Source organism: Peromyscus eremicus, chromosome 17 (genome assembly GCF_949786415.1).
Source record: "Peromyscus eremicus chromosome 17, PerEre_H2_v1, whole genome shotgun sequence".
NCBI lineage: Eukaryota > Metazoa > Chordata > Mammalia > Rodentia > Cricetidae > Peromyscus > Peromyscus eremicus.
The window spans coordinates 57,355,655-57,499,833 of NC_081433.1; the positions used below are offsets into that span (position 1 = coordinate 57,355,655).

At 38.6% G+C, this 144,179-nt stretch overlaps 1 protein-coding gene and 2 pseudogenes across 2 annotated transcripts; all 3 read right to left on the reverse strand.

Moving 5' to 3' along the window:
• Positions 1-19,759: 19,759 nt before the first annotated feature.
• On the reverse strand, positions 19,760-80,110 carry LOC131894295 (zinc finger protein 431-like). Of its 2 annotated transcripts, XM_059244524.1 has the most exons (5): positions 55,920-55,979; positions 32,317-32,452; positions 27,342-27,468; positions 27,079-27,139; positions 19,760-25,934 (listed from the first exon to the last, which is right to left on the reverse strand). In XM_059244524.1, the coding sequence occupies exons 2-5, from the start codon at positions 32,365-32,367 to the stop codon at positions 24,221-24,223; spliced, it is 1,953 nt and encodes a 650-aa protein (XP_059100507.1). In that variant the 5' UTR covers positions 32,368-32,452; positions 55,920-55,979; the 3' UTR covers positions 19,760-24,220. The 2 variants fall into 2 exon arrangements, with proteins under 2 accessions (XP_059100507.1, XP_059100508.1); XM_059244525.1 differs by lacking the exons at positions 27,079-27,139; positions 27,342-27,468; positions 32,317-32,452; positions 55,920-55,979 and adding exons at positions 79,798-79,858; positions 80,062-80,110 and having other exon boundaries at positions 19,760-24,518.
• On the reverse strand, positions 77,594-78,502 carry LOC131894674 (zinc finger protein 120-like; annotated as a pseudogene).
• A 30,370-nt stretch (positions 80,111-110,480) lies between the features above and the next one.
• On the reverse strand, positions 110,481-115,001 carry LOC131894251 (zinc finger protein 431-like; annotated as a pseudogene).
• Positions 115,002-144,179: the final 29,178 nt, after the last annotated feature.

Genomic DNA, 144,179 nt, shown 5'->3' on the forward strand with positions numbered 1-144,179 from the left:
ACCTATACAGTTCATTTAACAATGTAATACAACTTGCTAATCCTTGAAAATTATTATTTTCAACTATTAGGATATAGAGAAATGAGAATTAGTAGTTAGTCATTAAAATTGAACTTGTAGTCACATTAGGTGTTTTCAAGGTTAAGAAGAGATATCTTTTAGATAGACATGTCATCTTCAAACCCTTCAGAGAGCTACATAATATGGCATTTAAAATGTCTTAATAACTTAGAATTATTTCCTTTTTTATGACTATGAGACATGTTGGCTCCTGGCAGTATCAATCTACTTCAGAGAATATATGGGCATTGAAGAAAACTGGATATGGACAACTTTCATTGTGGCAAAAGTTAGCCACTGGGCAACAAAGTGACTTCAAATCAACTGCTGACAGAATCCTATCCAAAATGGACAAACAGGACACAAAACAGAGGACTACTGATCCTTGCCAAAACAAGTGTGGTTGCGGCTTTAGCAACAGGTGTCCTCTGAGGCCAGGACAATATGGCACCATAGCTGAAGTAGCCTTGTGTAGCTAGAGTTTTCCTGCCTGGCCCACGGTTAGGGCAAATCTCTCTCACCTGCCAGTCCCACAGCCGCTCAGACCCAACCAAGTAAACACAGAGACTTATGTTGCTTACAAACTGTATGGCCATGCCAGGCTTCTTGCTAACTGTTCTTGTGTCTTAAATTAACCCATTTCTATTAATCTATACCTTGCCACATGGCTCATAGCTTACCTGCATCTTCACATGCTGCTTGTCCTGGTGGCAGCTGGCAGTGTCTCTGACTCAGCCTTCCACTTCCCAGCTTTATTCTCCTCCTTGTCCTGCCTATACTTCCTGCCTAGCCACTGACCAATCAGTGTTTTATTTATTGACCAATCAGAGCAACACATTTGCCATACAGAACATCCCACAGCAGCTTTGCAATCCTGAAAAGGTACAGTGCCCCTTTTTTCCAAGGCAGCTGAACAGGCAGTGGACCGATGGCTTCTGGTGTGCAGTAGAACAGTAGCTGAAATGGTTATTCTTAAAAGAGTAACTAAGTTGACGGAGTCTAACCTCTCAATGGTAGACTCACATTTAATAAATGCGATGAAGCCACCCACAAGCCAATAAGAATGGGCAGCCAAATTCCAAAAATACCAGCAATTTCCAGAATTTAAAATCCTGAATCATGACAGGACACTGGTGGAATTCATGTTTATCTGGAATACTCACACTGAATGTGAGGTTAAGTGGTAGGCCTTGTGTACATCCTACTTCACAAATGACTCTGTCAGATATGCTAAGCCTATAGGCTGAAGATGATGCCCCAAGTTGTGGAGAAACCTTGGGTGACTGTCCAGGTAACTGGCTGTTTCTGTCAACTCACGTTTTTTTGGAAGTCGCTTGTTTGCATTTCCTATTTTACTAGGTAATATTATTTACTTCTTGGGTATCTAAGTTGAAGATTAGATAGTTGTAGTTACAGTTTTCCTTGTTAATAAATTCAAAAAAGAAACTCACTAAGGAGATATAAAATAAAGAAGTTTGAAAGACATCATAGGATAGTTTTCTGTTAATAATACAAGTTAGGATAGAAAGTGAATTAGATACATTTTAGACTCACCAAAATAGGATAGATAATGGAATATTTTTTCTAAATTTGTCAAATGCAAATGGACTAGACATTGTTGATGTATTTATTGCTTGTATTTATTGCATATAGTTATTGTACTTATTTTATATAGTTTTTCTTAGATTAGTTATAACTTTTTTACTAATTTTTATTTTTATTAGAAAAAAAGGGGAAATGTGGTGATTATTTCATTTGTATGTTAATAAATAAAATTTGCCTGGAGATCAGAGGAAATAGCAAGCCATTAACACAAAAGTCAAGCAGAGATAGTACACACCCTTAATCTGATCACTTATCAGGCAGGGTTTTGCATGTTCAAGGCTATACTAGGGAACAAAGCCAAATGTGGTGACACACGCCTTTAATCCCAGTACCAACCATAAAGACTTGGAGGCAGTGACAAGGAAGTGAGGTAGCTAGGCTAAGAGCCAGTGAGAGGGCAGAACAACAAGGCAATAAAGGTATGGATAGACAGGAACTCACTTTTGGGAGCTGCAGAGCTAGTGAGGTAAGGTTGGTTGGGGACTCTCACTATTTCTCTTTAAGGCTTTTATATTTGGTTTCCTGTTTTTTATTTAATAAGACCATTTAGAAATTTGTCTACAAAGAAGGGCAAAGTGAAGAGAGATGCCAGCCTACCACCAAAGGAGCAACAAGATGCCAGCAGACCAGTAATGCCATGGCCATGTGGCAACACAGATGAACAGAAATGGGTTAATTTAAGTTGAAAGAGCTAGCTAATATAAGATGGAGCCATAGACCATACAGTTTGTAATTAATATAAACTTCTGTGTAATTATTTTATAAGTGGCTGAGGGACCCCCAGTGAAAGAGATTTGTCTGGACTGTGGGGCTAGGTATGACTGAGAAACTTCCCCCTACATCTCTCAATATCAGTGTCCTCAATTACCCAGTAAAAAAACACAGATTAATAGAACAGATACAAAAAACAGGATCCGTCATTCTACTTCATACAAGAAACACACCTGAATACCAAAGATAGACATTACCTCAAAGTAAAAGGTTGGAAAAAGCAAGTAAAATGGACCTAAGTAGCAAGCTAGTACAGCTATTTTAATATCTAACCAAATAGACTTCAAACAAAAATTAATTCAAAGAGATGGGGAAGGATAATACATTTTCATCAAATGAAAAATCTACCAAGATAATATTTCAGTTCCTAACATCTATGTCCCAAATGCAAGGTCACCAGCCTTTGTAAAAGAAACACTTCTGCAGCTTAAATCACATACTTACCCTCACACACTGATAGTGGCAGACTTCAATATCTCACTCTTACTGTTGAACAGGTCCTAAAAAAAAAAAAGACATGTTGGAGCTAACCAATGTTATAAATCAAATGAACCTAACTGATATCCACAGAACATTCCACCCAAACATAGAACTATATATGCTCTTCTCAGAACCACATGAAACTTTTTCCAAAATTGAGCAAATACTTGGAAATAATGAAAGACTTAGTAGATATAAGAAAATTGAAATGCCCCCCTGCATACCAACAACAGAAAAAACAAAATCATACAAACTCATGAAAACTGAACAACTCTCTACTTAAAGAAAAATGGGTCAAGACAGAAATAAGAAATTAAAGACATTCTAGAATTCATGTAGAGGAATACACAACATATTCAAATTTATGAGGCACAATGAGAAATAAAAGTGTTACTAAGAAGAAAGTACATAGCATAAAAAAGCCTACATGAAAAAATTGAGAGATCTCATACTAGGAACTTAACAGCACACCTGAAAAGTCTAGAACAAAAAGAAATTAGCATAACCCAAAAAGTAGACAGAAAGAAATTAAAGAATTGGGAGCTTAAAACAATAAAATAGAAAGAAAGAAAGAAAGAAAGAAAGAAAGAAAGAAAGAAAGAAAGAAAGAAAGAAAGAAAGAAAAAAGAAAGAGAAAGAATACAAAGAATCAATGAAAGAAAGATTTGGTTCTTGGAGAAAATCATTGTTGATTTTGTAATATTTTGTAATAAACAAACCCTTATCCAAATCAACTAAAAGACACACAAAGAATATCCAAATTAATAAAATCAAAAATGAAAAGGGGAATATAATAAGAGATATTGAGGAATAATGAGGAAATCCAGAGAATGATAAGAACATATTTTAAAAACCTATACTCCACCAAATTAAAAATTCTAAAAGAAATGGATAATTTTCTCCATAGGTAAATCAAGATCAGATAAAAAATTTAAATAGATTTATAACCCCTAGTGAAAGAGAAATCATTACAAGTCTGTCAACCAAAAAATAAAAAATAAAAGGCCAAGGCCAGAAGATTTTAGCTCAGAATTTGACTAGACCGTCGATGAATAGTTAACACCAATACTCCTCAAAGTGTCCCACAATATAGAAACAAAACGAATATTACCCTGTTGTGGGATATTCATTTAAAATGTGTTACATTTGTTTATTCTGTGGACCATTTGTTTAATGATGCAAAGGTATGGTACATTCTTTTATGATGCATTTGTTTAACACTATAAAGCTGTATGTCTTTGCCTGTCTAAAACACCTGAGTGGTCTAATAAAGAGCTGAATGGCCAATAGCTAGGCAGAAAAGAGAAATAGGCATAGCTGACAGGCAGAAAGAATAAATAGGAGAAAAAAGAGGGGGGGGAAAGGGGAGTGAAAGGAGGAGAGGAAGACTCTAGAGGCTGTCACCCATCTACACAGCAGACCATGGAGTAAGAAGTATAGAAAGGTATATAGAAAGATAAAAGCCCAGAGTCAAAAAAAAAAAAGTCAGAATGATTTAATTTAAGAAAGAACGGAACTGGAGAGATGGCTCAGCAGTTTAAGAGCACTAGCTGCTCTTCCAGAGGTCCTGAGTTCAATTCCCAGTACCCACATGGCAGCTTACAACTGTCTGTAACCCCAGTTCCAGGGGATCTGACACCTTCACACCAATGTACATAAAATAAAGTTAAATAAATTTTAAAAAAAAGAAAGCAGCAAGAAACAAGCCAAGCTAAGACTCGGCATTCATAAGAAAGAATAAGATGCCATGTGATTTATTTGGGAGTTGGGTGGTAGGTCTCCAAAAGAGTTAAGAGAAAAAAAACAACTATATTATCCAATTCATTTTATGAAGACACAAGGCGCATAAAGATTCAAAAAGAAAGAGAATTACAGACCAATTTCCCTTATGAAGACAGATGTAAAAAATATTTTAAAAATACTTGCAAGCAGAATCTAAGAACTCATCAAAAAGATCATCTACCATGATGAAGCAGACTTTATCACAGAGATACAGGGATGTTTCAACTAACCCTGAATGTTAGTAAATGTAATCCACCATATAAATCAACTGAAAGAAAAAAATGACCATCTCATTAGATGCTGAAAAAGCTTTTGACAACATTCAACATCCCTTCATGATAAAAGCATTGGAAAGATTAGGGATACAAGGGCCATACTAGACATAATAAGTGCAATTTACAGAAAGCCTCTACTCAACATCAAGTTAAACGGAGAGAAACTCAAACCAATTCCACTGAAATTAGGAACAAGAGTGAAATCACTCCATCCATACCTATTCAATACAGTACCTGAAGGTCTAGCTAGAGCAATAAGACAACTGAAGGAGAGAGATTAAGGTAATACAAATAGGAAAAGAAGAAGTTGAAATATCATCATTTGAAGGTGATATGATAGTTTATATAAGTGACCCTAAAAATTCTACCTTCGAACTTCTACAGCTAACAAACACTTTCAGCAAAGTGGCTGAATACAAGATTAACTTCAAAAAAAATCAGAACCCGCCTATATACAAATGATAAATGGACTGAGGAAAAAAAAAACAGGGGAAAAGACTTTTACATTAGCCCCACATAATATAAAATATGTTGGAGTAACTTGGAAAAAAACAAATGAAAGACTTCTATGACAAAATGTCAAGTGTTTGAAGAAAGAAATTGAAGATACCAGAAAATATAAAGTTCTTCCAGGCTCATGGATCTGTAGAATTAACATAATAAAAATGGTCACCTTACCAAAAGCAATCTATACATTCAACACAATCCCAATCAAAATTCTAACACAATTCTTAACAGACCTTGAAAGAACAAAAGTCAATCTCATATGGAAAAACAAAAAATCAATCCTGGACAAAGAAGAACTAAAAGAAGCTCTTTTTATGCTAATATCATGCAGTTTTTACTCTATAAAAATAGACACATTGATCAAGGGAATCGAATTGAAGACCTGGAAATAAAGCAACACGCCTGTGGTGTTTTTGCTTTCTTGGGGGACCCACCATCCAGCTCCCAAATAAATCATATACAGAGGCTTATTCTTAATTATAAATGCCCTGCCTTAGCGTAGATTGTTGCTTGTCACCTTTTCTTAACTTTAAATTATCTCATCTACCTTTTGCCTCTGGGCTTTTTCTTTTTCTTCTGAATATCTTACTTTCACCCTTACTCTATGGCTGGATGTGTGGCTGGGTAGTTGGCCCCTAGCATCCTCGTCTCCTTGTTCTCTTGCTCTTTTATTTCTTTCCTAGATTTATCCTTCTATTTATTCTCTCTGTCTGTGAGCCTGTGTGTGTGTGTGAGGAGGGTACCCACCACCCCCATATTTCCCCAGAGTGCTCTTGAGTGAGAGTAGTAGGAAATACTAGATAGAAAGATTTAGAGTGTATAAATAAACAGATAGAAGATACAGGACAGCCTCAAGAGGGCCTGGAACCTACTCCAATGGTGCCTGACTGTCCCTGCCTGAGGGTATTTATAGAAATTTATAGAAATGCTAAAGAGTGAAGCCAAAGACTTCTCCCCAGCACAGCCAAGTGCAGACCATCTCAGACACCTGCACTCAGGCCCATGGCCCAATCATCCTCTCTATGCAGACTGCTGGGTAAAGCCACTGGGAATGTGAAAATGGGCTCCCACACCAGCCCTACCCATCCTTTCTCCTGCCTTGCTATTGACTGTTTAGCTCTTTATTAGACCACAGGCATTTAGACAGACAAAGTAACACAGCTTCACAGAGTTAAACAAATGGAATGTAAAAGAATGCACCACATCTTTGCATCATTAAAGCAAATATTCCATAGCATAAACAAAAGTAACACACCTTAAAATAATATTCCACAACATATGGAGACCTAATTTTTTGAAAAAGAAATCAGAAATGCATACTGTAAAAAAAATTAATGCATCTTGCTGGGTGGTAGTGGTGCAAGGCTTTAATCCCAACTCTCAGGAGACAGAGTCAGGCAGATTTCTGTGAGTTCAAGGCCAACCTGGTCTACAGGGAGAGATCCAGGACAGGCACCAAAACTACATAGAGAAACCCTGTCTCAAAAATAAACGAACAAACAAACAGAAAATAACACATTCATCTTCAATGAATGGTACTGGTTAAATCAGATGTTTGCAGGTAGAAGAATGTAAATAGATCCATATTTATGACCCTGCACCAAACTCAAGTCAAAGTGGATCAACAACCTCAACATAAAGCCAGAAAAACTGAAATTGATAGAAGAAAACATAGGAAATGGTCTTGAATGCACTGGCACAGAAGACAACTTTCTGAACAGAACACCAATAGTGCAGGTACTAAGATCAACAGTTAATAAATAGGACCTTATGAAACAGAAAACCTTCTATAAGGCAAAGGATATCTTCAGTAGAACAAAATGGTAGTTAAAGAAATGGGAAAATATTTTTACTAACTCCATATCCAATAGAGGTCTAATATACAGAATATATAAAGAATTCAATAAATTGCATTTAAAAAACAAATTATCCAGTTAGAAATGGGTTACAGATAAAAACAGAGAATTCTCAACAGAGGACTCTCAAATGGTTAAGAAACACTTAATATTCAACATTCTGAGCCACTATGGAAATGGAAATCAAAACGACTCTGAGATTCCATCTTACACTTTTCAGAATGGCTAACATCAATCACATAAATGACACCTCATACTGGTGAGGATATGGAGCAAGGGCAACACTCCTCCATTGCTTATGGGAGTACACACTTGTACAGCCACTGTGGAAATCAATATGGCAGTTCCTCAGAAAATTGGGAATCTATCTACCTCAAGACCCAGCTATACTACTCTTGGGCATATACCTAAAGGATGTTCAATCCTACCACAGGAAGTCTTGATCAACTATAATTATTACAGCTTTATTCATAATATCCAGAAGGTGGGAACTAGATGTCCCTTAATTGAAAAATATAAAGAAAATGTGGTACATTTATACAATGTAGTATTAGTTAGGTGTTTAAAAAATGACATCATGAAATTTATAGGTAAATGGATGCAACTAGAAAAATATTATACTGGTTGAGGTAACCTAACCCAGACCCCCAAAGGCAACTATGGGATGTATTCACTTATAAGTGGATATTAACTATTAGGTAAATGATAATTGAGCTACAATCCACAGACTCAGAGTGGTTGGGTAAAGAGGAGAGTGATAGGGATGAAACATGGATTCTGGAAAGGGTAGATAGAAGAGATTCTATGGGTAGCCTAAGTGTGAGTGGTGGTAGGAGCAGGAGGGATCATATGAAAGTATGGAGGGAGAGTTCAGGGAGAGATATTTGGAATTCAGAGCCATTTGGGGATTAGTGTGGAGACCTAGTACACTGCAACTTCTGGAATCTATGAGGATCCTAGTGAGGACTCCTAGTAATGAAGGATAAGAAATTTGAACTGTCCATCTTTTGTAGACAGAGCTTCCAGTGGTGGGACTGGGTTACATTTGGTGGAGTTGTTGGCCAAGGAGGTCCTCTGGAGATGCCTAAACAAGCCAGGCTGCTGTTAGAACAGAAGGTTGCTCTCTGAGGACCGACAGCAAGGCCTGATTTCCCAGGACAACTTCCACACAGCTCACTGAATATAGAAAGGTTGCATGAGTGCAAACTTGGAGTTTAATTCCTACATTCTAGTCTCCTTGGCACAGGAAGGTACTCTAGAGGCTACAGAAAGAGAAACCTGGAGACCATCCCAGGTATAAAACTCTCCACTTACAATCTGTTCTGCCTGAAAAATGTGCTAGAACATGGTGATATGGAACATGTGGGAGTGGTCATGCAATGTTTATTTTAACTTGAGGCCACACCATGAGAGAGAGAGACAATATCCTATACTGACTGGATGACCAGGAACCTCACAGACTTAAATGGCAAACATGGGGCCTGCATAGGTCTGCACCAGGTCCTCTGTGTGTGTGTGTGTGTGTGTGTGTGTGTGTGTATGTATGTGTATATATATATACATATATATACACATACATATATACACGACTGTTAGACTAGTGTGTTTATGGGAATCCTAACAGGGGTAGCAGGTATAGATATGACTCTTTTGCTTGTTATTAAGACTTTTCCTACTATTGTGTTGCCCTGTCTGACCTCAATATGAGTATTTTTTTCTTGCAATAGCCAGCTTTATTAGAGCCTCAGACAGCTTGTACTCTGAGGATTAAGAAAGGGCACATGAGTAAAATTCTTATGAGTTCAAGCTGTATACAATCATAAGGACAAGCTGCATGTGGCAAAAACGTTTTTTCAGAGACAGATATAAAAGTTAGTTTAAACATTTAATTGAATAACAACACCTAGCAATAATAAGTTATTTGAAGTAAACTCACTCCTATCTACTACACCTGGAAGGAACATGAAAATACATTCTAAGAACAATTCCCTGTTTTGAAGAAACTGAAGTCAGAAGATTTTTGTTGTCTTAGAGTGTTCTCATGAACACCCAGAATTCTCCTCACATGACTCTATTCCTGGATCATGTTCTGACAATGAGAAATGTGTCCATGCCCCACTCTGAAAGTTTCATGAATATGTAACCCAGAGGTGGTTGCTTTTCAAAGAATACTTTCTGAAATAGCATGAATTTTTATCAAGCAATGTGTTTTCTGCTAAGGTTTTATAAGAAATTTTATATAATTTTAAACAAGAAACTTGTACTACAAACCAAAAATTCATTAAAGTCTTTAAGCTTCCATTTTAACAGCATTCATCATTAGTGATATCTATGTACCTTTGACCCTGGACCTACCTTGGTCAAGGTGAGTCCAATCCACTCATTTTTCCCTAAGAAAGGGAACATATCTTACTTCTTTAATGAAAATCATATCAACATGAACCTTCTAATTTTCCATTTTTATATTATATAACTCATCACGTTTACATATTGTCATTGTTTTCATTATCAATTTTAGTATGCTTTTGAATATCATTCTACTTAACAATTTACATTCTCTTGTTTTTGTTAAGCACTACAATGTGTTTGGGAGAATACATAGAAATTCCCTAACAACTATTTGAAGCACTCTTGTCTGTGTATAGCAAATGCTTTATTTTTGCTCCTGCTCTAAAATAGATGTTTAAAAAAGCCAGTCTAATATCTGTTTTGGAAATATTCTCTGAGGCCATTTTGCAATGCATGGCTTTGTCTGAAAATTTATTTACTTTTAGTAAAATGAAATATATTATCAGATAATTTTATATACTCATATTTATGCCTATGAGAACACAAATTCTATACCTCTAGGATTTATTAATAAGTAATAGCTATAATAATTATTATACAAAATAATCCTATGGATTATTTTCTAGTAAATTATTTACTAGTAATTTAATATTTGATCCTACATAATACAATATATAGAATAGAACTTAGATAGATATGACTCTTTTGTTTGTTATTAAGACTTTTCTTACTATTGTGTTGCCCTGTCTGACCTCAATATGAGTATTTTTGCCTTCTTTGAAGGTGATTGCTTCTGCTAGATTCTGTGTTCTTTTTGCCCTTAATTTTCTATTGCTACCTGTAATGTACAAAAGATGTCTGGAGCTCTCACATCCGTCTGACAAATGAGAGTGCATCAAAGATTAAAATGAGATGGTAGAAAGGGGTGGGTTCACATAGCTTAAGCTGTAATTACATGACCAATACAGCACTGACAGTGAGAGTCCTTCATAAGTGTAGAATCCCTTAACCATTGTTTTTATATTTTTTAATTATTTTATTCATTTTACAAACCAACCACTGATCCCCCTCTCACCCCTCCTCCCACTCTCCCAGCTGTCACCACCTCCATCTCCTCCTCCAAAAGGGTAAGGCCTCCCATGGGGAGTCAGGAAAGCCTGGTACATTAAGTTCAGGCAGGACCAAGACACTCCCCACTGCATCAAGGCTGAGCAAGGTGTCTGACCACAGGTAATGGGGGCCAGGGATAGATCCTGATTTCACTGCTGTGACTCCTCAAATAGACCAAGCTACACAACTGTCTCTCGTATGCAGAGGGCCTAGTCCAGTCCTATGCAGTTTCCACAGCTGTCAGTCTAAAGTATGTGAGTTCCTACATGCTTGATTCACTTGTCTCTGTGGATTTCCCCATCATGATCTTGACCCTGCTCCCTACTCATATAATCACTCTTCCCTCTCTTCCACTGGACTCCTGGAGCTTAGCCTAGTGCTCTATTGTAGATCTCTGCATTTGCTTCCATCAGTTACTGGATGAAGGCTCTATGATGACAGTTAGGGTATTCACCAATCTGATTACCAGGAAAGGGTAACCCTCTTCACTATTGCTAGTAGTCTAATCTGGGGTTGTCCATGTGAATTCCTGGGAATTTCCCTAGCACCAGATTTTTCCCTTACCCCATAATGTCTCCCTCTATCAAGGTATCTCTTTCATTGCTCTCCCACTCTATCCCTTCCTCAGCTTGACCATCCCATTCCCTCATATTCTCATCCCACATCCCCTCCCCTCTATTGCCTCCCCTCATCCACAGTTTACTCATGGAGATCTCTGTTTCCCCTTCCCAAGGCAATTTGATCCATGCATTCCCCTTAGGGTCCACCTTGTTTCCTAGCTTCTCTAGAGCTGTAGGTTGTAGTCTGATTATCTTTTGTTTTACATCTAGTATCCACTTATGAGTGAGTACTGTAGAGACCCAGAGAAGTTTCCTGGTGAGAACTTACTCAGGGTCTGAGAATCTGAGCTTGCTTTACTCAACAGCACTGCATAAGGGGACGATTTGTCCATAGGTATGGTTACCAGGTGTTTGGAAGGGTCTACATTTGGCTGTATGGTATGCTTTAATCTTTATTTTATGTGGTCTTTTGCCTTGTTCCTTTTCATTGTTATAAAATGCCCTTTTCAAGAGACAGAGAGGCCAGTGGATTTTGATCCAGGTCCTCCCAAAGCTGTCCTATGTTTCTGTCTTTCTCCTCTCCACTATCTTTCTATCTAAAAATTTCTTATCCCTCTCTTCTCCTCATAGGAACCCTTAAAAAGGTGGAAGCTGGCTTCCCACAGAGTACATACCATGTTTATCTTTCAGAGTCTGGGATACCTCAATCAGGATGATATTTTCTAGTTCCATCCATTTGCCTACAAATTTCACGTTCTCATTGTTTTTATTGTTTTTGTTGTTGTTGTTGTTTGCAGCTGAGTTAATATTCCATTGTGAATATGTACATTTTATTTATCCATTCTTTAGGTGAGGGGCATCTAGGTTGTTTCCAGGTTCTGGCTATTATGAGTAATGCTGCTATGAACATAGTTGAGCAAGTGTCCTTGTGGTACGATTGAGCATCCTTAGGTATATGCCCAAAAGTGGTATCATTGGGTCTTGAGATAGATTGATTCTCAATCAAAGTAGATATACAAAATTGTACTCCCACCAACAGTGGAAGAGTGTTCCCTGTAGTCAGATGTTTTACTGTTTCCCAGCCAGCCGGTGGTGGGGACAAAACTCTACCATTTGCATCCCCCAAGGAAGCACATAGAGGCTTGTATTAATTATAACTGCTTGGCCATTAGCTCAGGCTTATTACTGACTAGCTCTTACACTTTAATTAACACATAATTCTTATTTATGATTAGCCACATGGCTTGGTACCTTTTTTCAGTTGTGCCTTGTCATCTTGCTTCCTCTGTGTCTGGCTGACAACTCCTGACTCAACCCTTCCTCTTCCCAGAGTTCTCCTCATCTGCTTACCCCACCTATAATTCTTGCCTGGCTACTGGCCAATCAGCATTTTATTTATCAACCAATCAGAGCAACACATACTCCACATTCTCTCCAACATAAGCTGCTATCAGTGTTTTTGGCTTTAGCCGTTCTGATAGATATAAGATGGTATCTCAGAATTGCTTTGATTTGCATTTCCCTGATGACTAAGGAAGGATATTGAGCAATTCCTTGAATGTCTTTCAGCCATTTGAGATTCTTCTGTTGAGAATTCTCTGTTTAGATCTGCATCCCATTTTTAAATTGGATTGTTTAGCATTTTGATGTCTAGTTTCTTGAATTCTTTACATATTTTTGAGATCAGCCCTCTGTCAGACGTGGGGTTGGCAAAGATCTTTTCTCATTCTATAGGTTGTTGTTTTGTCTTATTTACTGTGTCCTTTGCCTTACAGAAGCTTCTCAGTTTCAGGAAGTTCCATTTACTAATCATTGCTCTCAGTGTCTATGATACTGGTGTTGTATTTAGGAAGCGGTCTCCTGTGTCAATTCATTCTAGACTACTTCCTACTTTCTCTTCTATCAGGTTCAGTGTAGCTGGATTTATGTTGAGGTCATTGATCCACTTGGACTTGAGTTTTGTGCATGGTGATAGATAGATCTATTTTCAATCTTCTGCATGTTGACATCCAGTTATTCCAGCACTGTTTGTTGAAGGTGCTTTCTTTTTTTCCATTGTACAGTATTGGCTTCTTTGTCAAAAATCAGGTGTTCATCGGTGTGTGGATTAATGTCAGGATCTTCAGTTCAATTCCATTGGTCCACATATTGGTTTTTATACCAATATCAAGCTGCTTTTATTACTTTAGCTCTATAGTAGAGCTTAGAGTCAGGTATAGTGATGCCTCCTGAAGATGCTTTATTAGAAAGAATTGTTTTAGCTATTGTAGGTGTTTTGTTTTTCCATATGAAGTAGAGTATTGTTCTTTTGAAATTTGTGAAGAATTATGTTTGAATTTTGATAGGGATTATATTGAATTGCTTTTGGAAAGATTGCCATTTTTACTATACTAATCCTACCTATCCATGAGCATGGGAGATCTTTCCATTTTCTGGTATCTTCTTCAATTTCTTTCTTCAGAGACTTAAAGTTCTTGTCATACAGGTTCTTCACTTGCTTAGTTAGAGTTATCCCCAAGGTATTTTATATTGTTTATGGCTATTGTAAAGGGTGATGTTGCTCTGATTTCTTTCATTTGTATATAGAAGGGCTACTGACTTTTTTTTTTGAGTTAATCTTGTTTCCTGCCACATTACTGAAGTTGTTTATCAGTTGTAGGAGTTCCCTGGTAGAATTTTTGGGGTCACTTATGTAGACTATCATATCATCAGCAAATAGCAAAAGTTTGACTTCTTCCTTTCTAATTTGTATCCCATTAATCTCCTTTTGCTGTCTTATTGCTCTAGCTAGAATTTCAAGTACTATATTGAATAGATATGGTGAGAGTGGACAGCCTTATTTTGTTCCTGATTTTAGTGGAATTGCTTTGATTTTCACTCTATTTAGTTTGATGTTGGCTGTTGGCTTGCTGTAAATTGCCTTTATTATGTTTAGGTATGTTCCTTGTATCCCTGATCTCTCCAAGACCTGTATCATGAATAGATGTTGAATTTTGTCAAAGGCTTTTTCAGCATCTAATGAGATGATCATGAGGTTTTTTCTTTCAGTTTGTTTATGTGATGGATTACATGAATAGATTTTCATATGTTGAACCATCCCTGGATCTCTGCATCTACTTGATCATGGTGGATAATTTTTTGATGTGTTCTTAGATTTAGTTTGCCAGTGTTTCATTGAGTATTTTTGTATCAATGTTCATGAGGAAGATTGGTCTGTTTTTCGCTTTTTTTGTTGTTGTTATTGTTGTTGCATCTTTGTGTGGTTTGGGTATCAGGGTAACTGTAGCCTCATAAAAAGAGTTTCTCAATGTTCGTTCTGTTTCTATTGTTTGGAACAATTTTAGAAGTACTGGAATTAGTTCTTCTTTGAAATTCTGGTAGAATTCTGCACTGAAACCATATGGCCCTGGGCTGTTTTCAGTTGAGAGATTTTTTTATGACTACTTCTATTTCCTTAGGGATTATAGGTCTATTTAAATTGTTTATCTGGTCTTCATTTAATTTGAGTATGTGGTATCTATCTAGAAAATTGTCCATTACTTTAAGATTTTCCAATTTTTTTGGAATACAGGTTTTTGAAGTATTATGTCCTGATGATTCTCTGGATTTCCTTGTTGTCTGTTGTTATGTCTCCTTTTTGTTTCTGATTTTGTTCATTTGGATGCTCTCTTTCTCTGCCTTTTAAGGGTTTGTCCCCATTTCTCTCTGTGTCTCTCATTCTGCTTTCCTCCCATGAGGTGTGCAACCCCTCCTCTCTCTCTTTCTCTCTCTCTCTCTCTCTCTCTCTCTCTCTCTCTCTCTCTCTCTCTCCCCTCTGCTTTCTTTCTCCCTCTCTCTTCACCTCCCACCAAATAAAACTCTTCACTGAGTGCTGTCTGCATGGCTTCTCTGTCTCTCACCAACCATGGGGCACCTTGGTTCTACCTGCCAGAACCTCCCACAGAAATACCATGACATTGGTGCCCAACATGGGGCTGTCAAACTGATACACCCTCATCATCAAACATTATAAGATCTGAGAAGGATATATTTTATTTTGTTGATTTTTCTCAAAGAACCAAGTCTTTGTTTTATTGATTCTCTGTACTGTTCTCTTTGTTTCTATTTTATTGATTTCAGGCCCCAATTTGATCATTTCCTGGAGTCTATTCCTCCTGGGTGAATTTGTTTCTTTTTGTTCTAGAGCTTTCAGGTGTGCTGTTAAGTCACTAGTGTGAGATTTATCCAACTTCCTTTTTTTGTTGTTTTGTTTTTTTGAGACAAGGTTTCTCTGTGTAGTTTTGGTGCCTGTCTTGGATCTTGCTCTGTAGACCAGGCTGGCCTTGAACCCACAGAGATATGCCTGGCTCTGCCTCCTGAGTGCTGGGATTAAAGGCAAGTGCCACCTCTGCCCACCATCCAACTTCTTTATGTAGGCATTTAGAGCTATGAACTTTCCTCTTAGTACTGCTTTCATAGTGGCCCATAAATTTGGGTATGTTGTACATTCATTTTTATTGAATTCTAGGAAGTCCTTAATTTCTTTTTTTATTTCTTAAGTCTATTTGATTGGAAAGTCTTTTCCCAATCATTTACTCTGAGGTAGTGTCTATCCTTGAAGTTGAGGTGTGTTTCTTATATGCAGCAGAAGAATGAATCCTATTTTCCTATCCATTCTGTTAACCTGTGTCTTTTTATAGGTGAATTGAGTCCATTCGTATTAAGAGATATTAATGACCATTGATTGTTAATTCCTGTAATTTTTGGTGGTAGTGTGTATGTGTGTGTGTGTGTGTGTTTCCCTTCTTTGAGATTTGTTTGTGTGGAACTATCTATTGCCTGTGTTTTCATGGATGTTTCCTTCCAAGGCTTTCTGTAAGGCTGGATTTGTGGATAGGTATGGGACATTTTGTGTTATGACATTGTTGTCTTTAATGTTTTCTTTGACTGACAAATCTGTTTCCTCTATTGTATCTTCAACACCAGAGATTCTCTCTTCTATTTCTTGTATACTGTTGGTTATACTTGCATCTGCAGTTCCTGTTTGTTTACTTAGATTTTCCATTTCCAGCATTCCCTCAGTTTGTGTCTTCTTTTTTGCCTCTATTTCAATTTTCAAGTCTTCAACTGTTTTCTTCACCTGTTTGATTGCTTTTTCTTGGTTGTCTTGACTTTAAGGAATTTGTTGATTTCTTTCTGTTTTTTATTTGTCTTTTCCTCAATTTCTTTAAAAGAATTTTTTATGTTGTCTTTAAAGGCCTCTATCATCTTCATAAAATCATTTTAAAGGTCATTTTCATCTGCTTCTTCTACATTGGGATGTTCAGGTCTTGTTGATGTATAACCACTAGGTTCTGGTGGTGCCATATTGCTCTTTATGTTGTTGAATGTATTCTTTCCCTGGGACCTACCCATCTCTTCCTCCAATCAGTGTAAAAGGTGTCTGTGTCTCAGGGAGCCACTCTTGGTCCAATTGGCACTGGCAGTGTTTGTGTTTCAAGGAACTGTTGGGGTCTCAGGGGGTGGGTGGGTTTAGGGGACAGAGTGAGACTTATAGATTGCAGGGTCCAATGAGGAGTGGTGAGAAGGCCTGCTTACAGGAGTCTTACCTGCTTACCTGCAACTGGGGCTGCAATAGGTAGGAGTATGGGGGCATGGGTTGTGCCTCTGGGCCTAAGGCCTAGAGGCTGGAGTAACTGGTTGGAAGAACGATGATTCACCTCTCGGTTCAATCAGAGCTGGCAGAGTCTATGTCTCAGGGAGCAGTTGTGGTCTCAGGGGATGGGTAGATTTGGAGGATGGAGTGAGCCTTATAGATTACAGGGTCTGATGGTTGGTGGTCTTCTCATGCCTGCCTGCAGGAGTCTTGCCTGCTGGCCTGCAACTGGGACTGCAATGGGTAGGGGTATGGGAGCACAGGTTGTGGCCCTGGGCCTCTCTTTAACCATTGTTACTGTCTTCATTCATTTAGCACTATGTCCTCCTGAGGCACCAAGCTTGTCCTCAACAAGTGAACATTTAGGTTACTTTCATAATTAGGCAACTGTGAATATAATTGCAATGATCATGAAAGTTCTGATACTTTCTAACATTAATTTCAAGTGCATGGAGAATACAGTGAGAAGATTGCAAGGGTCCATAGCAATTCTGCCATTTTATGAGAACTCTGTATACTATAGACACACATATACACATAGATAGAAAGAGAATGTATAGAGAACAGGGTTTACCATTTTGTTTTTAGTAATGGGGTTGCTTGGGTATAGGCAATGTGTCCAAGTGCATCAGAATACATACACTAAATATGTGTGATTTTATATCAACTATAACAATGCAACATGCTTTTAACTAATTTTAGTTGATATCTGTGGAAAATCTCCACCCACTGCTATTACAGTTTATTTTGCAAGCTACTACATGATATCACATCACATTTAGATTCATAATTAAATTCTGGAGCATGTTTTATTTTCAAACTTTTTGTTTTCTCAATGAAATCATACTTAGTGGGGCATCTTTTATGTGAATGTAACAATGTATTCTGTGTCACTAAACTATTCTGTCCTCTTTTTTACATCTTTGTACATTACTTCAAATTAATTTCAGTTTCACACATTTACTGTAGTTTGCTTAATGAATGATTATGTAGAATAATATCTTTTACCCCTTTATACTTATGCAAACAATACCATTAAAATGGTACACTTCAACAACAAAAAAATGTTGGGTTGTTCAATTTGCAGTATAAATTCAATGAAATTCAAAGAAAATTCCCAATAAATTACAACAGAAAAGTTGACTCCAAAGCTAGGAACCATTTGGAAAATTTCAGAGTTCTCAGGATGATGAAGAAATGATACAAACATTGAGACTATGTGACTTTTGTGGAAGTGTTTTCCTATGTTCTGGCAGTCCCTTTCTGTACCATGACTATACCTGCTTTAGAGTTGGTCACTGAACTCAAATATTGCACAGGTCCCACTTCATTTTTAAATTTGCAATAAAATCTAGAAAAGTTGGGGGACCCTCACTGACTGGTCTATTTTTCCTTTTCAAAAAGACCAGTCAAGGCCCAGACTGAAAGGAGTTACAGGTCTGTCTTCCCAGCACTGGGAAGCAGAGGCAGGATTAGCTGTTTAAAAAAATTCTCAACTACATAGCATGTGGCAAGCCTGGGCTACATGAGGTGTTGCTCTAAACAGAAATAATCAACAGCACTTAAGAAAAATGAAAGGAAATTATTAACTGGCAAACATTGGAGCTTAAATACAAATAAGAAAATAGAGGAGTGATGCATTTAAAGAAAATCAAATTTAAAAAGTAACCTAGGACCACTGGAAGAGCAGCTAGTGCTTTAAAACACTTAGGCATCTCTCCAGCAATAATTGACAATTTAAAAACCGATAAAACTGAAAAAACAGATAAGTATACTGACTTTGAAAAGAGTAAACCCTTTCCTGGAAGAGGGAATGGCATTCATAAGATACTGTTTAACCTTGCCCCTTTGTGCAATAATAGCCACAGGCATGTGTCTCAATCCTCTGAGCTGATTTAAGTGTGACAAGCAGGATTGAACATACCTGCATAAGAATGTTTTCTTGTTGCAAATTAAATATTAATTGGCTCAAGCTAACCTTCCCATTCTGGGAAGATTGGTACACCCACCAATCTGGTCTGTGTTCATTCACATGACATGAATTAATACATGCTAGGAAATTACAAAATCACTCCCCCCTGCCACAATCATGTCCTTTTTCATAATGGTGACTCCAGCAGCTGATTGCCCATCCCATTTCCTCCTCTGGTATACATAATAAACTATTTCTATTCTGGTATGAAGACAAAAGCCATGCTCCACACACAAATCCTTTTCATATTATCGCAATGGACAGTTGACTACATGGCCCAAATGGGTAATTTTAAAACTCAATGGTATTAAAGTTCTTTAATCTTAAGAATTTGGTTGGTTTAATCACAAGGACAACAAGGTCATTATCCTGTGGAGCAACAGAGTGGGATCAAGGCTACCTGAGTCAACATAAAGAGCTTGTCTCAGAAACATTTTTCTAAAAGGCTAGAGGTGCAGATGTTCTAGAATTAATATGCCTTCCCAGAAAGAAATCACTCCACACACTTAAAAGTGTAACAAAAATCTGTTTAATAACAGCGCATAACCAGCTGTGGACAATGGAAAAAGAGGGGCCAGCCTCGAACAGATTTTGCATTCCAAATATGCTGTCATCTTTATGTCTCTTTTTATTCCAGACCCCAGGTTATATTTTGAACAACTTAAATAGGGACAGAAGACTGCAAGTCTAGGCACTTAGGCAGATGGAGATTTAAAGAACAAATCTATCTTTTAGATAAAACATTATGATCTACTTATATTTAGATCACCTAAATATTTTTACATTTAAAAGATGTAACAATGCCGAGATACAAATACACATACAAATGACAGAGAACATAAATACAAAAAAAAAAAAAAAAAAACATCTTGGGAAAGACATCTCTCCAAATCATGGATGGTGCTCTTAAATGAACCACTATTCTGAGCTATTCTAACCCCAGAACAAGGCTGCCTTTGCCTCTGAGGAGGCTGGCTCAGAGGAAGGCCACTGCTGTTTCTATGGTGGACCAGTTCATTTTAAGTAATCCTTACTACTGTCTGTCTCAAGACTTGTGACATAACTGTACAGAATTCCCATTTTTTTAAGATTTACTTTTACTTTATGTGTGTTTGCCTGCATGTCTGTGTGCAGTACCTACAGAGGCCAGAAGAAGGCATAAAATCCCCTGCAACTGGAATTACACGAGATGGTTAGCTACCATGGCTTCTGGAAATGGAACCTGTGTCCTCTGTACAAACACCCAGTGCTCTTAATTGATAATTTATATTACTAGCAGCATTTATACTTCAAATTTATTTACATATATTTTTATTAAAATATACTACATCATTTTCTCCCTTTCCTGTCCTCTGTCCATCAATTCCCAAATTCTTCCCTTCCAATTTCTTCCTTAAGTATGTGTGACTAAGTATGCACAAATATATAAATAAAACCCACTGAGTCCATTTCTGTTCATTCTGTGTATAGGGTTTCAAGGCTGAACACATTGCATTGTATAAGCAAATACAGAGCTCATCCCTGCCTGAGCCTAATTCTCCCAGCTGCAGTGTTCTTGTGGGCTCCCATTGCTGCCTATTTACCACATTTGAGATAAACTCAATCTATAGTCAGCCACTTTTTAAAAGACTTGCCAGTTTCTCTCCTGATCAATATTTGTACTCTTTCCTCATTTTGTAGAGATTTAGGCTTGGAAACTTCATTAAGCTCCATGTCTAAGTTAGTTTCTGATGCTATCAATCTTGTATTTCTTTTGGGTGACCAGGATTGAGGTAAAGATGAACTCAGGATTAGCCATTCATACAACATCACTATTGATGACATGTTCATTTGGCTGAAAAGATGACTCAGCAGATAAGAATGCTGACTGCTCATCCACAGGGCTTGTCTTTGATTTCTAGCACCCACAAGACAGCTCACAACTATATGTAACTCCAGTCATAGGGGATCAGACACCCTCTTCTGGCCTCCACTAGTACCTAGCATACACTAGGTATACACACTGGCAAAATATGTACATCTAAATTAATTTTCATTTTTCTTAAAAATTAACATACACAAAAAGAAAATCTTATTTACAACATTTAATCACATATATATTTGTCTTCTCACCATTTGCATATCTGCTGCCCTAGGAGACCAGAAGAACGTATCATATCTACTGGAGGCTGGAATTACAGTTAATTCTTACTCATCTGATGTGGGGGGCTAGAAACCAAACGTGGGTACTCCAAAGAAAAAGTTCTATGGATCAAACTCTCCAGCTCCCAAACATCATTATAATGCAGAAGATGATGTCTCATTACTCCTTCTAGCTCCTATCCTTTGAAGGTGATGAAAGTCCCTGCTAGATGTTTGCCAAAGGATTCAATGGATTTCTACATCTCCATGAATGGACTCTCCACATTCTCTTCATGTGAGTAAAGACAACAAAAGGTTTTGCTGAAACCAGAGTCCAGTAAGATTACATTAGAAAAAGCTCCATATTTGAGATATGCTTTTTCTTTTTGGAATCTTATTGAAAAAGGATATCTTTACATAGTTGTGGCTGTCCTGGAAATCACTAAATGGACCAAGCTGACCTCAAATTCAGACAGATCAGTTGCCACTGTCTCCCAACTGCTGTGATTATGTGTATCGACGTCTAAGCCCAGCTAAGACATGGTTTTAAAATGACCTATCTTAGAATCAGACAGAAAGGATAAAATTAGATTTTAAAAGGGACTATCATTGTTTTGATGAACAGTAATACTTCTTAAAATTCTAATAATTTAAACTGGCAAGTCATTTCATATGTTCCCAATAATTGGATTTTTTTTTTGCTTTGTTAATTTCATCCATCTAAAATGCCTGGATTGTGTTTGTGTGTGTAAACCTGCATAATGATGTAATTTGGCAATGAGAGGACAACTTACAGGTATTGATTATCTACATCCCTTATGTGTGTTCTAGAGTTGAAAGCCAAGGAGTTGTTTGGCTTCAAGTGATCTCAATGGCACTTATTTGGATTGAAATTTATTTATGTGTGTGCTGGTATGTGAGTGTGCATATACCACAGCACAAATATAGAAATAAGAAAAAGACTTGTAGTACTACAGGTCTCCTAGAGATTGAACCGAAGTTATTAAGCTTAGCAGCAATCAACATTACTGAGAAAATTCTATGGTATTTGTTTGTGGCTGAGAAAGTGTTATGAACAATGTTTAGTCCTGAGAATTAACATATTCCAAAATACAAGTGATAGCAGTATATCATTTTCATTTGCAAACAGTATTCATTATTCAAACTGTCCTGTTTTCCTCTATCCTTGGATGAAAATGTTTACAGTCTGAAAAGAAAGACAATATTTTACAGATATAATGTTTCAACTAATCATATTTGAGCATCTGGAAGGTGGCCCAGTAGGAAATGTCTGTGGTGTGCAAGGCTGATAACTTCATCTTGATCACTACATGAACAAGAAAAAAGTAGACCTCACAAAGTTGTCTTCAGGCTCCACATATCTGTCACAGCCTAAAAACCGATAATCACATTACACACACAAAACAGAAATTTTTTAAAATTTTCATTGCTGTTACATTATTGGCCATCTCTGTATAATTACCTTTGAAGGTAGTACTTCAAGATGAAGTGCCAAACATATAACTACACTTGGACATGAAGAAGCATGGGACATCAAGTAATATATACATATCCAAAGAAATATGAAGCTATGTTATGAGACAATACAGTTGATTGCTGATTATCCTACTTTATTATATCTCTTCCAGACAGAAAAAATGCTGCATTGGATATACACATGTGGTATTGTTCCTTATATTCTCTTCTATTAATTTTTTTAACATTAACATTGTTACAATGTATTGACAAAATAGTGCATGTTGGGGGTACATTATCTACCTTGGACTTGTATTCATAAGGCGACACATGAGGATTATGAGTTCAAATGTATCCCTGTCTAATTTCCAAAATCTAAGACAGGTTGTATAACAAACAACATCGCAAGAGGATTCATAAAGCTATGAAAAACAAAACCAGGTACCCCACCAAATTTTCAGACATCCTTACTTGAAAAGTATAATCCTCCACTGTCTGGTAAATAAATAATGGACTTAGATGATGGGCACCCCATTCTATACACTGAACAGAAAAATACCTATCTCCAAGTTAAAGCACAATAAAAGATGAACAAAAGCCACAAAAGAAATATAAACTTGACTAAATAGATTTGTCACTCATAAAGCACACTTTAATATCAATGATTTCAAATATTTCAAAATAGAAATTACAATGTAGGATTCTCCACAGTCTTGGGTAAACATGGTAAATAACTTACTTGCTTCATGTCTATGACAAAAGAGATGAAACAAGATTTTTTTCTATAAACTACAGACAACGGTGATGCCTAAAGTCTTTACCAAATTATTTACATGAATGGGATTTCTCTTATACAAGTTCTTTCATATTTCCTACCATCAAGATGATATATGAAGTTTTAAAATATTTACAGGAGTAGAGATATGGCCAAGCAGTGACATAAAGTTCATTCTGGGGACCAAGGTCAGGTTTTTGACGACTTCCTGTAATCCCTGCTACAAGAATGTCCAAGGGTCTAAACTTTTTGGGAACCAGCATTTACATGCACATCCCCACATAAAGATACACAGACATCACATAATTAAAATTAAAACAATGTTTTTCTTCATTCCTGCATTCATTCCTGTAACAGGTGTTAGGCATCTAAAGGCTTATAGTTTTTTGTTTTTAACCAGGAATTGCTTCATGTAACAGAAAACTACCATGAAGTGCAAAATTTTAACTCACTGACTATTAATAGGGTTTCTCTGCATATGTTTTTTTTCTCATGACTTCAAGGACTACTTACACATACAAAGGTTGTACTGCTTACCTTACATTCAAAGGGTTTCTTCCCAATAATGTTTTCTTTTATGTATTCGGAGACTACTGTCAGATGCAAAAGCTTTACTACACTGCTTCTATTCATAGAGTTCCTCCCCAGTATGTGTTATTTTATGTATTTGGAAATAACCATATTGTGAAAAGCATATTGATTACATTTGTAGGCTTTCTCTCTGGTATTTATTCTCTTAGGTATTTGAAGATGACTATGACATTCAAAGGCTTTAGCACAATGAGTACATTCATAAGATTTCTCTAGTATGTCTTATTTTCTGCCTTCAGAGATAACTATGATATTCAAAGGCTTTACCACATTGTTAGTGTTCACAAGGTTTCTCTCCAATAAGAATTATTTCATGATGCTGAAAACAACAGAAATGTGCAAAAGCTTCATCATGTTAAATACCTTCATAGGTTTTCTCTCCAGTATGAACTCTTTCATGTCTTTGAAGATTACTGTGACTTACAAAGGCTTTCCCACAATATTTACATTCATAAGGTTTCTCTCCAGTATGTGTTCTTTTATGTATTCGAAGATGACTATGACATGCAAAGGCCTTACCACATTGATTACATTCATAGGGTTTCTCACCACTATGTGTTCTTTTATGTATTTGGAAACTACTACAATGTACAAAAGCTTTACCACACTGATTACATTCATAGGATTTTTCTCTAGTATGTGTTCTTTTATGCCTTTGAAAATTACTGTGACAGGAAAAGGCTTTATCACACTGCTTACACTCATAGGGTTTCTCACCAGTATGCATTCTTTTATGTATTTGGAGTCTACGCTGACTTACAAAGGCTTTACCACATTGAATACATTCATAAGGTTTCTCTCCAGTATGTGTTCTTTCATGTATTTGGAGATAACTGAGTTGTGAATAGGATTTATCACACTGATTACATTTGTAGGGTTTCTCTCCAGTATGTGTTCTTTTATGTATTTGAAGATGACTGTGACGTGCAAAGGTTTTACCACATTGATCACATTCATAAGGTTTTTCTCCAGTATGTATTCTTTTATGTATTCGAAGATGATTGTCACTTGCAAAGGTTTTACCACATTGATCACATTCATAAGGTTTCTCTCCACTATGTGATCTTTCATGTGTTTGAAGATGGCCATGACGTGCAAAGGTTTTACCACATTGATTACATTCATAGGGTTTCTTTCTAGTATATGTTCCTTTATGTATTCTGAGATGACTGTGATGAGCAAAAGCTTCACAATATTGAATACCTTCATGTGGTTTCACTTCAGTATGAATTCTTTCATGCCTTCGAAGAATATTTTGATATGCAAAGGTTTTACCACATTGATTACATTCATAAGGTTTCTCTCCAGTATGTGTTCTTTTATGTATTTGAAGATAAGTGTGATGTACAAAGGTTTTACCACATTGATCACATTCATAAGGTCTCTCTCTAGTATGTGTTCTTTTATGTATTTGAAGATGACTATCTCTTGCAAAGGTTTTACCACATTGATTACATTCATAAGGTTTCTCTCCACTATGTGTTTGAAGATGACTACGATGTGCAAAGGCTTTACTAAATTGGTTACATTCATAGGGTTTCTTTCCAGTATGTGTTTCTTTACATATTTTGAGATGACTATGATGTGCAAAAGCTTCATCATATTGAATACCTTCATAGGGTTTTGCTTCAATATGAAATATTTCATGCCGTTGAAAAATATTCTGATATGCAAAGGCTTTACAACACTGATTACATTCATAGGGTTTTTCTCCAGTATGTGTTCTTTTATGTATTTGGAAATAACTGTGTTGTGAAAAGGCTTTAATCCATTGATTACATTTGTAGAGTGTCTCTCCAGCATGTTTTCTCCTATGTATTTGAAGAAGACTATGAAATGCAAAGGCATTACCACATTGATTACATTCATAAGGTTTCTCTCTAGTATGTGTTCTTTTATGTATTTGAAGATGACTGCAATGTGCAAAGGCTTTATCACACTGATTACATTCATAAGGTTTTTCTTCAGTATGTGTTCCTTTGTGTATTTGGAGATTACTGTGATATCCAATGGACTTAACACATTGAGTATATTCACAGGGCTTCTCTCCAATATTACTTCTTTTGTACCTGCAAGGATAATTGGCACATGGTAAACTTTTACTATAATCATTACACTGATGAACCACTTTATCAATATTAATTAATTTTACAATTTTGTCTAATTATAAAGAGGAATCAGAACTTAAGTTTTTATTATTTTGCTCACATTCATGTATTCCCCTTCATTAAGAATACCTGTGATGGAAAGAGTCTCTATTATATGGCTCACACTTATACCATCTTTTTTCTATATGAGATTTTTTTCCCATATTACAAGAGAGCTAAAAGAACTCAACTCTTTACCACAGTTAATGGATTCACAAATTTTCTAGACTATGAGTTATACTACATTTGCAAAGTGAACCAGACAAACAGAAGTATTTGCACATTCTTAGTACTCATAGGGCTTCTCTGAAGTTTGAGTTTGTTGATACATTCCCAATTATATCAGAAAACCAATTAATTGTAAACTTGTATCACATTCAACAAGTCTACTCAAAGTGGGGACTACTATATATCTTCTAATTGTTTTGGGAGAGAGAGAGGAACATTGCTTCTTCCCATATTCCTATGCTAACACACTTTGTATCCAGAGTGACATATGGTATATTCATAAAAGAAAGAGTAACAAATAAATGGTTTCCACATTGCATTCACATAGTTTGACTTTCTAATCATAGTAGACATTTGGTATAGGGTTTAAGGTTTCTCCACAACAACATTCTAACCCTCATAAGCTGTCTCTTTAGCTTAACTTAGCAAAGTGAATACAAGTACACAAGTATATAAAACACCAGCTTTACTATGGACAATCTGACTATCAGAAAGTTTTGGATATAAACTTATCACCTATTCAACATGTGTACATTTTGCAGTATCTGAGTGGTATGAAACTAAGTGGATTGGCAGTTCTACAGTATAGCTCTCACAGGGCTAGGATCCAAAAGATGATATATATTACAGCATGATTTTCCTGTCTTCTTTCTTAGAAGAATGCCTTGCAAACATAAATCAGCTACCTTACATTGCTGTATAAGGTTTTGTGAGAATTTAATAATCATCAATACACTTAAAGCTGTGCTTAATTACACTGTTGCTTCTTTTAAAACTTCCAGGACACATCAAAATTTCTTCAGAGGCACATTTGTATCACCTTGCACATGAAAATTACCTTCTCTGTCTTCTAGAACTTTGACAATGTTCTTCCATATTATGGTCTTCCCAACTGTAGCCTAAAATATAGTATCAGAAAATGAAAGGCATATTATAAGAAACTGTGCAATATTTAAGTTACTGTGTTAAGTGAACCTTAGAATCATGCCTGATTTATTCAGTTCATTCTTCCTCTTTCTCAGCCAAAACTACAGAAGAGCATTAATAACCAAGAAGCAGTTATCCCCTTATTTTAAAATGTGAAGGAAAATTCAGTCTTACCTACAGCAGTGAGGTTACTGTAGGTCTCCACCATCACATCTTTGTAGAGATTCCTCTGGGAGGGATCTAGCAAAGTCCACTCTTCCCAAGTGAAATCTATATGCACATCATCATAGGTCACTGTATTCTAAAATATCCCATACATGTATAAAAGAGAAAGTGTGAAAATGACAATATAGTAAATGTATACTTCTCTGACAATATATTCATAGAATTCTGGTGCTTCCCACACTTATTCCATAACACAGAAGTTGTAATGCAATCATCAAATTCCTTTAGGAGGTAGCTGAATAGGTTCACCTCTATTATCTCTGCACCCTTTGAATAGGATATAGCCTTGAAAGTGAAATGCCAATTAACAGAGAGAGACAAGCAAACAGATCAGTGATACTGAGTATACAGCAAAAAAATTTTATGAACAACTACTAAGTACAAAAAAAGATGGGCAAGATGGGTGTACTGGTTCATACCTTCAATGCTGGCACTCAGGAGGCAGAGGCAGGTGAATTTAATTGAGTTGGATTTCAGCCTGGTCAATGTAATGAGTTCCAAGACAACCAGACATACATATTAATAAGAACCTGTCTCTGCTACAAAAAATCAAACAAAAAAATAAAAAGAACTCAAATGTTTTTACTGAAGTTCCTAGAAAGAGTTATGTATTTACTCCAGTTCTGTATTCATCTTTTAGAAACCTGAGGTGCCCAGTTTATAACGTAACATTAAGAAGATCTTACTAAAGGAGATGCATGTTTAAAGAGGTACAAATAGACAAATGAAAATAACAGCAATGTAACTGTTGATCATAAATCAACAACATGGGACAGGAGAGATTAAATTCTCTGTAATGAACAGCATCTCTGGTAATGAACAGGTTTATTTGGCTGATTCTATCAAATCACAGTTCATAATTTTGGGAGTAGAGTATAGAAATTCAAGCTAGCAACTGATTGCAAAACCCATTGACAAACATTGTCTCCTCACTTTCTCTCTTGCTTTGTCACTATCTCATGCTCAGATAGGTCTCTTATCCAGCCCAGGCCCACTTGTTTAGGGATATTACCACCATCAGTAGAGGAGGCGTTCCACATCAATCTTCAATCAACACAATCTCTTACACACCTAGCAGTTTCTGGCTATTATGAGTAAAGCCTATATGAACATAGTTGAGCAAGTGTGCTTGTGCTACAATGGAGGAGTGTCTTTTGAGTATATGTCCAAGAGTGGCATTTGGGTCTTGAGGTAGATAGATTCCCAATTTTTTGAAGAACTGCCATATTGATTTCCACAGTGGCTATACAAGTGTGCACTCCAACTAGCAATGGAGGAGTGTTCCCCTTGCTCCACATACTTGCCAGCATGAGCTGTAACTCGAGGTATTGATCATAGCCATTCTAACGAGTGTAAGATAAAATCTCAAAGTGGCTTTGATTTGCATTTTCTTGATGGCTAACAATGTTGAAAATTTCTTTAAGTGTTTCTCAACCATTTTAGATTCCTCTATTGACAATTCTCTGTTTAGATTTGTACCCCATATTAATTGGATTATTTGGTTTGTTGATATCCAGTTTCTTGAGTTGGTTATTATCCTGAGTGAGGCAACACAAAGCCACATAGACAAATGTGATATGTACTCACTTATAAATGGATATTAGTGCTAAGTAGAGAATGTACTCACTTATAAATGGATATTAGTGCTAAGTAAAGAATAATCACAGTACAAGCACAGACCCAGAGAGGCTAAGTAACTAGGATGGCTATAGGGAAGATTCATAGATCTCCCTGGAAAGAGGAAACAGAATATATTTTGCAGGTTGACTAGGGGCAGGTGTGGATGGGAACACGAATGATCAGGTGAGTAACAGAGGGATGGAGACAAGGAATACAGAGAGAGATGACTGGAATGAGGGGAGGGGGCTTAAGGGTGGATAAAAAAATTTAGTGCAGTGGAAACTTCCTAGAACCTATGAGAGTGACCCTAGTGAGTACTCTAAGTAATTGAGAATGTGGAACCTGAACTGGCCATCTTCTGTAACCACATAAGGCTCCCAGTGATGGGACTAAGACACCAATCCAGTCAAAATACAATCCTTCAACTCACACTTCTGTTGTCTGCATTGGTTATATCCCTAGGAGGCCTACTGCTTTCTAATCTGTTTGGGTAATGGTGACTGGTTAGACCATGTCAATGACTGGTCTAACTTGAGGCCCATGCCACAAGAGGGAGCCCATGCCTTGCACTGCCTGGATGAGAAAGAACCAGAAGTTGAATGGCTGAGAGAATTAGGGCAGAATAAAATACAACTAATCAAAACAAAATTAAAGAAAAAAGCCAATAAAATGATTAACCATATTTTGCATTAAAATCATAAATTGGTGTCTAGCCCAACTGTAATTAGAGACACATTCTCCAGCAGCTAATTGGAGCAGATGTAGAGGATGTTCATCCAAACACTAGGTAGAGCTCTGGGAACCCTGTTGGAGCACATCTGGGCTTTACCCAGCAGGTCTGCACAGAGAGGATGACTAGACCACAGGCCTAAGTGAAGGTGTCTGAGATGGTCTGCACTTGGCTGTGATGGGGGGAGGTCTTTTGCTCTATTCCTTAGCATTCCTTTAAAAACCCTAGAGCAGAGACAGTTGAGGCCCAATGGATTAGGATCCAGGCTCTCCTGAGTCTATCCTGTATTTTCTATCTGTTTCTCTCCCCTCTATCCTTCTATCTAACATTTACTAGTGCTCCTACTCAAGAGTACTCTGGAGAAATGTGGGGGTGAGGGATGGTCTCCCAAAGAACTCCATGGAAGAAAAGGGGCGAGGAATATAGAAGGCAGGGACATTGAGGATACCAGAAGAAGAAAGGCTACAGAATCAAGCAAGGATCATAGGGGTTCACAGAGACTGAAGTGGCAATCATGGAGCATACATGGGTCTGTGCCAGGTGCTCTGCATATATGCTGTGGTTGTTTAGCTTGGGTGTTTGTGTGATTCCTAACAGTAGGAGTGTCTCTAAATCCTTTGCCTCCTCTGGTACCTTTTTCTTCCTACTGGGTTGCCTAATCCAGCCTGGAAATGAGGGTTTGTGTCTAGTCTTATCACATCCTGTTATGATGTGTTTGGTTATATCTCTAGGAGGCCTACTGTTTTCTAAAGAGAAAGAGAGTAACAGTGGATGGGGGGGTGAGGAGGTGGGGCAAAAATCTGGGAAGAATAGAGGGAGGGGGAGGCCTTGGTCAGGATGTAGTCAACAAAGGACATACCAGCTGCCAGAAATCCACATAAGCCACCTGCCCAAAAACTTCCTCCACTTTCTTGGTGCCTCCCACACTATCCCCAATGTCCCCACTTCATCTTTTCTCAGCTCCCAACTTTGGCAAAGACTCTATGCTGGAACAGAGGCCACATTTGCCACCAGATTTTGAGCCTCCAACTTGGATATGGGGAAGGAACTGCTGCTGTTCAACCATAGACCACACAGACCAGAAGACCTGAAGACCAGAAAGCAAATATGAACCAAGGAAGAAAACACACATTCAACAAAGACGAGCTGGGAAATTAGCACCTAGATCCATAACCACTCCAAACCCAGATACCTAGATGCTAGCTTAAGAATCAACAGGGCTGGAGAGATGGCTCAGAGGTTAAGAGCACTGGCTGCTCTTCCAGAGGTCCTGAGTTCAATTCCCAACAACCACATGGTGGCTCACAACCATCTGTAATGAGATCTGGTGCCCTCTTCTGGCCTGCAGAGATGCGTGCAGACAGAACATTGTATACATAATAAATAAATAATTTAAAAATATATATAATCAACAACAACCAGGGCAATATGTCACCACCAGAGCCCAGCAATCCTACTACAGCAAGCCCTGAATATTCCAACACAGCTGAAGCACAAGTAAAGACCTTAAAACAAACTTTATAAAGATGATAGAGTTCCTTAAAGAGGAAATGGGTAAATCCCTTAAAGATAGCAAGGAAAATATAAACAAAATATTGGAGAAAATGAATAAATCCCTAAAAGAAAGCCATGGAAAAGAAATCAGTTGAAGGAAATGAACAAATGAACAAAAAAAAAAAAATGAAAATAGGAGCAAAAAAAGTACAAACCAAAGAAGTTCTGGAAATTAAAAATGTAGGTAAGCAAACAATCTCTGGCACTGAAGATATGATAGAAGAAATGGACATATTGGTCAAAGAAAATTTTAAATCTAAAAAAATTCCCAAAACATAACATCCAGGAAATCTGGAACGTTATGAGAAGATCAAACCTAGGAACAATAGGAATAGAAAAAGAATCCCAGTACTTAGGCCCATAAAATATTTTCAAAAAAAAATCATAGAAAAAAAAAATTTCGTAACCTAAATGAGGACAAGAGAAGACAGCCCATAGAATCAAATAAGCTGGGTTCATAGGGGATCACAGAGACAGAAGCAGCATTCATGGATCCTGCATGGGTCTGCACCAGGTTCTCTGCATATGTATTATGGTTGAATAATTGGTATCTTTGTAGGACTCCTAACAGTTGGGGAGTGTTCACTCTTTTGCCTGCTCTTGGGAACCTTTTCCTCCTCTGGGTTGCCTCATTCAGCCTCAATATGAAGTGTTGTGCCTAGATTTACCATAACTCGTTATGCCAAATTTCCTTGATATTCCAGGGAGATCTGCACTTTTATGAAGGGAAACAGGGGAAGAGGGGATCTGGGAAAGAAGGGAGCAGAGGAGGGGGCTGGGAGGTACAGAAAGAGGGGAACTGAAGTCAGGAAGGACTATATGAGAGATGAATAAATTAACAAAGAGAGGAATGTGGACACAATGAGGGAATACTGTAGCAAGGCAACACTAAAACTGAGAAGGGAAACCATCAAATTATGTAGCTCTGTCTCAGACATGTGGGGCTTAATTCTCAAAGGGCTCAGATACCTCTATCCATGCAACTTTATATACATGTCTCTCCTTTGCTATTTCCACTACCTGTATGCAGGGGTCCATGGCAGATGTCTTATAGCTTGGGTCTCTCAACATCCAATGGTCTCAAAACACAACACAGGCTTCATCTTCATAACTTCATGCAATGAACTCTCACAGTCTCCTCACCGGGTTTCTGACTCTGCAAAACAAGATGGGTGCAACAGGGTTGAACTGGAACCAGAGTGGAAGAATCCATGTCCTTTAAATTTTGCATCTTTCTTGTTTCCAGAACCAGTACAACATGCGTGACCCCCCAAAATTTGGCTTCTTAATTGGGATGGATCCTGCCAAGCTTAGACCAGAGTTGTAGCAGGTTCTCTATGAAGTTACTTCACAGGACTAGGAATCACTTTGCTTAATCACTCTTGGCCAATGTTACCAACTATCTATGATTTTATGTGTTTAGAAATTAAACACAGACTTTACAATTCCCACAAAATTATCTCAAAATGACCCTTAAACTATTATGTTTCTGAACCCCCAGCTACAGATATTTCTTCCTGACAGGCTCCATGCTCTAGAGCTCTCTCTGTAAATCAAGGTAATCTGCTATGGCTCTGCCAACTGTCATGTTCCCTTGTTGTTTTAGCCCCACTGATGTCCACACAGAAAACAATGTAGAAGGATAATTAAAATTTCAATTTTCTATGTGCAGACTATGGCACAAGATATGGAATCTGCCTCTTCCATCCACCCAACACCATGTATATCTAAGAAACCTCTGCAGTTCAAAAGAACTGCTCTTCCTGCTCTGTGACAGTGAAGACAGTGACCCTCACACTCACAAAGGCATGGCTTGTGGAATCCATCACAACTCCCTACAGCTCCATTAGAGATGATCCCTAGAAAGAATCTTAGAGCTACTCACCACTGGTACTCTTGATTACTAAGCCTTCCAAGGGTTCCACATTAGCTAGAGCCACCCAGCTAAGCCTCAGGACATTAGCACCTCCCCTACTGGGTGATCAGAGAGCAAATGACTCAGACAGCAAAGGTCTTCCCAGCTTTGCCCTTCCACCCCAGGAGACAGGTCTCTAGTATTTTAGCAGACATTCTTCCAGTCTCCCAGAGCACTTCCTGTTCCTCTTCCAAGACACATGGTCCTTTGTGTGAACATTCCATCACACACTCAATGTCCAGTGCATTCAACCCTTTGCTTCTTAGCCAGGAACTCCTACAACCAAACATATGTCAAATGGCAACTGTTGCTACTGTTTTTAAAGGAAAAGGAGGCCACAAATTAGAAAATAGTGAGGGATCAATGGTAGGACTTGCAAGCAGGAAAGAGTCTGTGGATATGATGTACTTATAATCTCAAAGAATTATTTTGAAAAGTTCAAACAGGCTTTATGGCCATGTGCTCTAGAGATTAGGAATTTGTATGGGAGAACACCAAGGAGTACTCACACCTTTTCTCTCAGGCTGAACATCTTAAACCAGGAAAATAGTCCAGTTAGGCAGGGCCACACCATTTTACCCAGATCTTCTATTCTGGTTGAACTAGTATAACTACAGCAATTTGGTTTCATGATAAGATCAGTCCTCTATCCAGATTGCCCTTATCTCTGAACCCTAAGAAATGACAAGTCAGGACACTGACGGGTCATCTAAAATTGATTGCCTGACTCCACATTGCTAATCTCAACCATTGTCAAATGGATAGCTAACTACATGACTGAAATAGATAATTTTAAACTCAGTGAGGATACAGCCATTAAATTTAAGAATTTAGTTGGTTTAATCAAGAGGACTGTAAGGTAATTGCCCTGGGGAACAACAGACTGGATCAAGTCCAACAGGGGATCAAGTCCACGTGAGTCAACACAGGAAAGCCTATCTCAGAAACATTTTTCTAAAAAGCTGGAGGTGTAGCTGTTCTGCAATTAATATGACTTCCAAAGGAGAAATCATGCTACACACAATTAAAAGATTAATTTTAAAAAAGTAATTATAGCATGCATTAAGCTTTGGCTAATGCTCAAAGAGGAACCAACCTAGAACAGATTTTGTATTCCAGGTATACTGTCATCTTTCTTTTAGATTCAGACTCAAAGTTGCACTCTGAACAATTTAAATAGGGAAAGGAAACTGCAAGTCTAGCCACACAGGCAGATGGGAGACACACACAGCAAAGATACTCCCAGAATTATTTCTTAAGTACACCAGTGACAAAATTGTGAAGTGCAGGAGCCAGAAGATGAGAAAGACAGGAAGAACAGAAGGCAGAAAAGACAAAAGCAGGGTTGGGGAAGTCTTGCACAAGCTATGTCTCATGCCAAGTAAGGTCTTAAGAAGAATAGCATCTTGTATACTACATCCAGTGGAAAATGGAAGGAAACATGGAACTTCTATGAAGTCAGCAGAAACTGTCATAAAATGGGACTAACTCAGGAGAAGGCTAAGAAAACAATGCTGCACAAGTGAAACACAGGAAATCCCAAGACCACCACTGATCAAACCCAAAGCGCCCTTGGGACTGACAACCATAGCCCCATGTGGTGGAAAGAATTGGGTTCTCAGGATCTGAAGCAACCCCTCCACAAAGGCCCTAGCCCCAGATCATTACCAGATCTCCCAAGCATATTCCTGGTTTTAGAGAAGGTCTGTTTTATGCTCTTATATTTTTGATTGTGAGCCTAGCCTTTAACTGCTGAGCTATCTCTCCAGCCCTGTTTTATTCTCAATTATTCTCAGCTGGTCTTCAACTATACACAAGTAACCTGAGAAGTAGGTTCTAATGACAGGAAAGAAATGAAGTTCCAAGCACAACTAGAGCAAGCAAGCAAAGGGAAAGTGCTTCCTTCTTCAATATTCTTTATATATGTAGGCTGGCCCTTACCAGGTGGATCTCACCGCCTCAAAATATCCAGATTAATGAAGGGTTTTCCTATTTCAAATGCTTTAATTAAGAAAAAATCCCTCAGGGATGTATCCAATTCTTTGGGTTTTAGTTAATCCCAGTGGTAGTCAGTTTGACTACCAAGAATAGCCATCACAATAGCCAAGACAGAAGAACTGAGAGAGATTTCTTACCTGCAGGAGGCAAGCAGAGCATGGGGATTTTGCTTAGGGAGTCTGAACATGTTCATGTAGAGTTCTACCTATTCCTAAGCAGTTTCAATGAACAATCCACTTCTGAACATGGTAACAAAGTAAAAGCAGAGACCTTTGAGACCTTACCTCAAAGTTATACAGGAACAAACAAAAATTACAAAAATGATAGAAAGAAATGCCTCTGGCATGTTTATCTTATACCACAAGATATTAGCTGAAAATCAAGTAAATGACATTGTGAAATTAGACTGCTTTGGAAAGTATGCTTCATTTAAAAAAGATAGATGTACTGATACCATAATTCTCACAAATACAAAGGACAGAGAACACAGACATAGAAAACATCAAGGAAAATCACCTAGTAGCACTGTGGTTGCTCTTTTTAGTTGGATGGCTATGCTGAGATGTTGAAACCTCAGAATAAGGCTGCTTTTACCAATGAGAAGGCTGGCTCAGAGGAAGGCCATAGCTGCTTTCATGCGGACCAGCAGGAGTTCATTTTAATCAGCCCTGGCTACTGTCTGGTTCAGGGCTGTGACATCACTCTAGAGAATTCCATTCTTTTCTTTTTTTTAATCTTTAGTTATTTTAGTTATAATGTGTTTTGCCTGCATGTGTCTGTACATATTACATACAAAGGCCAGAATAAGGTGGCAGATGCCCTGAAGGGGAGTTACAGCAAATGGTTAGCTACCATGTGGGTTCTGGAAATGGAACCTGAGTCCTCTGCAACAACACCCAGTGGTCTGAATAGCTCAGTGATATCTCTAGCCCCTCTTTTTATTTAAACTGTATTTCTATACATTTATAATAAAAAGATATTATACCACTTTCCCCCTTTGTTGTCCTCCATCCATCCCTTCCAAAATACTTTTCTTCTAACTTCTTCCTGTGTGAATAAGTATCTTGAAACATATGAATGCAACCTTCTGAGTCCATCTTTGTTGGTTGTACGTGTATGGTTTAAGGGCTGACAACATTGTATTGGATAAACAATTAGGGAGCCCATCCCTATCTGAGACTAATTCTCTCACCTGAAGGAGAATCCCACTTTTTAATAAGCAACAGGTGTCTTACCCCCTGACTAGGCTGCCTTGAATAGGAAACATTATCAAGAACAGAAAACTTGGGATGAAAAACACATTAGCAGTTAAGAGCACTAACAAGTCTTGCAGAGCACCCAGGTTCCATTCCCAGTACACATGGAAGCTCAGTACTATCTGTAACTCTAGGCCCAGAGGTTCAGACACCACCTCCTAGCCTCCCTGATCACAATGCATGAATGGGGTATAAAGATACACATACAGGAAAATACACGTACACATAAAATAATAACTAAAATTAAATTTGTAAAATAAATAAATAGATAGATAACTTGCATCATAAAACTTATTTTTCAAGCTGCATAAGGTGTTGCATTCTTTTAACATGAGGACCCCACACAGAGAGACAGGAAGATCACTGAGTTTTAAAACCTGTGCTACAAAGTCAATACACACACACACACACACACACACACACACACACCTAGAAAATAAGAACAAAATGAAGTAACATACAGGAAAAGGAGCACTGGAAAATTAGGACAATATAATACCTGTTAAAAGTCATTTCAGGGATCTGCGACCGGTGCCAATACAATCATTTTCAAAAATGAATATTGCTGAGCATGCCAGCACAAACCAATAATCCCAGCCATTGGGAGGCAAAGGCAGGCTGATATGCATGAATTCAAGGGCATGCTGGTTGACATAGTCAACTAAAGTAAGACTCATCTCAAAAAAAAAAAACAAAACCTAAACATTTTTAAAAGGTGTACATAATTTTGATTTGTTTTCCTGTTTTGAGACAGAGTCTATTTGAACCCCAGCTGACCTTGATTTAAAGTATAATATATTGCACAATACATATGTTTTTAATAAATACTCACATATATTCTTAAGTGTGGCTATCCCTCACAAAACCATACTAAAAGTAGAATTTTAAATGTTAATCATGGGACATAGACCTGAATAAAGAATTCTCAGAAAATGAAATACAAATGGCTGACATAACACTTAAAAGTGTTCGACATACTTAGGTATTAGGGAAATGCAAATTACAACTTTTCTCTTGATTTCATCTCACCCCAGTTACAATGGTTAAAATTAAAAAACAAATAAATAAAGACAAGTTCTGGCATTGATTTTTGGAAAAGGGAACTCCATTTTACTGCTTAAGGGGATGGAAACTGATGCAACCATTTTAAAAATCAGTATGGAGATTTCTGAAAAAGCTAACTCTAGATACACCATATGACCCAGCAGTACCGCTCATATGTATATATATGGGAGTCCATATTTTATTCTAGAGACATCTATTAATCTAAATTCATTGTGATTATATTTACAGTAGCCAGGAAATGGTAACAACCTAGATTTGCATCAACTGATGAATGAATAATGAAACTTTGGAATACACAACACAATGGAAGGAGCTGGAAACTGGTATTTTGAGAAAGGCAACCCAGAGAAAGGAAAGTAAACATCCCATGTTTTCTGTCACTGTTAGTGGTTAGTGTTAAATCAGATATGTGCCAGACGTGGTGGTGCACACCTTTAATCCTAGCACTCAGGAGGCAGAGGCAAGCAGAGCTCTGTGAGTTCAAGGCCACCCTGGTCTACAGAGCAAGATCCAGAACAGGCAGCAAAACAACACAGAGAAACTCTGTCTCAAAAAACAAAAAACAGCCGGGCGGTGGTGGCGCACGCCTTTAATCCCAGCACTCGGGAGGCAGAGCCAGGAGGATCTCTGTGAGTTTGAGGCCAGCCTGGTCTACCAAGTGAGTTCCAGGAAAGGCGCAAAGCTACACAGAGAAACCCTGTCTCGAAAAACCAAAAAAAAAAAAAAAAAAAAAAAAACTTCAAATATGTGTTTCAATTATAGTACCAATAGAGTTCATGAAATTAATAAAATGCCATGGGAGAGATAGAATGCACAGATATAAAGAATGCTTCAGGGAGTATTAAACTCGGATGGAGGAATGGAGGTAGATTCAGAAGTGAGAAGGAAAAAGATAAATAAAAGACATGGAAATTTACTACACTTTAATTAGTCACTAACATACACTCAAACACACACAAACACACACAGGAGAGAGAAACAGAGACAGAGACAGAATTAAAATGGAGCTACTTGGAAACAGATCAACAATGCCCCTACTGGACACCAGAGGGAAACAAATGAAAACTCTGTGCCATGTGCAAGTTACTTCTTTCAGGGTTCTTGACAACTGGGTCCCAAAAAAATCCCTCAAATGTTACATTGTATTGCTATAGCGCTTGGTTATCCTCAAGAACTTGATGATAAGACCCTATTGATGAAGACATCATATGCTTGAGTCCTGGAGCATGGCAAAATCAACATGGTAAGAAGCAGAAGCTTTATCCCTATTGACTTGTTCTCATAGTGCTGGAAGGTGCTATGCAAGAAGTGGAGGAGACAAGTAATCATGAGTCATGCCCAACACTTCAAGCTACAGTAAAGACTGACCTTGCAAGACCTGCCCACAACTACAATAGTAGCACAAATATCGTGAGAGTAAACAACCACTTCCTGACAATCTACGTCCCTCTCCACGGGATGAAACACATGCCTGGTACTACTGTTAGACTAAGAACCTAAGGATAGATAGGTCATGGGCTTTAGGAAAAAGTGTATTATAATCATGCTGCTAAGTGGACATAGAATTAAACTGACTTAAAAGAACTGATCATTCTATCTATAGATAAATGGACCTCCCACCCCTCAACTTAGATGTTTCTAATTGAATTAGATTGTGATTAACATGGTGGTGCATAACTGGTCAAGGTGCAGAGGGTAAGTGACTGGGGAATGCTCAGTTTTAAAGCAACATATGTAGCTCAATCCCCTCCTAAATCTCAAAGACCATTGTGGAAGAGGCAGAAAGAACATAAAAGGCCGACATGCACTCTGTTCCCCAAGACCCTATCCCCTGAGGTTGATCCCTAGTGGTGCAACAGATTACCAGCTGAAGCTCCCTTCCCCTCTGCCCACCTCTCATCTGGATTCCACAGACCCTCCTCTCGACACCTCCCTCCCCACACTCATTGCTGCAGCCCAGCCACCAACACCAACAGACATTCCCTGTGAACACACCAGCTGAGCATGCAAGTAAATCAGGTAACACACAGCCATCACACTCTTGAAAAATCCAGAAGGGAAACAAAAACCAAAGAATGTATCACGCATGCAACTAAGGCAAACCCAAAAATCATCACCTAAAACTATAATCATCCCAAACCCAGATGCATGCTGCCAGCATAAGAACATAGTTGGTAAGAGCCAGGGCAATACGTCTCCCTCCACCAGAGCCCAGCTATCCTACCACAGCAGTCCCTGAATATTCCAACATAGCTGAAACACAAGAAAAAGACCTTAAAACCAACTACACGAAGGTGGTAGAAGTCCTTAAAGAGGAAAAGAATAAATCCCTTAAGGAAATCCAGGAAAACACAAACAATTGAAAAAGATGAATAGGAAACAAACAGTTGAAAGAAATGAATAAAATTGTTCAAGACCTAAAAATGGAAATAGAAGCAATACAGAAAATACAAACTGAGGAAATTCTGGAAATGAAAAGTTTAGGAATGCAAACAAGAACTATGGAGGCAAGCTTCAACAAAAGAATACAAGAGATAGAAGAAAGAATATCAAGCATTCAAGAAAAGATAGAAGAAATGGATATATTGGTCAAAGAAAATGTTAAATCTAAGAAAAAAATTTCTGACACAAAACATCCAGGAAATCTAGGCTACTACACAAGAACAAATGTAAAATTAATAAAGAATAGAGGAAAAAGGATAAACTCAGGTCAAAGGCACAGAGAATATTTTCAACAAAATAGGAGAAGAAAATATCCCTAACCCAAAGGAGAGGCTTATCAAAGTAAAAGAAGCATACAGAACACCAAATAGATTGGACCAGACAAAAAAAGTCCCCTCCCCTCCCTGCAAAATAATCAAAACACTAAACATACAGAACAAAGAAACATTAAAAGCTGCAAGGGGCTGTGCAGTGGTTGTTCATGCCTTTATTATGTATACAGTGTTCAATCTGCATGCCAGAAGAGGGCACCAGATCTCATTATAGATGGTTGTGAGCTGCCATGTGGTTGCTGGGAATTGAACTCAGGACCTCTGGAAGAATAGTCAGTGCTCTTACGCTCTGAGCCATCTCTCCAGCCCCCGTTCATGCCTTTAATCCTAGCACTCAGGAAGCAGAGCCAGGCCAGCCTGGTCTACAGAGTGAGATACAGAACAGGCACCAAAACTACAGAGAAACCCTGTCTCAAAAAAAAAAAGCTACAAGAGAAAAACACCAAGTAACACATAAAGGCAGAACTATTAGAATTACATCCAAGTTTTCAATGGAGACTCTAAAAGCCTGAAGGGCCTGGATACACATGCTGTAGACTTTAAGAGACCACAGATATCAACCCAGACTACTACTATACCCAGCAAAAGTTTCAATTACCACAGATGGAGAAAATAAGATATCCTATGGTAAATCAAATTTAAACAATATCTACCTACAAATCCAGCCCTACAGAAGATGCTTTTTAGAAGAAAAATTCCAACTCATGAGGGTAACTACATCCATGAAAACACAGGAAATAATCTCACACCAGCAAAGCCAAAAGAGACACTCACTCTCTCTCTCTCTCTCTCTCTCTCTCTCTCTCTCTCTCTCTCTCTCTCTCTCTTTCTCTCTCTCTCTCTCTCTCTCTCTCTCTCACACACACACACACACACACCAAAAATTAACAATATAACAGTAATCAACAATCATTAGTCACTGATATCTCTCAATATAAATGGTCTCAATTACCCAATAAGAAGAAACAGACCAACAGAATGGATGTGAAAACTGGCTCCATCCCTCTGCTCCATATAAAAAATGCACTGCAACACCAAGGATAGACATTTCCTCAAGGTAACGGGTTAGAAAAAGTTATTCCAAGAAAATGGACCCATTAAGCACGTTGGTGTTGTCATTTTAAGAACTATCAAAATATGCTACCACCTTTTCAAGTCCCCTAAGTATTCTCAAAGGCAAACTAAACTCCAGAATTTTATTTTATTCTTAGTTCTGGGGCTGTGTTTTTATAATGATGGTCCAAGTATATACTTTGCTAAAAATACGAGAAATTGCATTATCACTACTTTTTATGTTTTGCTTACATTTTATTATAAAAATACAGAGCAGCAACAATATGTACCTATGAAAAACTCATAGAAAAACTCGAGAGACTTATGAGTTAAAATAATAAATTGAATATATTATTTGTACATTTCCTATAATGGTTCTAATTACATAATGACCAAACATTAAAATGCACATTATCCCAGACAGCTTAGATTTTATGAGCAAAGTGAGAAGCAAATGTGGTACACTTAATGTCACTGCATACCAGAAACAAATATTTCCACTTTTAATTAACACAGAGAAATTGAACTCATTTTCTCAAAAAAAAAAAAAAAAAATTTAAGTATCTACCCAATGATCTATAGAACAATGTGATTAGAGAGGACAACAACAGCAAAATTATGTCATAAGTAACAATTATAAAACAGCTTGATTTTGATAACAGTAAGGATATTTGTGTTTATGTACATATGATCACCAAGACACCTGTACATGTGTATGCAAATAATAAAGCTCAGAAGCAATCACACAGTTGTATTCTGTGGAACTGAATGAGAGTTCTGCTGGACTGCACTAGGCTCTAGGAGAGCAGGCACATCTACAAATGCTTAATGCTTTAAGGATAGACATGCAAGACCACCTGAGTCAGAACCTTAGACCCACATGCAGATTATCCTGACGAAGTAATCAAAACTTAGGGCTAAGAATCTGAAGTCACTGAAGAACTTTTAGAGCTCACAGTGGCGTGAGCTGAGCAACGCTTTCACTAGATCACTCTGGTTCTTGTATGAGAAATACTAGGGACACTGAGGCAGGAGGACCAAGACTGGGGAAGGCTACTACAATGAGAGACCCTGTGTCAACAAAAATCAAAACAAAAAAAAAAAAAAAATCAGACTGCTTGTATTTCAACCCGAGACTGCTGATTACAAAGTATTTCCTGTGTTTGTTTTAACTCGCCTCAGAAGATTTAATGAATGCAGTTCTCTCCGTGTTGTTTTAATGCATAAATTGTTTATTTAAAAAAAACTATTTCTATTTTCACTAGACCAGAAATACTTATTAATCAAATTCTTAAAATACAAATATTAGTATATTAAATTCTGTACCAATTTCCAACTCACCTTGTTAAAAATGTTAATAAAGAAGCTTTATCCTAAGAAGGGGGAAGGTGGCTTCTTCTCAGAGAAACTTGGTTTGATTTAAAGCTGAAATATCTTTTTAAATAGAAAACACTGGCTTATGGGGGGGAAGGCCCATATAATAAGACTAGGACACAATGGAACACAATTAGGGAATAGCTCAGTGCTTATGCTGCATTGTGCCCCTGTAGAAATGAAAATTGGTCTTTCTTAAATTTATTTATTTTTATTTCATGTGCATTGGTGTTTTGTCCTGAGTGTCAGGTCCCTTGGGACTGAAATTACAGACAGTTGTGGACTGCCATATGGTTGCTGGAAATTGAACCCAGGTCCTCTAGAAGAGCAGTCCCTTCTCTTAACTGCTGAGCCATCTCTCCAGCCCCAGAAATTGCTCTTAAATTGTACTGGAGTGTCTGGTCCCCAAGAAATCCTTTTCCTAAGGTCAGGCATTTAGATAAGGGTCTCCATTCCCTAAGGGGCTTGAGGAAAGTATTTTCTTGCTAAAAGTAGTCATTTTCCTTATCCTCAGCAGGAGGAACTTGTGACCCTTTCCTTAATGTAAATGGTGCCTGGTAAAGATACTGAACCTTTGAGAACAATAGGCATTTAGATACTGGCTCAGTGATAGATTGGATCAGCTCAAAGGCAGAGTCCTTTGTGGGCTTAGCCATGAAAGGAAAGGTATCACAGTGGAAATGGTACCTATCTAAATTCCTTCATGACCAGGATGTGGAAGCAAAGGGCTCTGTGCCTTCCCACAATGAGGAAATAGCTCAGCTGCCTACAGTTCCCATCCCTAAAATGCTCACCACTCACCCAGAAGAGTACCTCATTGAACTGTGGGGACCAAGAGAATGGTCACAGCATTTGGCTAACAAATGGCTTACTGATGACTCATGAACCACTGATGGAACCAAAACTAAGGAAAGCAGCAGCTTATAGACCAGGGGAGGGAATGGCTAGTACTGAGGGAGGAATCACCAAATCAGCACAACACGCTGAAGTAATAGCAACACTGATAGTAACATGAATCTCAAAAGGTCTTATTAATAAAAACCTGGGGCCAGATATTGGGGTGAATGCTGAAAGATCAGACAAGCAGAACAAACCACAGCCAACCTCACCTTGCCAACTCCTCAGCCGATCCTGTTTCCACAAATCCTCAGACGAAATCCTCAGCCTCCAGAAAGTCTGAGGAGAGCAAGTTACTGTTTTCTCAGACTAAAAGCCTCTCAGTCCTCACCTGAAAGATCTTAGCTGAACTGCTTAAAAGACTCTAGTTCCTGGTCCTCATGCCTTACATACCTTTCTGCTTCCTGCCATATTACTTCCTGGGATTAAAGGCATGTGTCCTTCCCAAGTAAAGATCTCAAGTGCTGAGATTAAAGGTGTGTGCCACCACACCTGGCTCTGTTCCCAGTGTGGCCTTGAACTCAAAGAGAACGAGATGGATCTCTGCCTCACAAATGATAGGATTAAAAGTGTGTGCCACCATGCCTGACCTCTGTGTCTAATTTGCTGACTGGCTCTGTTCTCTGATCTCCAGATAAGTTTTATTGTGGTGCACAAATAAAATATCACCACAGCAAACTATAACACAAATAGCTAAGGAAGGCAAAAGGAAAATCTGCGTCTTCTCTGATTCATGGTGTGTGTGCAATGGTATAAATGACAAAGACATTTGGTCAAGGGAGGCATGGATGGAAATAGCAATACACAGCAAAGACATCAAAATTTATGTAACTCATGTAAACACGCACACAGGCAAGACTAAAGAGGCATTTAAAAATAATGAAATAGCAGACAAATTGGCATCATGTTCAATTAAGATGAGAATACTAAAACTTGCTAGGGAACAAATTCAGAATAAATTATCAAGGCTGGTACGTTACACAGTTTGTAAACTTGGAAGTTTACCCCAACACTGAAAAATGAGGTGAAGTGGAGAACTGAATCAAATCAGAACAACTCTATGAGAATGACTATTAAAAAAAAAAAAAAACCCAGACTGGAAAATTAAGAAACCTGAGAATGTTAGCCTAATTAGTAAAGAAGAAATCCTAAAATTACATAAAACACTGGGACATGTAGGCACACATGCTTTGTTCCAATGGTTTTATAGAAGGAACCTGGAAAGCCTGTATACATACAATTAGAGACTGCCACTTTGTCTAGCACTTAAAACTAGATCCAGACATGAAGTCCAATCTGTAACATGGTCTCCTAAACAATTTAATTATAAACTACAAATAGATTTCATTAGACCCTTGAATATTCACAGGAGCCTATATGCCCGCACTTTTGTAGACATAAGCACAGGGCTTAGATTACCTAGAGAAAGTCACAGACCACACCAGTTGGCAACAAAATACACAGTTGGGTGTTGGATAGCCTGATATGGTTGCTCAATAATTATTGAGTCAAATCAAGGAACACACTTTACAGGTTCTAAAGTTCAGAGGTGGTTCCAGACTACAGATATATAGTGGGTCTTCCATTTAGCATATAACACAATTTCAGTTGGCAACATAGAAAGACAGAATGGACTGCTTAAAATCAAGTTATTATAACTCAAAGATACCCCTTGAAAATGGCTATTAAAAGTGCATGCTATTAGTTAAATACTAGACAAGATCAAATAGAGCTTTTCCCTTAGAAGAAGCTATTAAATCAGACATGAGGTTGGACAACAACCAGATATTTCTGGACTATGCAGAATAATTCCCTATAAATGTGTTTACAGGACAGAAATGTTTAAGACTTAAAGGAGACAGAAGTCATGGCACCTGGAACAGTCAATATAATCTGGACCACAGACAAGAAGGGAAATCTGAACCTTAGAAAATTATATGATCTACAAGCATAATGTAGCTAACCCAATATATATGATTTGTACTTTCATAGGGATAGTAAAAGCCTTAGGATTACTTTACTAAGCACTGGTGCTAACTGGGTATTATACCTTCTGTCCAGACAGAGAGGGAAATAGAACATGGCAAGGCAGAGTCATAACAAATTACACCCTGTGTTTCACAGAAACTATACCAAAGAAATTAAAAGCGAACACAAAATGGGAAAATGTCATGGTATCAATCTGCTGGGCCAAGGCACCCAGGTCACTGTTGCTGGGACTCCTCCTGTAGAATTTTGTAATTTAAGATTAACCAGTGAGTCAAGCGCAGGCTCAACAACACTATCATTCACTTCACCATCATGAACACCACTGAGACGGGCAAAGTCGGAGACATCATCACCTTCACCAACAACCATATCTATAGCAACAGGAACAAAGAATGAAACAACCACCATACCAACAGCTACAATAACAAACAAACCAAGAGAAAACTCTGATATTTGTGACTTACCCTACTACACCTTGGGTGGATTTCTACCAGAATAGTAGAACCATGAAGACTTCATCCTAAAACTCACCTACACCAAGAATGCATTCTATGTTCAATATGTTCATTGTGAGGCTATTATTGGCAAATCAGCTTGGTATCGCTATTGAGGTGAATGAGAAAGACTAATGCCCATATTGCACCAAGTTTGAGAGCTAGTTACCAAATCAGGAATACACTGAAAACAACAATTTTAAAGAAAGAAACCCAGTGGAATGACATTTAACACTGATTTGAAGAAATATCACAGCAGCAGCAGCAGCAGCCATCTACCACTCCCACTAGAGAGAAATCTCTCTCTTTTTTTAATATATATATATATATATTTTAAGATTTATTTATTATATATACAGTGTTCTGCCTGCAGGCCAGTAGAGGGCGCCAGATCTCATTACAGATGATTGTGAGCCACCATGTGGTTGCCGGAAATTGAACTCAGGACCTCTGGAAGAACAGTCAGTGCTCTTAACCTCTGAGACATCTCTCCAGCCCCGAGAAATATCTCTTATACCATCCTTACACCTTATAATGAAGAATAAGATTTGAGATGCCAGACATGGAAATAGCAGCAACACAAAATTCCCCTTATCATTCTTTGTGCCATACATAGTGAATGTTAAATTTGGCTACCAGCACAATAAAACCATCAGGATTGCAAATGAAATGTATACAATTATCCAGATTAGGACCAGAATGAAGAGCAAGGTTACTTGACTGAGGAGATATCAGCAACAACCACAAGAAACCCACGTGAACCTATGATTTGGCAGGACTGTACCTTTGACTCAGACACTGATAGAAGAACATTAGGAAAGTATTTTCTCTCTTGGAATACAATACTACTACCACATGGATTCAAATGCCCCAATTCATTTTTAGACTAAAACCACAACTAAAGAGGCCAAATGTGACTGTAGTGTTTGTGTCTGATTTCCCCAACCTACCCTACTATAGTAAGACAAACATATGTAATAACCACCTGATAGGGAAGGCAGAAAATGATTCATTTCCACCTATTGATGACTGGCTGTAAATTACAGCATTAGAGATGCAACATTATAGTTTTCCATTGATCTTAACTGACCACTGCCACAACCCTTCATATCTTATGATATCGAAGCCTCACCACATTGGTTTGTACACATTAGACATAGACCAGAGATGGATTCCTCTGGAGATTCACTAGACTTCCTGATGCTTCATATTCATCATTTATTTTTTCATGATATTAACATACAAAAGACTGAGAAACAAAATTGGAAGCTAATTGTGAAGCTTACTGGACTCTTAGTTGCTTTTTTCACTAACAAAAGAAGAAATACTGGCCATGACCCACATGTTCCTCCTTGACACTGACTGAGTTAGGATGATGCTCTACTATGATTTGCTTAGCTCAGAATCCTACACCTCAAACTCTGCTCTGCACCCATTAACATTTTTATTTAAAAGTTGGCCGGGCGGTGGTGGCGCACGCCTTTAATCCCAGCACTCGGGAGGCAGAGCCAGGCGGATCTCTGTGAGTTCGAGGCCAGCCTGGGCTACCAAGTGAGTCCCAGGAAAGGCGCAAAGCTACACAGAGAAACCCTGTCTCGAAAAACCAAACAAAAAAAAAAAAAGCGATTGCACATCCTGTTTTTTCTAAATGTGTTTTTCAACTTGGTACATAACAAACCTGGACAAAATATAAATTTGGGAAAATAAGTATATACCAAAGGGATCACGGCAATATCCTGTGAGCTACATTGTTTTGACCATTTTGCTTAATAATTTTTAGTGTCTGAGATTTATTTTCATGCACTTATTTGTCTATTAGGAATTGGAATATTTATTGTATGCATTCTCCTTTTCCTGTTGTGGCCCAAATTTGCAAACTGCTGTGAAATTGTTAATAAATTCTGATATATGGTCCCCATGAGCACTGTGTGTGCCTCAAGGACAAGGAGATAGCACAAAAAAAAAAAAAAAAAACCAGACCTTTTTACACCCAAGGCTGCACTAATAACCAGAACTCAGTGATATCACTCACTCAAGATAACCAGCACAGTCCTAGAACCTCATGATGCTCAATGAACAGTATATGATATGAGCAGAGACCAAGAGTAATGCTCTGCTCTGCACATCTAGAGAATACATGACCTTGATCTGAACAGCAGCTATAGCATTTCCCCCAAATCCTGACCCTCGAATCAAAGACTTCTGTTAGAGACTGGACCTGAACTTCAGCTAAGATATGTCACACAGGTGAGCAGCCTTGGGGAAATAGTCTTAGGACCTTAGTTAGGAATTTAAAGTGTGAAATTTGTGTGATGACCATCAGCATAATAAAATATAACTTTTGTTATACTAACTATGCATACCTACCTTTTTGCTGATAAAAATTAGGATCATTTTCCTATGATTGATGATTAGATATAAGTGCATCAGAATGAGGAAAGAAAAACTTTTCCAAACCAAATGTAAGATAACAGATTTTTAAAGAAACAGTGTACAACTTGTATTATGCATCTAAAGCAACTTGTTTTGCTCTAATTGTTTTAGAGGTCCAAGCATTTTTGAAAACAAATTTAGCACTGCTTTTATGTGTATGTTTGTGTGTTTGAGAGAATGTCTTTCATGTGTGTACAGGTGACACACCAGAAAAGAGGATAGTATATCCCCTGGACCTGGAATTGCAGGTGGTTATGACGCTCCCAACTTGGGTGCTGGGATCTGAACTCAAGTCACGCCCAAAAAGAATATGTACTGAAATAAAAGGGGTGTTTGAAGGGCTGTAGAGCCATAGTAGGCTCTAGAGGAGATCACTACCATTTGCAGAGAGAGCTCTAATGCATGGGGTCGTTGTGTTTGGAAGAAATATCAACAGCCTAACAAGACCTATAATACTTTTTATCCAATAATCTAAGCCTTTCACAGATTAACACCAGCAAAACCTAAATAAATGAAGTAAATAAATGGTCTTTGGGAACATGATGAATCAATATTAAGATATATATGGTTAATTTGCACCATAAACTGAATATAATCCAATGACAATGTCTAACAATTCATAACAGAAAAGCTGATTCCAAAGCTACATGCAAAATGGAAACACTCACAATGCTCAATGGGATTATTAAAAAATAGTACACATATTGACAAAAAGTGATTTCTATATTTACCATGAGAGCTACAATAATCAAGAATGTGTATAATATTTGTAAAAGAATAAAGAGGATGGAGAGAATAAGCCAAGAACAAAAGAAAGAAATATAGTCAAGTTTTAATCAAAAGTCCAAAGGAAACTCAGCCAGGAAAACTGTGATCTTGATCTTGTTACCCAGCTACCTATCATTCTATATGTATAGAAATGTACTAGTCATAGACTTCACAACTCCCACAAAATTAACTAAAACTGATCCTTAAACTATTATGTTTCTGACCCTCCAGCTACTGATATTTCTTCCAAACAGAAAGGCCCATGCTCTAGAGCTCTCTCTGCAAATGGTGGTGACTTCCTCTACAGCCTACTAGGGCTCTACAATCCCTCATACACCCCTTTTGTTTCAGGCAAATGCAACACCAATGATGTCCAGTCACAAAACAATGTACAAGAATAATTTAATGTCTGCTTCCTGCCACATGGATTATGATACACAATATGGCATCTGCCCTATCCCCCTGGCCAACATCATGCACAACTGAGATACCTCTGCAGCTCAGAAACTCCTATTGTGCACTGGAACTGAATTTCTCTGAATCACACCACTGTGGCTGCTCTGGTAGTGTGAAGGCAATACAGACCCCATCTTAGGGTAGGGCCACTATCTTAGACCACCTGCTGTACTCAGTTCCAGGAAGGACCTCAGGAATGTGCCATAACAACTCGAACAGATACGAGCAGAATGCTTCTGCAGACATTCTGTCTGTGGTTTATGGCCCTTGAAGATATCTAGATCATCAGGCTGAACAGTCCAGATAATCCTGTTCAACAGGTTGTGGTTCCCCGCCAAAAGTCTAACCCAATGGTTTTAAATGTGGTTTCGCGCCCAAAGTCTAGATCAATAGTTTCAAAAAATCACCTTGCCCCATATCCCTTCTACCCAATCCCAAATTGCCAATTTCTGGCTTGCAGTTTTTCCCTATAAAAACTCTCTACACCTGGGCTCGCCGCTGCCGCCACATTTCCCTCCATCTGCCTGGCGGTAGCCCAGGTTGAACCTGACAATAAAAGGACCCTTATGTGCTTGCATTGGAAACCAGCTACTTGCTGGTCTCTGGGGGTTTCGAGAAATGGGTACAACAGTAGCAGAAAGTTAAAAGCATTCTAATCATATATTGCTGAAGGATGATCCCCATCATCTCCTTTCTACCAGTTTCTAAACTATCTGTAACATTTATAAGACAACTGAAAGTGGAATGCAACATTCAAAACTTCTAGAAACCAGACCTTCAGTTTTCCAATCTGGCTTCCCACTGCACACCAAAACAGTTCCTGGGTGTCCACACAGGAAACCGATATTACCAGCATCTTAGCCTCCCATGCCAGTGCCAGCATAGCCTCCCCTCCCCAGGGAATCCACACTGAGAGGCCAAGGGCCACTGCCCAGGTCAACACATGGACCAACAGAACCACAGTCTAGCTTAGGGTCCATCCTACTCCCAGCAGCTCTGAGAGCTCAGCAAACTTGCTCCTCCTGGTCTGGGGACAATGACCCCCCACACTCACCATGCTATGGCTTGTGGTCTTCCTTACAGCTCCCTACAGCAGAAACAGGAGAATCCTGGTAAAAAAAAACTGTGAGCTACCTCCAACTGGTGCTTCTGACTGCTAAGCCTTCTAGAGTCCCTCATTAGCTAGGACCACCCAGTTGGGGCTCTAGACATTAGCAGTAAGCCCCCTGGGTGAGCAGAGATCAAATTACTCAGACAGCACAGCTCTGCCCCTCTACCCTATGGTCAGCCAAGGCTCTAGTCTAAGAAATTTGTAGTTTAGTAGAACCTTCCATTCTCCCAGAGCACTTCCTGTTCCTCTTTCAAGGCCCAGGGTCCTTTGTGTTGCACATTCCATTACACACTCAATGTCCCATGCAGCCAACCCTTTGCTTCATAGCTGAGAAGTCCTACAACCAAACACACATCACACTCAAACAGTAACTGTTGTTAAAGCAAAAGAGGCCATGGATTAGAAAACAAGGGTCTATGGGAGAGCTTGGATACAGGAAAGAGATAGTGGAATTGATAGTTATAACCCAAAAAAATATGATTAAAAACTTAAAATAGGCTTTATGGCCATGTGCTCCATAGACTATCAATCTGTATTAGAGCACACCAAGTACTACTCACACCACTGTTCTCAGACTGTACATCTTAAACCTGGAAAACACAGTCACGTCAGTCAGGGCCACACCATTTTATCCAGTTCTTCCATTTTGGTGGAACTAATGTAACTACAGTAATTTGTTTTCATGAATGTTTGGTTATTTATCCAGATTCCTGATTGCCTGGTCTTTGAACCCAAGACATGGCCAGTTAGGACATTTATCAATCATCTAAAGTTGATTACCTCACTACTCCTTGCTAATGTCAACTACTGTCAAAGCAGGAAAGAGGGTATCTTTCTTGCCCCTCCCTTTCTGTTCTGAGACTATACCTGATTTAGAGTCAGTGAACTCAATTTGTACTCAGGTCCCTCTTCATTTGTAAGTTCCCAATAAAATCTAGAGAAGTTGAGGGACACTCATTCACTGATCTATTTTTCCTTCTCACTGACCAGTCAAAGTCCAGCCTGGAAGGAGTGGCAGGACTCTCTTCTCATCCCTGGGCAGCAGAGGCAGGATTAGGGGTTCAAAGCAATTCTCAATTACATCCTACAAGGCAACTCTGAACTACAGGTGACTGCTGAGGGCTGCAGGAAATTATCAGTTAAATGTGCCAATTAAGCTCTACTTCCTCCTTTCCCAAACTTTACCTCTAGTTCCAGATCTCCCTTTAACTATCACCAGAGGGATCTAGCTGTACACAGCTGGTTATGGCAGAGTCACTACCTGGAGGGATCAAGGGTTTTCTCCAGAGGAAGCCAAATCCCAAGGAGTTTTTGGTGTTATTTGGCTTGTTATATATCAGCTCTTCCTATATATATGAAAATCATGTGTGCCTTCATAGTTTTCCCAACTGACTTTTCCCTAAGAAGGGCTAACAGTGTAGACTGATCACTCTCTGGACATACACATTCCAGGTATTTGGAGAACTGCCTCAGGAAAGACTTTCTCTGGAATTAGATATCTCCCTTAGCCACTTTCAAGGACTAGCAGTAATAACAGTCCACATGTAAGTCTCCTGATTTAAGATAAATTCCACAAGGAGACACCACCTAGGTCAGGTGGACGTTAAGTAATAGCTTTACACAATTCAGCTCAGACCCTCCTTTCTTACAGCCTTACTAACTTTATAGACCTCTAACTCCTTACCTAACCATTTCTAGGAATATTTAGATAACTTTCTGTGCTGACAGCTATGCTCAGCCAGAACCCCAGTTCAAGCCTCCCTGTAATTATCATTATTGGCAGCATCTGGCCAGATCCATCACCAGATGGAGCAAAGTACCTTATCAGAGATACCGCTGTACTCTCTAAGAACAGACTTAAGCATCCAGACTATCTATTTGAGAAGGCCTGGCGGATGTGCCAATTAAGCTTTACTTCCTCCTTTCCCAAAACTTACCTCTAGTTCCAGATCTGTCTTTAACTATCACCAGAGGCATCTAGCTGTACACAGGTTGCCTAGTGACTGAGCACACTTTCCCCCACCCCGCAGAAAAACGGCAGATAGCTTGGACAGATAGGAGCCACCGAAAAAAAGAAGGCAGTTTTATTTTCTCCCATTGACCTAGCAACTTATAGATTCTTAACATTTTCTACCAATCATGTTTGAGGTTATAGTTGAGCACATAAGATCCCTCTTCTTAGATATTACCCAAATTTAGCCTTTAGTTAATTCATTCCCCATTCATCACTTCCCTTTGGGGTTGCAAATGATAATTAACAATTACTGCCCCTCTATGTGATTCTTATCACCCCTCTGTTTGACCCTGGTAGCCTGGCTTTGCACTGCCAAGGGAATACTGCTTGTAAGTGTATTTATACCAGGACTTCCAGGGCATGGGACAGAGAAGAGAAAAGAGAATGGAAGAACTAGACGGGTAAGAACTTGAGAGGAACAAACTGAGATGGGGAAGAACTAGATTGAAGGGCTAGAAGAGAGTACTAGAGGAATGAGATTGAAGATGAGGAAGAGACAGATGAGTAAGCTAGCTGAGTAAGAATGAGCTGAAAAGGACCTAGATGAGGCAGAATTAAGATGAGAGAATTAAGATAGAACTTAGATGGAGCAATGGATAAGTATAGAGAGGAATCAGGCAAGAAAGGAGCTAGGCACGAGAACAGAACTGAAGCTGTGTATGAAGGATGTTATGCCAGAAAAATTAAAGCAAGTGGACTATAGAGGTTGGTGTACTGAGATTCTATTTCCCGAAAATAGTCCTCACTGTTAGTAGTTCTCTCTCCTGAGCCCCTGGGATGTATAATATTAAGGCTGGTCCCTCTAATATTATACAAGAGGTGACATTGATCTAAATCAGAGGTTTTCAACCTTCCTAATGCTGTGACCCTTTAATACAGTTCCTCATGTTGTGGTGAACACCTCTCAATGGTAAAATTATCTTCACTGCTACTTCATAACTGTAATTTTGCTACTGTTATGAATTGTAATATAAATATCTATGTTTTCCGATGATTTTAGGCCACTTCTGTGATAGGGTCATTTGATCCCCCAAAGGGACCACCACCCACCAGGTTGAGAACCACTGCTTTAAACTGATATCAGTAAATAAATAAATAGGAGTTAGGAAAAAAACAAAATGAAATTCTTAAAGACTGGGAAATATTGGAAAATAGAAACAAATAAGCTGGGTGTTGGTGGCACATGCCTTTGATCCCAGCACTTGGGAGGCAAAGCCAGGCAGATCTCTGTGAGTTCAAGGCCAGCCTGGTCTACAGTGAGCTCCAGGACAGGGACCAAAACTACACAGAAAAACCCTGTCTCAAAAAAAACCAAAAAAAGAAAAAAGAAAGAAAGAAACAAACAAACAAACAGAGATTATAGCAGTAATACATTTAAAGAAAATAAAATTTTAAAAATGATACCAATAGCTGATACCAATAGCTGCTGGGAGTGCTATAAACTGACCTAGATTGACAGCCAATGGCCTGGGTCTCAAACCTCTGATCTGACTCAACTGTGTCAACCAGAATTGCACATATCTGCATAGGAGAGTTCCCTAAGTGGAAATTGAGTACTCGGCAGTTCAAGCTACGTTCCCATGAATTGTTTGTCTTCATTCACATGGAAGGAATTAATAAACACTGCAAAATTACACAGAAGTCACTCACCCTGCCCCATCAGGCCCTTGTTTATAATGGAGACCCCTGCAGCTCACTGCCTTAAACTTCAGTCTGTGATCTGGCTGTTGTCTAGTCTGTTTCCCCTGCAGTGTGCACAGTACACTGTTCCTCCTCTTCCGGTCTAAAGGGAGAAGCCAAGCTCCACACACAAATCCTCTTCCTGTCACTGCAATGGACAGTCCACTCAAACTGGTAATTTCTCTGTGGTGCTACAGACCTGTAATCCAAGGATTTAGGGTTGTTAGTCAGGAGGACAGCAAGGGCAATGCCCTGTGGGGCTACAGACAGGGTTCAAGTCCACCTCAATCTTACACTGGAGACTTTTACTCAAAACCACTTTTCAAAAAGAATGGAGATGCAGCTGTTCTAGCTGTTCTATATCTTTATGGCACACCAGGACTTAATGTTGGTCCCCTGAGCAGCAAGGTAGAAACCTGTTCTTCGCTAGGGGGAGGGGGGGTGGGGGGGATTGGCTGGTTATAATTTAGGGCTGTCTCCTTTGTTATGGGAATTGTAGCTTAACGCCCAGTTAGTCCTGGTGAACAAACATATACATTTTATCACATTAATCTGTAACAGGCATGGTTTCCATATTAGTTATCTTTGGAGTATTTGAGAGGCAGCCCTCCCTTTGCTATATTCTACTTTGTGTGACTTAATGTCTCCTAAGAATTGGTAAATCTTTATACCATTAATTCAATTCCATCAATTCTACTTGTTTTTTGTTCTGTTTTGTTTTGTTTTTGGAGGGGGGGGTTCGGGATGGGGGGGTTCGGGATGGGGGGGTTCGAGACAGAGTTTCTCTGTGTAGCTTTTGGAGCCTGTCCTGGAACTCACAGAGATGCACCTTCCTCTGCCTCCCCAGTGCTGGGATTAACCACAGCCCAGCCTAATTCTACTTTTCTACACCACAGTTTAGCAGTGAGTAACTCTGGATGGATCCTAAACCTAAATGTTACATGTTAAAAGTGCAAAACTTCTGGAAGATACTAGAGAGACCAGGGCTCTCCGAGTCTGGCAAACCTGCTTTCCATAGTGGCAATATAAGCACCACAGATGCCAGTATTTCACAGTGATGTCCACAATAAGGGTATTCCTAAGCACAGTCCCGCTCCCAATACCCTGCACAGACACAGCCCATAGAGTGAAGTTATTCACAGGTTGCCGCGCTGGCCCTGGGAGTCACACGGACCACGCAGGACGGAGCAGGACTACACCAGGACCTCCCACTCAGCCATGGGAAGTCCTACTATATTGGCTCACACCCGGCTCAGCCGACTGGTCCTCCCAGTCTGGGGACAGCAGCCCCTCGCTCACCATGGCCGACCACTCCTCCCAGCCTGGGACAGCAGCCCCTCGCTCACCACAAAGCTGACTCTGTGATCAACCGCACTTCGCCCCACAGCGGAGATTAGCAGAGGAAATAAGCCTAGCGCCCGGAAGAACCCTCCCATCTGACTAGCAGGTCAACTGGAGGCTCTGATTGGTTAGTGAGGCCTGAGTGACAGGACCTGGTGAGCTGAAAGGATACAGCAGGGATTCCCAGTCTCTAGCTTCCACCTGAAGCTCAGACCTATGCCAGATTTACTGGAGATTTGTGGCAAATTCAACAGTAAATATCTCATTAATGTAAACCAAGGCATTCAGTTTTAAAAGGAAGTATACAAATTCAGAAGGACGCTAATCTTAAAACAGTGTTGCATAAGAGGAACATAGGGTATCTCAAGAGCATTTTAATCAAAAGTCCACAGTAGTGTTGGGACTGATAACCAGAGCTCCATGTGTGGAAAAAGTTGGGTTCTCAGGACCTGAAGCAATCCCTTCCCAAGAACTGACCCCAGAACTTTACCAGCTCTCCCAAGCATGTTCCTGGTTTTAAAGAATGAGCTCTGCTTTTTGCTCTATACATCAGGGCCTTAGAGAAACCTCCCAAGGCCTAGACAGGTTGCCAAACAGAGTTATGTCTGGCTATTTAAATAGTATACAGTAGTTAAAAGGACCAAACTGTTGTAAAACTGATCTTCTGGGTGTTTGATAATCATTCTCGGAGCCTATTCTAATGTGCTTAGAGAGGATAAAAGAAATATTTCTCCCCTTTCCCTACAAGATCAATGAGGTCGCTGGAAACTAAGGCCATTGATCACTTGTTGCCTTGTTCACAGAGGCCATGGAGACCCCACTCAATAAATTTGAAATATAGTCCAGTCTACAAAAAGGAGGGTCAATGTGGTGAAGATTTTCTCAAGTCTTCAAAAGAAGCCACGTTACATAAAGAAAAGTCTTTGACTCATCCTCACATTGATGAACAACTGGTAAAAGAAAGACTAGAAGAGTCTGAGGTTCCTCTAAAGCCCAAGTGAACCCTGAGGACTAGTTGCTCAACTGGCCTTGATAGCACAGAAAGAAAGATTAATTTTGGCCACCTTTATGGGCCTCAGCATTCAGAAGAAAAATTTAACCAAAGACTAAGAGAATTGGTAACAACCCAAGGGACTGCACTCCATGGACATTAGATGTGAGTCTACATGAGATGTCTATTTAGACAACCAATCTCACTAATATTTTCTTCTTCATAAAAAAAAATACTATGTATATGTGAGATGTCAGACTTTGGCTTCCTGAGCACCTGCACACAACCAAGAAAGACAGACCCATGATTGTTTTATCCCCCAATTAAATAATGCCTAAATACCACTTCTCTCTCTATCCAGAAGCCACATGGGAAGAGCATCATGCTGACTTTTGGCTGCTGAAACAGCCTTAAAAGGGTGTGAAAGCTTACTGTGGATTCATCATTCCAGAGACCAACTGTAGAGGTTAAAGAGAAACATGTAATAAACAGGGGCTACTGTGAGCCCATCAACAATGTCTTATGGACTTTGGACATTTTAGTCCTTTCCAGACACCAGTAAAGAAATTCCTTTCCTGTCTATATCTGAGAGATTGGTCTTTATGAGAGGTCCTCTGGAATGGTAGCCCAATATTGCCACATGATATCCCAAATTCAGCTGGAAGAAGCCAAATCATTCATTGTCCCAATCCCATAATGGCAGTTAGGGTTACCTTTTCAAAAGGAGGTGGGATAAGAACTGGAGGTAGAATCGATGAGACAGTTTAGGATAAAAAAGACCCCAAAGAAAAGTAACTCAATGCTTTCTTGACTAAAAGCCAGAAGTAACACTAGGACTCTTAGCAGTTTCATCCTTGCCAGAGGCCAAAGATGCCAAAAGAGTTTTGGGAGCTCTGTTCTCTGATGCTAAGTGATTCTGGGGGACTTAGGAAGGCAGAAAGTTAAAAGTAGTAAAGAAGGCCTGTTAAGAGAAAAAGACCTGTGGTCAAGAGAATCAAATCTCTGTTCTGGATGCAGATCTAAGTATTCAATGGGGAAAGGTCAATCTCCTGGCCAAGGAACCTGGTCTGGGGAGCCCAAGAAATGTCTACTCGGGACATTTATAGATCACCTATAATTGACTAACTGATTGCACATTGGTAATCCCAACTGCACTTAAAACTGGTAAATTTTCAAGCTCCTTCCTGCTCCTCCCTTTCCGTACAGTGACCATAACTGCTTATAATGTGTGGGCAATGAATTCCCGTTCTTACACATATGCCTCTACATCACCACTACCTAATAAAAGCTTGGGCTGCATTAGGACACTCCTTCCCCATCTCTTTTTCCTTCTTACTGACCAGTCAAGGCTCAGCCTGGAATGATTGACACACTTGGGCTTGGAGACAGGAAAGAGATGGTGGAAATGGTATAATTATAATTCCCCAAGTTATGTTAAGTTTAAATAGGCTTTATGTCTATGTGCTCCAGAGACTAGGGATTTTCATGAGAGCACATCAAGGATTACTCACACATTTTCTCTCAGGCTGAACATCTTAAACCTGGAAAATAACAGTTCCATTAGGCAGTGCCACACATTTCACCCAGCTCTTCTATTTTGCTTGAACTAGAGTAACTACAGTAATTTGGTTTCAGGAAATTGACACATGAATATTGTCTTTTTCTTGCTGTGTTAAAAAGAATCACAGGGTGGTACACAGGGCACTGGCCTTATGTGCTACTATCAAACCTCCTCAGATTTTTCTAAAGTCACTCTATTGACCTCTACCATCATTCATTATTTCCATCCTATGACTCTGGCCTCATTCTGTCCTTGTTTCCAGGATCTGGAATGCAGAGTTGGCTATTTGCTAGAGTATTACTCCTTTATTATGGAGGTATTTCTTCTGCAGAATTCCTTGTGAAGACATCACTTAATGTATTATTCTCATTCTAGAAAAAATAAAACCTTTTTTGTGTATTTTTGGACTTAATTTTGCATTTGTATTTCTAAATTGAGTAAATCATTATTAATTCAGATCCTACTGATTTTTTAGTATTATTTCACAGATTCTATATTCTTTTTTCTTTTTTTTCCTAGAAAGTTGGTTGGAAAATGTTTCATTTATATAATATTCTATCTGGAAGATGCTGATTCCTTGGAGTCATCTATTACCCCTGGTTCTTACAATCTTTGTGCCTCTGGTTCTATAGAAGTACTAGCCTTAAGGGGAGGATTTTAAACAAGTCATCCCATTTAAAACTGGGTTCACACTTACTCTTTATTTTGCTCCAGTTTGGGGTCTCTGTGTTAGTTTTCATCTCCTGTGAGAAGATGCTTCTCTAATGAGAGCTGATTGAAACACAGGTCTATGGGTATGACACTCATTATGTCCCTTTGCTACTTCAGTAGAATAATAGTATTGGGTTTCCCCCAGGCTCATGCCTTATCTATTCTCAGGATCTTGGCTGCTTTATCAGTGTCAGGTATGGGTTCCATCTCATGGAGCGGTCCTTAAATACAATCAACAGTGACCAGTCACTTCCATAACCTTTGTACCACTATTACACCAGAATCTCTGACAGGCAAGTCTCTATTTTAGGGTGCAGTATTTATAGCTTGGTGATATTAGTGTTTAACCTTTCTGTTCTGGTGGGCATGCACAGTACCTTGCACATCATAAATACTAGTGAGTAGGACTGAAGCTTCTAGTTAGGCACCAGTTCAACTTTTCCCACTTTTTGATTTTTGTTTTCTTAATAGTTAATAGTTTAGTTTTTTTTTATATATTCTAGATATTATCTCTCCCTTTCATATGGAGCTAGTGAGATTTTTTTTTTTTACCCACACTTGAGGACTCCTTTTCACTCAAGTAATGGTGTTCTTTTTTGCATATAAACTTTTTAGTTTCATGAGGTCTGATTTATTAATTTTTGTTTTTAATGTCTATACTTTTAGGGTCCTGTTCAGAAAGTCCTTTCCTGCTTGAATGAGGTCAAGCCAATTCCTACTTTCTCTTCTGTCAGATTCATGGTATCAAGTCTTAGGTTCTGGCCCTTGATGAAGGTGAAGTTGACTTTTGTGCTTGGTTTGGGTAAAGGATTGAGTTTCATTCTTTTCCATGTAGCTAATCTGGATTGATCAGTATCATTTGTTGAATTGCTATCAATTCTCTGTGGTATACCCTGGACTTCTTTGTTAAATAACACATGGGTCTATAAGTATAAATTTACGAATAGGTGCTTAATTATATTTCATTAGTCAATGAATCTTTTTTTATTGAATATCACACTTTTTTTTCATTCCGATAGCTCTATAGTACAACTGGAAATGTGTGATTAGAATACTTCAAGCAGTATTATTGTTGTTTATGATTGCTTTGACTAATCTGGTTCTTTTGTACTTACATATAAAATTTAAGATCAGTTTATCAATTTCTGTAAAGAATTGTGTTGGAATTGTTAAGGAGTTTCATTGAGTCTCTAGATTAATTTTTTGGAATGGCCGTCTTCATCATATTATCCCTGCCAATCCAAGAGTATAGGGGTCTTTCCAGTTTATTGTATCTTCTTTTTTGTTTCATGAAGCGTAGAGTTTTCATTGTACAAGTCATTCAATTCCTTGGAGATATATATATATAATGTTTTTTCGAGACAGGATTTCTCTGTGTTGTTTTTGTGCCTGTCCTAGATCTCACTCTGTAAACCAGGCTGGCCTCAAACTCAGAGATCCACCTGGCTCTGCCTCCCGAGAACTGGGATTAAATGTGCCACCACTGCCCAGCTTTCTTGGTTATATTTAATTTAAGATATTTATGAGAATTATTAATGTTCAGAAGATTCCTTTGAGAAAAAATAATTGGATGGGAGGAAGATAGTTGTGTTGAATACAGATATCACTTTGTGCTGCTTATGCAGATAAACTACATGTTTGTAAGAGTATCAGTTGGTTATTCAAGTGTTAGAAAATCTTCGGTACCAAAGACATTATTTGACAACTTCATGGGTGAATTTTCTGAGTATTCTATGCATCCTATAGTAGTACTATTAACCAATCACACTTCACTGTTCATTTTAGAAGTTAACCATTGGAGGCCAAGATTAATTGTACATTTAGTAGGTTTTATTTTGAGCCATTTTGGTGTTTGACACAATAGGATATAGTAATTGATCTGATAGATAGGCTTGGAAGTCATTTTTGTAACAACAGGACCCATTTTAGGCCATTTATTCTGAAATCCTGGAAGAAGGTAGCTATAGACACTCAAGAAAAAGTCTATAAATGATTTCACTGATTTTATAGAGAGGTAGTGAGTTCCTTTGCTCATTCATTCAACAAACATTGGATGTATATCATGAGCCAAGAATTGTATGATACTCTTAGAAGTCAAGTTACAATATGATCTTTTGCTTGGAAGCTTCCCCTAGAGTTTTTTACTTGACAGATAGGCCTAGTGGTGGTTTAGTTAATTGTTTTTATTTTTTTCTTAATTTTTATTTTCCTTCATGAATGAACTCATAAGTACTTGTTGACTTTTGTTTCCTTTTTATTTGTATCCTTGTTGATTAGTTCCATTTGCAAGCAGTTAGTCACTTTTCTCAGTCACTTGCTAAAATATACCTCATTTTACATTTCACTTCCACAATGTATCTGTCTTCTCCTGGAACATAAGCAATGCCATAACTGACTCTTTCATAGTCCTTTACACTAGGAATGAAACACACCATAAAATAATAATAATAATAATAATAATAATAATAATAATAATAATAATATTCAGATCTTGGGTTTTTGAGAGGGTCTCACAATAGAACTAATGGGTTTGGAACTTGATATTGTAGTCCAGGCTGGCCCAAACCCATGGAAACCTATCTGCCTCTCATAAAATCACATTTTTTTTGGCTTTCATCTAAATGCCAGACTTTGGGGAAGGAATTTCTTGGGGAACTGACACATGGATTCTGGAGTAGAACTCAGGTCTTCACGGTTGTACAGCGAGCACTTTACTGGCTGAGCCATCTCCTCAGTCCCCAGATTTTAGCTTTTTATGTATGTATTTGTATCAGTGATGGGCTATAGGTGGATCATGAACCTAGAGTGGAGAGAGGGGAAGTAAGTCTCCAGACAGAGATGGGAGATAGGAACTGCAGACAGAGATGGGAGATAGGGACTGTAATAATAAAATGACTGTGACAGGAAAACTGAAAAAAAAAAAGTCTACTGGGGATGGAGAGGTGGAAAGCAAGTGGCGGAGGGAGGACTATTAGAGGAGGATCTTCAAAAACAAGTTGTATTTTCAAAATACCATAAAGGAACCTAACACTTGGTATACTAATTAAAAATACTTAATATCAGAATGAGTAATTTTTGCCCCTCAAAAGGTCAAGGTATTAGTCAAATAATAATTCTTGTTTCTAGTGTGTTTCATTTTAAAACTGAAAACATTCAGCTTTAAATGGGAGATCTCTGTCAAATCCCTCACCTCAGAGCTCAGAGAACTCCTTGGGAGAGGAGACAACAACAGTGTAAGAGCCTGAGGGGATGGAGGGGACCACAAAAGCAAGGCCTCTACACACACTGAGCTAAGCTCCTATGAACCACAGAGACTGAAGCAGCGAGCACAAGGCCTGCCTGGAGGGGGGGGGGGGGTTGTCGGCACCAGGTCTTCTGCGTGTCTATGATAGTTCCCAGTTCAGTGTTTTATGGGACTCCTGGGTATGTAAATGAGTCAATCTCTGATTCTGGTGCCGGTGTTGGGCTATTTTCCTTCTGTTGGTTAGACTTGTCCAACTGTGATGTGATGGTTTTTGTTTCATCTAATTATATTTTATTTTGTTCTGTTTTGTTACTACCTCTTAGAAGCATGTTATTCTCTAATAAAAGACAGAAAGAGTAAATCTGGATGGGAGGGGAGGAACTGGGAGGATTAGAGGGAAGAAAAATTGTAGTCAGGATATATTTTATGAGAGGAGAATCTATTTTCAATAAAAAGGAAAAACAAAAATAAAAAATGCAAGTGAAAATACTGGGCTGATGGGATGTTTCTGTGAGTGAAGGCACCTCTTCACAAATTTATGATATAGACTTCTATGCTTATCTTTGCTTTATACACAATAATACACACACACACACACACACACACACACACACACACACACACACACACCCCTTTCCCTACTAAATTCAGTTATGCTGCCTTTATCTGCATGTGTTTAATGTTAATCACTTAGGATTGAGATCAGCATCCTCCCTGAAAAGACAGACTAACCTGTTCTTCCCTCATGAGCTTTTGATGGCTTGGCACTGTCTGTCTAGGATTATACAATCTCAAAGTGTCATTTAAGATTGAGTAAAGAGGTGTTAATGTTGCGGAATGTCTCAGCAAGGGTGTGTGGGTTCATGTGGATTCATGGAAAGAAAATTCAGATGAATCTAGCCTTTCTTGGCTGCAGGGGAATCCAGCCTCTAAGGACTGAAGCATTTCCTTCTCCCAGAGCATTTTTATTTTTCTCAATGTTTACACTTTAGCAAGTTGATTTCCATATGCTCAAAACAACCTGAAAGGAGCTCCCAAGAATACAATGCCAAGTGCAAATTCCTTGATTTATCACGTACCATGGTTTTCCAGGTTTCCTGAACCAAGTTTTGCATAGGCCTTTGATCCCTGGGAGACTCTCAGACAAGATTCACATAGGGTGATAAGAGAAACAAAAGGTATGGGTTAAACAAAGGCTGGATTAGGGCTCGGTGCTGCTCTCCGGAGCCAGGCCAGGAGGAGCTCAGCAGGAATGCAGCCATGTGCTAACTTTCTAGGTTTAACGGAATGTAAATGTTGTGTGAATATTAAAACCTAAATTTCCTTGTAGAATTTTAGAAATGTACATTTCAAATACCTAGAATGAGTGTAAGTTGTAGGTTTCTGTGCTGTAGCTGTTGAGGGAGAAAAGTACTGAGGTTTTGATGAAACTTAATTATCTTGCTATTTTCTTCATTTATTTTTACTTAGCTGGCCTCAAACTGGCTGTATAGCTGAGGCTGGCCTTCAATTCCTGATGCACATGCTTCCACCTCCTCAGTTCATGAATTATTAGAGTGAACTTGTAGCAAATTAAATTATATTTAATTTAATATATTAAATTTTCAAAATATGAATAATAGTATACCTAATTTGGAGGAACTGACTTAAAATGTTAGAGAATTACAGAACATTTTATTTGGAGACAGAAAGTGTGGGTTCTCATCCTGTGTGACTTTTGTCTCACTCAGGTAATTAATTGACTTTGGTTAACAAATGAAAATTGAACAGGATTTTCCTCTTGAAGTAATTAAACAGCATATAGCTTATTGTCTCTCATGAAATCAATGGGCAGGGAGCATGGAGGATTGCTGAGGGTCATGGGAGTATACAGCAGGTGACAACTAGTGTTTGACAAGTGGACCCACCAGATGTGTAACTCCCTAAACGGGGAGCCCCACATGGCAAAGCCTTGGGGTCAACTGGCTGTGGAAACCAGTTGTTTTCTGTCTGTAACTTTCTCGGGTGTCACTGTTATGCCTCCCTAATAAGAACAGCTGTGGGGTTCTTTCCACAGCCCTGTGGTAGTGTGTTTTTACATCTTTGAGTACACATGTAGCTGTGGATGATCAGGAAGATGACTTCGGTTTAAGCTATATAATTTTGATGTATAGAAATAATACTGGAATATTTTATATTACTCAGACTGACATAGGATTCTCAGTCTCAAAGACAGCATTTTACACATTTTGCAAAGACCTTAGAACTAGCCCAAAACAGACAAAGCTGCCTCTACAGAGACTATACAAAGACTAATTTCTAGGTGTTGTCTATTGCTAAATCAAGGACAGGTTGTTTACATCAAGACATAGTCCTTGCAGTAGCTCCCTTTCTGCATATACCCTGACCACTCAAGGTCCAGCCCATTGTTTAATGTCTGGGACCCCTCACCAACTTAGAACTATGTGCATGGGTCAATGTGACACTACCAGCCTAAGAGAAACTACATGACTTATCCTGTATTAGAGAATGGGTAGGACCCTGAAAATGTAATTTATAATTGTCCAGATTTTGGCTGTGGAACAGAGCAGGAGTGATGTAGAGACAGGGGCTGAGGAAGAGCAGCAAAGAAGAGCAGGGCAGCAGAGGTACAGAGAGAGAGCGAGCAGAGGAAAGGTGTACAGAGAGAGAGAGCTGTGGAGGCAGTAAAGTGAATTAAGGAAGCATAATTATTTATTTGTAACAAAGGAGTTTTTGTACAGTGTTGAAGATCTACAACTTCTTGTAAAATTCACATTTGCTCTTTACCTTTTTAAACAAACATTTATAACCATTACTTTATACAGATATAGATATGTAAATACAACATCAAGTTCAGTGGTCCTTCAGCATTTTCAACTTAAATTTTTTTGAACATAAAAACAGGTGATAATTCCAAATTCCAGAGTTATTTGAAACTGGAAAATATTTTCTCTGTAGAAAATAGTAAAAATAATAACATTTCCCAATAAACCCTTTTAAGCCAAATAATAGCTGAATTATACATATAAATATTGATTAGATTCTGGGATATAGAAGAAAGCTATCTTCATCTATTCAGAAAGCTATGTTTTACTTAAGTTGTGTGAGATTCCTATTTATCTTCCCCTTCACTGATTGATTTACAGCAGACATTTTTCTTTAGGCTAATCCATAATCTAAAAAGATTTTAGCCTCCCCTCCTGAAAGTACAGCCAGCATATTCGTTCATCAGCTTGATACAGTACAAATTCTTATCCTAATAGTGAAATGTTTCCCTAAAGCATGCCCAGTAAAACTTATTATAAGCCATAGTTATCCTAGGGTCCTCCTTGCTAGGTAGCCTCCCTGGATCTGTGAGTTGCAGTCTGATTGTCCTTTGCTTTATATCTAGTATCCACTTATGAGTGAGTACATACCGTGTTTGTTCTTCTGGGTTTGGGTTATCTCACTCAGGATGATATTTTCTAGTTCTATCCATTTGCCTGCAAATTTCATGCTGTCATTGTTTTTCTCTGCTGAGTAGTACTCCATTGTGTATATGTAGCACATTTTCTTAACCCATTCTTCAGTTGATGGGCATCTAGGTTGTTTTTAGGTTCTAGATATTACAAATAATGCTGCTATGAATATAGTTGAGCATGTATCTTTGTGGTATGATTGAGCATTCCCTGGGTATATACCGAAGAGTGGTATGGCTGGGTCTTGAGGTAGACTGATTCCCAATTTTCTGAGAAACCACCATACTGATTTCCACAGTGGTTGTACAAGTTTGCACTCTCACCATGTTGAGCGTACCTCTTGCTCCACATCCTCTCTAACATAGACTGTCATCAGTGTTTTTGATCTTAGCCATTCTGACAGGTGTAAGATGGTATCTCAGAGTCATTTTGATTCGCATTTCTCTGATGACTAAGGATGTTGAGCATTTTCTTAAATGTCTTTCAGCCATTTGAGATTCTGTTGAGAATTCTCTGTTTAGGTCTGTCGCCCATTTTTTTAATTGGAGTGTTCAGTATTTTGATGTCTAGTTTCTTGAGTTCTTTATATACTTTGGAGATCAGCCCTCTGTCAGATGTGGAGTTGGTGAAGATCTTTTCCCATTCTGTAGGCTGTCTTTTTTTCTTATTAACTGTGTCCTTTGCCCTACAAAGCTTCTCAGTTTCAAGAGATCCAATTTATTAATTGTTGCTCTCAGTGTCTGTGCTACTGGTGTTATATTTAGGAAGTAGTCTCCTGTGCCAATGCATTCAAGAGTAGTTCCTACTTTCTCTTCTATCATGTTCAGTGTTAGTGGATTTATGTTGAGGTCTTTGATCCACTTGGACTTGAGTTTTATGAATGGTGACAGATATGGATCTATTTGTAATCTTTTACATGTTGACATCCAGTTATGTCAGCACCATTAGTTGAAGATACTTTCTTTTTTCCATTGTATTGTTTTGGCTTCTTTGTCAAAAATCGGGTGTTCATAAGTGTGCGGATTGATGTGAGAGTCTTCAATTCGATTCCATTGGTCTGTATTTCAGTTTTTTTGCTAGTACCAAGCTGTTTTTATTACTATAGCTCTATAGTAGAGCTTGAGGTCAGGGATGGTAATGCCTCCAGAGGTTGCTTTATTGTACAGGATTCTTTGAGCTATCCTGGGCTTTTTGTTTTTCCATATAAAGTTGAGTATTGTTCTTTCCAAGTCTGTGAAGAATTGTGTTGGAATTTTGATGGGGCTTGCATTGAATCTGTGGATTGCTTTTGGTAAGATTGACATTTTTACTATGTTAATCCTACCTATCCATGAGCATGGGAGATCTTTCCATTTTCTGATATCTTCTTCAATTCCTTTCTTCAGAGACTTAAAGTTCTTATCACACAGGTTCTTCACTTGTTTAGTTAGTGTTACCCCAAGGTATTTTATATTATTTGTGGCTATTGTAAAGGGTGATGTTTCTCTGATTTCTTTCTCAGCCCTTTTATCATTTGTATATAGGAGGGCTACTGATTTTTTTGAGTTGATCTTGTATCCTGCCACATTACTGAAGGTGTATATCAACTGTAGGAGTTCCCTGGTAGAATTTTTGGGGTCATTTATGTATACTATCATATCATCTGCAAATAGTGAAAATTTGACTTCTTCCTTTCCAATTTGTATCACTTTGTTCTCATTTTGTCTTATTGCTCTGGCTAGAACTTCAAGTACTATATTGAATAAATATGGGGAGATTGAACAGCCTTCTCTTGTTCTTGATTTTAGTGGAATCACTTTGAGTTTCTCTCCATTTAATTTGATGTTGGCTGTTAGCTTGCTGTAAATTGCCTTTATTATGTTTAGGTATGTTCCTTGTATTCCTGATCTTGCCAAGACCTTTATCATGAAGGGCTGTTGGATTTTGTCAAAGGCTGTTTCAGCATATAATGGGATGATCATGTGGGGTTTTTTTCTTTCAGTTTGTTTATATGGTGTATTACATCGACAGACTTTCATATGTTGAACCATCCTTGCATCCCTGGGATGATGCCTATTTGGTCATGGTGGATAATTTTTTTTAATGTGTTCTTGGATTCAGTTTGCTAATATTTTGTTGAGTATTTTTGCATTAATGTTCGTTAGGGAGATTGGTCTGTAATTCTCTTTCTTTATTGCATCTTTGTGTGGTTTGGGTATCATGGTAACTGTAGCCTCATAAAAAGACTTTGCTAATGTTCCTTCTGTTTCTATTGTGTGGAACAATTTGAAGAGTATTGTAATTAGCTCTTCTTTGAAAATCTGGTAGGATTCTGTGCTGAAACCATCTGGTCCTTGGGCTTTTTTTGATTGAGAGACTTTTTTTTTTTTTTAAGATTTATTTATTTACTATGTATACAGTGTTCTGCCTGCATGTATGCCTGCAGGCCAGAAGAGGGCACCATATCTCATTATAGATGGTCAAATCCCATGTGGTTGCTGGGATTTGAACTCAGAATGTCTGGAGGAGCAGGGAACTGAACTCAGGACCTAGAGCCATCAGTCACCACTCTTATCCTCTGAGCCATCTCTCTAGCCCTGGTTGGGAGACTTTTAATGACTGTTTCTATTTCCTTAGGAGTTATTGATCTATTTAAGTAGTTTATCTAGTTTTGATTTAACTTTGGTATGTGGTACATATCCAGAAAACTGACCATTTTTTTCAGATTTTCCAATTTTGTGGAGTATAGGTTTTTGAAGTATAACCTGATGATTCTCTGGATTTCCTCGTTGTCTGTTGTTATGCCTCCCTTTTCATTTCTGATTTTGTTAATTTGGATTCTCTCTCTCTCTTCCTTTTGGTTAACTTAAATAGGGGTTTGCCTATCTTGTTGATTTTTTCAAAGAACCAACTCTTTGTTTCATTGATTCTTTGTATTGTTCTCTTGGTTTCTATTTCATTGATTTCAGTCCTCAATTTGATTGTTTCCTGGTGTCTATTCCTCCTGGGTGAGTTTGTTTCTTTTTGTTCTAGAGCTTTCAGGTGTGCTATTAAGTCACTAGTGTGAGAATTCTTCAACTTCTTTATGTGGGCATTTAGTGCTATGCATTTTCTTCTTAGCACTGCTTTCATAGTGTCCTATAAGTTTGGGTATGTTGTACTTTCACTTTCATTGAATTCTAGGAAATCTTTAATTTCTTTCTTTATCTTCCTTGACCCATTGGTGCTTTAGTTGGGCATTATTCAGTTTCCATGAGATTGTAGACTTCCTATAATTTTTGTGCTGTTGAAATCTAACTTTAAGGCATGGTGGTCCAATAAAATACAGGAGGTTATTACAATGTTTTTGTATCTGTTGAGATTTGCTTTGTGGCCAAGCATGTGGTCACTTTTCAAGAAAGTTCCATGGGGTGCTGAGAAGAAAATATATTTTCTTGTGTTTGTGTGGAATGTTCCATAGATATCTATTAATTCCATTTGAGTTATAATGTCTGTTAGTTCCCTTATTTCTCTGTTAACTTTCATTCTGGCAGACCTGTTCACTGGTGAAAGTGGAGAGTGGAAGTTAGTGTGTAGGGTTTAATGTGCATTTAAAGCTTTATTAATATTTCTTTTACATATATTGGTGCCCTTGTATTTGGGGTATAAATGTTCAGAAATAAGACTTCATCTTGATGGATTTTTTTCCTGTGATGAATATGTAATGTCCTTCTTGATCTCTTTGGATTAACTTTAATTTGAAGTCTATTTTGTTAGATATTAGGATAGCTACACCAACTTGCTTCTTAAGGACATTTGACTAGAAAGACTTTTCCCAGCCCTTTACTCTGAGGTAGTGTCTGTTTTTGAAGTTGAGGTGTATTTCTTATATGCAGCAGAAGGATAGATTGTGTTTTTATATCCACTCTGTTAGCCTGTATCTTTTTATAGACAAATTGAATCCATTGATATTAAGAGACATTAATGACCAGTGACTGTCAATTCTTTTTTTTTTTTTTTTTTTTTTGGTGGTAATGTGTGTTTCCCTTCTTTAGGATTTGTTGATGTGGGATTATCTATTGCCTGTGTTTTCATGGGTGCATCTAACTTCCTTGGGTTGGATTTATCCTTCTAGTGCTTTCTGTAGGGCTGGATTTGTGGATAGGTATTGTTTAAGTCTGGTTTTGTCGTGGAATAATTTGTTTATTTAATCCATCTATGATGATTGAGAGTTTTGCTGGGTATAATAGTTTGGGCTGGCATCTGTGGTCTCTTAGTTTCTGCATAATGTCTGTCCAGGACCTTCTGGCTTTCAGAGTCTCCATTGGGAAGTTAGGTGTTATTCTGATGGGTCTACCTTTATATGTTACTTGGCCTTTTTCCTTTGCAGCTCAATGTTTTTCTTTATTCTGTATGTTTAATGGTTTTATTATTATGTAGCAAGGGGAATTCTCTTTTGGGTCCAGTGTATTTGGTGTTCTGTAAGCTTCTTGTATATTATAGACATGTCTTTCTTTAGGTTGGGAAAGTTTTCTTCCATGATTTTGTTGAATATATTCTCTGTGCCTTTGAGCTAGGATTCTTCTCCTTCTTCTATCTCTATTATTCTTAGCTTTGGTCTTTTCATGGTGCCCCACATTTCCTGGATGTTTTGTGTTATGACTTTGTTTGTTTTAATGTTTTTTTGACTGACAAATCTATTTCCTCTATCATATCTTCAATGCCAGAGTCTCTCTTCCATCTCTTGCATTCTGTTGTTTATGCTTGCATCTGTAGTTCCTGTTCATTTACTGAGATTTTCCATTTCCAGCATTCCCACAGTTTGTGTCTTGTTTTTTGCCTCTACTTAAATTTTCAAGTCTTGAACTGTTTTCTTCACCTGTTTGATTGCTTTTTCTTCGTTTTCTTGAATTTAAGGAATTTACAGATTTTTTTAAAGTGAATTTTTCATCTCCTCTTTAAAGGCCTCTATCATCTTCTTGAAGTGATTTATAAGGTTATTTCCTTCTCTTTCTTCTATATGGGATGTTCAGGTCCTGCTGATGTAGAACCACTAGGATCTGGTGGTGCCATATTGCTCTTTATGTTGTTGAATGTATTCTTGCATTGGCATCTACCCATCTCTTCCTCCAATAGGTGCAAACAGTGTCTGTATCTCAGGGAGCCACTCTTGGTCCAATCGACATGCCTGGTCCAGTTGGAGATCTTGGTCCAGTTGGAGCTGGCAGAGACTGAATCTCAAGGAGCAGCTGCAGTCTTAGAGTATGGGTGGGTTTGAGGGGTAGAGTGGGGCTTGTAGGTTACAGATGGGGGGTGTTGGTGGTCAGGTCTACCTGCAGGAGACCTGCCTTCTGGCCTGAAACTGGGTGGGGGTATAGGGACACTGGTTGTGCCCCTCGGCCTAAAGCCTAGAGGCTGGTGTGTTTGGCTAGGAGAGCAAGACTCATCTCTTGGTCCAATTGGAGCTGGTGCAGTCTGTGTCTCTTATTTGTAACATTTATAAGACAAACCATATCATGGCTTCAGAGCTCACCCACACTTCTCTTACAGCTCCCTGCACAGGCACTCACATCACAACACACAAAAACACTCATTTCTGCTCCACTGAAAGGCCCCATTTTAAAATTTTTAAGTCATGAATTAATATATTTGAGCTAGTTTTTCTGGGTAGCTTTTCTGGAACTCATCTATGTAGACCAGGCTAGTATAATCCTGTTGTCTTCCATGAGCTGGGATTACAGGTGTGTGCCCAGTAAAATATCAGTGATCTTCAAGTTATTTTTCCCACTCATACATGTCTAAGTGGTTGTGTATTGCAGCAAATGTGACATCTGCTATCAAATGTAGCTCTTGCTTACAAGTTTACAATCATTGGGATGACATTTCCTACTCTTTAATTGGAAGTTAGGACTCTTGAGTTCATATTACTTAAATACAGAATACATTTTAGTCCTATGGACATATGGAGACATGGTGGGTGCTTCTGTTAAGTGAAGCTATTATTATTTTTCTATAACACTAACAATGTACCAAGAAGGTTCAGACAAACACAAATTAAGGAATAAAGTTTTCCTGCAGTCCCAGACTATGTTCTGTTAGGCCACTGAAAAAAGGTTGTGCACCTTGTAGGGATACTCAATGCCTTGCTTTGTCACAACACAAGGTCTGTTTAGCCAGCTTGGCTTTAAGGAACAGCTAGGTGTTTGCTGTGAATTAGGGCTCTTCGTAAACAATGAGGTGAGGAAGACTGAACATAGCCAGAATCCATAAGTGTCCTTGTCTATAATTCATTCAGCTGAGTAAAACTGTGTATGCAATCCTGGCACTTATTTTTATACTATTGCCTCTCTATGTTTATAGCCCAAATGATCATATAGCCACTCCTACCCCACTTTTTTTCTTGGGAAATTTCTTAGTAGAAAATAGTAGCTTTTATTTAAGCTTTCCTATGTTTATATTTTGCCTACATGTATGTCTTTGTACTACTTGCATTTCTGGTACCTATGGAGGCCAGAAGTGGATAACAGATTCCCTGCAACTGGAATTATAGATAATTTTGAGCTGCTATGTGGGTGCTGAAAATCACACCCTAGATTTTACTAGGTCCCCAAGAAAGTAACCAGTCCTCTTAATTGCTGAGCCTTTGCTCCAGTCCCTCTGTTTTGTCCTCCATCATAGGAAATGTGTTTGATCCTGTCTCTGTCTGACTTTATAGTTGTTTGGTTGTTCGTTTGTTTGTTTATTTATGTTTTTGAGACAGGCTCTCAGGTAGCCTAGACTGACCTTGACCTCATTGTGACTACTTGAACTTCTGATACTACTTCTATGTCTCCAGAAGTTCTGGCATTACAAGTGAGCACTACTACCATAGCTGTTACATGTGTTGTTGGTCATGTGAATGCAAGGCAACTCCCCTAACTAGGTGAGCTACATCCCCAGCCCTGTCATAGTGCCTTACTAGCAATTGGTGATTTGCATATGTGGTTTATGTACTATGCTATAGGCTTCTGGTAATCAGAGATTTTTACTATATTTTGTCCATCCCTAAAAATACTGACATATTGTGCTCTATTATCTCTATAATTCTTGAGAATCACCATTTTCATTTAAACTAGTGATTTATTGTGTTGGGATTTTATTCCTCAAGTGACTAATGCTAACTGAGAGTCCCTTTGAATTCAGAAAAAAATGAGAATGCCAATACTACATGAGCAAACTTTAGCTCTTGCACATTTTTACAATAAATTGACTTTTGAAATTAAACCCATTGAAAGCATTAATGCTATCCTCATTCAGCAATGGCTCAGTGTTTGCAAGTCTTGGAGACTGGTTGATTTATTTGGCCAAGCCACTTGGCAGATAAGTCAATGTCTCTGTAGTCACATCTGATTTTCCCTTCAAAGATGGAGGATTGCAGGATGCTTACCCTGGCAGCTACACCGTAGTTGCCAAGAATAAGGAATGAGTAGAAGATATAGCAACAACTAACCCACCACAGCTGAGTGGACAGAGCATAGTAGGCTTGTCCTCAGGTACACCCTGAGCAGTGCTCTCTGGCCATTTGATCCTCTGGCTTTCGAACCCAAAGCTCCCTCTGTATACATTCCTGTATATTCCATAGCTCTTTGTAAATGCCTGATTGCCCTAGCCTTAGAATGACTTCTTTAAGTTTCAGGATCTCCAGACAACCTGAATGTCATCCAAAGTCACCATCATGCAAGCCTCCTGAGGGTTGTGCTGGTACCAGAGAAGCAGAATATCATCCCTTTCAACATGCAATTCTTCATGCCAGCAGTTTTTCTTCTTTCAAGAGACATAATCTCAAACAGGGGTACACCTGACACGTGTCCTTATGGGCCCCCATTGCTGCCTATTTACCACATTTGAGAGGAACTCAGTCTTGTGGCTTTTGTCAAGTTGTCAGCCACTTTTTAAAGACTTATATTGTCAATTACTCTCTTGATTCTTCCCTCATTTTCTGGAGATTTCAGCTCAGAAACTTATTGAAGTACCATGTCTAAGTGAGTTTGATGCTATCAATCTTATATTGCTCCTGGGTTTTCAGGGATGAAATAAGATAAGCTTGGATAAGGCATTCACACCTTACTGCTATTAATGACATGTTCATGAGGCTGAATTGATGGCTCAGCAGCTAAAAGCAATGGTTGCTCATCTACAGGGACTTGATGTGACTTCCAGCACCCAAAAGACAGTTCAGAACTCTGTTAACTTCAGTCATGGAGGATCTGACATCATCTTTGCTCTCTACTGGTCTTTGGTATGCATTTGGTATACACAGTGGGCAAGACTTATACATAAACTAATTATAACTCTTTTTTAAAATACCATATGCATGAAGAAAACAACTTTTACAATCTGGAATGACATATATGTCCTTTCACCATTTGCATATCTGGTGAACTGGGAGGCTAGAAGAGGCATCAAATCTTCTGAAACTGGAAACACAAGTAGTTCTGAGCCATCTGATGTGGGTGCTCAGAACCAAACTTCAATAGCCAAGAGGAGCAATATTACTGAACAAACCCTTCAGCTCTGAAATATGCCATTATAATGCAGAAGATGAAGATGTTCAATTACTCCTTCTGTCTCCTATTACCTGAAGGAGATGAAAGTCCCTGTTAGATGATTGTCAAAGAATTCAATGGATTCCTATCCCACTGTGAATGGACTCTCCACATTTCTTATTTTCATTATTAACATGGTTCTCTTAAAGAAAGCAAAGATTACAAAAGGTTTTGTTGCAACCAGAGTCCAGTCAGAATATATTAAATAAAGTCCCATAATTTGAGATATGCTCTTTCTTTCTGGAACTTTTTTTGAACAAGGTATCTGTACACAGCCATGGCAGTCCTAGAACTCATGATGTGGACCAATCTGGCCTCAAAATCAGAGAGATTGGCCTGGCAATGTCTCTCAAGTGCTGGAATTATAAGCATGCACCCCTAAGACCAGCCGAGATTTTTAAAAATGAATGAGAGAATGAAAGGATAAAATAAGATTTAAAAAAGAACCATCATTGTTTTGATGTGCAGTAATACTTCTTGAAATACTATAATAATTTAAACTGGCAAATCACTTCATATGTTCTTAACAATTGTCTTATTTTCTTTGCTTTGTTAATTTCATCCACTTAAAAAATGTTTGAACTGTGTGTGTACAAACCTGTGCCATGATGTACATGTAACAATGAGAGGACAACTTATATATGTCTAATGTCTACTTTCCCTATGTGAGTTTTAGAGCTGACACCTAGGGAGTCTAGTTTGGCTATAAGTAACCTCATTTGGGCATTATTTGGGTATAAGATTAATTTACGTATGTGCTGGTATGTGGCTGTGCATATGCCACAGCCCAGATGAAAAATAATAGAAAACTTGTAGGAGTAAGTAATATAGGTCTCCTAGAGATTGAACTCAGGTCATCAGGCTTAGCAGTAACCAATTTTAGCTACTGAGAAACATCTTAGGCATTCATTTATTGTTCGGAGGAAGTATTATGAACAAGTGTTTAGTCCTAACACATCCCCCCTCCAAAAAAAAAAGAAAGAAAAAAAGAAAAAAAAGAGACAGAAGTATATCATTTTCATTTACAAATAGAATTTTTTATTCAAATTGTCCTGCTTTCCTCCATCTTTAGATAACAATATGTTTACATACTGAAAAAGATATTTTATTGTTGTAATGTTTCAGCTAATCATATTTGAGCATCAATAAGACAGCTAAGTGGGAAATGTCTGTGGTATGCAGTGCTGGAACATGACCTTGATATCCATATAAAGATGGCCCAAATTAGACCCCACAAAGTTGTCTTCCGGTCTCCACATATACGTCATGGCCTAAAAACCCATAATCACATCACATCACACACACCAGAATTTTAAAATAAATCTCAGAATTTTAAAATAAATCTCATTGCTGTTATGTTGTTTGTCATCTCTAGATAATTCCCCTAGAAGGCAGTACTTCAAGATAAAGTGTCAAATAGATAACTACTGTGAACAGGAAGAACCATGGAACATCAAATAATATATGTATATCCATATCACATCAAGTGATGCTGTGAGACATACAGTAGATTACTATTTGTCCTACTTTATTACATCTCTATCAGAGAGATGAAAATGCAGCTTTGGATACACACATGAGGTATTTATTGTTTCCTATATTCTCTTCTATTAAGCATTTTAACATTAACATTGTTAAAATGTATACACAAAACAGTGCACATTGCAGGTATATCTTCTGTCCTTGGACTTGTACTCAAGAGGCTGACATAGGAGAACCAAGAGTTGAAATATATCCCTGACTAATTACTGACATTTAAGCCAGCTGGATAACAAACAACATCTCAAAGGAATTTGTAAAAATATGAAAACAAAAACTGGAACAAAAACACACCACCCTTTCACAGACACCCTTACTTGAAAAGTGTGATCACACACTGCCTGATGTTTAAATAAACAATGGACCACTTAGATTCAACCCATTCTATACACTGATGCAGAAAAATACCTATAAACCAGGTAAAAAATACAATAGAAGATGAATAGAAGCCACAGAAATAATATAAAATCTGCCCAATAAAATTCAGTAAATGGATTAGCCACACATGGAGCAACCTTCAATATCTATTCCCAAATTTTCAAAATACAATCCACAACCACAATGGTTGACTTTACTATTACACTTGATTGAACACAGTAAATAATTTACTTCTTTCAGGCTATGATGAAAAAGACTTTCTTGAAACTGTAGACAACTGTGAGGTTTAAAGTCTTTACCAAATTGTTTACATAAATAGGGTTTTCCTCTTGAATATGTTCTTCCCCACTTCCTAACATCAAGATGATAAATTAAAACAAGTCATTAAATTTTCACTCATGAATGTTTGTCTCATGTAAGCATTCATTCCTGTAACACAAATGTTGAGGCATTTAAAGGCTTACTTACAGAGATTTTCTTCATCAGGAAATCTCTGTTCATGTAACAGAGAGCAAGCAAGTATGCTTGAAGTCAGAGAAATCAACCCTACTCAGTAGGTAGTATCATTTGGGAAGATTTAAAAAATGCTGCCCTGCTGGGAAAAAATATGCCACTAGGGTGGGCTTGAGAGTTACATCCACACACCACTTCCAGGTCCTACTCTCTGCTTCATATTGCAGGTTCAGGAAGTGAATTCTTAGCTTCCTGCTTTAGCTGCCATGTCTGATAGTTGTTGCCATGCTATTTTCATGGTGATCCTATATCTCTCTGGAACCAAAGGGCCAAATTAAACTCTTTCATAAGTTGACTTAGACATCATATTTTACCACAGAAACAGAAAAGACACTAATTCACATCCATAAAATTTAAGACCTGCATGAATTATTTCACAAAATTGAAGAAGTATGAAATTTAAAAGGGTTACCTTAGGATTTAAATTCATAGGGCTTTTGTCCATGAGTTTGCACATGAAAACAAAATAAAGAGGGACATCATAATGCTTAAACAGATTGTTAGGCCAGGCGGTGGTGGCGCATGCTTTTAATCCCAGCACTCGGGAGGCAGAGCCAGGCGGATCTCTGTGAGTTCGAGGCCAGCCTGGGCTACCAAGTGAGTCCCAGGAAAGGCGCAAAGCTACACAGAGAAACCCTGTCTCAAAAAAAAAAAAAAAAAAACCCAAAAAAAAAAAAAAAACCAAAAACCAGATTGTTGACACTTGTCAGAATTTTTTCCTCCAGAATCTTGTGTAACTAAATGTAAGTGTGCTGGCTAAAAATCTTTCCAAATCCTTCATAGTCAGATTCTCTCCTATATTAGGTTTTTTTCAGGCCCTCAAAGACTACTGTGATATGCCAGAAACCAATTCATTAGATCAATTACACACTGAAAGTTTTACTCTTGTATAAAGACTACCATGAAATGCAAAATGGTAACACACTGACTAAATTTATAGAATTTCTCTGCAGTATGACTTTTTCTCATGAACTCGAAGCTACGGATATATGCAAAGGCTTTATCACACTGATTACATTTGTAGGGTTTCTCTCCAGTATGTGTTCTTTTATGTTTTTGGAGATTACTGTGTAGTGAAAAGGCTTTCCCACATTGAATACATTCATAAGGTTTCTCTCCAGTATGTGTTCTTTTATGAATTTGAAGCTGACTATGACTTGCAAAAGCATTACCACACTGACTACATTCATAGGGTTTCTCTCCAGTATGTGTTCTTTTATGGTTTTGGAGATTACAGTATATAAAGGATTTACCACAATGATTGCATTCATAGGGTTTCTCTCCAGTATGTGTTCTTTTATGTATATGGAGAGTGCTGCTTTGTACAAAGGCTTTGTTGCATTGATTACATTTACAGGATTTCTCTCCAGTATGTATTCTTTTACAGTTTTGGAAACTAATGCTCTGTGCAAAGGCTTTACCACATTGATTACATTCATAAGGTTTTGCTCCAGTATGTGTTCTCTTATGTATTCAAAGATTACTGTGATATGCAAAATCTTTACCACACTGATTGCATTCATAGGGTTTCTCTCCAGTATGTACTCTTTTATGTATTCAAAGATGACTGAGACTTGGAAAGGCTTTTCCACACTGATTACATTCATAGGGTTTTTCTCCAGCATGTGTTCGTTTATGTATTTGGAGCATACTGTGGCATCCAGAAGCTTCACCATACTGAATATCTTCATAGAGTTTCTCTCCAGCATGAATTCTTTCATGCCTTTGAAGAGGATTGTAATATACAAAGGCTTTAACACATTGAGTATACTCAGAGAGTTTCTCTTCTGAATTCTTCTTTCATACCTACAAAAATAAGTGGCACATATTAAAGCTTTACCACATTCATTACACTGATGAATCTTTATATCTGTATGAGTTAATTTTACAATTTGGTCCAATTGTAAAAAGTAATAAGATCTTAAGGTTTATACTCATGGTATTCCTTTTCATTAAGGGTTGTTTTTCATCTTTGAAGATACCTGTGATGGTAAGAGCCTTTATTACATAGCTCACATTTATAGCATCATTTCCTATATGAGGTTTTTCACAATTTGAATAGAACTGAAAGAACTCAGAGCTTTACCATACTTACTGCATTCATAAATGTTCATACAGTGTGAGTCATACTACATTTGCAAGGTGAACCAGGACAAACAGAAGTATGTATATATTCCAGTACTCATAGAGTCTTTCTGCAATATGAGTTTACTGATGTATTCCCAAGGATGTTGGAAAACCAATTAATTGTAAATTTGTTTCATATTCAACAAGTTTACTCAGACTGGGGACTTCTATATATCTTCTAGTTGTTCTGGGAAAGAAAGTTATGTTGTTCTTTCCACATTCCTGTGCTCTCATGGCTTGTATACATATTGAAATATGCTATACCTATCAAAGGAAGAGTAACAAGTAAATGGTTTCTACATTGCATTCACACAGTCTGACTTTCTATTCCTTATAGATGTGTAGTATAGGGATTAAGGTTTCTTCACAACAACCATTTTGACTCATAATCTGCCCATCTCAGTGAACTGAGCAAAATCACAACAAGTATACGAGTAACACTAGCTTTGCTGTGGGTTATTTGCTTATTAGAAGGTTTTGGACATATACTTATCACCTATTCAATGTGTATATCCTTTGCAATATCTGAGTGGGATGAAACTAAATGGACTGGCAGTTCTACAGCATAGCTCTCCTGGAGCTATGATTCAAATGGTGATATCAGTTAAGGAAGTATTTCCTTGTTTTCTTTCTTAGAGGAATGCCTTGGAAACATAGATTAGCTACCTAATGTTGATGTATATGGTTTTGTGAGAGTTTAATAATCATCATTACACTTTAAGCTGTGCTACTTACACTGCTGCTTTTCTTTAAAATTTCCAGGACACATTAAAATTTCTTCAGAGGCACATTTGTATCAGCTTGCATATGAAAATTACCTTCCATGTCTTCTAGAATGTTGAAAATGTTCTTCAATGTTATGATCTTCCCAACTGTAGCCTGAAATATAGTACCAGAAAATGTATGATATATTATTGGAAATTATGCAAAATTTAACTTAATATCTTCAGAAAACCCTAGAAACTTGGCTGATTTATTCACCTCATTCTTTCTCTTGCTCAAACGAAATTACCCAAGTGTATCAATAAACAAGGAACATTATCCTTTTATTTTGAAACATGAAGGAAAATCCATAGTCTTACCTATAGCAGTGAGGTTCCTATAGGTCTCCAGCATTACATCTTTGTAGAGGCTCTTCTGGGAAGGATCCAACAAAGTCCACTCTTCCTGAGTGAAGTCAACATGCACATCATCGTAGGTCACTGCATTCTAAAATTCCCCATACATGTGTACAAAAGAAAGCATGATACTGATAACACTGTAAATGTATACTTCTTTGACAATATAATTGTCAAAGTCTCATAATTCTGGTGCTTCCCACATTTATTCCATGACACAGAATTTCTGTAATCACCAAGTCACTTTAGAAGTAAACTGAATAAGAGGTTCATCTGTCATTTCTACACCCTTTGAATAGGATATAGCTTTGAAAGAGAAATGCCAATTAACAGACATAGAGACAAGCAAGCAGATGAATGGTACTGACTACCTATCGGAGAAAGTGAATGAATAATTGCTAACTACAAAAAGATGGACAAGCTGGGTATATTGGCTCCTGCTTTTAATGATGCCAGCACTCCGGAGGCAGAGGCAGGTGAGTTCAATTGCATTAAATGCCACTTTGGCATATCTAGTGAGTTTCAGGATGGCCAGCGTTACATATTAATAAGATCATGTCTCCCTCACAAAAATCAAACAAACTAAAAAGGTAGAAAGAAATCAGAAGTTTTTACTAAAGTTCCTACAGAGTTATTCACTCAATCCAATTCTGTATTGATCTTTCAGAAACCTGAAGTGCCACAGTTTAAACTGTAACATTAATAAGATCTTTACTAAAAGGAATGTGTTATAGTTATAAATAGACAGATAAAAAACATTAGCAATGTAAATGTTGATCATAAATAAACAACATAGGACAGGAGAGATGGCTCCACAGTTAAGAGCTCTTGCTTATCTTGCAGATAGGTGGGCTCAATTGCCAGTACTTACATGGGAGCTCACAACTATTCATTTACTCCAAGTTCAGGGATTCTGAGGCTATCTTATGACTACTGCGAGGGACAGGCACATATGTGGTGCATATCCATGCATATAGGCAAAAGACATACCCATTTAAAAGGATTCAAAATAAACATAGTAGGTAAGAAGAATGTAACAAATCTATAATCCAATGACTCAGAGTCTCAGAAAGCATTAATTGCCATCCTGGGAAAGAGAATGATACCCTCTGCCAATTTTGAAAATTCAAGATGTAGGTGAAGCTCAGCACAACAGCATATGCTTGTTATGGACACAAACCTACATTCCAGGCCCATTAGCCAATAATACAAAAAAAAAAAAAAATACCACACAGGCATGTTGGCCCAGCTTTAATTCCAGCATTAGGTGCCAGAATCATTTGGATCTTTGGGTTGAGGCTAGCCTGGTCTACAGAGCTACTTTCAGGACAGCCAGGACTTCACATAGAAACCTTATCTTCAAAAACCATCTGTAATAGTGTTGAAGGCATGACAGCAGGACACAAGGAACAGAAAATGGGCTATAGATATGCAAATCCCATTCCCAATGAGGAATTTCAAACAGAAAGGCTCCTCCTACTAAAGGTTCTACAAGAACCCCAAGGAAAGCCACCAAGAAGAGACAAGTGTTCAAATCATCCTATCTGGGAGCTTTTAATTCAATGACTCAGGTCACTATAGGCTCATGGTCATTCCATGAATAAAATGTATTTATTCTAACTTTAATGATTGCTATAGTCTGCAACAGCCCCTATACTGTTCAAATATCCAAAGTCTCTTCTGAGACTCAGGCAATCTCATGACTGTCACATCTTGTAAAATCAGAAAACAAGTTACCTCTTTCCAACATACAATGGCACAGAATGCCCATTCCCATTCCAAAGGAGAGGAATGGGGACATAGTGAGGGAAGATTGGACCAAGGCAAGACTGCAACCCAGGAGGACAAATACCAAATCCTGTAGCTCTGTCTCAGACACATGGGGCTTCAGTTTCAAAGGGCTTGGGTGGTTCATTTTCCCTGCAGCTTCTTATACATCTCTCTCTTTAGCTACTTGCAATCCCTATAAGCAGCTCTCCATTGAAGATCTCTCATAGCTTAGATATCTCAACATCTTGTGGTCTCAAAATGCAACCCAGGCTTCATCCTCATAGCTTCATTCAATGAAATTTCATACTGGATCTCTGACTCTGCCAAACATAGATGCCTGCGACAGTGGTGAACTGAAACCACAGACTAAGAACCATGACCTGAAATTTTTAGTCCTTGTTTCCAGAACCAGCACAACATGGGTGATCCTGCCAAGTTTGGCTTCTTAATTGGGATGGACCATGCCAAGCTTGGACCACAGTTGCAACAGGTTTTGTATGAAGCTGCTTCTTGAGACTAGGAATCACTTTGCCTAGTCCTTACATTAACTGAAGACTTAAGAGGATAGAGTCTTACTCTTAAGGTACCTTGCTAGGCTTCTGCTGTAGAGAAAGGGCCTTCTCTTGAATCAGGATGATCTCCTTGAAAGTTCCTACCTCTGTTTCAGCATCTGACTGCTATCTGAAACTATATTTTAATTTAATTCTGTCCAACATGTTGCTTTTTTTTCACTGTAGAACTGAATGAGTCATCGGTTATAACCATCCAACAAAGTAAATATTCCATCTAAGAAATCAACCCAGTACCTTTTAATTCTGTCTTACTCAATTTCTCATGGCATGGAAAGAATAAGAAGGATTTGGGACAAAAATATTACACAAATGACCTCTAGCTTAATTTTTCATAGAGTCTCTTCCCAACTGAAAACCCTATGACATTGACCTCTACTGTACTGTCTGCATTACTTTCAACATTCCCATCTTTCAGGTTCTACAAGAAGAGCCAGTTAAGCTCTATGTAAAGCTTTCTATGCCTTTTGTGATCTAAAGTTGTGATATCTTCCACACTCCTTCAAAAGACAGCATTTCCCAGGTTTTTGCCTAGCAAGAAAAACCACTTTTGGTGTTTTTTGTTTGTTTGTTTTTGTTTTTTTGGTTTTGTTGTTGTTGTTCTAACTTGCTACTCTGTTGCTATGATTGAATTCTCTAACCAAAAGCATCTCTAGTAATGAATGGGTTTATTTGGCTAATTTTGTCAGATCAGAGTCTGTCATTTTTTAAGTTTAGGACAGAAACTCAAGTTAGCAACTGACAGCAAAAACCATGGACAAACATTGTTTTCTGGATCTCTCTCTTCCTTGGTCACTGTCTCATGCTCAACTCTCTTATCCAGCACAGGCCTACTTGCTTAGGGATATTGCTATCATGAGTGGAAGAGCCTCCCCCCACATCCATCATCAATCAACACAATCACTTACAGACATAGCAGTTTCTGGATATTATGAATAAAGCTGCTATGAACAGAGTTAAGCAAGTCTTTTTGTGGTAAAATGGAGGAGCATCTTTTGAGTATATCCCCAAGAGTGGTATAGTTAAGTCCTGAGAATATGGATTCCCAATTATCTGAAGAACTGCCATATTGATTTTCATAGTGGCTGTACAAATTTGTACTCCCTCCAGCAATGGAAGAGTCTTCCTTCCACTTGTTCCACATTCTTGCCAGTATGAGCTTTCTCATGTGCTACTAACCTTAGCCATTCTGACAGGTGTGATGAAATATCAGAGTAGTTTTGATTTCAATTTCCTTGATGGCTAAGGATGTTGAACATTTTTTTTGTTTATCAGCCATTTCAGATTCCTCTGTTGAGAATTCTCTGTTTACAGCTGTACTCTATTTTTTTTATTTATTTGGTTTGTTGATGTCTAGTTTTATAAGTTCTTTATTATCCTGAGTAAGGCAACCCAGAACCACATAGACAAACATGATATGTACTCACTTATTAGTGGCTACTTATTAAGTAAACAATAATCATAGTACAATCTACAGACCTAGAGAGGCTAAGTAACAAGGATGGTTATAGAGGGCATGCATGGATCTCCTTGTGTCTATGGTTTCTATTGCTGTGCCGAAACACCATGACCAAAAAGCAAGTTTGGAGGTAAAGCTGAGACCTTGGGGATAGCTGTTTACTGGCTTGCTTGAGTTACTGTCCTAACTTTCCCCAATGATGGACTATGATTTGGAAGTGTAAGCTAAATAAAGCCTTGCCTCCCCAACATGCTTTGTGGTCATGGTGTTTTGACAGCAATAGAAACCCCAACTAAGATCAATTGGAACCAGGGACCATGATACTGTTTTGATAGGCTTGACCATGTTTTTGTTTGGAGAAATTTGGACTTTGGTACTTTAGGTTAGGAAAGCAGTGGAATGTTTTAAGTGCTGCTTAATGGGCCATGCTAGTAGGAGCATGGAAGATAGTGGTACTGAGTGTGATTTGAACCACTGTTGGGTGGATCAAGAGGTTTCAGAGAATGTTAGTATGTTGCCTAGAAATCATCCTTGTGATATTTTGGTGAAGAATATGGCTTTTTTTTATATTTTCTAAAATCTTTATTGACAAAAATTCACATAGTATATAATTTGCCTGTTTGCACAATTTGATAGACTTTAGTCCAGCATCATCATAGACCTATAACACAATCACCACTTTCTATTTTAGAACATCACTGTCTTCAGTTTCATACACACGTATAATGTATGGTGATTACATTCCACCTTATTTTTTTAAATGAACATAATATTTGCAGTTGTAACCATTTTTAGTTCACAATTCAGTGGCATGAATTACACTCAAGGTATTAATTACACCCATGATATTCATTAATTACACTCATGATATTAATTATATTTATGGTATTCATTGATTACATTCACAGTATTCATTCAATAACTATATTTATGATATGATTTATTACATTAATGATATTATGTCTTGATAATACTATCCATTTGTGGGGCTTTTCCATCACACAAAACAGAGAATCTGTACTTAGGAAATCATTGCTCTATATCCCTTTCTTCTCCATTTTGAGATAACGTCTAATCTCTCTGTCTCTATGAATTTGTATGTTCTATATATTTCATTTAATACAATTCTATAGTATTTGTCCTTTTTTTAAATGTAAAAACTGTCAGGGACCAAACATGGACCATGGAAAAGTACTAGCTAGGCCAGAGAACAAGCCCCTGCCCTAAACCAGATGCCCCCAAAGATAAAGAACAGGTCAGGCAGGTCAGGTAGCATAGCAACAGAACAATGGGCCCTGACCAGTGACCTTACCACCTAGCAGCCTCACGACTTGCACATAGTCCTTCACCTGCACGTAAGGCACGTCTGCATCCCTTCCCTCCTTCCTGCCCCCTCCCCCCATGCTGTATAAGCCTTGCTGAGGAGAATAAAATTTGCAGCTTGATCAGAACACACTGTCTTGCTGTCTTCCTTTTGTGTCTCTCCTGTCCCTTTCATTCTCTCCCACAGGTGGGTCACCCCTGTTGACACCCCGCTGGCCGGGGCAACTGGCATCCAACGTGGTGGCTTGACCCTCACCTCGTTGGGAGTTGAACGTCCTTCTCCAGGAAAGTCCAGACGTCTGGTGGAGATATTTTTGCTGATAGTCCATTGAGACCGCCTGACTCAATGCCCTTTCTTGACGATTGGGAGGAGAGCGGGAAGGACGAGGTTAGTCTAAACTTAGGCTTAACCATGGGACAGGGAAGTTCTTCCCGTGACCTTTTCCTTAAGGGCATTAAAGAGGCCCTCAAGACACGAGGGATTTGGGTGCATAAACAAAAAAGACCTCAACAAATTCTTTAGTCACTTAGAGGACTGTTGTCCCTGGTTTCCCCAAGAAGGGACGATTGATGTTAATGATATCCTAAAGGTTTATAAATAAAAAAAAAAAAGGAAAAAAAAGATTTAGGTGACCCCTAAAAGCTGCCAACCTTATGAAATTCATTTACCGTCAGACTATGATAAGCGTCAGAGATTCTAACCCCTCCCTTTTATGGAGAAACCTGCCGTTACTTCATTCAGGTTCTTACAAGGAGGTAACACAATATTATCACACTACCAGACCTCCTGAGAGTGTAAACTAGAGCTAATGAAGTTCCCTATGTTCTCCATAGTAGCAGCAGTGTCCTGTTACAAACAGCCTTTTTTGCTAAAACTATTGGAATCTAAGGGCTAACTTGAGCCCTAAACTTGCCCTGCAGCTAACTAGGAGCTCCGCTCCAGCAGCCTTCTTTTAAATTAATGTAAGTCTCACAGCCAGTGCCGATTAAAAAACTAATGACAACTCCCAGCTCTCCTAAAAAAGTGTCTTTTTCTCTCTCTTTCCTCTTTCTGGGTTGACTTTTAAGTTCTTGGTAATTTACAAAAATCTTGGCCAAGTACAAGAACTTCAGTCAACTCATCGCAAAAACAGGTCCTGCTTAGGGGACACCCTGCTACGACCTGTATGGATTCAACAGATCCCCGGAAGACGGAAGACGTTAGGGGGTTGGAATCCTAAACATCTGCCTTCTTCCCTCTGAACCTAACTATCTGCTATCTGCATCTCAGCTCACTTCTGCCTTTGAGTCATCTCCACCCTTCTCCTCACCTTGCCATTTCCGGTGGCTATCTGGCTTGATGCAGACTGGGTGCAGCTGCTACAAAAAAAAAATCCTCCTTTGTTTTACTGTTTTACTGTGCTTATCTCATTTCATGATACACCTTAAAGGATTTATTAAATTGTTACTCTCCTTATATACTATATTTTAAATAAGAGTTCCTGTTTCTATATTAAAATAACTTAATATTTTTAAGGCTAAAGCTGACAGGTATAAAACCTAAGATCTAAGTTTATAAAGACAACTAACTTATAAATTGTTAAGAATAAGTTTACGGGCTGGAGAGATGGCTCAGAGGTTAAGAGCACTGGCTGCTCTCCAAAAGGTCCTGAGTTCAATTCCCAGCAACCACATGGTGGCTCACAACCATCTGTAATGAGATCTGGTGCCCTCTTCTGGACTGTAGGCAGACATGCAGGCAGAATAGTGTATACATAAATAAATAAATCTTATAAAAAAAAAAAAAAAAAAGAATAAGTTTACTTTAATTAAAGATAATTAAGAAATAAAACTTATTGATTGGTCGACCTAAACTGTAAACTGTTAAGGATAAGTTGTACTTAAGCTATAAGCTATTAGAGATAATTATTAGGATACAAATTAAGGGTTAATCATCATAAATTATCAAATCTTCTAATGTATGCAAAATCATATTTATATACATGCTGAGTATGCTAAGTTTCATATAATCAATTCATTAATTAGCCCCCTAACATTTAAAATGTTTAACCTTTGGACAAAACTGTCATACCCCTTATTGCCAGGGTTTTGCCCAAACTATGCATTGAGATCATTTAGATTAGATCCCCATTTACCAAGCCTAAAAGATAATTTGCCTTGCTATCCAAATTCATAGAAAAAGTAGCTTGCCAAACAGATTTCAAAATAAACTTTGACTGTTCCTTTGTTTAAAGGAATTCACCATATTGGCTGCTCTCAGTAATCAATCATCTATATCTCCTGATAAATTAAATATAAAAATGCTTTTAGATATAAACTTTTTATAGGATATAAAGGATTAGATATAAAGAATGTTTAAGAACACTAAGAAATAATTTATTACATATGTAATGCAACTAATTGGGATAGAGAAATATAACATATAAACATCTAGATATATTATAAATGATACATAAATCTCAATAAGTAACCTAAAGATATTGAGGATGTATGCCTAAGTTAGATCTATGGATAAGGTTTTTATTGAGGTCTGAGATAGATATATAGGCTTTAAAAATAAACTTATGTATACCTTAATACAAAAGTCTATGGACCTCCTCAGAAGGGACACTGGGGCTAATTATAGGCCGTAGCTCCTCAGCTGTACAAGGTTGCCCTAGGGATGTGTGATTCTGACTTTACTGGAGAGATTAAGATCATTGTACAATTCAGATTCATACACGGCAGCACCTAAGGGAGCTGCTGGTGTGGATTCTAGTGATATGATATATCTAGTGGATTCTGAGTTCAGGAAATTAAATATTCCAAACAACTAAACACTGAAAATACATGGCAAGAAGATAATTGGCTTGCTAGACATAAACATAGATGTTTCATATATTTCAGAAAAAGATTAGCCAAGTACTTAAGATGACTATTACTTCTTCATCTCTTACAGGCCTAGGTCAAGCTAATAATGTAGCCAAAAGGTCAGGAAAATCTAATGCTCCTATCTGGATCAAACAATGGCTTTTAAATGCTGAGAAAATTATAATTGCTACCTGTCTGGTGGAGGAAAAACTTAAATATTGGGCATATAAAGTCCCCTACCAGCCCTTAAATCACCCCAATATCTTTTTATTTAGGAAATCAGGCTTATAGACTGTTATAGGTCCTTAAAAAATTAAATAAAATTTATTAAAGCCAAGGAAAGTCTCACAGCCTGGCTTGCCATCTCCCAGGGCCATCCCCAGAAATAAAAAAAAAATAGTCATAGATAGATAAGATTGCTTCTTTACCATACCTCCTCAACCTAAAGATTGTCAGCATTTCACTTTTAACTTGCCTACTCACCCTACCATGATGAAGGCCAAAGCTGACATACAGAGCAGGAAATTCGAGTTCATTGAGCAAAGTTCCTCATTATATATATAGATTAACTATCAAAACTAACTGTCAATTATAGCTTCCTCACAGTCCCCCAACCTATATGTATGTATACATGTATATGTATATACATATATCTTACATTTATTGTACAGATGATATTATATTTATATCAAACTATGAAACTTGTGAGTCTATACAATGACAAATAGCTCTACAGGATATATTGACACCTTTTCATATGTCTGTCCAACAATTATAAATTCTCTCCCTATGGAAGCTTACCCACGAGGCTTATGTCCTTATGATTTATGGTTATAAAATAAAAAATAATACACCATTTCTTTTACTGCTTTTTAATTTTAGGAATGTCTTGAGCTCATATATAGACAACAGCCTTACATATACTTCAAGAGCTCTTAAGAATTGGTGCTTAATTTTTCATATCCCCCAATACAGGTATTCCTTATCACCACCAGGCCAAGTCACAAAATTACACCTAAGCCTCTACGATCTCCTCACTGATATTTTAAAAGGTCCTGATATAATGTCAGGAGGAGGATATATGTCTTTATAGGACATTGACCTGCCTTTATGAATCCTGGATTGCCTGGTCACACTATATATTGGCAACTGCAGGACAAAGGCGCTCTAAAGCTGCCAGTTTAAATACAGGTTGTTATTTACCTCTAGATTCTTAAATATTGAGCCTTGAATATAAATAAATTGATACAATTCCAGATCCTTTTGATGAACTGTTCATCAAAACTTATAGAAATATGATTAGAACTACTAATTCTGTTCTAAATGTATTTTATTAATTTTTGTCAAAATATATATGAGACGAGAGATATATAAATAACACATTTCAGATTTCATTCTCTGGCTATCCTGATGTTTTGTTGAGGCTCCAAGGACTCATAATTTTGCTCTGATAAAGTTCACCACTGTTATATTGCTAACATGTCTAAGATTTTGTCTATTAAGAAGGTTCTTAGAAGCTTCAGGAGATCATGCCGGTGGTGATGGCATGCAATCAACATTTGCCAATGCCCACAAGCCAAGAAGGACTGGGAGGAATACAACCTGACTACAGTTTATACCTCCCACTTACAAATTTTCTTTTTCTTCTCTGGGGGTGGAGTCAGACTGCCCACAATTGCAAAATTTATTGGAGGGAGGAAAGCATAGGATGCCCCAACCCATGACTATGGTTACTCTGGCTGTCCTCCTGGGGGTCGGAGCTGCAGGGGCTGGTATGGGCATAGCTTTCCTGGTTTTATCTAATCAACATTATTCAGAGCTTAGAATTTCCATATATGAAGATATAGCATAGCTTGAGCGAGGCATTTCCATCCTTGAATCCTCCCTCACCTCCCTTTCAAAGGTGGTCCTCCAAAAGTGCCGAGGGCTCGACCTCCTCTTTCTATAGCAAGGAGGTCTCTGTGCAGCTCTTAAGGAAGAGTGCTGCTTTTATACTGATCATACAGGAGTAGCAAGGGATAGCATGGCCAAGGTCCGGGAAGGCTTAGAGGAGTGCAAAAAAGAAAGAGATCAAGAGCTAGGCTGGTTCCAAAATTGGTTCTCTGCATCTCCCTGGCTAACAACCCTCCTGACGTCCATTCTGGGACCCTTGGTTGGCCTCATTCTTGTCTTGACATTCGGCCCTTGGGCCTTGTCTAGACTAACTCAATTTGTGCACGGTCAGCTGGCCGAACTTCAGGCAAAACAAATTCAGGTTCATTACCATCGCCTCGATCTCCATGATTGTGGTCTCGATGAACCAGATAAAGACTCCGTATCAGCACAGGCCTCTCTGCTCAGGGGAGGATGCACCTGTGCCTGGGAGCTGGAGCCCGCTGCATAGGGGATTGAGGGTGCAGTCGGGACTGCAGAAGGCAGGGAGACTAAAGTACTCCACCATCCTGGGTGCCTTGGATGACATGCTCTATTGCCCGGTGGTTATGCAGACCCTATACCCTTTCCTCCCAAATTCAAACCCGACCTGTATAAAACTGCACCTTTCCAGCTTCCTTTGGGGCATGTGGAGATGCCTACATGGACTGACTGTTAACAAAGGAACTTATCAGGGATAGAACTTCTGTTCTATATAACCCCTCTCCCATCACAGCAAAAACATTTGGGCCTCCTTTCTTTGTTTTGCTATATGTATAGAAGGGGGAGATGTCAGGGACCAAACATGGACAATGGAAAAGTACTAGCTAGGCCAGAGAACAAGCCCCTGCCCTAAACCAGATGCCCCCAAAGATAAAGAACAGGTCAGGCAGGTCAGGTAGCATAGCAACAGAACAATGGGCCCTGACCAGTGACCTTACCACCTAGCAGCCTCACGACTTGCACATAGTCCTTCACCTGCATGCCCCCCTTCACCTGCATGTATGGCATGTCGTGCACCCCTTCCCTCCTTTCTGCCACCTCCCCCCCCCATGCTATATAAGCCTTGCTGAGGAGAATAAAATTTGCAGCTTGATCAGAACACACTGTCTTGCTGTCTTCCTTTTGTGTCTCTCCCATCCCTTTCATTCTCTCCCACAGATGGGTCGCCCCCGTTGACACCCTGCTGGCCAGAGCAAAAAACATTTCATGTACAACTGCAGGCGAATAATACACAGATAGCTTGAACATAAAAACGGGTTATAATTCAAAAGTCTAGGGTTATTTGAAACTGGAAAATATTTTCTCTGTAGAAAATAGTAAAAATAATAACATTTCCCAATAAGCCCCTTTAAGCCAAATAATAGCTGAATTATACATATAAATATTGATTAGATTCTGGGATACAGAAGAAATCTATCTTCATCTGTTCACAGAGCTATGTTTTACTTAAGTTGTGTAAGTGAGATTCCTATTTATTTTCCCCTTCACTGTTTGATTTACAGCAGACATTTTTCTTTAGGCTAATCCATAATCTAAAAAGATTTTAGCCTCCCCTCCTGAAAGTACAGCCAGTATATTCTTTCATCAGCTTGATATAGTAATAATTCTTATCCTAATAGTGAAATGTTTCTCTAACGCATGCCCAGTGATTGGGCAAAACCAAAACTTATTATAAGCAACAGTCATCCTAGGGTCCTCCTTGCTAGGTAGCCTCCCTGGATCTGTGGGTTGCAGTCTGATTGTCCTTTACTTTATGTCTAGTATCCACTTATGAGTGAGTACATACCATGTTTGTCCTTCTGAGTCTGAGTTACCTCACTCAGGATGATATTTTCTAGTTCTATCCATTTGCCTGCAAATTTCATGATGTCATTGTTTTTCTCTGCTGAGTATTTGTGTATATGTACCACATTTTCTTAACCCATTCTTCAGTTGATGGGCATCTAGGTTGTTTCCAGGTTCTGGCTATTACAAATAATGCTGCTATGAACATAGTCGAGCATGTGCCCTTGTGGTAAGCATTCCCTGGGTATATGCCCAAGAGTGGAATAGCTGAGTCTTGAGGGAGGTTGATTCCCAATTTTCTAAGAAAGTGCCATATTGATTTCCAAAGTGGCTGTGCAAGCTTGCATTCCCACCAGCAGTGGAGGAGTGTTCCTCTTACTCCACATCCTCTCCAACATAAACTGTCTTCAGTGTTTTTGATCTTAACCATTCTGACGGGTGTAAGATGGTATCTCAGAGGCATTTTGATTTGCATTTCCCTGATGATTAAGTATGTTGATCAATTCCTTAAATGTCTTTCAGCCATTTGAGCTTCTTCTTTTGAGAATTCTCTGTTTAGCTCTATAGCCCATTTTTTAATTGGACTGTTGTGTATTTTGATGTCTACTTTCTTGAGTTCTTTATATATTCTGGGTATCAGCCCTCTGTCAGATGTGGGATTGGTGAAGATCTTTTCCCACTCTGTAGGCTGTTGTTTTGTCTTATTGACCATGTCCTTTGCCCTACAAAAGCTTCTGAGTTTCAAGAGGTCCCATTTATTAATTGTTTCTCTCAGTGTCTGTGCTACTGGTGTTATATTTAGGAAATGACTACTTCCTACTTTCTCTTCTATCAGGTTCAGAGTAACTGGATCTATGTTGAGGTCTTTGATCCCCTTGGACTTAAGTTTTATACATGGTGACAGATATGGATCTATTTGCAGTCTTCATCATGTTGACATCCAGTTATGCCAGTACCATTTGTTGAAGATGCTTTCTTTTTTCCACTGTGCAGTTTTGGCTTCTTTGTCGAAAATCATATATTCATAAATGTGCAGATTAATGTTGGGGTCTTCAGTTCAGTTCCATTGGTCTACATGTTGGTTTTTATGCCAGTACCAGGCTGCTTTTATTACTATAGCTCTATAGTAGATCTTGAAGTCAGGGATTGTGATGCCTCTAGAGGTTGTTTTTTTCCTTTTTTTTTTTTTTTTAGCTGAGGACCAAACCCAGGGCCTTGCGCTTACTAGGCAAGGCTCTACCACTGAGCTAAATCCCCAACCCCAGAGGTTGTTTTATTGTACAGGATTCTTTTGGCTATCCTGGGTTTTTTGTTTTTCTATATGAAGTTGAGTATTGTTCTTTCCAGGTCTGTGAAGAATTGTGTTGGGATTTTGATAGGGATTGTATTGAATCTATAGATTGCTTTTAGTAAGATTGCCATTTTTACTATGTTAATCCTACCTATCCATGAGCATGGGAGATCTTTCTATTTTCTGATATCTTCAATTTCTTTCTTCAGGGACTTAAAGTTCTTGTCATACAGGTCTTTCGCTTGTTTAGTTAGAGTTACCCAAAGGTATTTTATATTATTTGTGGCTATTGTAAAGGGTGATGTATCTCTGATTTCCTTCTCAGCTTGTTTGTCACTTGTATATAAGAGGGCTACTGATTTTTTTGAATTAATCTTGTATCCTGCTACATTGCTGAAGGTGTTTATAAGCTGTATGAGTTCCTTGGTCAAATTTTTGGGGTCACTTATGTATACTATCATGTCATCTGCAAATAGTGAAAGCTTGACTTCTTCCTTTCTAATTTGTATCCCCTTGATCTCCTTATGTTGTCTTATTGCTCTGGCTAGAACTTCAAGTAGTACATTGAATAAGTATGGGAGAGTGGACAGCCTTGTCTTGTTCCTGATTTTAATGGAATCGCTTTGAGTTTCTCTCCATTTACTTTGATGTTGGCTGTAGGCTTGCTGTAAATTGCCTTTATTATGTTTAGGTATGTTCCCTGTATTCCTGATCTCGCCAAGACTTTTATCATGAAGGGGTGTTGGATCTTGTCAAAGACCTTTTCAGCATCTAGTGAGATGATCATGTGAGTTTTTTCTTTCAGTTTGTTTATATGGTTTTTTTCTTTCAGTTTGTTTATATGGTGTATTACATTGACAGACTTTCATATGTTGAACCACCCTTGCATCCCTGGGATGAAGCCTACTTGATCATGGTGGATAATTGTTTTGATGTGTTCTTGGAGTCTGTTTGCCAATATTTTATTGAGTATTTTTGCATCAATGTTCATGAGGGAGATTGTTCTGTAGTTCTCTTTCTTTGTTGCATCTAGCCACAGTCACCAACATACTGAAATTACATAAAGACTCAACAAAGAAAGAGAATTACAACCAATTTCCTTTATGAACATAGATGTAAAAGATACTCAAAAAATTCTGATCAAGAACACAAGAAAAAGATCATCCACCATCATCAAGCAAACTTCATCCCAGAGATGCAGAGATGGCTCAACATATGGATGTTTGTAAATGTAATCTACCATATAAATAATCTGAAAGAAAAAACACACACAATCATCTCATTAGATGCCACAAAAGCCTTTGATAAAATCGAATGCTGCTTCATGATAAAAAGCATTGGAGAGATTAGGGACATCCTAAACATAATAAAGGCAATTTACAGAAAGCCTATATCCAACATCAAATTAAATGGAGAGAGACTCAAACCAATACCACTGAAATCAAGGACAAGAAAAATTGTCCACTCTCTCCATATCTATTCAATATAGTACTTGAAGTTCTAGCTAGAGCAGTAAAATAGCTGAAGGAGATTAAGGGGATACAAATTGGAAAGGAAGAATTCAAATCATCATTATTTGAAGATGATAAGGTGCTATACATGAATGACCCCCAAAATTCTACCTCTAAACTCCTACAGCTGATAAACACTTTCAGCAAAGTGTATGTATACAAGATTAACTCAAAAAAAAATCAGTAGCCCACCTATATATAAATGATAAATGGACTGAGAAAGAAATCAGGGGAAAAAACCCTTCACAATAGCTTCACATAATATAAAATATGTTGCAATAAATCAAAAAAAGCAAATGAAAGACTTGTATGATAAAAATGTCAAGTGTTTGAAGAAAGAAAATGAAGATATCAGAAGATGAAAAGACCTCCCATTCTCATGGACCTATAGAATTAACATAATAAAAATGGTCACCTTATCAAAAGCAATCTACAGATTCAACACAATCCCCATCAAAATTCCAACACAATTCTTTATAGACCTTGAAAGGACAATACTCAATTTCATATGGAGAAATAGAAAGCCCAGGACAACTAAAACAATCCTGGACAATAAAAGAACTTACAGAAATATGACTATCTCTGATTGAAAACTATACTATAGAGCTATAGTAATGAAAACGGCATGTTATTGGTGGCTTTTAGACACATTGATCAAAGGAACCGAATCAAAGACACAAAAATAAATCCACATACCTATGGAGAGCTAATATTTTGATAAAGAAGCCAGAAATACAAACTATAAAAAACAATGCTTCTTCAAAAAATGGTGCTGGTCAAATTGGATGTCCAAAGGTAGAAGAATGCAAATAGATCCAAATTTATGACCCTGCACCAAACTCAAGTCTATGTGAATCAAAGACCTCAACATAAACCAGACACACTGAAATTGATAGAAGAGAAAGTAGGGAACAACCTTGAATGCACTGACATAGCAGACAACTTCTTAAAGAGGACACCAACAGTTCAGGAACTAAGATTGATAATAAATAGGACCTCATGAAACTGAAAATCTTCTGTAAGGCAAAGGACATCATCAGTAGGACAAAATGGTAGACTAAGAAATGAGAAAATATTTTTTAAATTCCATATCCAATAGAGGCCTAATATATAAAATATATAAAGAATTCAAGAAACTAAATATTAAAAAACCTAAGAATCCAATTAAAATTTTGGTACAGATTTAAACAGAGAATCCTCAACAGAGGAATCTCAAATGATTGAGAAACACTTAAAAAATGTCCAACATCCTTAGCCATCAGGGAAATACAAATCAAAATAACTCTGAGATACCATCTTCTACCTGTCAGAATGGCTAACATCAATAATACAAATGACAGCTCATGCTGGTGAGGATGTGTAGCACAGGGAACACTCCTCCATTGCAGGTGGGAGTGAAAATTTGTACAGCCATTATGGAAATCAATATGGTGGTTTCTGAGAAAACTGGGTATTGATCTAGCTCAAGACCCAGCTATACCACTCTTGGGCATATACCCAAAGGACACTCCATCCTACCATAGGGACTCTTACTCAACTATGTTCATTGCAGCTTTATTCATAATATCCAGAAGCTGGAAAGAAACTAGATGTTCCTTAATTGAAAAATGTATAAAGGAAATGTGGTACATTTACAAAATATAGTATTAATTAGCTGTTTTTAAAAGTGACATCATGAAATTTATAGGCAAATGGATGCAACTAGAAAAAAATCATCCTGAATGAGGTAACCTAACACAGTCCCACAAAGACAGATATGGTATGTATTCACTTATAAGTGGATATTAGCTATTAGGTAAATGATAATTAACTACAATCCACAGACCCAGAGAGGTTGGGTAAAGAGGAGAGCTATTGGCACAAAGCATGAATTCTTGAAAGGGTAAAAAGAATAGATTCTGTGGGTGGGATGGGGGTGAGTGAGGTCAGGATCAGGAGGGACCAGGTGGGCATATGGAGGGAGAGAGTACAGGGAGAGAGAGAGCTGGAATTAGGGAGCATTTAGGGGCTAGTGTGGAAACCTAGTGCATTGACAACTTCCTGGAATCTGTGAGGGTGACCAGAATGAGGTCTCCTAGTAATGGAGGACAAGGAGTCTGAACTTGCTGTCTTTTGTAGTGATGGGATTGAGTTACACTGAGTACAGTTGTTGGCTAAGGAGGTCCTCTGGAGATTCTTAAACAACTCAGGCTGCTGCTAAGACAGAAGGTTGTTCTCTGAAGACTGACAGCAGGGCTCAATTTCCCAGGACAATTTCCACACAGCTCAGTGAATGCAGAGAGGTTTTATAGGTGCAGGCTTGGAACTTTTGCCTCTATGTTCTATCTCCTTGTCACAAGAAGGTACTCACCAGGCTACAGAAAGTGAAACCTGAACACCAATCCACCTCCAAAACTTTCCACCTACAATCTGTCCTGCCTGTAAGATGTGCTAGAGCATGGTGACATAGAACATGTGGGAGTGGCCAACTTGAGGTCCAAACTGTGAAAGGGAACCCATGCCTTACACTGCCCGAATGGCCAGGAACCTCAGAGACTTAAATGGCAAACATGGGACCTGCATGGGTTTGCACCAGGTCCTCTGCATATATATTTTGGCTGTTAGCTTAGTGTGTTAGTGGGACTCCTAACAGTGGTAGAAGATATACTTCTGACTCTTTCGCTTGCTCCTGAGACTTTCCTTCCTATTGGGTTACCTTGTTCAGCCCCAATGAGGTTTTTTGACTTGTCTTTCTATATCTTCTTTGGTCCTGTTTGGCTGTTCCTTCTTGTAGTCCTACTCTTTTCTGAAGAGGAAATGGAGGGGGAGTGGATCTGGTAAAGAGGGAACAGGGATGGGCCCTAGGAGCGGAGGTGGGGGGGAAACTCAGATTGGGATGTATTATGTGAGAGAAGAGTTTGTTTTCAATTAAAAAGATAATTCCTTTTTCCCTAGATGAAATGCAAAGAAGAAGGGAAGCAATAATGAACAAAGAGATGTGGGATAGTGAAGCCAGGGAAAGAGAGGTACAGTTCTCTTTCTGCATGTGCAGAGGGTGAGCATCACACAGGCACTTATTTCAAGCTCATTCTTGGGACTTGTCTAGATCTGTGAAATCAGAAGTATTGCCACATTAATTATATAATACATTGACCATACACAAACTGATATATTAAAAATGTTAAACGTTTAAACACAGTCTCCATAGCGAAAATGAAAATGTTATTATCTAAGGTGGGTTATTTGATAAAAAGAAAACAAAGAGATGAGTCACTTGTCTAAGGCTATTACATTTTTTTAAAACTATACTTTATTGTCATTATTTAAACTCAAACAAAACAAGTCAGCCTGTTTGTTGACCTCACTCTTACTTTGTCATGTAGTATGAAAAATTGACAGAAAGCTCTCAACCATCCAAATAAAGCAATTTTCTACATTTTACACTATAATAGCACATTTGTATCTCATCTCTATAACAACTTCCAACAAAAAGCTTCATATTTAATTTTTTTCTCCGCATTCCAACAAAAAAAATTAGTAAAACCCTTTGAAGATGACTGCTTCATCTAGATTCTGGGCTCTTTCTGCCCTTCATTTTCTATTGCTACCTGCAGTGTAGACAAGATGACAGAAGCTCTCACATCCATCAGACAAGTGAGAGTGCATTAGAGATTAAAATCAGAAGGGAAAAAGAAGTGCATTGACACTGTCTAAGCTGTAATTACATGCTGTCCCATGACCAATACAGCACTGACTGTGAGAGTCCTTCATAACTGTATAATCCTTTAGCCATTACTATTGTCTTCATTCATTTATCACAATGGCCTCCTGAGACACCCATCTTGTCCTCAACACGTGAACATTTAGGTTATTTTCATCTTTAGGCCACCATGAATATAACTGCCATGAGCATGAGAATTCTGATACTTCATAATACTAATTTCAAGCATATGGAAAATATACTGAGAAGATTGCTGGGATCCATAGCAATTCTGTCATTTTATGAGAACTCTGTATACTGTAGACACACATAAACACATGGATAGAAAGAAAATGTCTGGAGAACGCAGCTTACCGTTTTGTTTGTAGTAATGGAGTCGCTTGGACGTAGGTAATATGTCCAAATGCATCAGAACACTGCTGTGGGATGTTCTGTATGTCAAATGTGTTGCTGATTGGTCAATAAATAAAACACTGATTGGCCATTGGCTGGGTAGGAAGCATAGGCGGGACAAGGAGGAGAATAAAGCTGGGAAGTGGAAGGCTGAGTCAGAGAGACACTGCCAGCCGCCATGATGAGAAACAGCATGTGAAGATGCTGGTAAGCCACGAGCCATGTGGCAAGGTATAGATTTATAGAAATGGATTAATTTAAGATATAAGAACAGTTAGCAAGAAGCCTGCCACGGCCATACAGTTTGTAACCAATATAAGTCTCTGTGTTTACTTGGTCGGGTCTGAGCGGCTGTGGGACTGGCAGGTGAGAGAGATTTGTCCTGACTGTGGGCCAGGCAGGAAAACTCCAGCAACAGAACACACACACTAAAAATGTACAATTTACATCAACTACAGCAATACAACATGCCTTTAACTAATTTCAGTTGATATCTGTGGAAAATCCCAACCAAGAGCCATTAAAGTTTATTTTGTATACTACTACAGAATCTGATGTCACATTCAGATTCATTGTTAAATTCTAGTGTATTTTTATTTTCACTCCTTTTGTTTTCTCAATTAAATCATACTTAATAAGATATCTTTTATGTGAACATAACACTGTATTCTGTGTCACTAAACTATATTGCAGTACTCTTTCTATGTTTTTATACATTATTCCACATAAGTTTCAGTTTCACACATTTACTGCCATTTACTAAATGAATAATTATGTAAGATAGTATCTTTTACCCTTTGATATTATGATAAGCAACACCATTAACATGATGTATTTAAAAAATATATTGAGTATGTTCAATGTGCAGCACAAATTCAATACAATCCAAAGAAAATTCCCAAAACCTTTTTAACAGGAAACCTGATTCTAAAGCTACACTCCATATGGAAAAACGGAATTCCCAATAGGATTAAGAAGAAATGGTACACACATTGACACAATGGGATTTTTGTACTTACCACAAATTTAAAACAATCAAGAATGTGTACAATATTTGTGAAAGAATAAGGGGACAGAGAGAAAAAGCCAAGAGAAAAAAGGACAAAAATATAGTTAAGCATTCATTAAAAGACCTAAGGAAACTCAGCCAGGAAAAATGTGAACTTGACCATTGTCACCTATGATTGTATAGCTATAGAATAAATAGACTTCACAACTCCCACAAAAATAACTCAGAATGACCTTTAAACTGCTATAATATCTGACCCTCCAGCTACTACTGATCTCTCTTTCAAAAAGAGAGGCTGACAGGAATTCCAACCACACCCCCATGGTTGCGCATGCCTGGCAGGACACTTAGTCATTTCTGCCTAGTCATTTCTGGGTCATACATCCTTCATGACCCATGATCCCGTTGGCTTCATGGTTGCGTAAATCACGTGGCACAAACACGTGATCTATGTGCATGTGTGGAATAGCCATGTGGGCCTGTGTACGCAGGTGCAACTTGGCCTTTAAAAGACAGACTCCGCCGGGCGGTGGTGGCGCACGCCTTTAATCCCAGCACTCGGGAGGCAGAGCCAGGCGGATCTCTGTGAGTTCGAGGCCAGCCTGGGCTACCAAGTGAGTTCCAGGAAAGGCGCAAAGCTACACAGAGAAACCCTGTCTCGAAAAACTAAAAAAAAAAAAAAAAAAAAAAAAAGACAGACTCCATGTTCCTCCACCCCCTTCACACACATATCCTTTCAGCAGGCCTGATCACGTCTATCCTTTTCTCCTTGTCTTAATAAAACTCTTGTTAGTGGATTATGTTGTGTTTCATGACTTTTCCTTGCAGGGTAAGAGTGCTGCTAAAAACCACCAGAGGCTCCATGCTCTAGAGCTCTTTCTGGAAATGGAGGTGATCAGAATGGTTGGCTATGGCACTGCATCCCCTAAGCCTCCCTTGTTTCAGGCAAACCCAATCTGACTGATGCCCACACACAAAACTGTTTTGAAGAATAATTTAATATCTGCTTCCTGCCACATTGATTATGGCACAAGATGTAGAATGTACCTTATCTACCCACCCAACACCATGCATACCCAAGGAACCTCTGTAGCTCAGAAATTTCTTTTGTCTCCTGGAATTGAACTTCCCTAAATCATGCCATTGTGGCTGGTGGTAAAGTTAAAAGCATTTCTAATCAAGTATTTTTGAAGGATGATCCCCATTACCTCCTTTCTACCAGTTTCTAAACTATTTGTGAAAGTTGTCACACAAAACTGAATGGGGAATGCAACGGTCAGAACTTCTAGAAACCAGACCTTGTTTTCCAATCTGTCTTCCTACTGCACACCAAAAGCAATGCCTGTGTGTACACAGGACAGTGATATTATAAGCACCAGAGTTCCCATGGCCAGGCCTGAAGAGCCTCCCTGTTCCTAGGGAATACACACTCAGGAAGGCTCAGAGGCCAAGGGCCACTATCCAGATCACTATATGGATCAACAGAACCAGTCTGGCTCATAGTCCATCCAATTTCCAGCAGATCTGACAGCTCAGCCAACCTGCTCTTCCTGATTGCTAGGCCTGCCCAGAGTCCCTCGATAGCTAAGATTACCCAGCTGGGACTGTAATTGGAGTTCCCACAGAGCTTTGTAGCTGGCCTGATTCCAGAGCAGTAGCACCTGGGCTTTGATCTGCCTTTTGTGACTGTCACCTTCTGTGTCCACTACCTTCTCTTTGAAGTATGTAAATCTTATCTGAGTGCTTCCTCAAAGGTTCAAAGCCTCTGTCAAACTTGGTTGAGAGGGAACTGGGAAAAACCAAGATATCATGTGATTGAGAATTGCTTTGACATTTGTCTCCTTTGTGGAGCTACAGATAAGAGGTTGTGGTGTGCAGAAACTGACTTGCTAAAAATTGTACAACGGTTAAAAAAGTCTTTAGTGAAGCTACAGTCAGTCAGTTTACCAGAAACTGACTCCACTGTGGCTGCAAAAGCTAAGATTCATCCTAGAGTGACCCTGTTTCTTCCACAGACCCCTGGGAAACCAAATACTACATAAGCCTCAGCATCTCCCCTACTGGATTAGGAGAGATCAAATGATTCAAACAGCACAAGACTTCTCAGTTCCGCCCTTTCACCCTAGGGTCAGATAGGGCCCTAGCCTGGGAAATTTGTATTTTAGTAGAAAATTCTTCCAGTTGTTCAGAGCACTTCCTCTTTCTCTTCCTTTGTGTGCACATTCCATTACACATTTAATGTCCAGTGCAGCCAACCCTTTGCTTCATAGCTGGGAAGTCCTGCAGCCAAACACAGGTCACATTAAAGCAGTAACATGTATTACTGTGTAACTGATGTTAAAGAAAACCAAGCCATGAATTAGAAAACCATGCGGGGTCTATGAGTAGGCTTAGGGGTAGTTAAGAGATGGTAGAAATAATGTAATTATATTCCAAAAAAATATGTGAGAAAGTTGAAACAGGCTTTATGGTCATGTGCTCCAGAGACGGGATCTGTATTAGAGCACACTAAGTATTACTCACACCTTTTCTCTCAGACTGTTCATCTTAAACCTCTAAAATAACAATTCTGTTTAGGCAGGGCCACACCATTTACTTCAGTTCTATTATGGTTGAACTAGAGTGATTTGGTTCATGATAAGTTCAGTTCTTTATCCAGATTCTTGATTGCCTGGTGTATGGCCAGTCAGGACATTTATTGATCATCTAAAATTGATTACCTCACTACTCATTGGTAATGTCAATTACTGTCACAGCAGAAAAGCTTTCGACCTCTTTCTTGCCCATCCCTTTCTGTGCTGTGACTACACCTGCTTTAAGTTGGTCAGTGAATGCAATTCTTACACAGGTCCCTCTTCATTTGTAAGTGCCCAATAAAAGCCAGAGAGATTAAAGGACACTCATTAACTGGTCTATTTTTCCTTCTCCTAACCAGTCAAGGCCTGGCCTGAAAGGAGTTCCAAAACTTTCTTTCCAGCCCTGGGCAGCAGAGGAAGGATTAGGTGTTCAAATCAATTCTCAATTATATAGCATGAGGCTAGAGGAGACATTGCTCTAAGCAGAAATAAATAACAGCACTTGAGAAAAATGAAAAGAAATTATTAATGGCTGGGAAACACTGGAGAATAATTACAAACAAGAGAACAGAGCAATGATGCATTTAAAGAAAATCAGATTTTAAAAGTGAAATAATTGACTTTTAAAAAAGATAAATATGATTGAAAATACACATAGCAATACTGACTTGGAAAGGGAGCAAACCATTCCCAGCCAGAGGGAATGGCACTAAAAAGATACTGTTTGACCTTGCACCTATGTGCAATGTGAACTGGTGAGATTTATAATGTGACAAACACAACTACAGCCAATAGTCTGTGTCTCAATTCTCTGTGTTAACTGTGTCAACCAGGATTGAACATACCTGCATAGAAGTATTACCTTCAAGCTAACCTTCCCAAATTGTAAACCCACCAATCTGGTCTGTCTTCATTCACATGACATGAAATAATACATGCTGTAAAATTACACAATCAGGACCTTTTTCATAATGGTGACTGCAGCAGCTGATTGTCTATCCTGTTTTCCCCTGCAGTGTACACAACAAACTATTCCTCCTATTCTAGTCTGAAGGCAGAAGCCATGCCCCACATGAAAGTCCTTTTCCTGTTACTGAAATGCACAGTTGATTACCTGACTCAAATGGGTAATTTTAAAACTTAGTGGTGGTAAGAATTCTTTAATCATTTAGTTGGTTTAATCACAAGGACAATATTATTGCCCCGGGGGAGCAACGGCATGGGATCAAGGCTACCTGAGTCAACATTTGTAAGTTTGTTTCAGAAAGATTATTCTAAAAGGCTGGAGGCACTGCTGATATAGGATTAATACGCCTTCCTAGGGAGAAATCATTCCACATACTTACAAGTTTAATAAACAGAAATCTCATTAATAACAATGTATATCGAGCTGTGGCTAATGCTAAAAGAGAATCCAGACTAGAACAAATTTTATCCTTAAGTCCCTTTTAGGTCCAGGCCCCAGGTTACACTTTGAACAATTTAAATAGGGACAGGAGACTGCAAGTCTAGCCACTTAGGCAGATAGAGATTTACAAAGCAAATTTATCTTTTACATCATACACTATAAATAGATCATAGTGTATGATCTAAAAAAACACTTAAAATATGTATCAATACCACAATTCTCATATATATAAAGGACAGAGAACACAAATACAAAATAAATATCAGGGAAAGTGACCTATCCAAACTGCGAATGCTGTTCTTAAGTGAGCAGCATTTCTGAGCTATTCTAACCTCAGAATAAGGCTGCTTTGGCTTCTGAGCAGGCTTGTTCAGAGGAAGGCTACAGTTGTTTCCATGGAGGACCAGAAGTTCATCTCAAATACCCCTGACTGCTGTCTGTCTCAAGGCTGTGACATAACTGTACAGAATTCAATTTTTAAGCTTTATTTTTATTTTATGAATATGGGTGTTGGCCTCAATTTGTCTGTTGCAGTCCCTGCAGAGCCCAGAAGGTATTCAATCTCTTGGAATGGAAATTACAGGAAATGGTTAGCTATCAGGGTTTCTTTGCAATGGAATCTGTGCCCTCAGTAACAATACCCAGTACTCTTAAGTGCTAAGCCATCTTTCTAGCTACATTTTTATTTAAAAATTATTTTCATACATTGTGATTAAAATATATTACATCACTTTCCCCCTTCCTTGTCCTCACTCAATCCCTTTCCCAGATTCTCCCCTTGCAATTCCTTCCTTGTTAAGTATGTGTGAATAAGTATGCACAAATACATGAATAAAACCTGCTAATCCATTTCTGTTGGTTGTGTGTATATGGTTTCAAGGCTAAACACATTGCACTGGATAAGCAATTAGGAAGCTCACCCCACCTGCAGGAGAATTCCACTCTTTAATGAAGAGTTTGAACCCAAAGTAATCTTAACTGCATTGAACAGGAAACATTATCAATAATAGAAAACCTGAAGCATAAATACCTCAGCTGACATCTTGCTGGTCCCATGACCCACAAGTTCTGGAGCTACAAAGAAGACTGTGGACACTGGTCTGAGCCAATCAGTCTCCTTAGATCCACTGGTCTCCCACCATACCCCATTGAACATGTTCACCTTGGATGACCTTGAAATCCTGAAATTCCTGCCTCCACTTTCTAAATATCATGATTACAAGGTCTGTGCCACCATTAATGGCAAGGCCCATACCACTGCTAATGGCTTACATGGCTTCAACTTCATTTATGAGTCATTAGAATGATGGGATGACCAGAAATACAGGAATGGTTTAATACCAAAAAAAAAAAATCAATGTAATCCACCATATAAATGAACTGAAAGAAAAAAAAATCACATGATCAGCTCATTAGATGCTGAAAGAGCCTTCAACAAAATCCAACACCTCTTCATGATGAAAGTTTTAGAGAGATCGGGGATACAAGGGACATAGTTAAACATAGTAAATGCAATATACAGCAAGCTAACAGCCAACATCAAATTAAATGGAGAGAAACTCAAAGCGATTCCACTAAAATCAGGAACAAGACAAGGCTGCCCACTCTCTCCATATCTATTCAGTATAATATTCGAAGTTCTAGCTAAAGCAATAAAACAATAAAAGGACATCAAGGGGATACAAATTGGAAAGGAAGAAGTCAAACTTTCATTCTTTGCAGATGACAAGAGTATATATAAGTGATCCCCAAAATTCTATCAGGGAACTCTTACAGCTGATAAACACCTTCAGTGAAATGGCTAGATACAAGATTAACTAAAAAAAAAAAAATCAGTAGCCCTCTTGTATACAAATGATAAATGGAATGAGAAAAAAAATTAGGGAAACAACATCCTTCACAATGGCCACAAATAACATAAAATATCTTGGGATAACTCTAACCAAACAAGTGAAAGATCTATGACAAGAACATCAGGTCTTTGAAAAAAGAAATTGAAGATATCAGAAAATGGAAAGATCTTTCATGGATCAGTAGGATAAACATAGTAAAAATGGCCATCTTATCAAAAGCAATCTACAGATTCAATGCAGTACTCAAGATTCCAACACAATTCTTTACAGACCTTGAAAGAACAATACTCAACTTCATATGGAAGAACAAAATAACCCAGGAGTGTTAAAATAATACTGTACAATAAAAGAACTTCATGAAGTATCACTATCCCTCATTATTTCAGGCTCTACTACAGAGGTATAGTAATAATAGATGCATGGTCCTGGTATAAAAACAGACAGGTAGATGAATAAACTACAATCTAAGATCCTAACATAAATCCACAGACCTGTGGACACCTGATTTTTTTACAAATAAGCCAAAATTATACAATAAAAAAAAAAAGAAAGCATCTTCAACAAATGGTGCTGGCTGTGGGAGCCCACAACTGACTCAGTTTCCCAATTTGTTTTTTTTAAAGGTTCACTGTGGCTGGTAATATATCAGTACTTGTTAACCAACCTTATTAGTTGTTTTTTTTTTAACATTTATTTATTTATTATATATACAGAAGAGGGTGCCAGATCTCATTACAGATGGTTGTGAGCCACCATGTGGGTGCTGGGAATTGAACTCAGGACCTCTGGAAGAGCAGTCAGTGCTCTTAACCTCTGAGCCATCTCTCCAGCCCCCTCAGTTTCCCAATTTGAATCTGAAGTCTATTCTGAGTCAATAGAGTTCAAGCTTGTTTGCTCCAAGGCTGTGAGAAAGTTCTGATTAGCCCACAGAGTCACCTTGAAGGGCTGTGAGAAAGTCCTGATTAGCCCACAAGAAGGAACACACTATCTAGCTAGATGCAGGCTGCAGATGCCAGCCAGAGGTACATTGAGATAGAAAGTGAAACTGCCTGCTCCTTGATGCAAGGCAGGATAGATAGTAGTTTTGTACTCTTCCCTCATTTTGTGGACATTTGGGCATGGAATCTTCTTTAAGAACCATGACTAAGTTAGTTTCTGATGCTATTAATCTTATATTTCTTTTGGTGATCAAGGCTGAGGTAAAGATGAACTCAGTATCAGCCATCCATACCTTACTGCTATAATGACATGTTCATGGGGCTGAATAGATGGCTTAGCAGCTAAGAGCACTAGCTGCTCATCCACAGGGCTGGACTTTGATTCCCAGCATGCAAAAGACAGCTCACAACTGTCTGTAACTCCAGTCACAAGGGATCAGACCCCTCTTCTGATCTCCACTTGTACCTGGCATGCCCTTGATATACACACTTGCAAAACTTAAGACATCTAGATTAAATTTCATTCTTTTTTAAAATAACATATACATGAAGGAAACTTTTAAAATATCACACACACACACACACACACACACACACACACACACACACACATACACTTCCACCATTTGTATGTCTTGATGCTCTAGGATGTCAGAAGAATGCATCATATCTCCTGGGCTTGGAAATAACAAGTAGTTGTGACCCATCTGACGCAGATTCTAGGAATCAAATGAGTACCCAACAAAAGCAATACTATTGTGCAATAAAGGAGACTATAAGGGTCCAGCCCTCAATAGTCCCCTCCCAGGGTCTGGAAAGAATATACAACCAGCTGATAATGAATCTATGTATATGAAAATCTTTAGTCCATACACTTTATTCTTCTGAGTCAGTTCTCTCTCAACACAGCTTCTATTCTGCTCTCATACCCATCTCCTTTTTTGCCTCATTTCTTTCTACACTTATCTGCTGTCTCCTCTAAGCTTTATCTTAATTCTCTCATATTAGTTCTGCCCATCTAGGTTCTCATCCATCTAGTTCTTTCCCATCTTAGCTCCTCTCCCATCTCCTTCTTTCTCTTCTTGTTCTTTCCCATCTGTCTCTTCCTCATCTTCCATCTTGCTCCTCTAATACTCTTTTAGCCCTTTAATCTAGTTCTTCTCCATCTAGTTTTTCTGTTCTCTTTTCTCTGTCTTGTCCTCAAGTTCTCTAGTCAAAATCCTCCTCTCTCTCAGTTCTCCCTCCTCAAGTTCTCTAGGGTATTCAGTTATAAACCCAAGCTATAGTGATCCTCTGGCTGAGCAAGGTTACCAGGCTTGAATTCTTTTTTTTTTTTTAAAGATTTATTTATTTATTTATTTATTATATATACAGTGTTCTGCCTGCATGCATCCCTGCAGGCCAGAAGAGGGCACCAGATCTCATTACAGATGGTAGTGAGCCACCATGTGGTTGCTGGGAATTGAACTCAGAACCTTTGGAAGAGCAACCAGTGCTCTTAACCTCTGAGCCATCTCTCCAGTCCCCAGGCTTGAATTTTTACAGGCTCATAAAGGCAGGTAAGAATTTTCCTTAGGCAGTGACCACCAGGCTTTCTTTTACAATCCAAAATGGGAGTGGTAAAAGAGGTCATAATTAATAAATAAAAGATAGCAATATATCATTTTCACTTGCAAATAGGATTTATTATTCAAATAAATAATATTTTTTACTCTATTTTACTTTATCCTTGGATGAAAATATGTTTACAATATGAAAAGAAGACAATATTTTACTGATGTAATGTTTCAGCTAATCTTATGTGAGCACCAGTGAGATGGCTCAGTGGGAAATGTCTGCAGGGTGCAAGGCCAGTAACCTCATCTTGATCACCATATGAAAATGGCTAAAAGTAGACCCCACAAAGTTGTCTTCTGGCCACCACATATCTGTCACAGCCAAAAACCCATAATCACATTACACACATACAAAACAGAAATGTTTTTATAAAAAAAATAAATCTCATTAATGTTACATCTTGCATCTCTGAATAATTCCCATAAAAGACAGTACTTTAAGATGAAGTGTTAAATGGATAACTGATGAGGACAAGAAAATGCATGGAACTTCAAATACTATATACATATCCATAGAACATCAAGTTATATTGTGAAATACATAGTTGATTGCTGATAATTCTACATTATTACATCTCTACCAGATAGATGAAAATGCTGCTGGATATACACATAAGGCGTTTAATGTTTCTTATATTCTCTTCCATTAAACATTTTAACATTAACATTGTTAAAATGTGTTGACAAAACAGCAAACTCTGGAGGTACATCATCCACCCTTGAACTTGTACTCATTAGGATCATGAGTTCAATTGTATCCTTGACTAATTACTGATAACCAAGCCAGGCTGTATAACAAACAACAACATCTCAAAGGAATTTGCAAAAATATGAAAAACAAAACAAAACAAAACCCAGGAACAACAACCAACCACCCTTTCACAGATACCCTTACTTGAAAAATAGGATCACACACTTGTTAATATTTAAATGGACCACTTAGATGATTGGCATCCCATTCTATACATTGCAGCAGAAAAATATCTATCACTAAGTGAAAACACAATAGAAGATGAAGAAAAGCCACAGAAAGAATATAAGAACCACAAAAATAACTTCACTAAATCAATTGGCCATACATATAACACACTTTAATATCTACTTCAAATATTGCAAAATAGAAACCAGGATGCTGTGATCTCAGCTATCAGTTTTGCGTGAACATGGTAAATGATTTACTTACTTCAAGGTTACAATGAAAAAGAGATGAAACAAGTTTTTTTTCTGGAAACTGAAGACAACTGTGATATTCAAAGTCTTTACAAAATCATTTACATGAATAGGGTTTTCCTCTTCTTTTAGTTCTTCCATATTTGCTGATATCAAGAGGATATTAAAAGGCTTTAAAATATTTACAGGACTAGAGATATGGCAGAGCAGTTATGACAAGTTTATTCCCCAGACTAAAGTTGGTTTCTTGACAACTTCCTGTAATTCCTGCTACAAGAAGATCCAAGGGTCTAACCTTCTTGGGTACCAGCATGCACATGCACATACCCATACAAAGACACAGTGACATCACATAATTAAAATTAAGTCAAATCTTTAAACAAAGTTTCACTCATGAATGTTTTTTCTCATGTAAGCATTCACTCCTGTAACAGAGGTGTTGAGGCTTACTTACAGAGTTTTTCTTCATCTTGAATTGGTTCATGTAACAGAAAGCAAGCCTGTAGGCTTGAAGTCAGGGAAATCAATCCTTCTCAGTTGGTAGTCTCATTTGGGAAGATTTAAAAAATTACTGCTCTGCTGGAAGAAATATGTCACTGGGGGTGGGCCTGAGAGTCTACATCCATTTTGAATTCCCACTCTCTGCTTCATGCTGAAGGCTTAGGATGTGAGTTCTTAGCTTCCTGATTTAGCTGCCATGCCTGACACTTGCTGCCATGACACTTTCATGGTGATCTTGTATCACTCTGGAATCACAGGCCAAATTAAACACTTTCATAAGGTGACTTAGACATTATGTTTTATCACAACAATAGAAAAGGCACTAATACAAATCCATAAAGTTTTACACCTGGATGAGTTATTTCATGCAATTGAATAAAAGTGAAATCTAAAAGGTTACCTTATCTTTTAAATTCATAGGGCTTTTGTTCATGAGTTTGGAGTTGCAAACAAAATAAAGGGGGACAACATAATGCTTCACTAGATTGCTGACACCTGTCAGATTTTTTTCTTTACAATAAATAATCTTATATAACTGTATGTTATGTTGGCTAAAGATCTTACCAAATCATTTATGATCAGATTGCCTTCTGTATGAGTTTGAGGTCCTCAAAGACTACTCTGATATGCAAAGGCTTTAACATACCAATTACATGATAAAAGATTTACTCTTGTATAAAGAAAACAACTTTACCACACTCACTACATTTATAGAGTTTCTCTGCAGTATATTTTTTTCTCATGATTTCAAAAACTGCTGATGATATATGCAAAGGCTCTATCACACTGATTACATTTGTAGGGTTTCTCTCCAATGTGTCCTTTTATGCATTCGAAGATGACTGTGAAGCGCAAAAGCTTCAAAACATTGATTACATTCGTAAGGTTTCTCTCCAGTATGTATTATTTTATGTATTTGAAGACTACCATGATGTGCAAAGACTTTCCCACATTGATTACAATCATAAGGTTTCTCTCCAGTATGTGTTCTTTTATGAATTTGAAGTTGACCATTACTTGTAAAAGCTTTACCACATTGATCACATTCATAGGGTTTCTCTCCAGTATGTCTTCTTTTATGTATTTGGAGATTACTGTATTGTGCATAGGCTTTACCACATTCATTACATTTGTAGGGTTTCTCTCCAGTGTGTGTTCTTTTATGTGTTTGAAGATGATTGTGGCGTCCATATGCTTTACCACATTGATTACATACATAGGGTTTCTCTCTAGTATGCGTTCTTTTATGTATTCGGAGATAACTGTTATTTGCAAAAGTTTTACCACATTCATGACATTCATAGGGTTTTACTCCAGTATGTGTTATTTTATGTACTCGGAGATTACTCTGGTGTGAGAAGACTTTCCCACATTGATTACATTTGTAGGGTTTCTCTCCAGTATGTGTTCTTTTATGTATTTGCAGATGACTATGACGTGCATAGGTTTTACCACATTCATTACATTCATAGGGTTTCTCTCCAGTATGTGTCCTTTTATGTACTTGGAGATTACTGTGTTGTGAGAAGGCTTTACCACATTGATTACATTCATAAGGTTTCTCTCCAGTATGTGTCCTTTTATGTTTTCGAAGAAGACCATGACTTGCAAAGGCTTTATCACATTGATTACATTCATAAGGTTTCTCTCCAGTATGTGTCCTTTTATGTATTCGAAGAGTATTACGGTGTGTAAAAACTTTACCACATTGATTACATTCACAGGGTTTTTCTCTAGTATGAATTCCTTCTTGCCTCTGAAGATGTGTGTGATATGCAAAGACTTTAACACATTGAGTATGTTCAGCAGCTTTCTCTCCAGTATTACTTCTTTTGTACCTGCAAAGATAATTGATACATATAAAAGCTTTACCACATTCATTACACTGATGAATCTTTATATCTGTATGAATTAATTTTACAATTTGGTCTACTTGCAAAGAGGGATCAGATCTTAAGGTTTACACTGATGGTGTTCCCCTTCATTAAGGGTTCTTCATTTTGTGTCTTTGAAAATACCTGTGAGGGTAAGATCCTTTATTACATGGCTCACATTTATAGCATCCTTTTTATATATGAGATTTTTCACATATTTAAAGAGAACTGGAAGAACTCAGACCTTTACCATATCTACTGTATTCATAAATTTTCCTATAGTATAAATCGTACTATATTTTCAAAGTGAACCAGGACAAACAGAAGTATTTATACATTCCAATACTCATAGGGCTTTTCTGTAGTGTGAGTTTTTTGATGCATTCCCAATGAAGTTGGGAAACAAATTAATTGTAAACTTATATAACATTCAACAAGTCTACTCAACATAGAGACTACTACATATCGTCTAATTGTTCTGGTAAAAAGAGAGAGATATGTTGCTTCTTTCCATATTCCTATGCTCACAGGGCTTGAATCCAGAGCAACAAATACCTATTAAAGGAAAAATAACAAATAAAAGGGTTCCATATCACATTCACACAGATTGACTTTCTGTTCCTCAGACATGTGGTATAGGAATTAAGGCTTCTTCACAAACACCTTCTTGATACTCATAAACTGCCACTCACTAAACTTAGCAAAGTCACTACAAATATTTGAGTAACACTAGCTTTACTATGAACTACTTGCTTATTATAAGATTTTGGACATATACTTATCACCTATTCAACATGTATACCTTTTCCAACATCTGAGTGGCATAAAAATAAAAGGATTTGCAGTTCTACAGCCTAACTCTCATGGGGCTGTGATTCAAACGGATATGAGTTAAGGCATTATTTCCTTGTCTTCTTTCTTAAAAGAATGACTTACAAAGACAGATCACCTTTCTGACAACGAGATACATGGATTTGTGAGAATTTAATAATCAATACACTTTAAGACGTGCTTATTTACATGGTTGCTTTCCTTCAAAACTTCCGGTACATATTAAAATTTCTTCAAATGCATATTTATATCAGCTTGCACATGAAAATTACCTTCCATGTCTTCTAGAAGTTTGACAATGTTCTTTAATATTACGGTCTTCCCAATTGTAGCCTAAAATATAGAACCAGAAAATGTATGCTATATTATTAGAAATTGTGCAAAATTTAGGTTACTATCTTCAGCTCACCTTAAAATCATGCCTGATTTATTCACCTCATTCTTCCTTTCTCAATTGAAATTATAGAAGAATATCAATAACCAAGAAACAGTTATCTCTTTATTCTAAAACATGAAGTAAAATTCAGTCTTACCTATAACAGTGAGGTTCCAGTAAGTCTCCAACATCACATCTTTGTAGAGATTCTTCTGGGAAAGATCCAGCAAAGTCCACTCTTCCCAAGTGAAGTCAACATGCACATCATCATAGGTCACTGCATTCTAAAATATCCCATACATGTGTACAACAAAAAGTGTGATAGTGATAGCATTGTAAATGCATAATTCTTTGACAATATATTTATATAATTCCAGTGCTTCCCACACTTATTCTATGATTGAAACTCTAATATAATCACCAAGTTACTTTAGAAGGAAAGTGAATAGGAAGCTCACCTGTCATTTCTTCACCCTTTGAGTAGGATACAGCCTCAAAAGAGAAATGCCAACTAACAGACATAAAAAGAGACGAGCAAATAGATCCAGACAGACCCCTGCATGCCAAGTGATAGGATTAAAGGTGTGTGTTACCATTGCCTGACTTTTTTGTTTACTTATAATGGCTTGATTTTTTTCCCTCTGATCTCCAGGCAAGCTTTATTTATTAAAGCACAAACAAAATATCACCACATTTTAGCACAAATAAAAATACCACCACAACAATGTGCTAACCATGATGACCACCGAGAGGTACTTAACTATGAAGTCATAAGGTTAAATGTCTGTCTAAGGGAAATAAAGCACATGAGAAGGAAACTTGTGATAAAACTTTCAGTGAATTATTGTCTAGCTTCTTGGAACAAATTTGAGGAAATAAAACTGAAATTATAAACTTTGTGACTTTCAAGTGAAATAAATACAGAGAGGCTCAAGTTATTCAGGGCAATCTCCTTAACAGCAAAATTGGTGGTCATATTTTCCATTACACCAATGCCACATCTCTGTCCCTAGAACTAAAACTATCTCTCCACAGAAAGTTCACAAACCAACAAAAACTCAAGGAACTTTTAACAGAATATAGTAAACTTTCTGAATATAAAAATTGGTGAAGGTCCATCATTTTCCAGAGAAACAACAATATAATTAGATGATAATAAAACTAACTAGATGGCACCACTGGAAAAAAAAAGAGAGACCTTAAGACACAACTACAAATATAGATCATGGTCCCTTAAACAAGAACGACAAGATTAGAATCAAAATCAAACTCCAAGAAATCACTGGCCAGAACTCATCCTGTGCACTCCCACTCTCTCCTTTGCCAATAATGGAAAATGGGTTGGGTCAAGAGACTATGGCTTTGTATGATGAAAGTACACCAGGGATTACTCATATCTTTTCTCTCACCTGAACATCTTAAACCAGGAAAATAACAGCACTGTGAGGGAGGGTCACACTACTTTGCCCAGATCTTCTATTTTAATTTGGCTTCATGATAAGGTCAGTCCTTTATCCAGATTCTTGGTTTTTCTCAGCTGTGTAACCGAGAAATAGCCAGTCAGGACATTCACTGATAATCTAAAATTTATTATGGACTGTTCTTTGGTAATATCAACTACTGCCAAAGCAGGAAAGTTTTACCTTCCTTCTTGCCCCTCCCTTTCTGCACTGTCACTACATCAGCTTCAAAGTTGGTCAATAAACTCAATTTGTCCACAGGTCCCTCTCGATTAGTTATGTCCCCAATAGAAGTTGGAGAAAGTGGGAACCCACAGAAGTTTCCTTGTGAGATCAGAGTTTTCCTGACACAGCAGAGCTGCATAAGGGGATGATTTGACCATGGGCAAGGTCACCAGGTGGCTGGAAGGGTCTGCACTTGGCTGTCCCTGGGTGGAAGTTTTTTGCTCCTCCCCTTGGCATTCCTTTAAAAGCCCTTTGACAGAGACTGTTAGGGCCTGATGGATAAGGATCCAGGCCCTCCAAGGCTATTCTATGTTTCGGTCTGTCTTTCTCTCCAGCTATATTTCTATCTAATATTTCCTGCTGCTCCTATTCAAGAATATCCTGGGGGAAAAGTGGGGGTGGGGTGGCTTCCCACAGGAGATATTGGAGGACACTCATTAACTGGTCTGTTTTTCCTTCTAACTGACCATTCAAGGCCCAGCCTGGAAGGAGTTGCAGGACTGTCTTCCCAGCACTGGCAGCAGAGGCAGGATTAGCTGTCTTCAAATTAATTTTCAATTACATAGCATGAGGCAAGCCTAAGTTACAGAAGCCATTACTCTAAACAGAAATAAATAGTCACCAGCACTTGAGAAAAAAATGAATGAAATTCTTAATGACAAAGAAACATTGGAAAACATAAGCAAATAAATATTAGAACAGTAGTGTTCTTTAAAGAAAATGAAATTTAAAAATGATGCCAATAATTGGCTTATTTAAATGATAAAGATACTATAAGACTAAAGAAAAAAAAGATATATATTGAGATTGAAAAGGGGGCCCTTCCCTAGTAGCAGGAATGTCATTAATAAGAGACTAATTGATCTTGCCAATATGCACATGTTGGCTTCTAAGATCTGTAACCTGACTCACAGAATTATAATCAATGGTCTGTGTCTCAAACCTCTGAACTGACTTAACTGTTTCAAGCAGGACTAAACATATTTGCATAGGAGAGTTCCCTCATTGCAAAGTCAGTAGTCATTGGATCAAGCTTATCTTCCCAAATTGTACACCCACCAATCTAGTCTGTCTTCATTCACATGACATAAATTAATACATGATAGGAAAAACAAAGGCACTGACCCTGCTACAATCACATTGGTTTTTTTTCATAATGGAGACTCCAACAGCTGATTGCCTACACTGTTTTCCCCTGCAGTGTATACAATAAACTATTCCTCCTATTCTGGTCTGAAGGCAGAAACCATGCTCCACACACAAACCCTTTTCCTGTGACTGCAATGGATAGTCAACAACATGACTCAAATGGACAGTTTTACAACTCTGAGGTGGTACAGTCATTCTAGAATTTTGAAGGTGTAATATAGAGGACAGCAAGGTCATTGACCTAAAGAGCAGCAGACCAGGATCAAGGCCACCTGAGTGAACATAAGAGAGTATGTCACAGAAACATTTTTCTAAAAGGCTGCAAGTTCTCTCAGCCAGTCACCCCAGTCTCTAGGCCCCAGGGATGGGGCATAACCCGTGCTCCCCTACCCCCACCAACTGCAGCCCCAGTTGCAGGCCAGCAGGCAAGACTACTGCAAGCAGGCTTGCCCACCTCCCCCCCCCCCTCATTGAACCCTGTAATCTACAAGCCCCAATCCATCCCCAAAACCCATCCATCCCCCAAGACCTAGACTCTGTCAATTCTGGATCAAGAGGTGAGTGACTGTTCTCCCAGATGGTCACCCCAGCCTCTAGGCCTGTGCCCCCACACTCCCACCCATTGTAGCCCCAGTTGCGGGCCAGCAGGCAAGACTCCTGCAGGAAGGCCTGTCTATCAACCCCCCCACTGGATCCTATAATCTATAAGCCCCACTCCCTCCCCCAAACCCACCTATGCCCCGAGACCACAGCTGCTCCCTAAGTCACAGACTACACCAGTCTGATTAGACCAAGAAGGGAATGACTGTTCTCCCAGCTGGTCAGCCCAGTCTCTAGGACCTAGGACCCAAGACACAACCTGTCCCCCAACCCCCACCCATTGCAGCCCCAGCTGCAGGTCAGCAAGAAAGACTCCTGTTGGCAGGCCTTCCCATCACCATCACCCATTGGACTCTGCAATCAACAAGTCCCACGATGAGCACAAACCCACCCATGTCCTGAGACCCCAGCAGCTCACTGAGACACAAACACTGCTTGCACCAATGGGAGGAAAAGGTGGCTAGATGCCAGTGCAAAGATACATTCAAAAACATAAAGTGCAATATAGCACCACTAGAACCTAGTGCTTCCACTACAGTAAGAGCTGAACATGCTAACACAAAAGAAGCAGAAGGGAGACACAGAATCTGCCAGCTCTGCTTGAACTAGGAGGTGAGTGATTCCTCTTTCACCTAGAGAGTCCTACCTCTAGGACCTAGGTTCTGGGGCACAATGTGTGTCCCTCCCAACCCCATCCATCAATGCCCCAGTTGCCAGCCAGCAGGAAAGGCCCCTTCGGGGAAGGCTTACTAACAACACCCCACACTGGACGCTGCAATCTACAAGACCCACTCCCTATACCAAAACCACCCATCCTGTGACCTTAGCTGTTTCCTAAGACACAGAACCCACCAGCTGTCATTGGACCAAGGGTAGCTCTTTCAGACACAGAACCTCTTGCACCTATTGGAGGAAGAGATGGGTAGACGCCAGGGCAAAAATACATATAACAATATAAAGAGCAATATGGCACCACCAGAATCTAGCAGTTCTACCACAGCAAGTCTTTAACATCACAACAGAGAAGCAGAAAAAAGTCATCTTAAAAATAACTTTATGAAGATGATAGAGGTCTTTAACGAGGAAATGAAAAATTCCTTTAAAGAAATTGAGGAAAAGACAAACAAAAACTGGAAGAAATCAGTAAATCCCACAAAGTCAAGAAAACCGAGAAAAACCAATTAAACAGGTGAAGGAAATAGTTCAAGATGTGAAAATTGAATTAGAAACAATGAAGAAGACACAAACTGAGGGAATGCTGGAAATAGAAAATCTGATTAAATAAACAGGAGCTACATATGCAAGCATAACCAACAGAATACAAGAGATGGAAGAGAGACTCTCTGGTGTGGAGGATACAATAGAGGAAATAGATTCATCAGTCAAAGAAAACACTAAAGCCAAAAAAGTCATCACACAAAATATCCAGGAAATCTGCGACACCATGAAAAGAACAAACATAATACGGATAGAAGGGGAAGAATACCAGCTCAAAGGTACTGAAAATATATTCAACAAAATCATAGAAGAAACTTTTCCAACTTAAAAAAGGAAATATTTATGAAGATACAAGAAGCTTATAGAACACCAAACAGACTAGACCCTGAAAAAAGTCCCTTCGCCACTTAATAGTCAAACTACTAAACATACAGAATAAAGAAAGAATATTAAGAGCAGCAAAAGAAAAAAGGCCAAAAGACTTATAAAGGCAGACCCATCAGAATAACACCTGACTTCTCAATAGACTCTGAAAGACAGAAGGTCCTGCACAGATGTTATACAGACACTAAGAGACCACGGATGCCAACCCAGACTACTATGCCTAACAAAACTTTCTATCACCATAGACAGAGTGCACAAGATATTACAAGACAAAACCAGATTTAAAAAATACCTATCCACATATCCAGCCCTACAGAAAGCACTAGAAAGAAAATTCCAACCTAAGGAAGTTAGATGCACATATGAAAACACAGGAAATAGATAACCCCACAGCAGCAAATCCCAAAGAAAGGAAATACACGCACACTACCACCAAAAGATAACAGGAATTAACAATCACTGGTCATTGATATCTCTTAATATCAATGAACTCAATTCACCTATAAAAAGACAAGGATAAAAGAATGAATACGAAAACAGGATCTGGCCGGGCAGTGGTGGCGCATGCCTTTAATCCCAGCACTTGGGAGGCAGAGGCAGGCGGATCTTTGTGAGTTCGAGGCCAGCCTGGTCTACAGAGCGAGATCCAGGAAAGGCGCAAAGCTACACAGAGAAACTCTGTCTCGAAAAACAAAAACAAAAAAAAAAAAAAAAAAAAAGGAAAGAAAAGAAAACAGGATCCATCATTTTGCTGCATACAAGAAACACCTCAAATTCAAAGACAGACACTACTTCAGAGTAAAACTCTGGGAAAAGACTTTCCAATCAAATGGACTTAAGAAGCAAGCTGGTGTAGCTATTCTAATATATAACAAAATAAACTTCAAATTAAAATCAATCAAAAGAGATCAGATGGACATTACATATTCATCGCAGGAATAAATCCACTGAGATGAAGTCTCAATTCCTGAACATTTATGCCCCAAATACAAGGGCACCAACATATGTAAAAGAAATATTACTAAGGCTTAAATCATACATCAAACCCCATACACTAGTAGTGGGAGACTTCAACACCCCCCTCTCACCAATGGACAGGTCTGCCAGACAGAAACTTAACAGAGAAATAAGGGAACTAACAGAAGTTATGACTCAAATGGACTTAATAGGTATCTACAGAACATTCTACCCTAACACAAAAGAATATATCTTCTCAGCACCCTGTGGAACCTTCTCTAAAATCTACCACATACTCAATCACAGAGCAAATCTCAACAGACACAAAAAAATTGGAATAACCTCCTGTATTTAATCGGACCACCATGGCATAAAGTTAGAAATCAACAACAGTACAAATTACAGAAAACATACAAACTCATGGAAACTGAACAATGCTCAACTTAATTGAGCATTACCACTGGGTCAAGGAAGAAATAAGAAAGAAATTAATGACTTCTTAGAATTAAATGAAAATGAATGTACTACATATCCAAATTTATGGGACACTATGAAAGCAGTGCTAAGAGGAAAATTAAATGCCCACATAAAGAAGTTAGAGAAATCTCATACTAGCAATTTAACAGCACACCTGAAAGCTCTAGAACAAAAATAAGCAAACTCACCCAGGAGGAATAGACACCAGGAAATAATCAAATTGAGGGCTGAAATCAATAAAACAGAAACAAACAGAACAATACAAAGAATCAATGAAACAAAGAGTTAGTTCTATGAGAAAATCAATAAGATAGATAAGCCCTTATCCTTATCCAACTAGACAAAAGGAAAAGAGAGAACATCCATAACTAACAAAATAAGAAATAAAAAGGAGACATAACAACAGACAATGAGGAAATCCAGAGAATCATCAGGCCATACTTCAAAAACCCTGTACTCCACAAAATTGGAAAATCTAAAAGAAACGGATAATTTTCTGGATAGGTACAATATACCAAAATTATATCAAGACCAGATAAACAATTTAAATAGACCTATAACCCCTAAGGAAATAGAAACAGTCATTAAAAGTTTTCTAACCAAAAAAAAAAAGCCCAGGACCAGATAGATGGTTTCAGCACAGAATTCTACCAGAATTTCAAAGAGCTAATACCAAATCTCTTCAAATTGTTCCACACAATAGAAACAGAAGGAACATGACCAAACTCTTTTTCTGAGGCTACAATTACCCTGATACCCAAACCACACAGAGATGCAACAAAGACCAATTATAGACCAATCTCCCTCATGAACATTGATGCAAAAATCCTCAATAAAATATTGGCAAGCTGAATCCAAGAACACATTAAAAAAATTATCCTCCATGACAAAGTAGGCTTCATCCCAGAAATGCAAGGATGGTTCAACATACAAAAATCTGTCAATGTAATACACAATATAAACAAATTTGGAAGAAAAAAACTACATGACCATCTCATTATATGACAAAACAGCCTTTGACAAAATCCAACAACCCTTCTGGATAAAGGTCTTGGAGAGATCAGGAATACAGGGAACATACCTAAACATAATAAAGTCAATTTACAGCAAGCCAACAGCCACTATCAAATTAAATGGGGAGAAACTCAAAGCATCTCCACTAAAATCAGGAACAAGACAAGGCTGTCCACTCTCCCCATACTATTAAATATAGTACTCAAAGTTCTAGCTAGAGCAATAAGACAACAAAAGGCGATCAAGGGGATACAAATTGGAAAGGAAGAAGTCAAACTTCCATTCTTTGCAGATGATATGACGGTATACATAAGTGACCCCAAAAATTCTACCAGGGAACTACTACAGCTAATAAACTCCTTCAGTAATGTGGCAGGATACAAGATTAACTCAAAAAAAAAAAAAACCCAGTAACTCTCCTATATACAAATGATGAACAGTCCACAAAAGAAATCAGAGAAACATCACCCTTTATAATAGCCACAAATCATAAAATACCTTGGAGTCACACTAACTAAGCAAGTGAAAGACCTGTATGACAAGAACTTTAAGTCTCTTTAGAAAGAAATTGAAGAAGATATCAGAAAATGGAAAGATCTCCCATGCTCATGAATTGGATAGGTAAGATTAACAGTAAAAATGGCAATCTTACCAAAATCAATCTACAGATTCAATGCAATCCCCATCAAAATCCCAACACAATTCTTCACAGAACTGGAAAGAACAATACTCAACTTCATGTGGAAAAACAGAAAACCCAGGATTGCTAAAATGATTCTATACAATAAAGCAACTTCTGGAGGCATCACCATCTCCGACCTCAAGCCCTACTATAGAGCTATAGATAAACAAAATAAAATAAGACAAAAACAAACAAAAACCCCAGCTTGGTATTGGCATAAAAACTGACCAGTGGATGAATGGAATCAAATTGAAGATCCTAACATCAACCCACACACTTATGAACACCTGATTTTTGACAAAGAAGGCCAAAACTGTACAATGAAAAAAAAAAGAAAGCATCTTCAACAAATGATGCTGGCATAACTGGATGCCAACATGTAGAAGATTGCAAACGGATCCATATCTATCACTATGCACAAAACTCAAGTACAAGTGGATCAAAGACCTCAACATAAATCCAGGTACACTGAACCTGATAGAAGAGAAAGTAGGAAGTAGCCTTAACACATTGGCTCAGGAGACCACTTCCTAAATAAAACACCAGTAGCACAGATACTGAGAGCAACAATTAATAAATAGGACCTCCTGAAACTGAGAAGCTTCTCTAAGGCAAAGTCATGGTAAATAAGACAAAATGACAGCCTACAGAATAGGAAAACATCTTCACCAACCCCACATCTGACAGGGCGCTGATCTCCAAAATATATAAAGAATTCAAGAAACTAGACATCAAAATAACAAACAATTGAACTTAAAAACGGGCTACAGATCTAAACAGAGAATTCTCAACATCCTTAGTCATCAGGGAAATGCAAATCAAAACAACTCTGAGATACCATCTTACACCTGTCAGAATGGCTAAGATCAAAAACACTGATGATAGTTTATGTTGGAGAGGATGTGGAGCAAGGGAAACACTCCTCCACTGCTGGTGGAGTACAAACTTGTACAGCCACTTTGGAAATCAGTATGGCAACTTCTCAGAAATTTGGGAATCAATCTACCTCAAGATGCAATGATACCACTCTTGGGCATATACCTAAGGCATGCTCAATCAAACCACAAGGACACTTGCTCAACTATGTTCATAGCAGCATTATTTGTAATAGCCAGAACCTAGAATCAAACTAGATGCTCTTCAACTAAAGAATGAGTAAAGCAAAGGTGGTACATATAAACAATGGAGTATTACTCAGCTGTAAAGAACAATGACATCATGAAATTTGCAGGCAAATGGATGGAACTTGAAAATATCATCCTGAGTGAGGTAACCTAGACTCAGAAAGACAAACATGGTATGTACTCACACGTAAGTGGATACTACATGTAAAGCAAAGGATAACCAGACTACAACCCACAGTTCCAGAGAAGCTAGAAAACAAGGAGGACCCTAAGAGGGATGAATGGATCACCTTGGGAAGGGGAAATAGATGAGATCTTCATGAGTAAACTGGGGATGGGAGGGCAATAGAGGGAAAGAGGATGGGGGACAAGAACATGAAATAACAGGATGGTTGAGGTGAGGGAGGGTTAGAGTGGGAGAGCAATGAAAGTAATCTTATAAAGGGAGACATTATGGAGTTAGGAAGAAACCTGATACTAGGGAAATTCCCAGGAATCTACAAGGACAACCCCAGAGTAGACTGCTAGCAATAGGGGAGAGTGCCTCAACTGGCCTACTCCAGAGTCTTCATCCAGTAACTGATTGTGGGGGGCTTGCCCCCAATTTTTCCCTCCAGGGTACTCTTGAGCAGGGAGAAATGAGGAGTAGGTGATAAAAATATAGAGGGAGAGATAGAAACATGATAGCCTCGGGAGGGTCTGGGTCAAAACCCACCAGCCCCTTCTATCTCCACTAAAGGGCTTTTTTTCTCTTTTTTTCTTTTTTTTTTAAAGATTTATTTATTTATTACGTATACAGCATGTATACAGCAGGCCAGAAGAGGGCACCAGATCTCATTACAGATGGTTGTGAGCCACCATGTGGTTGCTGGGAATTGAACTCAGGACCTTTGGAAGAGCAGTCAGTGCTCTTAACCTCTGAGCCATCACTTTTAAAGGAATGCCAAGGAGTGTAGCAAAAGACCATCAAAGCCAAGTGCAGACCACCCCAAATACCCAGTGACCATGCACATGGTCAAGCCATCCCCTAATACAGCCCTACTGTGAAAAGCAAGCTCAGATCTCACTAGAAAGTTTTTGTGGGCTCCCACAGGTCCAGTCTCTATTTTTTAAAGAGCCCATCAGGCCCCATCAGATAGCCTGAGGTCTATATTAGGTCATCCCCTTCAGCCAGACAACCCTTACCCATCTTGGACTTTCCATCAAATGCCCTCTGGCTTAGGTTGGGAAGCTGGCAAGAGAAAGTTGCTCATCCTTGACTCTCAGCCTCTGGTAGGAGGGAGTACTGAGCTAACTTAGCTCTGGCCCAGGATCCTATTGAGTTTACAACCTCCACAGTAATATCCATAGTTGCCACACCTCCCAGTACAGGAGTAGAGGATTTATAAAGATGGTATATCTTTTTTGGAATTGGTCTTAAGATGTTCATAACAGCCTTAACTAAGATGTTTATAACAGCCTTAGCTGTGCAAACCACATCAGACAAATTACAAACTTAAAGAATCCCTTAGCTTTTATCAAAACTCTGGTTCATTAACATCGACATAATTCTAGTATAAATGTTACATATTTACAACTATCATGACTATTTACTATACATATTTATAATTAGCATGGCCATTTAGTATATGTATTTACACTTCTTACACTTACATCACTATACATATTACAACTTTTTTTTTGTTTTTTTGTTTTTTTTTCAAGACAGGGTTTCTCTGTGTAGCTTTGGAGTCTTTCCTGGAACTCACTCTGTAGACCAGGCTGGCTTGGAACTCACAGAGATCCACCTGGCTCTGCCTCGTGAGTGCTGGGATTAAAGGTGTGTGCCACCAACGCCAGCTCCATATTTACAACTCTTTATAATCTTACTTATTTATACTTCTTACAAACTTATATTCAAGAGCAAACTATATAATTACCTTATAAACTTATATTCGTAAGGAAACTCTATTAGCACATATCTCTTAGAAGAACTATTTACCAACCTTATATTTAAGAGGAAATTCTATAGAACTATACGGACACCTAGAACTAAGTTACACTAGTAAGCATCTAAAAGAGATTTCTTAACATTTAGAAGAGATTTCTTAGCTAAACTATTAACAAGACAAGAAGTACACAAATCATTTCTAAAGTTCAGAATTTATAGTAAAATTAAGAGTTTATAGTCAGCTTTGATATCATGCCTAAAGTTCTTGAGTGTTTGAAATAAGAGTCTAATTTGGCTCTCAACCCTGTGATTTAGTGAGTTCTGTTGCTATGGAGTTGTAACACTTGTTGCTGGGGGGCTGGAACACTCTCAGGAAAATGTCACTCCCCAAAGTCACCATTCCCACCGAGCTCTCTCAGCCATTCTGTAACTGGCAGAGATGCGCTCAGTGACAGACTGTTTCTAACTAGGGGCTGTCCCTTTACCTAACTCATTGCAGCTCCCCTGTGCCACAATTCAGACAAATGTTTCTGTTACAGTAGAACTTTCAGTTTGCTCTACCAAAAAGCCTTGCCTCAGAATGAGGGTGAAATTACTGTTCTGAGCTGCCATAAAGCTCTTAGCAAAAATTCCTTGTGCAGCTAATACACACTATCTCAAGCCTGCATTGATTTGCTACTAGTCAGACAAAAGCAGTGTGGCTTTGAGCTCCATTTCTTTTCAGCTTTTCATTGGAGTTGATATGCAGCAAACTCTCAATTTTCCCCCTTCTTATTTTTTAAAAGTTGCCTTTTAAGTTTACCATGAGCATTTTTTAATGATATCAATGTTTTTCTCTTGAATCTTAAGCCTAACTCAATCTCTCAAGCTCCTGAAGCAATCTCCCAGTGTAAGGACCATTTTCCCTTGTTTTCTAAAGGGTTTCAAAGTGGCTTGTTGATAAACAGTATTAGCACTTCAATAATCTCCTTAGAGGCAAGCTGCTCATCTGTTCTTCATTCTCATGAGGTAAAATTAAGCTTTCTAACATTGCTTTGGAAAAAAAAAAAAAAAACACCCTGCATTCGGAGCTGAAAAAAAGTTTCTGAGCAGTATCACCATTTTAATCTGATAAAACTACATTTCCCATAATGCCTTTCTCTATATCGCCATGCTGTTCCATTAGGTACTATGTTTCCCAGACTGCCTTTTTTTTTTAAGATTTATTTATTTACTATGTATACAGTGTTCTTTCTGCATATACACCTGCAGGCCAGAAGAGGGCACCAGATTTCATTACGGATGGTTGTGAGCCACCATGTGGTTGCTGGGAACTGAACTCAGGACCTCTGGAAGAACAGCCAGTGCTCTTAACCACTGAGCCATCTCTCCAGCCCCCAGACTGTCTTTTGAACTACATTTCCCAGGTTGCCTGTCCGGTACTCCACACTTCCTGTTTCTGGTTGCATGGCTAAAGTCAAATTTCAAGTTTTTGTTCTTTCACCACAGGAGATCTTTTTCTTCCCTAAGCTTGCATTGGCAGGTGTATTTCCTTCACCTGACACTGTCCCCAAGTGGGTTGCATCCGTCTGCCCACACACACTCAGTGCTTATTGCCAGAAGCAAAAACCCTTCAGGGCTTCACTCCCTCTCCTCACCAGGTCAGTGAAGGAGAAAATGAAAGCATTTGAAACAAAGCTTTTTCAGAAAGGTTCTTTCCCCAATAGAAAAGAGAGCTTTTTCAGAGAGAGTTTTTTTCATAGCTCATGCCCTGCCTCCTTCATTGCAGGGAGGATTTCAAAGCCTCCACTGCTTCCTCCACACTAGCAGACCCTCCCCAGGTCCTGAACAGCCTATGCTGCAGCTTCACCTTGGGGAAGCTATCCCTGCTTTGGCTTTCTGCCTGCACTTTCCCGAGCATCTAGGGCTAGGCTATCTAGCCTCAGGGGATTTCTGTCTAGGATATGAAGTATCTGCTGTTTTTCTAACACTAGCTTGAAAGAGACAGAGTGCTAGCAGAAAGAATTTGTCTTGTTCTAAGAGGTCTTTTTGTTTTTTTCTTAGAGCAAATGACAGATGATTTCCAGGTGAGTTAAATTCTTGCCCTTACAGAAAGAGAATCTGAGAAAGTTCTGAAAGGCTTTTAGTTTTTAAAGACAGATTAAGTTTTTCCCAAGAAAGTTTTCAGTTTTTGAGAGAGAAAGACCACCAAGTTTTCTGAAAACTTCTGTTCTCTAAACTTTGGCTTCATGGCAAAGAGGAAACTAATTCTGTTGTTATGGTGTTGTACAAGTCTTCTCAGGCTCTACTGGTGGAGTGGAGGGTTTTGTTTCTCCCACATCTGCCTCAGAAAAAATTTCCTCTTGTGTTTTAGAGCTTAGATCTAAACTGTCTCAAATCAATGCCCACAGGCCAAAGACTTCCACGGGAATCTTTTCTGGCTCATATTCTTCATAATGTTTTTGCATTTCAACCCCAATTCATGCCCAGGAGTCTGCATTCAAAGTCCCATATTCAGATAACCAAGGACACGGTTCTTCTATGAACTCCAAAAACCTCTGTACTTACCTTAACCCCTCTATTTTTTAATCTTTCTACAAGTGACTCTTCAAAGGTTTGCTTACTATTTTCATGCCCCATTTTAACACTAAGGAAATTCTACTCTTATTCAAAATTTTTCTCACACTATATTCCTATATTCCACCTTTCATAATTTTTATAGATATAAGAGAGAGAAAGAAAGAAAGAAACTTTGATAAAGAGATATATCTAGGGGCTAGAGAGATGGCTCAGAGGTTAAGAGCACTGACTGCTCTTCCAGAGGTCCTGAGTTCAATTCCCAGCAACCACCTGGTGGCTCACAACCATCTGTAATGAGATCTGGTGCCCTCTTCTGGCCTGCGGGGATACATGCTGTATATGTAATAAATAAATAAATCTTAAAAAAAAAATTCAAACAACAAACAGAACAGAAATTTTTTTTTTTAAAAAAAGAGATATATCTATGCTGCAGCCTTATTCAGGTGTCTTTCAGCCCCTCATTCTTCCTCCACCTTCACTTTCACTACAAAACTGGATCAGTCCAACTGCTTCTCATGGGGCCGTCTCCTCAAGCTTTGCCAAATCCCTGGGTCCCAGTTCAGTGGCTCCATCTGTGGGAGACCAGTTCCCACATTTATTTACCCCATGGACTCTTGAGGAGTGAGGAATAAGAGATTTAGATAGAAATATAGAGGGGAGAGAAAAAGATAGAAACACAGGATAACCTCCAGTGGGTCTGGATCCTTATCCACCAACCCCTTCTGTCTCTACTAATGGGCTTTTAAAGGAATGCCAAGCGGTGGAGCAAAAGACCTTCCCCCAGCACAGCCAAGTGCAGACCATCCCAAACACCTGATGACCATGCACATGATCAAGCCATCCATCCCCTAATGCAGCCCTGCTGTGTAAAGCAAGCTCAAATCTCACAAGGAAGCTTTTGTGGGCTCCCAAAACTAATGGAAGCAGATGTAGAGATTCACAGCCAAGCAACAGGCCAAGCTCTGGGAGTCTAGTTGAAGAGAGGAAAGAGGAATTATTATATGAGCAAGGTGGATCAGGATCATGATGGGGAAATCTACAGAAATCTACAGTGCTCTTAACCACTAAGCCATCTCTCCAGCCCCAACTTTGACCATCGTAATGGTGTGGTGATCGTGAAACGAACAATGGTGTTGTCAACAAGCCTGAGCTTGACTCATTGGGTAATATTAAACTGATAGAATTTGACAGGAAGAGTCCCAGGAACAAATGAACCAAGCTCGTGGGAACTCAAACTTTAGACCAAAAGCCATGGAACAGGCATGGGACTGGACTAGGCCCTCTGCAGATGGGAGACAGTTGTGTAGCTTGGTCTGTTTGAAAGGCCCCTGGCAGTGGGATCGGGATCTATCCCTGGTGCGTGAGCTAGCTTTCTGGAGCCCATTATATATGGTGGGACACCTTGCTCAGCCTTGATGCAGGGGGGAGGGGCTTGGACCTGCCTCAACTTTGCTGACTCCCCATGGGAGCCCTTACCCTTTTGGAGGAGGGGTTGGGGGGTAGGTCAGGGGAAGGCTTGAGGGGAGCAGGAAGAGGGATGAGAGGAGGATCTGTGGTTGGTATATAAAATTAATTTAAAAAATTTAAAAAAAAAAAAAGAAAATTAGGTGATTTACAATCATAATGTAGTTAACCCAATATATTGGATTTACACTTTCAAAAGGATAGTAATAGCCTTAGGATTACTTTACTCAGCACTGGTGCTAACTGGACATTATACTTCTGCCCAAACAGAGAGGGAAATAAAGATGGCAAGGCAGGAACAATAACAAATTATACCCTATGACTCATAGAAACTTCAACAAGAAAATGAAAGAGAATATAAGATGGAACAACTCTATGGTATTGATCTGCTCGGCCAAGACATCCAGGACACTGTTCTTGGGACTCTTCCTGTTCCTGGGACTCTTCCTGTCAAATTCTATAAGTTTAATATTACCCAGTAAGTCACGCTCAGGCTTGTTGACAACACCATTGTTCGTATCACGATCACCAACACCATTAAGATGGTCAAAGTCGAGGCAGGAGAGATGGCTCAGTGTTTAAGAGCACTGACTGCTCTTCCAGAGGACCTGAGTTCAGTTCCCAGCACCCACATGGCAGCTTAAAACTGTCTGTAACACCAGTTCCAGGGGACCTAAAACCTATGGCAAAACACTAATGCACATAAACTAAAATTTAAAAAAATTAAAAAAAAAAAAAGGTGGCCAAAGTCAGAGACGTCACTTTCATCAGCAACCATATCTGCAGTACAAGGAACAATAAATGAAACAGCCACCATACCAACAGCAACTATAACAAAGAAGCCAAGAGTAAAGCATGATATTGGTGACTTACCCTGCTACCCCTTGGACTGATTCCCACTAGAATCTCACATACACTAGGAATGCAGTCAATGTTCCATATGTTCATTGTGAAGCTATTGGGAATACAGTTTGGTATCACTACTGTGATGAATGAGAAAGGCTAATGCCCATATTGCACCAATATTGAGAACCATAGGCACCAATGACCAAGAGGATGCTGAAAACACAAATTTTTAGGAAAGAAACACATTGAAATGCCATTTAACATAGATTTGTAGAAATATCACAGTAACATCAGCCATCTACAACTTCCACTGAAGAGAAATAGCTTCTGGAAGGAAGGAACATTGTCAAGAGTTTGTGTTTCCTTGCCAGGTGGTGGTGGCATATGCCTTTAATCCCAGCACTCAGGAGGCAGAGCCAGGCAGATCTCTGAGTTCAAGGCCAGCCTGTTCTACAGAGCGAGATCCAGGACAAGCACCAAAACTACACAGAGAAACCCTGTCTCAAAAAACACCAAAAAAAAAAAAAAAAAACCAAAAATGAGAAATAGCTCTTAAATCATCCTTCCACCTTACAAAGAACAACCAGGGGAAGAATAAGATTTGAAATGCCAGACACAGAAATAGTAACAAACACAAAATTCCTCCCAGCATTTTTGTCCTCATATTTATGGCAGATGAACCCTGTATATTTATTGACTACCAGTACAATAAAACTACCAGGATTGCAAATGAAAATGTATACAACTATCCAGATTGAGACCAGAATGAGAAGCCAGTTTGCTTGATTGAGGAGACATCAACATCAACCACAAGCAACCCATGTGAACCCATAATTTGGCATAACTGTGCCTTCGACCCAGACACTGATAGGAAAACAACATGCAAACATTTTCTCTCTTGTAATACAATACCATTACCATATGGATTCAAATGCCGAAATTCATGTTTTTGGACTATACCAAGAACTGAGTATGTCAAATGTGACTGTAGTGTTTGTGGCCAAATTTCCCAACATACCCTACTATGATGAGATGGACATATGGAATAACCACCTGCTAGGGAAGGCAGAAAATGATTCATTTCCACCTATTAATGACTGGCTGGAAATTACAGCACTGGGGACAGAACATTACAGATTTCCATGACCTTGACTGACCAGCTGCCACAACCCTTCACATCTTACAACACTGAAGCCCCACTACCTGAGGAGAACTCATGCAGACACCCAGACTCTTTGTACATGCATGGTATTCTACAGAATTCAGATTATACCCTAGCACAGCCAGCCATATTTTCTACAGACATGGCCTATATACCACCACAGTTTTTAGTGCAAAAGGCCTCAACCCTCATAAGAGAATCTTTGGGATGATTATCAACCAATGCAAACAGGACTAATGTACTGACTAATGTCTCCTCTTACATATGGGATGATTTTTCAATGCAATCACCCAATTCATACTGGACTTGTGAGGGCAAGTTCATTCAAATTGCTTTGCTGTCCATCAAGGGCTCCAACTTCAACTGGACCACCACTATACAACGTTTAATACACCACCAATAAAACAACAAGTCTAAGTGGTGGAGTAACCTAACTGACCTATCAGTCTTTTTCATACACCACTCTCAGAAGATTTACAACTTGACAACTACATTTACTGACACATTTTTAAGGAAAATTATGAAACCAAAGGAACAAGGGACTCCACTAATTATCAATGACATACTGGAACCCATTTTTATAACCAAAAAAAGAAAGAAAGAAAGAAAGAAAATCTGCTTGCCAAATGAGGAAGGATTTTTGTAGTTGTAATACCATGCATGCACTCCATGACAATGAAACAACAGACTTTCCACTTCCTCAGGAAGTAAGTTTGCAGCAAGAAAACCTTTACAACTGATGGTTGCTGGAGCTATGTTGGTTGGCTCCTTACTCAGAGCTTACTATGCCTAGCATCTTCTATTCTTTCAGACATCAATGCAGATACAGCAGACATTGGAACTCTTACTGAAGAACAAACATTGGCTATTAACACCTTGTCTGATGGACTAACTACTACTCAAAAAAACTGATTGCAGGCCTTAATTTGAAACTAAATGTATTAAAGCAATCATTGGCAGAGTCTAACAAATACACAGCTGACAGTTTGTGGAAACTAGCTGTATACAAACAAATCTCTCAAAATTATCTCCTACAACTTTTCAGAGGAACAAAGAAATGAATGTATCCAAGCAAGACTCTTTTCAATGAGCACACAGATCTATCTCATCCCTTTTCTACAGGATTTGGAATGAAAACAGTGATCTACAAGTCTATACTGGACCCAAGGCAAACCTCTTGGTGTGAGCATAGATTCTACAAAATATATTTACTCTTAGTCTATATGAACAATGCAGTACCAGCTTAGCATATACACTCATTGCCTAGGAAACCTGGGGATGGATTTATTGTACCCACTGATTCTTTCTTACCTATGGACTGGTTAGACTAATACAGAGGGTATCTACTACACAGAGGAACACACCATCTCACTTGGAGCCAATATCTTTGTTGCCACCCACTCTTCCCAGTGAGCTCCAAATGTCAGAAATGACCCCTTAGGTATTTGCAAATCAACTTACAGACCTTGGCAATGGAGTCTTTACTGCATGCTCCATGAAGGTTTTCAACCTCATAGTTGACATCTATAACATCATCAGAAACATCTTGGATTTCACTTTTTTTTCCCCCCAGAACCTGGTTGTCTGGCTATATACAATGCTACTAGAGTTACAGCTCCTTTCTAAGGACAGGTAAGCATGTCTAAGATCTCTAGCTTAACCCTGGAACAGAGACATGCTTTTGTCTCAGGTACCCTATATAATAATGAACCTGAACCTTTCCTGTTCTGGTCCAAATTTTCAAATTGCTGTGAAATTGTTAATTCTTATATGTAGTCCCCATCAGCACTGTGTACACATCAAGAACCAGGGGATAGAATGTAATGAGCATAGTTTTTTAGCCGGGGCGGTGGTGGCACATGCCTTTAATCCCAGCACTTGAGAGGCAGAGGCAGGTGGATCTCTGTGAGTTCCAGGCCAGCCTGGTTTCCAAAGCGAGTTCCAGGAAAGGCACAAAGCTACACAGAGAAACCCTGTCTCGAAAAATTTAAAAAAAAAAAACAAAACACCTTTTAGGTATGTAAAAATAACTTAGGAACCCCATTATACCCGAGGCTGTACCTGATAACTAGAACCCAGTGATATCACTCACTCAAGATAACCAGACTCAGTCCTAGAACCTCATGACTCCCACTGGACAGTACACAAACAAAGAATAAGAGCAATGCTCTGCCCTGTACATCTGGAGAGACTTCACCTTGATCTGCCCAGCAGCTAAAGCAGCTCTCCTCCCCTCCCCGGATCCAGAATTGGAGACTTCTTTTAGAGACTGGATCGGTCCTTCACCTAAGATACATCACACAAGTGAAGAGATAGGCTTAGGACGTTAGTTAGAAATTTAGAGTGTGAACCTTGTGTGATGACCATCAGCATAATAAAATACAACATTTGCTATACTAACTATGCATATCTACCTTCTGGCTCATGAAAGTTAGGATCACTTTCGTATGACGGATGATTAGATGTAAGTCTGCATCACAGTGAGGGAAGAAAAACTTTTCCAAACCAAATGCAAGATAACAGACTTTTAAAGAAACATTGAATGACTTGTATTATAAACCTAAAGCAACTTGTTCTGTTCTAATTGAGTTATAAGTCACAAGCACTTTTGAAAACAAATTTATCACTGTTTTTTATATGTAAGTTTATGTGGTTGAGAGAATGTCTTCTATGTGTGTACAGGACACTAGAAAAGAGTGTATGAGATCCCCTGGACTTGGAGTAGCATGTGGTTATGAGCCTCCCAACTTGGGTGCTGGATCTGAACTCAGGTCATCCCCAAGAATTTGTGCTGGACACTTGCCCATCCCCATAACACTTCTTTTTCTTTGGGGGGGGGGGTGAGACAGAGTTTTTCTGTGTAGTTTTGGTGGCTGTTCTGGATCTCACTCTGTAGACCAGGCTGGCCTCGAACTCACAGAGATCTGCCTGGCTCTGCCTCCCAAGTGCTGGGATTAAAGGAGTGCGCCACCACCACCCAGCCCATAACACTTTTTATCCAATAATTTAAAATCTTTCCTCAGACTAGCAGTAACAACAAAACTTAAGGAAGGAAGGAAGGAAGGAAGGAAGGAAGGAAGGAAGGAAGGAAGGAAGGAAGGAAGAAAGAAAGAAAGAAAGAAAGAAAGAAAGAAAGAAAGAAAGAAAGAAAGAAAGGATCACTGGGAATATGATTCATCAATATTAAGAGTTTATATGCGGGCGGTGGTGGCGCACGCCTTTAATCCCAGCACTTGGGAGGCAGAGCCAGGCGGATCTCTGTGAGTTCGAGGCCAGCCTAGGATACAGAGTGAGTTCCAGGAAAGGCACAAAGCCACACAGAGAAACCCTGACTCAAAAAAAAACAAAACAAAACAAAAAAACAAAATAATGAGTTTATATATGATCAATTTGTACCATAAATTGATTACAATTCAAAGACAACGCTCAACAATTTATTAACAGGAAAGTTGATGCCAAAGCTACATGCAACGTGGAAACACTCAGAATACTCAATGGGATTATTTAAAAAAAAAAATAGTATACACATTGGCACAATGTGACCTTTATATTAACCACAAAAGCTACAATAATCAAGAATGTATAAATATTTATGATGGAATAAAGGGGACAGAGAGAAAAAGCCAAGAACAAAAGCAGGAAAATATAGTCAACTTTTAATTAAAAGACCTAAGAAAACTCAGCCAGGAAAAGTGTGATTTTGACCAATGTTACCCAGCTACCTATAATTCTATGTGTATAGAAATTTATTAAGCCAGGCGGTGGTGGCGCACGCCTTTAATCCCAGCACTCGGGAGGCAGAGCCAGGCAGATATCTGTGAGTTCGAGGCCAGCCTGGGCTACCAAGTGAGTTCCAGGAAAGGCGCAAAGCTACACAGAGAAACCCTGTCTCGAAAAACAAAAACAAAAACAAAAACAACAAAAAAAAAAATTTATTAAACACAGACCACAATTCCCACAAAATTAACTCAAACTGACCCTTAAACTGTTACGTTTCTGACCCTCCAAGCTACTGGTACTTCTCTTAGAGAGGCCCCATGCTCTAGAGCTCCATCTGCAAATGGAGGTGATCTTCTCCAGAGCCTACTACGGCTCTACAGTCCTCCCATATCCCCTTGTGGTTTCAGGCAAACCCAGCCCCAATGATACCCAATCACAAAACAGTGTAGAAGAATAATTTAATGTTTGCTTCCTGACACATGGATTATGATACAAGATGTGGCATCTGACCTATGCAACAGCCCAACATCATACAAACTTCAGAAACCTCTGCAGCTCAGAAACACCTTTTGTCCCTGGAACTGAACTTCCCTGAATCACAATCATCATGGCTGGCAGTAGGAGAAAGTTAAAAGCATTCTAATCATGGATTGCTGAAGGATGATCCCATTCATTACTTTCTACCAGTTTCTAAACTATCTGTAACATTTATAAGACAAACCTGAAAGTGGAATGCAATATTCAGAACTTTTAGAAACCAGGCCTTCAGTTTTCCAAACTGTCTTCACACTGCACACCAACAACAATGCCTCTGTGTGCACACTGGACAGTGATATCACAAGCAGCATAGCCTCCCATGCCAGGGCGGCAGAGCCTCCCCCTCCCTAGGGAATCCACTCAGCAAGGCTCAGAAGCCAAGGGCCACTATCCAGGTAACCACAGGGACCAAAAAAACCACAATCTGGCTCACAGTCCATCCCAGTCCCAGAAGCCAGGACTCTGACATCTCAGCCAACCTGCTCTTTCTGGTCTAGAGACAGTGGTGCCACATTCACCATAGCATGTTTTATGGTCTTTCTTACAGCTCCCTACAGCATAACCAGAGGAGAATCCTGGCAAGAACCTGTAAGCTACCTCCCACTGGTGCTCCTGATTGCAAAGCCTTCTCAGAACCCCTCATTGGCTAGGGCCACCTAGCTGGGCCCCAGGACATTAGCAGCTCCCCTATTGGTGGGCAGAGAACAAATGACTCAGACAACACAGGCCTTCCCAGCTCTGCCCTTCCACCCTATGGTACAGGGCTCTAGTCTGGGAAATTAGTGTTTTACTAGAATCTTCCAGTCTCCTAGAGCACTTCCTGTTCCTCTTTCAAGGCACAGGGTCCTTTGTGTGCACATTCCATTACACACTCAATGTCCAGTGCAGCCAACCCATTGCTTCATTGCTGGGAAGTCCTAGTCAAACACAGGTCACATTGAAACAGTAACTGTTGTTAAATCAAAAAGAGGCCATAAATTAGAAAACAATGAAGGGTCTATGGAAGGGCTTCAAGGCAGGAAATATAGGATGTAATTATAATCCCAAAAAATTATGTTAAAAAGTTGTAACAGTCTTTACGGTATGTGCTCCAGAGACTAGAGATTTGGAGCATACCAATTACTACTCATGCCATTTTTCTCAGGTTGTACATCTTAAATCTGGAAAACACAGTCCTGTTAGACAGGGCCACACCATTTTATCCAATCTATTTTGGTTGAACTAGTGTAACTACAGTAATTTGGTTTCACAATAGTTCAGTTCTTTATCCAGATTCTTGATTGCCTGATCTGTGGACCCAAGACATGGCAGTCAAAACATTTTTCAATCATCTATCCCTCTTCATTTTTAAGTTCCCAATAAAATCTAGAAAAGTTGAAGGACACTCATACACTGGTCTGTTTTTCCTTCTCACAGACCAGTCAAGGCCCAGCCTGGAAAGAGTTAAGAGGACTGTCTTTCTAGCACTGGGCAGCAGAGGCAGGATTAAATATTCGAAGCAATTCTCAACTACATAGTGTGAGACAAGCCTGAGCTACAGGAGACACTGATCTAAACCAGTGGTTCTCAACCTTCCTAATGCTGTGACCCTTTAATACAGATTCTCATGTTGTGGTAACCCCCGCTCCCCAATATAAAATTACTTCCACTGCTACTTCATAATTATAATAATTTTGCTATTGTTATGAATTATAATATAAATATCTGTGTTTTCCCGATGGTCTTAGGCCACTCCTGTGATAGAGTCATCTGATCCATGAAAGGGAACCACAACTTCCAAGACTGAGAATCACTAAAATAATCTGATATACATATAAATAAATAGTACTTAAGAAAAAAATGAAATTAAATTCTTAATGACCAGGAAACATGGGAAAATAGAAACAAGTAGAGATTAGAGCAGTAATTAGCTAAAAGAAAATGAAATTTCAAAAATGACAACAATTGACTTTTTAAAATGATAAAAATAATTGGAAGAACATGAGACTATCCTGACTTTGAAACAGAGTGGGCACTTCCCTGGTAGAGAGAATGCCATTAATAAGAGACTGTATGACTTTGTCCATGTAAAATGTTAGCTGTTGAGTGCTGTAAGATGACACAGATTTATAGACAATGGTCTGTGTCTTAAAACTCCAATCTGACTTAACGTGTCAACCAGGACTGCACATATCTACATAGAAGAGTTCCCTAAGTGCAAATTGAGTACTCAGTGGTTTAAGCTGTGCTCCCTAAACTGTACACCCACCAATGCTGTGTTCATTCACATGGAAGGAATTAATACTTGCTGGGAAATTACAGAGAAAGTCACTAATCCTCCCCTATTAGGTCCTTTTTTATAATGGAGACCCCTGCAGCTCACTGCCCTTCCAGTCTGTGATCTGGCTATTGTCTAGTCTGCTTCCCCCTGCAGTGTGCACAGTACACTGTTCCTCCTCTTCTGTTCTGTATGCTCCACATACAAATCTTTTTCCTGTTACTGCAATGGACATCCCACTATGTGACGCAAACTGGTAATTTTTGAACTCTGTGGTGCTATAGACCTGTAATCCAAGGATTTAGGGTGGTTAGTTGGGAGGACAGTAGGGGCAATGCCCTGTGGGGATGCAGACATGGTTCAAGTCCACCTCAATCAACACTGGAGACCTTGACTCAAAATTACTTTTCAAAAGGGCTGGAGAGCTGGGTGGTGGTGTTCCACGCCTTTAATCCAAGCACTTGGGAGGCAGAGAGGCAGGTTGATCTCAGTGAGTTCAAGGCCAGCCTGGTCTACAAAGTGAGTTCCAGGACAGCCAGCAGTGTTACACAGAGAAACCCTGTCTGGGGGTCAAAAAAAGGTTGGAGATGCAGCTGTTCTAGAATTAATATACCTTTATGGCACACTAGGACTTAATGTTGCATGTGACCCTTCAATAACTCAATGAGAAGCATGTTAGAGGCCTGTTTTGAATGGGGGATGGGTCTTTTGGCTGGTTGTAAATCAACGTTGCCTCCTTTGTTAAAGGAATATAGCTTAATAACTGATTAATCCTGGGGAACAGGAATTTACATCCCATCACACAAATTACTAACAGGCATGGTCAGCATACTATTTATCTTTGGAGTACTTGGGAGGCAGCCCTCCCTTAGCTAAATTCTACTTTGTGTGACTCATAAGATTTGATAAATCCTAATACCGTCAATTTTATTCTTCTATATCACAGTTGAGCAGCGGAGTGCTACTTTACACATGAGATACTGTTTACAAGCTCCACAAAATTAACTCCAGACGGATCCCAAACCTAAATGTTAAATATTAAAAGTGCGGAACTTCTGCAACATATTAGGAAGATCTGGACTCTCCGAGTTTGGTAAATCTGCCGTATAATACTAGCACTGCAGGCGCCTGCATTTCACAGTGACGTCAATAAGGAGGAAATTTCAAAGCACAGACCTGCTCCCAATACTCTGCACGGACGCAGCCCAGGGAGTGAAGTTATTCAGAGGCTGCCGCCTGGCCCTGAGAGTTGCAAGGACCATGCAGGACCACTCGGGACCCGGCAGGAACACGCCGAACTCAAGCTTCTGCCCGCTGGTTCCCAGCCAGCCTCTGGGAGAATCCACCACACCGGCACCCGCGGCTGAGCCGGCGGGTGACCCCAATCTTGGGACAGCAGCCCCTAACTCACCATTGTGCGACTGCCAAGCTTGCCGGTGCTCCCCGAGGAAGGACCTAAGGAGCAGCACACAGGACAACTTCCGCCTTCCTCTATGGAGGAGCATAGCCAGGGACCTGGAGACTAGAAAAGCCCTCCCATCTCTCTGGCGAGTCCGCTGGAGGCTCTGATTGGCTAATGAGATCTGAGTGACAGAACCCGGTGAGCTGGAAGGAAAGCACAGAGGTTCCCACCCATGGCTTCCACCCAAGCAAGGACCTATCTCAGATTGGATGCAAATTTCTGCCAAATTCCACAGCATATTCCCAGTTTTAGAGAAGGAACTCTGTTTTTACTCTATGCATCAGGGCCTTAGAAAAAGTTCCCAAGGCCTAGGAAGGTTTCCAAACTCGATGAGACCTGGCTTAACAAGTATCTTCTAGAAGTTCTGCACTTCGCATTTGACATTTAGGTGCAAGATAAATTTGCAGTTAATTTTGTGGAGGTAGTAAATGATATCTCAGGTACTGGGTAACACTCCACTACTAAGCTGTGATGTAGAAGAGAATTGTGTATAAAAAGATTTACCAATGTGCTGGACGGTGATGTCACATGCCTTTAATCCCAGCACTCGGGAGGCAGGGCCAGGCGGATCTCTGTGAGTTCAAGGCCAGCCTGGGCTACAGAGTGAGTTCCAGGACAGGCTTCAAAGCTACACAGAGAAACCCTTGAAAAAGCATGGTTATAGTAGTGATGCCATGTATATTGACTGTCTTGTATTTTCTCTAAGGTTTAGTTTAACAGATTGTACCTAGGAAATATTAATTTTTACATTATCTTATACACAGCTTCTATTCAGCTTTCTTTTATTTAACTGTTGTTGCTCAGTGCTATCTTAAGACAAACAATTGGCACCTTCCTATGATCAGCTGTGTCTGCTTACAAAGAATGACCACCACCAGGTTTACTGACTGTTGGCATTCCGTTATAGAAGGAGGTATCCCCTCCTTCTGAGTATACAGCCTCTTTCCCAAGCAACTTTACACAATTCTGCCCTAATGATATGTGACCTTGTGGACTGAGAAAGGAGCTAGAGTACATGGCCTGGGAAGGACTTGGGAGGAGGTGAATGCTGCATATGCACCTATAAGAAAACCATCTTTAAATGTGGGAATTTAACTTAAATTCTACCAGGGTTACCTCCTATGTACACTGAGAAATGCAATGTAATGCTGGAGTATATGGACAGTGGAAGAGTAGAGAGAAGGTGAGCTCCACATATGCAGGTGTATGAGAGCCACTGTATATACGAGGCATTGAGACAATCCAGTGTGGCTGTTTTGGGTTATCTGTCTTAGAGTTTCTATTGCTGCAGAGAGACACCATGACTATGACAACTCTTATAGAGGAAACCATTTTATTGGGGCTAGCTTACACCTTTAGTCCATTATCATCGTGGTGAGAATCATGGTGCTGTGCATGCAGATGTGGTGCTGGAGAAAGAGTTGAGAGTTCTACATCCAGATCAGCAGGTAGCAGAACGCGACTGTGACACAGTTCTTACAACAGGGCCGTAACTACTCCAACAAGGCCACATCTCTTAACAGTGCCACTCCCTATGGGACTATGGGGACCATTTTGATTCAAACCACCACAATGTCTAAACTCCTATAAGTATCTCAACCATGCTCAGTAAGTAACCTCAAAAACTAATTGGTTTCCTTAGGGTGGACTTTGTGAAACTGTACTTTGCATTGTCATTGGGACTTATCGGGATGTGCTAAATCTTGCTTTGTCCCCCTCCACCAGGGAGAAAATTCTCACAACAGATCATAAATATTAAATAGATTTGTTAATGTTGCTATGTCTCATGGTATTAGAAAAAGGAAGTACAAAAAAGAACATGATAGAAGAATGGAAATACGGAAATGGTGTAGTAAAGAAGGACTTACATATATGAAGATGATAATGACTGGATGGCTCCACATTAAAAATGACTAGAAGTTTTGCACATTATGAAGGTCTGAGTAATTATTTAAGGTACATAAAAGATGAAACTGAGGCCGGGCGGTGGTGGCACACGCCTTTAATCCCAGCACTCGGGAGGCAGAGCCAGGCGGATCTCTGTGAGTTTGAGGCTAGCCTGGTCTACAAAGCGAGTTGGCGCAAAGCTACACAGAGAAAACCTGTCTCGGAAAAAAAAAAAAGATGAAACTGAGAGATCATATATTGTATTAAAGTTAGCAAGGTCAGATATCAACTATTTCAAGGACTGGCTAAAATATATGTCAATCAAGTTTATTGAGTTATATCTGGTTATTGAAATACTATACAGTAGTTAAAAGTACCAAACTGGTGTAAAACTGATTTTCCAGGTGTTTAATAATCATTCTTGGAGGCAATTCCAATGTGGTTAGAGGGACTAAAACAGAGAATACTTCTCTCCTTGCCCTACAAGGTCAATAAAGTCCCAGGGACTAAGGCCATTGATTACTTATCTTGTTCATGGAGGCCATGGAGACCCCACTCAATGAATGTGAAACATTATCCAGTCTACAAAAGGAGAATCAATGTGGGAAAGATTTCCTCAAGGCTTCAAAAGAAGCCACAGTACCTAAAGCAAAGCCTTTGACTCATCTTCACATTAATGGACAACTGGTAAAAGAAAGACTAGAAGAGTCTGAGGTTCCTCTAAAGCCCAAGTGACCCCTGAGGACTAGTTGCTCCACTGGCCTTGACAGCACAGTAAGAAGTATTAATTTTGGCCACCTGCATGGTCTTCAGCACTCAGCAGGAAAGTTTTGTTGTTGTTTGTTTTTTTTGTTTTTTTTTTTTTTTTTTTGGTTTTTCAAGACAGGGTTTCTCTGTATAGCTTTGCGCCTTTCCTGGAACTCACTTGGTAGCCCAGGCTGGCCTCGAACTCACAGAGATCCGCCTGCCTCTGCCTCCCAAGTGCTGGGATTAAAGGCGTGCACCACCACCGCCCGGCAGGAAAGTTTAACTAAAGACTAAAAGAATTGGTAACACCTCAAGGGATTGCACTCCACAGGCATTAGACTTAAGAGTACATAAGATGTTAATTAGATAAGATGTTATCTAGACAATCAATCTCACTAATATTTTCTTAGTGAGACTTTGCCCAGATGTGATACCTCAGACCTTGGCTCACTGAGCATCTACCTACAGCCATGGAAGATAAGCCCATGATTGTTTTAACCTCCAAATTAAATGATGGCTAAATACTTCTATTCTCCCTATCCAGAAGCCACATGGGAAGGACCTCATGCTGATTTTTATCTGCTGAAACAGCTATAAAAGGGTATAAAAGCTAACTATGGATTCATTACCCTGGAGACCAACCCCAGAGGTCAAAGGAAAACATCTAATAGATGGGGGCTATTATGAATCCATCAAGAATGGCTTATGGACTTTGGACATTTTAGTCCTTTATAGACACCAGAAAAAGAATTTCTTTCTGTCTATATCAGAGAATTTGGACTTTAAGACAGGCCCTCTGGAATGGTATCCCAATACTGCCACTTGATACCCCAAATTCAGCTGCAAGGAGACATAACAGTCATTGCCCCAATCCTATAATGGCAGTTAGAGTTACCTCTTCAGAGGGAGGTGGGATAATAACTGGAGGTAGAAATTGACTAGGATTTTAGAGTAAAAAGTAGTAATGAAGGCCTGTTAAGAAAAAAAGGTCCTTGTTGGTAGAGATTAACAACAAATATCCCAAAAGCAAGAGACATCAGTTTATCAAAAGAAGTAGTTGGATTATCCCTTGTATAATAAAGGGAACACCAATTTCTAGAGCCCCTACATTCTATACTGATGTAAATAAACCAGTAAAGCCAGTTTATAAGGAAGGAAAATTAAATAAACTGGCTCAAAGCCCTTATGATTCAGTTCATAAATCAGAATTATATGCTACTCTCATAGTATTATTATATTTTCCAGAACCTCTTTATATAGTTACTGACTCTCAATATGCAGAAAAGAGTTTACATATAGAAACTGAATTTATCCCAAATTATTCTGAATTAACTTTTTATTTATTCAACTATAACAAGTAATCAAAAATAGAAATCATTTCTTGTATATAACACATAACAGATCCCATACAGGTCTACCAGACCCTCTAGCACAAGGAAATGGCAAAATTGTTCAGCTATTGGTAAAAAATGCACTAGAAGCCTCAGAATATCACAAGAAACATCATATTAACAGCAAATGTTGGAAGAATATCACAAGAAACATTATGTTAACAGCAAAGGTTGGAAGAATATCACAGGAAACATCATATTAACAGCAAAGGTTTGATGATTTTTCTATCACTTGGCAAGGGAATTCCAGGCTGTAAATAGCCCATTGACTGTATCACCTATTTGTGACTCATATCTGTTAACATTCTTTATTTTCCAGATTTCTTTTTAATGACAAATACAGGAGAATTCCAAGAACTGGTCAATTCTTCAATATGTTGAGCATTGAGCTGCTCCTGAACAAGCTGTTCTAGTCCCTGTAATTTCTCTGATGTCAAAGATCATTTTCCACCCACATAGGTTTGTCAGTTAACCATTTTAAAGGTAGGGCTGTTGGCATCTTTGAAAAACTAACAGCTGTTGTTTCCTGCTTATGTACAACTTGAATGGTCTATAACTGTTTTTGATAATACCTTCTAATATTTCTCTCAGAAGCATTCCTTATTTCATGGTTTGTTTCCAAGATTGGAGAAATGTTAATCTGTGTTTTCCATTGCTGCAACAAATCACATTCCCATAAATTCATTGCTATGTTAGCCACGTATCATTTTAATTTTTCTATCCATCTTTCTGGCCCTTTATACTCAACCCATCTTGTATTTTGTTTCACCTCAGATAAAGTTCAAATCCATAGAAGCTGAACATTTACCTCCTAAAGAGGCCAACATGGATGTCAAGATTTTGTTGAAATTATTGTTACATTTGCCCCGTGTCTAAAAGACCATCAATTTCAATGTCATTTATTTGTATTTTTAGCTTTGGTTTTTGACCATTTATAGCAGTTTCCCAAAATACTTGTTTTCTGGTCTTTGCTGAGTTTTTGTTGTATCTATTTTTTTAAAAGATTTATTTATTTGTTATATATACAGTGTTCTGCTAGCATGTATGTCTACAAGCCAGAAGAGGGCACCAGATCTCATTACAGATGGTTGTGAGCCACCATGTGATCACTGGGAATTGAAATCAGGACCTTTGGAAGTGCAGCCAGTGCTCTTAACCACTAAGCCATCTCTCCAGCCCTTGTTGGATCTATTGAAGCTGTTGTGTCTTCAATCACATTCAGAGCAGCGTGGGTTTTTAACAACTGGTATTGTCTTTTAATTGCTGTGGATGAGTTTCTCCGATGCTATCAAGAAATGATTGAACCAGATTTTATATTGGGGCCTGCAGCAGGTCCCTCAGGGCATTTCCTGATGGCAAAGGGTTACCTTGCCTGTCCCTTGTTCTGAATTCATTAGTCCAATGCCTATCTTTGCCACACTTTCTGCATACTGTTGGGATTAATTTTAGAAAAAATATTGTTTCTAGGAACACCTTGCCTACAATCCCTTTCCAAATGACCTTGTTTACCACAATTAAAATATCTGACATTTTTATTTTTCTTTAAATTTTTAGAAATCACTTCTCCTATTTGGTATCATTATAAGTCTGAGACCCAATATCAGCTGTTATTTTGGATCCACTACACTATGGGATGCTAATCTTGACTTAGGCCTACTTACCCTTTGGCATTATTAATTAATGTTTTCTTTTCTTCTTTTTTTTCTTCTCTTATTGTTTTATTTATTTATTTATTTATTTTTGTCTAACTTCTGAATGTGATATTATTCTATTTACAGCTGAAGTCAATCTTCGTAAAAAAAAAAAAAATCAGTGAAGGCTTCTTTTGGACCTCGTATAATTTTAGTAAATGACTCAAGTCCTCTTTACTGATTCTTCAACTCTGTTCTAAACATTCAAAGCTGCTATATGTCATAGAACCAAGGTGTGATCATCAAGTGTAGACTGTCTTTGCATATCAGCATTATGGCCCTCACCAAGAAAATTTCCACTGGTCTTGGGAAATTTCAATATCTCTAGTCCTTTATTGTTCTATGACCCTAGCTTCGTCTCTACCATGTTTTCCATTGTAATTGAGGACATTCCAATTTGCTGTAGCGAAATATTTCCAGTC

Bases quoted from the DNA above. Each gene is read 5' to 3' on its own strand.
- LOC131894295 (XM_059244524.1), bottom strand. From the start codon at position 32,367: ATGTTGAGAGACCCAAGCTATAAGACATCTGCCATGGACCCCTGCATA. The intron at 27,140-27,341 runs GTAAGACTGAAT...ACTATATTTTAG, and splicing joins CAGTAACCTCACTGCTGTAG to GCTACAGTTGGGAAGACCAT. The intron at 25,935-27,078 runs GTAATTTTCATG...TTATCCTTGCAG, and splicing joins AGTTCTAGAAGACAGAGAAG to GTACAAAAGAAGTAATATTG.